This window comes from Esox lucius, chromosome 15 (genome assembly GCF_011004845.1).
Source record: "Esox lucius isolate fEsoLuc1 chromosome 15, fEsoLuc1.pri, whole genome shotgun sequence".
In the NCBI taxonomy this organism is placed as follows: Eukaryota; Metazoa; Chordata; class Actinopteri; order Esociformes; family Esocidae; genus Esox; species Esox lucius.
Window position 1 is genome coordinate 16,314,960 of NC_047583.1, and position 141,642 is coordinate 16,456,601.

Here is a 141,642-nt window from a genome sequence, read left to right on the forward strand (position 1 = left end):
CCTGACATTTCTGCTCTCCATTAGCAGCTGCTGTTTCCAGTACCAGTCTAGAAAAAACAGTGGACCTGATGGCGCATCAAATCCAGGTCTAGTGAAGGATCTCAGTGCTTATTCCTCAGACACATGCAGCACTTCTGCACTGCACTGAAATTGATAGGAGGAATGCTCTATGTGCCAAATACAACAGACACACTTTTTATGTGTCCTTGTTAACTATTCAGTGTGAATGCAGGTGTTCAGTTAGGATTGGAAGAGTGGGATTTAGGCACGATTAAAAGCCTTGTTCAAATTTCCGCAAAGGATTGAATTGATATTCTATTTACACCCGCTGTAGAGGTGACATTGATGGCTTAGCTTGTAAATGGCAGATAGTAATCCCTTGTGTGTCTGTTCTTTACCAAACATGTTGTCCCTAGATTAACTGTCACATTCGCTTTGGCGCCTCGTTTTTGCCTGTTCGCCAATCAGACCAAATTTTTCCTCAGCCTTTTATCCCATGCCAATATTTATTTTAAATTTGGTATAGAGCATCTATTTTTTTAATCAAAGTATTTCTCCAATATTATTGTCGTGAGGAGACAGAACACAAATTATTCATAACCAACATTTGAGTCACTAGCACTTTTTAGGGCAAATGTAAATCCTTTTGAACCCAGTAAAGAGAGTTGTTATTACATTCAATTGTATATGTATATATATGAAATGATAGTACTTAACCTTTTAGTAGGGTAACCAGCCCTACATAGTTATAACTAGTTGTAGTTCAAAGAGCCCTGAAGATCCTCAATGGCTAATTTCTTCACATTGGGTTGTTTGAGGGGTTCTAGGATCAATCTTTAAGGTTTCAATGCATTAAAGTGTACCTGGAGGCTTAGTAGGTGCAGTGTTTGAGTATATCTAGTTAGGCCATCCGCTAGAGTATGTACTTCCTGTTCTGTTATATTGTCATCACATGCCTCCCAACAAAAGCAATATGGACTGAAAACAGAGGAACATTTAAGGTGTCCAATCAGGCCCATTTAATCTATGATTAGCTAGTTTATATGCGAGAGTTAAACTTTCTGTAGATGTAATTAGGCTTACAGAAGTGAATGAATTCCTCATGAGCCAATGCAAATCCCAAAGTTAACAGTTCTGCATTCAATTAGATATGCTCATATAAATATTGTTTTATTATGTCTAATATGCATTTAAAAATAGAATATTAAAATGTGTAGTACAAATCTTAACATTAAGAACAGGAATAACATTTACTCTGAGGTGTTGCCAGGAAGAACCCTGAAAACCAAACACCTAATACGTCCTGCCTCCACTGTTCTGATAGTCTGTCACCTCTGCATTGTGTTATTAAAAAGATGCCCCCTCATATCACAAAAAAAAAACAAGTTCCTCTTAAGTTTAAAAAAATAAGATTTGCCTTGCATGTCTTGAATTTTTATGGAACCCTAAAGGTTATTCTAGGTTTAGGCTAGTGTTGGGCTAGTGTAACATATTGGAAAACAAATCAAATTTAACAGCATTATATTAAATATTAAATGCATGGCTGAAAATGCTAAATATTCACTCTAAGTTAGAATGCATTAGGAAGTCATGATATGTTGTCTCAAACGACAACCGCTGGGATGCAGACTGCCCCGGGCCAGGGTTCCTTATGCTATAGCCCAGCGTTGCCCTGCCATCTTTGCAATCAGACTCTAATGCTAGCAGCAACTGGTTCAGATTAGGCCCAGGAAATCCTCGGTGCTCTCTGTTCAAAACAATTTACCCTGACATGAGCCGAAGGGGTAGAGGTTGTGGAGGCGGAGGAGGTGTCTTCTGTTACTAGAAACGTTCGGAGTGCAAGTGAGAAAACTTTCAAAATATGACGTACATTTTCTGTCCACGCAGTATCGGTTATAAATATTACTTTTCATTCAGCTTGGCTGAAGTGGCGAAGGGCTGATTTTATAGACATAAATGCCCAATACAAATCCGCCTTACATTTACCTATTTGATCAAATCGAATACATTGCAAAAATAATTATTAATAGTATATTAATAGCCTAGTGTTATTTTGGGTATATTATCTGGATTATTATAAGACGGTTGTAGTACACGAAAATGTTAATAAAAAATTACAATAACACGCAGATTTGGCTTCCGTTGTTTTTATTGTTTTTGTGTGTTGGTGATTGTATCACTGATCATTCGATTCCCGGAATTATTATAGGGCATGTAGCTATAACAGAAGTGATCAGTGTGTTCAATATTGATTGTATCGTCATTCTAAAAAAGTAAAATACCAATGTAATTATGAAGTCTTTAAAAAATATAAATACATTTCTATGCCTATTTTTTCTTCGTAGTAGCTTAGATTTATGTTAAATCACCACGTGAGCGCCCCTTCCGCAGATGGTGTCGCTTTTCCCTGGCCCAGAACCGACAGAACAAACACTTGGAGAGAGCAAAGTAAACACGGCAACACAAATGTAATGATCCGCGGCACTCATGGAGCACCGGCTAGGACCAGACATCTTAGCCTTGGGCAAAACAATGCTTTAAATATCATAAACAAAACACAACGGTCCTTTTGTATAGAATGTGTTAGGGGCCACATTTTAGACGCGTTCACAATCCGGATATTTTTGTTTTATTTTAAATATAGGCTATTTCTTAACGAATATCTTATCTTCGTTACGTGAAAATAACAGCAACAATTTTAGCGGACTATTAAATATGTGTCTTGTCTACAAAGTTTAACAGAAGACGTCAACCGTTGTTTCTACATCCCGACAGTGACTTAGAAATCTAAGCAACAAAGCATGCTTTTGTAATATTCTACTCTCATATCTTAAACTTAAACAGATATCTTTTTGATTTTTTTACTGACATGGTCGCGTGTATAGAGAAAAAAGGAATGAAGAAAACCTGACCAATTGGTTTTGGTTTATTATAGCATCTTTCTGCATGCCCTACATACTGTCTTTAAGAGATGAATATCGGATATGCATATTATTTTATTGTGAATAATACAAATAACACACATGAAACAAATTTGACGTCTCTTATTTTATTTGAAACTAATTGTGATTCTAATGAAAACGTCGCTCCTTAGTTTCCATAGCAGGAAGTTGCTATAAATTTAATCTGAACAAAAATATCATAAATTAAGCAAAAGGGCAGTCCAGTTTAAGTGTCTCGTTGACTTAAGAGTTCGTAAAAGGGGGTTTGATTGTATTTTTACGGGCAGGAGGGTACCTCCTAAGTCAGGATAAGCGCATAAAAGAATTGCGTTATAGTTCTAACCAAATTTAACGACAGACCAAGGTCAGTCTAGTTATAAGGTACCATAGTGTAATTTCATATATGTACTCAATCTGGTAGAGTTATCAGTCTTTTCAAAGATAGTATCAATTTGCCTTTAGGAGCCTAGATCCACAAGGCTCGATGTTAGAGGTCCCAGCAACGAGTCTTGGAGTTGGTGCGGGTGTCCGTGCATTCCATGCACCGCCTGTGCGCCACCGAGGCCGGTCATAGGGTAAGAGGAAGCGCCGGGATGACTCATATTTCCCTGGAGCAAAAGCACAGAGTTCTGATCCGGGCTTTGTGGTGGAGAGAACTCATCTTCCGAGCTGGACATGAGCGACTTGCCGCCGTCAAGAGGGGACAGCTGATTCTGTTTGTTGTTGCCCGAGTTGTTGTTTTCGCTGTTCTCTCTGAAAAATATTTCAAAATTAGACAAATATCAATTTGTAGTCTATAGCATGGGCTTTGCCTATTATCATAACAATATCAGAACTGTAGCTATGCTTAACCATAACATGGAACAGGTTAACATATAGGCTACTGTTTTGTTTTTTCTCATACTTTTGGACTATTTTAATAACATTTGGTTGTGAAGTAGGCCTGTACTCAGTAGGGTGTAGCCTTTTGCATAACTTGCTAGATTGACCCAATATATTTTATTTATTAGCTAGCTTAAGTTCTCTTCATTGACGTCCAGGCTTCTTCCGTATAGACTATGAGGGTGAATATTGCTCTTCTGTAGGTAACTGTAGCGGCTAAATGCGCGTGCATGTTGCACGTGGCTAGGGAAATGCCGAACTCTTCACTGAGACAATGCTGAACTGTCATTCCATGGCCCAGGCAGTGCCACGTTCTCATTTGTGCCGAATTCAAAATGATCGAAAGTTTATCTTGCAAATTCAACAGGCTGTATTGTGAAATACGTAGGGACAACCTACAATTCATGTGCACATTCATATATTCAATGTGCACAGCACCTTAAACCAACCCTATCAATACAATCCCGTAATTGTATACAAACGTTTTCGAGTAGCCTGTGCATTAACTTTCAAAAGCAAGATTTCATTACTTAATTCGCAAATGAGATTTTAATTAGACAATGTTAAACATACAAACATCTATTATAAAATATTTGCACAATCTTTGCAAGAGGAAGGGAATCTGATTTAACTGGTCCTCAGCTGTGGCGGCTGAGTCAGTTCATAGTTAGCGGTGTATTGCCCTATCCCTGAGCAATTTCGTTCTAGAGAATACGTTGCCATAGAAATTCAACCAGGGGAGCAACATTCGTGTGCTGGTTAATCCGGAGTTTGAACTAAGAGTTAACAAAAGTTACTTAACTGCAAAACTTGATTCGTAGTAGTTTATACCTAATGTAGCCTATTTTCCACAGAACAACAAAACAAAAAACTAAAATAATATAAAAACAAACCAATACAATATTGGTTCAAAGTTGAGGAGTTTAGAAACATTAAATTCGTTTTCCTTATTTAAAAGCAGAAATTGCTAAATTAATAGTTTGCTCAAGCAATAGGCAACATTTAATTATTGCAAATTAATAATATATCGTAACATAGGCTTTCTTATTCCATATCTTGACAGCTGCAACCCGTGACCTGTAGCTCCATTTGCAGATGTCTAGATATCTAGGCTATAACTTATTCAGATGCCAGAAATATTTAGAATACAATCGAAATTGTCTAAACTCGTTCATTTGTCTACAATCGATGAAGTAACATTTGTTTCGGAGTGTCACACTTGATATTGGAAATGTTATTTACACTGGATTTTTTCTTAAATCTACAGCATTTTTATCTTTTCTAACAGATCTGTGGCAGCCTTGAATTTTGGTTGGTTTTTGGTCACAAAATCAACCCATTATTTTGTATAATTCGCCAGGACGTGCCATTACACAAAACATACCTTTCTTTAGCTTCTGCGGCTCTGTCTCTCTGGCGTCTGTTTTTGAACCAGTTGCTGACCTGCGTAGTGGTCAGTCCCGTGGCCTCGGCCAGCTCCCTTTTCTCTCGCGGGGAGGGATAGGGGTTATGCGTGTACCACTCTCTCAGGACACCCCTGGACTTCTCCTTAAAGCAATAACTGGTCTCCTCGCCGTCCCAGATCGTGCGAGGCAGTGGGAATTTCCTACGGACCCTGTATTTCCCCACCGCTCCAAGCGGTCGGCCGCGCAATTTCTCAGCCTCGACGTAGTGCGCTTTCAGCCACAGCTGCTGCAGCTTGGGATGGTTGTGCGCGGAAAACTGGTGGCTCTCCAGGATCTTATAAAGCTCTCTGAAGTTTCCTCGGTGAAAGGCAACCACCGCCTTTGCTTTTAATACACTTTCATTCTTGTGGAGGTGATCACAAGCGGGGAGAGACCACAGAAAACGACCGAGCCTCTCCAAGTTTCCTCCTTGTTGCAGGACCTCGCAAACACAGGCAACTTGCTCCTGGGTAAACCCAAACGAAGGTAGTATTGACATGATGTCGGGTCTCTCACTCCCCAGCCCAATGCCGATATCCAGAATGATGCTGAGAGTCTGTTGTTTTTCTGTCTATATATTCTTTACTGATTTGTTATTGTGTTCCAAAACCCAATGTAATCCGTCCGGGCAATATCCACTCCACCCCTGACGCGCACGGGAGATTCGGATGTTGATTGTTGGGACAATTTGTTCCTGTTGGAGATATGTCAGGCTTAAAGAGAGCGCTGCGCGATTCGTTGATTGGCTCTCCCACTGCCCTATACCCTGGCAGCCGAGCAGAACTGAGTTTGCAGCTCGGTTTCCTCCCTGGAGGGAGTACGTCAGGAGCTGAAATTGGAGCCCACCACCCCATACTCCTCAGCGTTAGCTGAGGGAGCAAAGGTACCTAAATGCTAATCAATTATTACAGACCTCTAGAATTGCAGCTTTATCATGTTCGCTCCAAAAATAAACTCATTTTATGGAGAGTTTCAGAAAAGGCTTCAAGTGAAGTTAGATATTGATGAATATCGTTAAATGATTGCATCACCAAGCATTTTATAAATGATTGCCACCGCTAACCCCTCATCTTAGTGTCGTGTTAATAGCACTCACATTTTGTATTTCCCTCCCATTTTTATAGTCTATTAATTATCAAGTAGTTTATTTTATGAGGTGATATAATTTAATAACTTCCTATGATAGTTATACGTTCCATTACTTATGTGTACCTGCCAGAAAGGTTGGGGCTTTCAGACAGGAAATACATGTAGTGTGACTACATATAACTTTGTGTAATTGTTCGTCAGGTGTTTGAAAGTTAATATTTCATGATTATCTATTGATAAATGTTATGCCTATATTGTAGAATAGTTGTAGACCTGCTATTACGTTAGGCTTAACTCAAATATAGGCCTATTTTACTGAGCTTCCAAATGAGTTGAGTAAGAAAAACATGATGGGATATAGTTCCTAACTTTATTGGAGGTCCAAAAAATATGAATAATTGTTTATTCCACTTGGCAACATAAAAAGCTAATTTGATTATAGGCTATTCAGTTCGGTTGAGGTGCTCCTGTTCACACATGCGCACCATAGGACTACCTGACTGGTCATAAAACCTGGCAATGCGTTGAACCTATGACAGCACATCAACTGATGTCCATTCATCGTTCTCCAACAGTTTTTGTCAGCTTTTCCAATTCTTTAAAATTGTCCAAATGTATCGCCTACACTATTAGATCTATATTTAAAATGGTTCTTCATCTTAGGCTATCCTTTTTATCGATTTTGTTTGGTTTTAATTAGCACTGATCTATTTTAGACTGTAACATTGTTAAATTACTGTGGTATGACATTTTTATTTTTACGAAAATATATAGCCTAAACTCAGGGCTCTCCCAAGGTTATTTTTCTCGGAGATAAATCGTCTCTCCCCTGCTGTCCTCAATGTTGTGGCGTGAAACATAAAACCTATCCATTAGTAAATGAGTTCTGTGAGTCACGGGCTCTTGGTCGTTGTTTTGAGGGATAGATCAAATGTCTTTATCTTTACCAGGATTTGCAACTTGACTCTCCCGCGACGTTGAGTAGGCTAGACGCCGGAAAGGAGCATTTCTACGGTAGACAATATTTTTTTCCGCTGTCCGTTAGGCCTACATCTTAAACCAAATGGCTTATGTGCTATTTTAATGAAATATTGTCTGATAAACTGTTAAAATATTTGGTAAGCTACTCCATACAATGTAAAGTGGGTTTAATACAGCTTTGGTTTAATTAATTGTTTTCGGCCTCTTAGACACCTGTAAAAACAAACTGTAACTACAATCTTGAATCGGTTAGTATATAGAATAGGTTATCCAGGTTCGTTTGCCTAGAAATAATTGCCTGTTACCATAACTACTCGAATATTTATTTAGGTGTAGGCTACTTTTTTGTAAATGTCATTCTAAAAACTAAGGAACAAATTAAAGTGCAGTTTAAGACCTACAGCTCACCAAAACCACCTCCTGATGAATTTTAGGCAAAAATAATATTACAACAATTCAACCGTATTGACAATAAGGAAAAATAAGGAAAACCACAGCAAATGCTCATCCCAAGTGATGTCGGCCGATAAATGTGCTCTATTGTCTCATGCAAATCAGAACACACAAGAGGTCATTAATTGCTGGTTTAAACCAGAATTTCAGCAATTACAGCTTTTTCCATTGGTCAAATTAACACACAGACTGTTGTGGTCTTGGGTACTGTATATAGGGTACTGTAAACTAATCCTACCAATGCTACTACCAGGCAACCCCCTCCCAGATACGCTTTCTCTTTTCATAATCATACGTTTATGGGTATATTGTTGTTTTGTAAATAAAGAGACTACATAAACGTTGTTTTGGCATAAATCTATCTGGGTAAGAGCGACATTTCTCAAATGTAAATGTAAAATGTGCAAGTTTGTATGAATCCCAGACGGGGTTTAACCATATAAATCAACATTCTGCAATGAATATAAGTGTTGGTCTGTCGGTCCTCGACATACGGCCTATGCCTACCTATGGGGTTCTCTCTCCCTTCTCTAAACATGCAGTGCTCTAGCAAATGAGCTGTCTGATGAGCAGCTCTCGGGTTTCTTTAATACCTCTACCACATTGCGCCGCGCCTCCTCCTTTAACCCGAGAAGCCAGGGGGATGTGCCCGATCCCAGGTTGTGATTATTTCAAGATGTGGACTCCGCTCCACTGCCCCGGGGCAACGATGACGACTGGCTACGTCTCTGCTACTGCACTCGTCGTCCGTGGACGAAAAACGAGAGGGAGAAAGAAAACGAGGCGCAAATTCATACCGAGAAAGCACTTCATAAAAACGTCACATCAAACCATCTATATGTGGCGTTTTGTAAGTTAAGATTTTTTTCTATAAAAAAGATGGCGAGAATTAGGCTATAGGCCTATATGAAAGTCCAGTAAGGCCGGGTCCACACAAGCAATAGCAGATGGTATTCGCTAAATCAAAACTGCTATTTCAGCTGTTGACTGGAACAATGCTGATTGCCTACTGTTCAAATTGTCTGAGAACTGCAATATGTTGTCTACTGACTTTCCTTTGGATATAGGCCTACTTGGATGTTTACCAATAATATGGGAGATTAATACGTTAAATAAGCGTAATTTGAATTAATGAATTTGTTGCAATATGTCTATCTTCAAACTAAGCAAAGTAGCCTGTCCATTCAATGTTTTTCATAAAACATTCATGTTATGCACTTTATTTGTTCAGATGACTTATGTTTTTACAGCTAAATATGCTTTATGTTTTATTTGTGTTAATGCTAAATTGTGCATGTTATGCCGAACTTAAGCTTATCGATATTTTTAGACAGTATCCTATGTGGTTAATTAAGTATCACTTTGTTTTATTTTTGTTCGATTGGTTTGTATTATCCTATAGGCTTATATATTGGCCTTCATATTTGTAGTAAAAGCTACAAGCCTATTCATCACTTTAAGTACCATACCCAGAATTGGTTACTGCTTTCTCAAAACACAACTGTTGACATGAGTGAGTTAAATGAAATTGGAGCCGCAATTATCAGCTTAAAAGAGTTTCCTGTCATGTTAGAAAATTAGGCCTTGTATAAGAGCACTGCGGCCACCCCCCATCAAAATCATTACGGATCACTTTCTTCACAGGCCCACCTCTTATAAGGCTGCAAAACTGTTATAGAGCAGGTCAGTAAACTGCTTTGGTCCTGGTGTTGTTAAAATGTTTCTCGATTAAAAGGCTTCACCATACGTGTTCTATATAAATATTGGCTACCACAATGTTATGAAACGTGTTGTCTTAATTTTCGAAAACACTTTACACGCTTCCAGACAACTCATAGGTTACTGGCAGAAAGGGGGCGCCAGCTTAAAAACAACGCCTCTATTAAGTTATGTAAATACAGAGATGTGATATCCACAGTGCGTAAAAGACCCCGGTGCGTTATGCAATTAATTTAAAATACCAGGAAGCACAATTAGGCATAATACAACATTGTAAACAGTAAACAAATTGGACATGTGAAACATTTTGGACCATGAAAGGAGCTGTCATGCTCTAATGGTTTTCAGACAAAGTCAAACTCCTCAATAGTCATATGGGAGTCTTATCTTCGTCGCTCCTGTTACCAAGAGATGTGTTGCTCTGGGAAATACCATTTGACCATTGTGATGGGGAGATGATGCGGTCTTCCAGCTGTTACCTATCTCAATATATCCCATTTCAGTGGATAACATACGTGTGTGTGTGAGAGAGAGATATATAGATGGATAGATAGATGTCTTATCAGGAGACGTTATAAGTACACGTTTGGACCATTTTACGCATATGTTATAGGTTGTCCTTATAGTGCAGAACCGACCATTAAATTGCCCAGGTCACACCCATTTTTGCTTTCAATGTGAAGATTGACTTAACATGTGCAGATATTTTCTCACGCCTGATAACAGCTCAATTATCTGCACACCAGGGTTGAGAAGTAACTTATTAGCTGAAATGTGGTTGGGCGAGGCCACGCCTCCTTGGAGGTCTGGAAACTATTGTGTTTCAGAAAAGGTTTGAATTAAGAGGGCTCCTATCCATTCTATTGAATGTTACATTTCAAGAAACAGACAGACACACCGTGAAGGCGTGCTTCGTATGGCTCAGCGCCGTTTTCCTTTCCAATATAAAATATGTATTCCAGAGTGTTGTTAGTTGCAATTGCTAATGCTAGTTTGCAAGATTGCAATAAATAGAAGAGAACATGGAGGAACATTGAAGAGTTATGTTGCTTTGGGATATGTGTGCTGTATGTACACAATTGAGTCAATTAAGTCATTTAAACTCCCCTGCTTAAACACCGTACAGTAGAAATTTGACTGAAAGTACTACTAGCATACTAGCGCTCTATAAAAAAAAACGACCCAAAAAGCATATTACCATCTCCCCACTGATAACCTGGCTAACTCGGTAGCTATATAACACCAGCTACACTATGGTAAACGTTTAAAATGTATCTAATTGGCACTTTATGATCCAGATGTTGACCAAGTTATATATCGCTCACGCTTTGAAATAAACGCAACTTCCTTTGATAGACGTTAATTAAATCCCGAAAAATGTTGGCCACGTTAGCAACCGCGATCAACGTGAAAGTGCAGAGAAACACGATTGGCAGTAGGTGGGAAGCAACACGTCGGTAAGCACTACGACCGAATAGATTACTCATTCGTATCCCCATGTCGTTATCCCAGGCAATTAACGTTAGCTAGTGGGCATGTTACTGCCATAGAAAAGTTATGTTCATTTCTGTGGGTGAGGGACAAATAACTTAGAAATAGTGGTAACCATTAAATGAGCTCCTAGCTGATATTGTCAGCTACAGAAGTTATGTACTTAATCTAGCTATCATGTGGAAACTAGAAAGTCCGAATCCAGAGCAACGGCATAACTTATGTTTCGGCCCAACCAAGGCATTTGTTTAACCCTTGTGCATTTTTCTCAATTTATTTTTTGATTTGGGGATCATTTTGTCTGTGTTGCAGCTAGGGGCATGATTTTTTTTGCAGAACTCTTATTTTTTGTTAAATTTTTGAAATCTAATGTCTTTAACTCTTTCATGTCTTTCATACTCTGTTTATGAATTTTGCACCCTCTTGACACCTTCGTTGACAAAAATGTCCCATTGAATTCCATTAAAAACATTTTTTTAAATCTCACTGCCATTAGAGTATAACACCATGCATTCTGTAATCTAAACATTTCATTTTGAAGAAAAGTAGTGATATTTGAAATGTTTACTGTATTCCACCACACAGACACAGACACACACACACACACACACACACACACACACACACAAGCGCGCACACACCCATACACTCACACACACATACAGACGTGCGCGCGCGCGCGCGCACACACACACACACACACACACACACACACAAGTGGGCACACCAAAACTCTTGGGGCACCTTGGTAGTCACATGGCTCAAAAAAATTTAAATAAAAATACAAGAATTTCATCCATTGGCCTACAATGGGAAAATGGTTAAATCTGGTTGAATCTGGTAGAAGAGTTTTTGTATGCACGTGTGTGTGCACGTGTGTGTGCGCGCGTGTGTGTGTGGTGGAATACAGTAAAAATTTCTAATATCACTACTTTTCTTCAAAATGAAATGCTTACATTACAGAATGCATGGTTTTATACTCTAATGGCAGTGAGATAAAAAAAAATTTTTTATGGAAGACAATGGGACATTTTTGTCAATGAAGGTGTCCAGAGGGAGTATCAGGCACTACATAAAATATACTAATGCAATCAAATAAATTTTGTCGCTATCCAAGACTCTAATCACCATCAAAGCCCCATGTCCCTACTATTTATTATACGGTAAATAATATTTTGTTAATGATTTTCTTGTAATAAATAATGAGGCAATTCAAACTGGCATATAAAGGGTTAAAATCCTGAAAATTATTTAATGTTTGGTTGTTTTGAGCAGGTTTCAAGTTGTTTAAGAGATTTATGGAAAAAAATGCTGAAAAAAATCTTAATGTTAAACACGAAGGTGTCCAAAGGGTAGTCAATTTCAGGGGCGCACAAGGGTTAAACTGGGTTCCACCTTTTTTTTTTTTACTTGTTGTCCCAAACCCTAGCTTAGCGCAGTAAATAAAAAATGTATCGGTGATATAATACGTTACTGTACCAGCAAAAGTCAATCGTGTATTCAGGTTACTGTACAGGCTAGGCTGCTTCAAAAAGACACATAGGCCTACATGTTTTCTTCAGTGGACAAAGGTTCAGTGGACAAAGGTAGTTCAGTTTTTGATGGTGAAAACGAATATAGCTAAGATAACTATAAGCCAGTGATTGCCAATGGAATTTACGCATAGGCTATATATACGTCATATCTCAAAAACCCATGTCCCCCCAAAAATAAAACGTTTCATTGTTAACAGATTTACTCTGATTTATTTACCTCTCAATTGGAATCCCAGAAACGCTTGTGGACCTAGGTAAACTTGCCTATTGGTGGTGGGTCTGCTGGAGCTACGTACCACGCAGCGACCCCTGGCCTCTCATTAGTGGGACGTGGAGCAGCGGAGAACTGCTCTCTCCAGTTCGTGTTACATATGACTTGCAGTCTGCTGTGCCGCATTAAATGTCAGCTTTGAAACCCTCCAAAAGATCAGAGGTCACCTTTTTTAATAAGGCCTCAGATCTGGGGAGGTTCAGTTCTTTTATAGCTCGTCCACGCATGTTTTACAGTGCACTATTTAAATTGTGGAAAATGTGACACATCTTGTTTGTTACACTATTCGTAACATTAAAATATGGTTGAATTGGAGTGTACAGTATTTATATTGGTTATTTTTCGAAGACAATATATGCAATACATGAATTGCTTTGTAAGGTACTGTACTTAAAATAAAAATATTAAACAGATTTATACATTTCCTTTAAAGGGACTGATTGTGCTGTTCATTTTCTTCTAATCTACGGGCACAATTAACAGGTGGAGTTTGGATATTTCCTGGGCCCCCACCCCGTGAGACCAATAGAATTTGGGCCCCTATTGCCAATGGGACATTGTTCAGGGCTTCTACAAAGCCGTTTTCAACCTCTTCAATATTATAGGAGGAGTTACCTGATACCCAACAATCAGCTAATCCAATGCCCATGGCGACGAGGTCACCTGTGCACAGGTAACCATACACCAGTTACCTGCCTTTCCCTCTCCTTTTCATCCCCTCCCTCTCTGGACTTCCTCACCATTGAGTGAGCGGGGACAAACACCTTCTGTTTATTTGGGTCAGCCATAAAAAGCATCCATGTAAAGGATAAAACCTGAAGACCTGTCTCGAAACCACTATAATTTAACAATCCATCCATGCATCCATTCCCCCGCCCTTTCTACCCGCTTTATCTTACTTAGCCTTATATAGCCAGCGGAGTGAATCAGAATTGGGCGGAAGATTGTGGAAAATCCCCCAAAGCCATGTGAGCAGATCAGGATATCTCTGAACAGACACAGTGCCTGTGAGTGACAGCACTTCAGCTTCATTTGTCCACATGTTGGTCTGCTGAGTGAGACAGGGAGGGCTTGCTGCAGGTTATCCCAGGGAAAGGGCCCTTGGACAGGACTGTAGGGAGCTGTGGACCCCCCACTCCTAGGAGCAGTACCTCTGGAAATCTCATTGCTGTTTATTTGAATTACAGGGGCTGAGATGAGAAAAGGAGGGCTAATGAAGTCCAGGTTGCCAGGCATGTGTAAACGATCACTGCAGGTTTGCAGAGTGCAGTTGTAGGCTTGTTGGATTAGGACACGCCTGTTATACCCTCATCCTCACAGAGTTTGGCTCTTTAAGCTTTTTAAATATATAGAAGACGTATGCTTCCTGTCTCAAGAATTTATTTCCACTGTAGACATAACATTAAACACAAACCCAACTTGAATGTTTAATTAAGAAATAATCTAGAAATAACGTAGTCATGGTAAAGGGCCAAAGAAAAACTCCATAACAATAGGTTTACTAGTTTTATATTTTTATAAATATAAACTTTTAATGCAGTATGGAGATTTAGAAAAATACATTCACATCATTTCAGAATACAAACATACAGTCCAAGCAAAAAATAACAACATAAGAACAAAACAAAAATCTGTTTTACCATATGTCTATGGCTCAGTTTTTTATATGACAAAGTTGTTCTGTAATGTCGTCTTCATGTCCGTTTGCATTCTGTTCATAGCTCTACTTTGAGTGGGGGTTTATGTCATGGAGTCTGACAGTTGAAAATGTACTGGCCACTCAGTGTACATGGATCAATGTCTGACTGTCTTATTGGTATGTGTAAATGACATCTGCTGCCATGCGGTTGACATGGGCTATTATGGTTTTGTATTGTGTGTGGCGTTCAAGTCTTTTTAAAAATATATATATGCCCCCCCGATTTTCTCCCCAATTCTGTGGTAGTTAATTGTAGTTACAAACTGTTCTCATCACCGCAAGTTCTAACAGCTGGGAAGAGTTGAAGATCGCGACCTGCTATTCTGCCTCTTTTTACACTGCTTGCCCAAACAGTAGCAGAATCAACACGTCTGAGATCACACTCCCTTGACTAACGACCCACTAACTTTCTTAGCTTGTGGGCACCCAACCCATCTGAGGGAGTCACCAGAACTTGGTAGCCACAGTCTTATTTAGAAAACAATAATTAAAAGTAAAAGGCACTAGTAACCAAAACATTCTAATATTATTAACTCATTTTGCCATGCAAAGGGACGCACTAGAAATCCCTCTCCATATAAAACACAATGGACTACGTGTCTCTCCTAAAAGAAAGTACGTCCCTTCCAGTTTCTCATAGAAAAACACACACAAACAGGCACACCAGGCAATAAAATACATACAGTATGTGCTTGCATCTTTGTAGAAAAATATCATTGATGTATATTTTTACAGAGACAATTTGAGAGACATTTAGAAATGAATGATGGAACATACTGTTGCCAAACCTAAGAAACAGCATATAGTGGTCTTACTATGTTCAAATAGAGACATTGTAACAACCCTTTTATAACGTCTCACTGTCTCCAATAATGGTTGAAGCTTGAAATACAGTATGTTATACACATAACAAATATCACAGTATAGATTTTCTAAGGTTTGATCATTCCGACAAGTCCAGAGGGAAAGGTAGGTTCTTTGAAGCTACAATCTTCTGTTGTAGGGTTTTAATGTTAGTGCAAATTAAGAGAGGTCAGTGCAGCCTGACATTCTACGGGGCAGAAAGGCACATTCATTTCTTCTTGAGTCCCTTGAACCACAACCATGCCATTAGTGTGATGACTCATCCTCAGCCCAAATGTACTTGGATGCTTGACTTAAACAACGGAGGATTTGATGACTAAATTACTGAATGCACATTGATGGTCCTGCTATTTGTATGTGGTTTAATGTGTTTTTCAGTGCAGCAATTGCAGTGATTTCAGGGAACATTTTCATAGGGACACTCCCTCCTCCTACTAAATGACCTTTTTGGTTTGACCCAGATGACGCATTTAGTTTGGAGGAACATTAATGTCACATGACCATGGCCATTCCAACACCTGCTTCTGCAGATCAAGTCCACTCAACAGGAAGTAGCAGGTGTTGTCTATAAAAAATGCACACTTAAAATGTGGTTCAAATGCATGCAATGAACTTCTGCCTCAGCGTATCTTAATTGGATCATACTGTCTTCGGAGGAATCTTCCTGCACAGCAGGAATTGCAAACTAGTAGTGTATACATGGTTTAAAAAGGCTTCTAAGTTTTTATATTCTTCAATGTAGAATTTAACACCAACAAAAAATATCAACCCCCAATTATTATAAGCCACGTGAAAATTGAAAAAGCCAATTGAAAATGTCCTTGTTGCTGGAGTATTTCCTGCTATGTGAAAATGGCTCAAATTAAGAAACGGTATTTGCATTTCTGACTTTCTGCAGGCATATTGATGAGACTCAGGGCTTTTCAAAGGTTTCATTAGGATGAATTCATGGTGCCAATCCAAGGTATTTGTGTCTGAATAGAGTGCATTGTAAGGTAAAATGTACATAACAGTAGTAAATAATTTAACATGATAATGCATGGTAAAAAAAAAAACACACACACAAAAAAGTAAAAAGATTCACCACATCACTGCTTACGCAGATAGGAGTGCTTATAAAAGGTTGTAGGTTACAGGTTAAAGGTCAACCATGTCCTCATCCATCTGCACTGTCTGTAATTTAGCCAGCTCCTTCTCCTCCCTCGGCTCCATCTCCCCACACATGACCCGCACCATCTCATTCACCCCACCACCACTCGGATCCACCTTGTTCTCCGAAACAGACATGTAGTTGTTGTTCATGCCTGGGCCCAACAGGTGTGAGGTGGGGATAGGGTCCTGACTGTGGCCCCTGAGGTACTCCCCGGGATGGAGGTGGCGGCCGTTATGGTCCGTTTGGGCCATCAGAGGGGTGCTGACGGTGAGGGTGGTATAGACTTCAGGCTCTGGACTAGAGGAGCTGACCGTGGTTACGTCAGAGATGGAGGTGGGGGCCTTGCTGGAGGTGACCTCGTCTGAGTTCAGTGGGGCTGAGCAGTAGCTGAGCTGCCCACTAGGGTCTAGGTGAAGGCTGTGATGGTAGGAGTATACCCCACTGTCCCCGCCTCCATCAAGGGGTTCCTTTTTGATAGAGGTCTGTCCAGCATTGCCCATGCTGTAGAGCACTGTGCTGGGGTGTGTAGGGGCCATGGCCAGCTTGTCCTGGTGCTGGTGGTGGTAGGAGTCCTCACTGGAAGAACTGACTGCTACATTGTTCATTTGGACTGTACCTGGGATATTCAGACGATAGATTATTAGCCTACGCATGTTCTACCTCCATCATGTGAAATTACTTTATACTCTCATCTCTGAACCACCATAACCTCCCTGTAAATCTCTGGCTTTAGATTTACTCTTCTTAACTTACAACAGAATTTCAATTGAAATCTCTGCTGTGTCTCTCTAACACTTCCTGGCTTTTGAAGCAGACCCCGTGGGACCCAGGAGAGTTTTATTGATGTAAAGGCCTGCTATTGGCCAACGGGAATGCTTTTTTTCCATTTCACTTTTCTGTTGCCCTGGTATTAGTTCTCTGCTTTGTGTCAAAATGTTGTAATGACTCTCCTCGTTAGTATGGTTTTCAGTCCTATGATTGTCTGAAACAGATTCTCCTCTCTCCCCCTGAGGTCAAGCGTGTGCAGTGATGATGACTGATGATGACTTCAGAACCTGTGTTCCATTGATCTCTATCATTTTCCAGGACCACCATATATCACCACACAAGATAATGGAGTGTGTGTGTGCATCAAGACCCACCTCATTGCAGCGTAATAAAGCATCTGGGCTCAGACCCAAAGTCACGAAGGCCAAATGCTAATGCAGCTGACATTGAATGGATAACAGTGCTGGTGAATACACCCAGTGCTATTTCAACCCAGGGCTCATACATTTGACTGAAGATGGCCTGGTTGCAATATTTACAATGTGGTCGTTTCCCACCATTTTCTCTGACATACTTAGTCTATCTTTCATTAGCAATGAAGATCAAATGAAATCTTAACATGCTAGAGAACAAAAATATTACTCACTAATGGTATGTGAATTTCCTCATTTCTATGACAGATCTGACAACCAGGTAGACACGTGAGGTGAAGCCAACCCACCTTGTGAGAGTGCCGAGGAGGAGGAAGAACCAGAGGGGAGCTGGAGAGAAGAAAGACCCACGCTGCTGTTGAGCAGTGAGGCCCCGTCGCCGTTGGATACACCACTGGGCACGTGGACCAGACTGTAGCCACCCAGTTGGAGCGCCCCTGAAGACGAGTTGAACGTGAGGACCGACGAGCCGCCGTTTTGTGCTGCCATGCCTGGAACCCCCTCCAGCTTCACCTCTGCCCCGTTCACACAGCTGGAGTAGGAGGCATAGTCCACACTGGAGCTCCCAAGCCCTTTGTCCTGGCCAACCTGCATCTGCACGTCCACGCCAGAGGCCCCCATCAGGACACCGCCAGAGGACCGCAAGGGGTTGAAAGCCAGGGGCTGGACGCCAAGATTGAGGCCATTGAACAGGATGTTGCCAGGGGCCTGGAGGTAAGAGGAGCCACTGTTATGGAAGACAGCGGAGGGGTTGCTGGTCACGAGGTTCCCATTGAAGAGCACTCCACTGCTGGAACCAGGGGGAATCTTAATGTCTCCGATCTGTTGGATGACCACCCCACTGTCCAAGGACCCGGAGAGGGCCCCGCGGGTCATTGTGCCGTCAGATGAGTTCGAGAGGGGACGTGGAGAGAGCTCTTCCTGCCCTTTACTAGACTCGTCCTCTGTGCTGTGGTTGCCATCAGATTCACTAAGGGGGGAAAAAGTCATAGAGAGTGGTATGTCATGAACTGTCTGAAATATGTCCTGCTCTACACTTTTTGTAGGTTTGAATCTAACGATGGGATTGTGTCAAGTGGAATTTAGGTCAGAGAAATAAGTTGTGTTACTGGTTTGACTTATGTTGCTGTCATTTGTGAGTGCAGAGGCGGAGTCTTGCTACCTGGCAGTGAGTGAGACTGACTGAAACCAAAAAGACATAGAAAGACCTGTGATAAAGTAAATGTATGTGAACCTTTCTCACTCAGACTGATTGTGTATGTGTGCTTGTGTGTGTGTGTGTGTGTGTTTGATTGCTTATGTGTGTGCATATGTCTGTTAATTTATGTTCCATAAATTAATAAAATATTGTATCACTAACTACCAAGGAATAGGCTAAACTGCCATTGCCAGTATAAACATACTGCCAAAATAAATTATTATTTGCATACTAAGAAGTGTGGTTGATTTGTCAAGGGAACTTTAACCGTACCTCAACTATAATCCTATTCAATTACAGATCTGAATAGAATGTTTGTGGTCACAACAAGAGAGGTGATCCTTCAAGATCTCACAAACATGGCTTGAAAGACGAAAGTGGTGAGTACCAAACGTTTTTACCACATGGAGAGTAAATTGGATTACAGCACGCCTTTAATTATGCCACTTAAGGACAGTAGGTTACACGACGTTACGACCTACAGTGGGCCTGCCATTTGGTACAATCAATTAAAGGGTGCCAAACGCCATCAGGATGACAACCCAAATGGTCAAATACCATATTATTATTATTTTTAATCGCTGATTGACATAAATTCGATTTTTCTCTCTGTAAAGCTTCCCTTTTGATGTTTAACAATGTCTGAAAAACACTACGAACACTATTGAACAATGGCATTTGCTAATGTTTTTTTTTATACATCGTGAATGAGTGATTGAAACAGCTGCATTTCCCTCGCCATAAAAAAGACGGGCTCTCTGAAATGAAGTGCCCCATTGATTGAAAAACATTTTGCTTCATCGTCCGGAGTCCTTTACCCCAGTTAAGAAATAAGGGGAGGCTACAGTCTATTCATTTTAACCATGAATTATCTCAATTACTCCAGCTTAAAATGTCGTTTTGTCGTTGTACAATAATTTAAGTATAGCATTAGTGTCAATACAACTATTTGCTTTCACAGACTAAACTGAAGTCGACTTCAAAAACAAAAAACGTGCTTCAAGCAAATATTCCTTTGAGCAGTTTATGACATCATCTTTCGGGAAGTGTGTGTGTGTGTGTGTGTTCGTGCGTGCGCGCGTGTGTATATGTGTGTGTTTGCGCGAGATAGACAGAAAGTAATAGGTCACCTCCACCAGGTGCGCACGAGCTTTGTTCACAGAGAAGAAAACATAAAACGAAGAGAATATTTGTATTTTCTGAGCTGGGGGAGTTTCAAATGAAATGCTGAAGGGGAGGTATTCCGATTCCCTTCGGCTTAAGAGGAAAAGTAAATAACCAAAATGATTTATGAGGTGAGGGAAAATAATTGGATTCAGTTAGTTTTGAACACACACACACACAAACACACATCCACAAACTCACACAAACTGTAAGAAGTGTATTTATTCTTAGGCTACTTAACCATATCAATTTATTAGCCAGTAATAAAGCTAAACATGCAAAATGTATATCAACATTATAACACGATTTAGACTATACAACTTCAATTTGGAAGAGTAGGATATGTTTGCTCTTAGTGCCTGAACACGCAAACGAAACACGATCTAGATGGCAACAGCCTCATATTTCAAAACATTAGCCGCGTGTACAGTATGCAACCTGGTACACTTTTTTGTTTCGGAATTAGCCTATCTAATGTTAATGATTTACGCTGTCAGCTCACACACCTACGGGCGATTATCTTGCGGATAGTTAGAGGCTACAGTCAGGTATGTGTATAGTAGTCAACAAAGCAAGCCCGCTCGACCTTGCCAGCAATAAAAATAATATTTCAAAATGCTTGTTATTCATTTAAAGTTATTCATATGAAGGTGCCATTACGCACACTAGGCCATTTTCGGAAAATCAAGCAGTCAATTACAACGTATTATTTCTCACCTTTTTGATTGTGCTTCAGACGGATTTCTGTCCCTCTGTCTCCTATTTTTGAACCAGTTGCTGACCTGTGTCAAGGAGAGTCCCGTGATTTTAGCAAGGTTTCTTTTCTCGGCTGGAGAAGGGTATCTGTTCTGCTTGTAAAGATCCTTCAGCGCATTGCGGGACCTCTCTTTGAAGCAGTATACTGTCTCTTCACCGTCCCAGATAGTCCGGGGGAGTGGGTACTTTCTCCGCAGGCGATATTTATCCACCGCGCCCAGGGGTCTCCCTCGCGCTTTCTCGGCCTCAGTGTACCGTGCCTTGTACCATAAGTCTTGCAGTGAGGAGTGGTTGGACGGACTGAAGCTGTGGTTCTCTAAAATACTGTAGAGCTCCTGGTACCGAGCCTGGTGGAAAGCGACAAGAGCTTGGGCTTTTAGGATGCTTTCGTTGCCACGTAGTAGGTCACTCTGAGGTAAGGACCATAAAAACCTGGCCAGCCGGTCCACATTGCCTCCTTGCTGCAGAGCCTCGCAGACGCACGCCACTTGCTCCGGGGAGAAAGCCAGCGAGGAAGTCGCGCTCACCAGAAGTTCACTGTGGACGGCATCAGTGTTCGAAGTTGCGCGCTCCATAGACAACTCCGCGGTATCCAGCGACAGAAGCTTGATACACTCTCGCTTGTCCGTCTTCACATTTTCCTTCTTGATGTCATTTGAAATTGTGACTTCTCCTGAAGAAGAAGACATTTTTCAAGCCTTCCTGGTAAGTCACTCCTCCCTGGTTTCGGCAAGCCTTCAGCCGATCAGGTTACCACCTCGCCATGCGAACGCGATCGAATATCTGGCAGCAGCTGTAAGTGGATAGCTCTCCTCTTTCGTTCCAACGTGACTTTTACTCTGCGGGAACTATAACAAGGGGGCATTGGGATTTGTCTGAGGGAGAGCCACCCTATTGGCTCCAAATAGCTCCGCCAGGGAGGAGCGACTGCGGTTCGGAGACGAATGTTCAGTTTGCAGCTGTCACTCAAACATGACGTAGGCATACTGTATATCAGAGGTTTACCTGCACAAGGTGAATGTCTTTGAGATTTTGGTATGGGAGCGGAAAAAACTACCCATATTGTCCGTTTTATGGCCTACGTACTTTTGATTGGATTAACTGCATGCCTACTATGCGATATCGGAAGGCCTTTTTTTCTGAAAGAAAATATTGATTAGATGAAATATCAGCCTACTGTTGCCTTTCATTCCAAATTCGATGCATATATAAAAAATCAGCTCACATATTAACACTAATGGAAAGAAAGGGTAATATAGAAAATTCATTTTCATAATGCGACTGGAATAGCCTATATATATATGATTCATAGACCTATTATACACAAAATCTATTATACACCGAATCTAACTTTGTGGAAAGGTGCTGCTGGTCGTAAACAATATAGGGACAGTATACACAAAATCAAATTGAGTCGCCCAACATTTATGTACACTATAAAATTGCCTACGCTAAATATTGCGCACAGTGGGTGGATGAGTAGGAACTTTGAGTTTTTTCTATAGACTACATTACAGTAATTTTTTATTTGTGTGAACATTAATAGAGCTATTCAATTTTAATATAATTTGCTATTAATAATACAGATTTTATACATAAAATATGAGTGTACTATAATCTTATCCATATTCTATTTTTTGTTGTAGTTGCTGATAAAAGCTAGCCGTCTGCTTAGAAGAATGAGAATATACAAACACATTAACTTTGTTAGCTTTACATAATGTTTAGGCTATTTTTAAAATACAAACACGTTGGATATGAACAACCATTTTAATATCTTACATTTGAGAATAACAAAATTTATTACATTTGTCTATTCTGTGTTGTGCGCTTTGAGGAACCATTAACTAGGAACCATTGTTCCACTAACTTTTTCATCAGGACATTGTTTATGTAACACATTTGACCCCTTTCGTTAATATCACATCTTAGTTAGCTAGTTCATTGTTAACATCTTATTTCGATTATTTATATTCTTTGTAGAGATGGATGACCAAGGGTGTCCGAGATGCAAGACAACAAAATACAGGAATCCTTCCCTGAAACTGATGGTGAATGTTTGTGGACACACGCTGTGAGTAACTGTTCTTGCTAACTGCTATCCAGCTGATCAAGTAGTAGTATGTCATATGCGAGCTAAGTTAGCCTGTCTAGCTAATATTAGTTGCGTCTTTTCAACCCGGCTTTAGATTAATAGGTATTGCCAGACAACAACATAAAGGAATATAACATGAACAGTTTTTGTAGCTAGATGAACTATGCAGCTAAACTGAAAGTGACGTGTAACTAGCTTTAAGGTGTATGTCACCATACGTTTGCATGTTTCCATGATCATTTTCTGTCTGCAACATAAACACATCCCTCGCCTCAGTGTCTTATTCACAAGCTGTATCGTAACAGCATGTCTCTTTTCTTAATCTATATCTATACCTATATGTATATATGAACAATGCTGGCTTGTTGACTTTGGATTACTAGAAAATAAGATTCTGATTCTACTTAACCTGCTCAAGTCCCTTCTCTTTGGAATTAACAGAAAAATATAAAAATAAAGCAGTCTCAATTTATTTCCTCCAGTTTTTAACCCAGTCTTCAGCCCAGTCTCCCAATGGAGAGGAGATAGGTTAATTTTATTGGTGTTGTTTTGCTGTGACAGTGAAGTATAAAGAAAATGCTGGTGTCGGCTAGAGCATATGTTTGACCCTGCATGTTTATTGACCGTACCATCACGAAGTGGCAGTGCTTCGTCATCAGGTCAGCAAACTCATAACTCACAGCTTCTGTTATGTCTAGACAAGGGGTCACTCTGGGAGAAAATTAAAATAACTTTGCAATGAAGTAATTTAGAGAAATGTCCTTCCCTAGCTTCGGTCACCTTGATGGTGCTCTTTATAGCTGTTTACCAGATTATGTTGGCACTGCTAGGAAACTGCAACAACATATTTGGCCACTGTCTTTAACTGTCCAGTCTCTTGAATTCTGTTTTTTCGACAGCTTTTGATTTCAAGATTTTGTGCTATGTACATGTGCTATGGACCACCTCAGAAGGTAGATAAACCAACGTGCATTCATTGAGAAACAAGGGTTCAAAGTAGGAACAAATGCTAATTTAATTGGAAATCCCAGTGTAAAACACTATATATATAATTTTTTTCTGTCTTCTTATATAATTGTTAATGGTTGCTTAAGGGATATGTGTTATGTTAATACCATATTAACGGACATAGAGATATTTCTTTCCAATCAATCTCAATACACTCTCCCATAATGACCAACTGAAAACATTACTAGATTATATATATATATATATATATATTTATATATATATTTTTTAAAAATATCTTATGTACATAGTATTGAGAGCCACTATTCAGTACTTTATAGATGCACCTTTGGCAGAGATCCCAGCTTCAAGTGTTCTTGGGTATGCCTCTACTAGCGTTGGATGCATCGATATGGTCAGTTTCACGCATTCTTCCTTATAGATCCTCTCAATCCGATTGGATGGTGAGCATCGGTGAACTGCAGTCTTCAGTTCTCCCCACAGGTGTTCAATGGTGTTCATGTCGTGGCTTTGGCTGGGCCACAGATGGACATTCACAGTCTACTGTTGAAGCCACTCTTTGTCTGGGCTGTGTGCTTTGGGTTGTTATTGTGGTACTGTAAAAGATGAATCTTCACCACAGTCTTAGGTCCTCTGTGTTCTGAATCGGGTTTTCTTCAAGTACCTCGCTGTTTAGGACTCCCTTCAATCTTCCCTTAATCCTGACCAATCTCCCAGTCCCTGATGCTGAGAAGCATCCCCATAGCATAGTGCTCTCCCCACCATGCTTCACAGTTGGAATGGTATTAGCCAGCTAATTAGTGTAACTGTGTTTTCAGCAGAGTTAGCCCTTGGCATTCAGGCCTAATCGTTAGATTTTTGTCTCATGAGTGTCTTTTTCCTCATGCTGTCAGAGGCCTAATTGATGGAGTGTGGCAGAGATTGTTGTCATTCTGGTAGATTCTTCCATATCTGCAGTGAAACTCTTAAGCTCTGTTAGAGTGGCCATTGGGTTCTTTGTCACATCTCTGACCTAGGCCCTTTGAGCCTGATTACTTAGTTTTGCCAGACTGCTGGCTCTAGGAGGAGTCTTGGTGGTCAACATTTCTTCCATTCCACAATAATGGAGCCCACTGTGCTCATAGGAACGTTCCATCCTTAGGCTATTTTTATATATATTTTTCCCCATATCTATGCATCAATACAGTTTAATTTACTTTGAACTTAATGGCTTGGTTTTTGTTCTTACCTACATTGTGAAGTGTAGGATCTTATAATAAGTTTACACCTATAATAGGTGTACGCCTTAAAGAATCTTGTCCGATTAGATTCGATTCAACTTCATTTTTATTGAGTACAGTACAAAGAAATGCAGTTAGAATCTAACCAGAAGTGCAAATAGAAGATTCCAGAACATTTTTTTTAATCAAGTTCTAGAGAGTTCAAGTTTAAGGTGTCAAGGATGACCAATGGACACCGGATGCATCTGTGCTCAATTTGGAGTGTCATAACAAAGGTTCACCTTATTGGCAAATGGTAAACTGAAATCTCAAGGCGTGATTCTCAGAATAGGACATTGCTGTAATTTTTTAAACTTTTGTTTTAGCAATGTAGTTTATAACTGCTAGGCATATAAATAAATAGTATTTTATAACAAATTTAAAACAAGGTCTAGTTGCAACAGCAACCTGATTAGATTGTGAAGTTTTTTGCTTCACAGTTGCAGTGCTGATGAGCTCATCATTTGCAAACTGGAGAGCACAATTACAAATTGTTCATGAACTTCACAGTACTAATTTGAAGGCCACTGACAGGTTTCCCTAACCTTCTGATCCATCACATCCCTTTTAGAAATGTTTCTGTGTCCATTCATCATGGATGATAGGCAGGGGAATGAGGCAACTTCATCAACAGCCACATTCTGTATATTTTCTGCTATGAAACAAATAAACAAGAGTCTCTGATTTGTAAATGGAATCTCAGCCTTGGCGATATTGCAGGTTGTGTTTAATTTTGCTACAAGCTTGGCTTCCTTGTTTGCTTAAACTGCTCTTTCCTGCCTATTCTTCTTCTTAATATTGAAAATACTTGTTGCACAGGGAAATAGCTATCTAGGACCTATTTTGCATTATCTGAATTGTAACTGTGAATCCACCTTGGAGTTATAAAGTACGCATTCTGGTTAAATGGATAGCCTGTATCGAATCATTTGGGGAGTTGTTTCGCAATATGAACCTTTCTGTTGGAGAATTAGATGGCTTTCCTCCGAATTTCCCAGCTTCATATAGGCAGCTCTCCTTCAGGCTGGCTGTGAGTGGTGTTGGCACACCAGCTGTTTACAACACCCAAGTGTGAACTTGCAGATGTAGATGAAAAAGATGGGCCGATAGCCTAGAAAAGAACAATTTCAAAGCGTCATATTGGCTTTCCAATACATCCATAATTCTCAAACTTTTTGGTCTCATTGCGTCGAAACGATTCCCTCAGACGACCTACAAGCCTGCAAACCTAGCTGACTTTGTCAGGTGAATGAGTGTGCTTCCACACATGTTGTATCTCCTGGTTGCAAGAGCTGTAGGGAAAACTGCAGATACCTGCCTAGTAGGACTAGGAAGGTTTGCAATGAGACAAGCCCATAGATACAGTTGGATAGGACAACATTGGGGTAGAATAACAAGAAAAGGAACCAGGCAAGCCTTGTTCGGCCAGCCCACGATTAAAAAGAATGAATTGATTTGGCCCTCCCTGGATTCGAACCGGGGTCTTCCATTTCACAGAATGTCTTTAACCACTACGCCACTTAGATATACATGTGCAGAGGTGTGGTGTCGGTATAATTCTGCATTGTTAAACCAATTAGTCAAAACTCCGTAGACCTCAAAACTAGTTCCCTACATTAGCTAATATCCCGACCAACAACAGGTATAACAGGGTCGCTACACTACATTCAATGCGTTAAATTAGAAATAGTTTCTCTAGATGGCTAGCTAATAGCTATGACTCCAGTCACTCCATGGCTCCATGGTACAGATCAATTGCCAACCACTATGCTATGTGAACTACAAGGAAATCGAAATAATTTGCTGAATCTCAAATTGCTACTACGTAATACAAGTACGTACTTCGCGGATGATTGTGAAGGATGTACTGTTTTGTAAATAGTACGCTAGTATGCCAGTTTTTGGACCAATTGGGACATACACTCACCTAAAGGATTATTAGGAACACCTGTTCAATTTCTCATCAATGTAATTATCTAATCAACCAATCACATGGCAGTTGCTTAAATGCATTTAGGGGTGTGGTCCTGGTCAAGACAATCTCCTGAACTCCAAACTGAATGTCAGAATGGGAAAAGCAATTTTGAGCGTGGCATGGTTGTTGGTGCCAGACGGGCCGGTCTGAGTATTGCACAATCTGCTCAGTTACTGGGATTTTCACGCACAACCATTTCTAGGGTTTACAAACAATGGTGTGAAAAGGGAAAAACATCCAGTATGCGGCTGTCCTGTGGGCGAAAATGCCTTCTTGATGCTAGAGGTCAGAGGAGAATGGGCCAACTGATTCAAGCTGATAGAAGAGCAACTTTGACTGAAATAACCACTCGTTACAACCGAGGTATGCAGCAAAGCATTTGTGAAGCCACAACACGCACAACCTTGAGGCGGATGGGCTACAACAGCAGAAGACCCCACCGGGTACCACTCATCTCCACTACAAATTGGAAAAAGAGGCTACAATTTGCACAAGCTCACCAAAATTGGACAGTTGAAGACTGGAAGAATGTTGCCTGGTCTGATGAGTCATTCAGATGGTAGAGTCAGAATTTGGCGTAAACAGAATGAGAACATGGATCCATCATGCCTTGTTACCACTGTGCAGGCTGGTGGTGTAATGGTGTGGGGGATGTTTTCTTGGCACACTTTAGGACCCTTAGTGCCAATTGGGCATCGTTTAAATGCCACGGCCTACCTGAGCATTGTTTCTGACCATGTCCATCCCTTTATGACCACAATGTACCCATCCTCTGATGGCTACTTCCAGCAGGATAATGCACCATGTCACAAAGCTCGAATAATTTCAAATTGGTTTCTTGAACATGACAATGAGTTCACTGTACTGAAATGGCCCCCACAGTCACCAGATCTCAACCCAATAGAGCATCTTTGGGATGTGGTGGAACGGGAGCTTCGTGCCCTGGATGTGCATCCCACAAATCTCCATCAACTGCAAGATGCTATCCTATCAATATGGGCCAACATTTCTAAAGAATTCTTTCAGCACCTTGTTGAATGAATGCCACATAGAATTTAGGCAGTTCTGAAGGCGAAAGGGGGTCAAACACTGTATTAGTATGGTGTTCCTAATAATCCTTTAGGTGAGTGTACTACCGTGTTCAGAAAATTGGGTCTCGACATTTGATCATTTTGTCACGTATTAACATCACGCCAAATTTGAATATTTAGCTAGACACCATTAATCATTGTGTTAAACTGACTAACATTTCATATTAAGTTTACCTCCACCACAAATAGCGACTATGAACTGACCGTTTTGCCACTGGACGTTTTAACAGCTTATTAGCCAGTAATGGGCTTACTAGTATCTACTTACTACTTGGAATAGTCATAAGAATTGAGCAATTGCTTGCGAGACTGAAGATAAACTTTACACTTCCAAAGATATTTAATTTCATGGCACAACAACATAGATTTTTATTTCATTCGTGAATGACATTGATGCAATAACTATCAATATAGGTAATGATAACTTACTTTTTCGTCAATTTAAATGACAAGGGAATCGTGGAAACCCTTCCTCTTTTACTGCATAAAGGGCTGTGATCTAAATTACCACAGAAAGCATGCACGGATGCGTACTTCAAGAATTTATTTTAGGCTTACTATAACGTAGCTACTGAAGCTTGTAGCCAGCAACGTTTTTGTCTAACCTGAACTAATCCTAATGCATACTTTGTTCTGTCCGTGGCGAGGATCAAACACTAGTCGCCCACAAGGCAGTCTGCGTATCTAACCAATTCATAAATAACCATTCATTTTCACAGAAAAATCCAAAATAAGATTTGCAACTTCAAGACCAAAAATAGGTATAATACTTTCTCTAAAATTATGATCTATTGATATAAGTAGAGGTACAACATCACAGTTAATCTCTGGCTTCAAGTCTTTTTGTTCAAAAAGGTGGATTTTCTACTGGTGTTGGCATTTAATTGATTGAAACAAATCACTCTTACCAAATTTGTAAAGTCATTGCAAAAGAATGACTGCAGTTGAGCCACACTGGGAAATCAGAGTTGTCACAAGCCACAGCAGCAGTAGAACACCATATACCACATTAGAGTTAAGCATAATTCCATTCAGTAGATTAGATTTCAAGCTGTAAAATAGAGCACACTTGAGTAGAGCCCGGTATAATTACAATACTATGCCACTAATGAACTGTTACTACTAACGAATGTACTGTTCAGTTTACTATTCCTTTGAATCTTAATTCACAGTGGTTAGTCTGTGGGTACAATGGATGTCACATTGATGAAGTGAGGAAGAGTTCACTGAGTGACAGGATTTATAGTGACCGTATATTTAAACTGAGTGACAGTATTTTTAGTCCAAATGACTGAACTGTTTGAACTTATTTGACAGAAAATTTCTTTGCCCCTTATTGAAATGTTTGCACTCGATCCATGTAAGCGCCTAAATTTACACCTCATTCTTTGGTGACGTTATTGACACCAATATTTGAATGGAATTCAAGAAACAAAATATCCTGTGTCCACCTAATTACCTGACCTGTCTACCTTACTGTCCGTTTGTCTTTGTCGTTCAAGCCGCTGCAAGGTCTTCTCACTGGGGAGAGAGTCAAGCTGACAGCTGAGAGTTCTGTGAAGCCATTCCATTCTAGGACGTCGCATGCATGATATGGAACTGCTTCACCTCCACCCTGTGGCTAAATTTAAACCCCACAGCGGCACATTTAGTGTCTACGTTGCCAGTGGCCTTCTGTTATTTATTAGCTACGCATGGTGACGCCGGGCTTGTGTCCTTTGGCATTTGATGGCGGGCACAGGGCACTGCACTGATGACAGCAGCCCAGGGATAGGTCGGGTTAGATCATGGTAGGAGGGATGAGGGGGGGGGTAGCAGGGGCTAGCTTCCCAAGTCTGTCAGTCACCTAGCCTTTAGTGGACAGAGCCATGTCCTCTAGCCAACCTTGACTCTTTCCCAGGCTCAATGATGTTCCTTGTAATTTCTGACAATCCTCTTCCCATTAGTTTAATAGCCAATCAAGTGTCCCAGCGTTTTCCTGGCTGTGACTCTGCAGGTGTTTGGTGTCACAGCAGGGTAGCAGTGTCTCATAACCAACTGCACAAAGGGATCTCCTGTTGTGGATTAGGTGTGTGAGGGAGTCCAGGGCACGGAGAGGGGCTTCACGGAGAGGGGCTTCACGGAGAGGGCTTAATGGGAGAAACAGGTGAACTAGCCCCTATTTGGCTGTGTTCGTTCCTGCGTCCTCTAGGGTGTAGGAGGGAGAGGAGGATGGGTGGAGGTAGGAGATGTCCCTGGCCCTTGGGCTTGTTGTAGAGGTGGAGTGGGTTGTGTTTGCTGTGCCAGGCCCCTGTTTACCTCCCCCCTGACCTGCTGACAGCTGCAGATGGGAGAGATAGGAGCCAGGAGCTTTGAGTAGGACAGGTGAGAGGGAGGGAGGGGGGGAGGGAGGGGTTGCAGGGCTCTCTGCTGCAGTGGGAACCGCCCTGAGAGAAAATGAAAGACAGACTGAGGGAGATACGGGGGGAAAGAGCGTATATACTAGTGAAAGAGTGCGGATGGTGCATATTACCGTATGTTCTCTCTCAAGTCCTTATGCCCAGCAGCAGGAGAAAGGCACAATCAGAGATGGACCTGTACAGATGGCTCGACTCAGAGGACCTTGCCTAAAGACGGTTCACTTTGAAAGTCTCCTCCCACCGATCTTCTCATAGCTTCACCTCTTTGCTCTAGAATTACAGGATTTCCCTTGTGGAGGGTCTGCTGTGTGGTCCGTTTATGGGGCAGGGGCCAAGCTATGCCCCACTCCCGGTCCTGCCTGATGAATGAGCTCTTTGTGGGCCTGTGGAAACAAGCAGCAACCCCCCTTTTACTTCCATATGGCCAGGCCTATACATCTCCTGTAGCCTTGGGCCACGGTGAACATCTGCCCTTCTGGGCTGCACTTGAGCAGCAGGCTCTCTTGTGGTCCTTGGGACCAACTACATAGAATCATTTTTGTTTCATTTATGTTTTTTGTGCTGAATCCAGCCGCTGCTGGGCCCTCGGCCTATTTGCTAATGCATTGGGCTCTGTTCTATGCTGAAGGGTGTGTGTTGGTGTTAGTGATCTTTTTGCTGGTTTGCTTTGTTTTACCCATGTCTGATATGTAAACAGGTAAAGCCCATAGCTCTGCAGTTTCTCCCATATGCTATTTCATTTACAATCTTGACGATGAGGTCAAAATGTTTACTGCATCTGGGCTTAAATGACTTTCTAAAGAGTGTTTTAAAGTGACTTTGGAAACATACAATGAAACATTTTTTTAGGCCATCGATGATTTCTCCCCAAGTGAAATTACATTGGGGGGAAAAAAGCAGGCTTTTAGTTAGTGTTTTGGGGTTAAAACAACTGCCGTAGCAAACCCACTGGAGGCCATTTGGTAGCCAGATGTTGGGGCTTGCTTCTGAAGGTGGGCAGTGGAAAAGAGCAGGAAGCCTACGGATGGTGGAATAAAGCTCCACAGAGACTTAATTAAAAGAGTGGACTGTGCAAACGTTTAGCCAGCCCCCCGTCCGCCCCTCTTGCCGCCTACTTAGGGAAGATTTAAGGCCTTCTCCATTGTCTTCGGGGTCCACTCCTCTCTTGAGTGTGATTGATGGGTAAACGCCTACCTGCTTAAGGTGTGATTGATGAGTAAATAGAGCTGGGAATTTCCAGAAGACTCACAATACGATATTATCATGATGTATAGTTGCAAATATTATATATATTGTGATTCAGTACTGTGCTTTTGCGTTTTTATGTTACAAACCTGTTGCTGGCCATACGTCTTCTGCAGAAAGGATATACAGAAAACATATTTGGATCGGTTTTTGAAAATAAGAGCTGGGAAAAAAACGTCCTACCTATTTTCAAAGAAGATGGAGAACAAGCCATGAAAGAAAATACTTTTGTTATTTTTTGGTACAGGCACAGCAGACTAATGCTAAAAGTATACTGCAACATTTTGTACTACTATACAATAAATTATGTTAAATACTTTTTTGTGTAGACCATTTTTGGTTGGTCGAAAGATGTGTCTGGTTGTTACCACAGCGGTGTTGTGCATTGGAAGGTTTTCCTGTTGGTGAGTATTTTTTATTGAGATGGGATTTTGTGTGTCATGCAACATTTTCCCAGATCAGCCTTAATGGCCCATGAGGAAGAGCAAACCTTCTAACCAGGAAGAGTTTAACAAGATAAATGCATGAACACTGAAACATGATGGGATGTATAATGTAGTGATGTGGTCTGCCTTTCTTAACCGATGCGGTTTATGATAATGAAATATTAATTTAATTTCCAGACTGTCATAACACAAGCGATAGTCATTTAATACCAAATAAAAAAACAGGACCAAACAACCATGATTAAGGTTATTTTCATGAAATGTAATCCATGGAATAATCCTTTGAAATTATTTTATATTTTGTGTTTGTGTCTAAAAGCATAGTTGAGAAATTGGCAAATTGGCATTGTTTTTGACTTTCCCAGGCCTCCTTTAAGACAGGTGATACCAAAGTCAGCGTGGAGAAAACAACACATACAGACCAAAGAATAAGTAAAGCCTTTATTAATAATACAAGTTTCTTTTAAAACATGTACCTGAAAGTAGATTTGAGTATGTCTTATTGTGTCTACTATTAAGAGATAATAGATAATAGGCTTAGACATGGGCTCAATACTGTTTTGGGCAAGAATATTTGACAGCCTTATCTTCACAGCAGAGAGAAATGTTAATGCATTAAAGGACATTTCCATAAATTGCACACATTTCGCCATAAAGTTGAGAGAGGAATGTTCATAAAGCTCATGTCCTGCAATTCCCTTGAGGAGCATTTTTTTAGACCTTGGACCTTTCGTTGGATCTTTGAACTTTCTATTTAAAGCCATCTTTCCTCAAGGTTTTACACAATCTATAATTTATTTTACTCTCTCGTATAACTGTGTTCTAGTTAAGTTTGTCTTGGAAAATATATGCTGAAAGGAATTTGTCATTCATCAGAGTAATATTTTTAGAAAGAAAGCAGAAGGTTGTTTATCAACAATCGCAGCCCTTAGTTTTTTTGTGTTTTTTTGTATATTTTTTATTTCTCCAAATAAAAGCACATTTGCATGTTTGGTTACAACATTTAATAACATATATTTTGGGTTTTAGACTTTGTATATTGGTTAAGGTTGTCATTTACAGTAGGCTCGAAATACAGTGATAGTTGTGAACTCACAGAAATTGATTCAGCTTTGAACTAATTTTATTAAATGAGAACCAATCAGCAGAGCCTGTTCTCTACAAAGCAGAGTACGCAAAGTAGAGAAACTGATTATCTGTGTTAGAGTCCCTTTTAGATTCCCTTTTTTTAATGGCATCCATGTTTTAACCGAATACATAGAGTATAATCTCAGGCTTGGGCTAATATGCAAAGCTTCCCCTAAAAGCTTTTCCGTTCCATGTAGCATCTATAAAGCTTTTAGCATTATTTATCCAACATACCAATACAGTTGGCAAGGCTTACTACAACAAAAGCTTCTGTGAGATAAATCTTTTTTTGTTTTTAGGTGAAAATATCTCCTCCATAACGCTCGAATCACCCCGATGTTACAAAGCCAAACATTTTCATACAAAACCTAACCAACATTGCCATGTAATATGAGAAGTATTTTAATTAAAACATATATATTCTTTAGATTAATAATTAATAAAATATTATATATTTTTTCTAAATACCATAATTAATTCGATAATATTAATATTATATTGGCATTTCAAAGTTCCAGAGTGGTTTGTTTGCAGATTTTCAAGTATTGCACAATTTAAAACAGACATTTGCCTTGTAGGACACCTATCACAGCCCTACTTCTCATTGCACAACTGCATAATGCAACCATTTTCATTTTTCACAATCACCTTGTTTGTAATATTTACAAACTGAGTCACAAATAAAAGTAGTAGTCTGGAACTTTGATATATATGTAAAGAATGTTCATTAGCATATACAAAATGTGCCAAATGAAAGATGGGCAACAATCCTTCCTCCAATGAACTTTTCTATTGATTCCCTTTTCGTGAAGATTCTCCAAATCATAGTTTCAAATAAATAACAGTTCTTAATGTCTTTGGACTTATTAACATTCGGTCAATTGTTAGGGCACACTGAAAGTCATAACAAATTATTTTGATCCTGACCATGTTGAAAGAACCCAGAGCCTTTCAGGGAACTTCAGGATCAGTGGAATTTGAAATAGTTTAGTGATGAGAGAAGCTGTGGTTGAATTGCTGAACCGGATTTTGTGTTTTATGCTACGTGGCTTGCTGACTGAGTTCCTTTCTCCAGTGCAGACAAACACTGCGACATGGGTTACATTTTCTGTCTTTATGTGTGGTTGTGTGTGTCTTAATCAAGATTCCGTTCATGCTTCATACTGTCTGAACTAAACCATTAACTTAATACTGCCGTTATCACCAGCTGCACGTCTGATGGCACAATAGCCTATATGAAGTGGAATGGAATTTCATGTAATACTATCCAAAACCTAAAGGGAACCTAAATGAACTTATAACGCACCATTTTGAAACGTCCATTTATTTGGTTTTGAATGCCCGGCAACACTCAAACCTTTTGTGTGAGTATGAATTGCCCTGTAAATTCTATAACAGGTGTTGGGTCAATTAGGCACAATGACTGCAACAAAAGGCTATAGGTGTTTATCAGTCTTTCACTGTGGAGGAATTGCCTGCCAATCTTTTGTTTACAACTGCTTGTTTCAGGTCCCGCCACAATATCTCAATTGGATTTATGCTGTGACTTGGACCAGGCTATTCCGAAGCTTTGAATGTGTTACTTTTTGTCCGTTCTGTAGACTTGCATGTGTGTTTGGGATCAGTGTGTGTTTCGGCTTCATTACCCAGGTGTGCTTCAACGTAATCTCACGGACAGATCACCTAACATTCTTTTTTAGAATTCTCTGAAACAGAGCAGAAATTGTGGTTTCTTCAATGATGGCAAATCATCAAGGCCCCGAGGCAGAAACGCATCCCCAAACCTAGACACTTGCACTGCAATACTTGACAGTTGGAATGAGGTTCTTACAGTGGAATGCAGTGGTTGTTTTTTGCCAGACATAAAGGACCGAAGTGTGCCAAAAAGTACCTGGAAGGGCCTGAATGATTGTCAAGACTGTTGACAAATTAATCAAAATTAATTAAATATCCCATGTATTAAAATAGATGCAAAAAAAAAACCAAAGAAGCAGATCAGAAAGTGGTCAAACCGCTTTTCACTAGTCTATAGGCTCTAACACCAGGCAGTTGTAGAGGAAGAGTGTATTAAACATGAAAAGGTTTCCTTTATGTAGCTGTGAGTTTCACCACATCCGTGTGTGTCCTCCTTAGATGTGAGAGCTGTGTGGACATGCTGTTTGTGCGCGGCTCTGGGAACTGTGTACAGTGTGACACACCCTTGAGGAAGAGCAACTTCCGTGTGCAGCTCTTCGAAGACCCCACAGTCGACAAGGAGGTGGAAATTCGCAAGAAGGTGCTCAAGATGTGAGTGCCTCGGGTTAAGGGTGTGTGTGTGGGTGTGGAGTGTGTGGAGTGTGTTTTCAGCCCAGTCCTCCCTCCTTAAGCTGCCTTTGTCTTTATCATTATGCTGTTTGTTTTGTAGACAATGGCCCCCCAGGGGTTGCTCAGATAGGAAGGCTCTTTCCCTGCCGTACTTCTGCCAAGCAGCCCCTCCTATTCATCCCTCATCTGTCTTTCTTTAGCTCTCCTCTTTCACTGTGTGCAAACATCCATTAGGCCTAATATTTATTTATATCAATTCTTGTTTTGTCCCTCCCTCACAGTTACAACAAGAGAGACTTTGACTTCTCCAGCCTGAGAGAATACAATGACTATCTGGAACAAGTGGAGGAGATTGGTGAGGAAGAAGAAAGGGAAGATGCAGCCTGCTCTTAGTGCATTGACCTGTCTCTGGCCGTGGATGTTTTACAGGCGTCAGCGCCAGCTAGGGTCAGAGCCCTACCAGTCCCTGTGCCAACTGTCCCAGATTCCTGTCAGAGGGCTGTTGCACAGCGACTTTGGGTTAGAACACTCCTGTGGCCCGTTTAGCCAGCACCATCAGATATATGGTTTACTACTGTAATAAAATGGCCACTGGCAAAACCCTTGAACTGAAACCTTCCTAATGGACGAACAAGTATAGAATGAAAACATTAGGAGTCAGATGCTTTGTAGCGTTTTACTTTAGCTTGTACAAAAATCCCGTTTCTGTTATCGCTACTAGATGTTGTGTTGTGAAACCAATGCTAGTATGTTGATGCAAGGCTGTCCTGCTCTCTCCTCTCCCAGTCTACAACCTGACCAACAACATAGAAGTGGAGAGGACCAAACAGATCATGGAGGCATACCAGAGAGAGAACCGGGATGTCATCCAGAAGAACAAGGCCAAGCTGGTGGGTACCTACAGCCCCCCCCGCCTCACACACACACACTCACCGACTGCTTGATGGTACTCACGGCTCCTGCATTATTCTGGTGTACAATGTGGGCCACCTCCCTCTCTCAGCCTTTATCTCCCCTGGATACTCTGTCTACTGTGCTATCGATTATTCCGTCTCTTTCCTGACCCTGGTCTTGCCCCTTCGTCAGACGCGGGAACAGGAGGAGCTGGAGGAGCTTCTGCTGCTGGAGCAGCAGGACAACGAGCAGCGCAGGCTGGAGACTCTGCAGGAGGAACAGAGGCAGCTACAGGCCAAGAGGAAGAACAAGCAGGCTCTACTGGATGAACTGGTGAGACCTATGGCTAGGGGGGGGGGGGTTGGGGGGGGGTTGGGGGGGGGGGGTGGTCCCAGTCTGGCAGGTCACTTTTGGGAACAAAAAATAATAATTCTTGAAAATGTTGAACCTTTTAAATGATGATGACCCCACCTGAACCCTGACCGATGGGATGGGGGAGCTGATGATAAGGAGGTGGAGCCAGCGTTGGCTGTACACTGGTGGTTCTGGTTAGTCGCTGTGTTTGCTATAAATATACAGTTGTGCCTTGCCTCTATGATCTTAACGGGAGAATGCGATTCACACAGTCACTCTAATGTACACACATTGCCACATAGTACCTCAGCAAACAACCAGTCAGAATAATCAGGCAGACACAAATATACACGCTTTCACAATCCAATGGGAAGAACCAGGATACATGTTTAAGATGAGCCAATGTAACACACATACACACACACACACACACGCAGTTTGTTTTACTATCCGTGTTGGGACATTTTCCATTCCGTTCCTATTTCCCCAAATCTTTATTGGAAAAACGACAAACTCTTCACCATTAACCCTTGCCTTGTTTCTAACTGTAACCCAATTTTAACCTTTGCCCTAAACCTAACCCCTACGCTGAATATAGATGCTTTCCTCACGAGGACTGCCAAATATACATTTGAGGACAAATGTTCCTTTTTTTTGGTCCTTGCAGGAATTTCTGGTTTCTAGTCTGGACATTTGATTATATCTCTACACATAATCCTCTCAAACACACTCACACGCACCCCTAGGGTCCATATAACTGGGCTCATTAAGAGCTTATTATTACAAGTCCTTCAGCAGTGGTGCTGTTGAAGCTTTACTGTCCCTTCAGCATTGTTTGCGTTCTGTGGCTCCTGGCAAGTCTAGTGGCTCCATAGTGTTTAGCTCCAGGCTTTGGAAATGATTGTCCCCCTAGAGCAGCCTGGTAAAGAGTTATCCCAGATAACAGGTTGAGCTGTGTGTTTGTTTTTTTAAACACTGGCCCTCTGTTGTCTGTTGGGAGATGAGCGATCAGCCCCCGGGTGGAACGCTCACGTGCCTTGGCATTTACAGTAGGAATCTCTGAGGCCTGTGGGGGCCTTAGTTGTGTACTTTTGTTAAACCCATTGGTTTAATTAATTGGTCTGAAATAGCTAGCAGCTAGCTTTTCTAATAGGCCAACCGGGCAAAATTAGCAACAATGCTAAGGGATTTCTCCTGAGAATGTTATTGCATTCCGTAACAAACTCAGCCATTTAAGAGTCCATGTAGTTGGATATGATCTAACTCTTTTCCTAAAACACAGTGAACACAATTCCTCTACCTTTTTTTGCAAACACTCTGCAGGGCCTATTTTAATCCCTTTAAACTTCGCCTTAATTTGTGTAATTTGTTCTGCAAAGCTAAGCTCATTTAGAATTTGTATTTATTGTTTAAGGACATAGGTTTATGAAAATAAATGAAACAGTCCATTATGAAAGCACACCTCCAAAATAATGGCACCCTTGATAAACAAATAAAGCTGTAAAAATAACTCCACATATTTAGTCATTTTGGTTCATTGCTTTGAGTCATTGCTGGATGTCTTTAACATGTTGGACAAGTTTAATATATTGCTCATTATATGTGGTGTTTATTTTTTTCTGTGGTCTGTTTCAAGTGTGCCCATCATTATGAAGCTGGAGCTACGGAGCGTTTAATAACATTTTAAGAAAACTCCGGAAAGAATACAGAGGCTTGTGTGCATCATATATCAAAAACATTATGATCATCACACTACTGAGTTGACCTGATGTATCTGTTAGTTCTGTAGCGCCAAACTTGTGGTACCCGCATTCATTTTGGTGGCAAGATACCTTTAGAAAACAGTCACTGGCGATTCTAAAATGATTCCCTTCAGCGAAAAATAGAATTTTTACTCATGGGGCATGGGCATGAATCGTAAAACAAGCCCACAAACAGATTTATCAGTGATAAAATAGACTGATACAGTGTTTCCAATCGATCCAGATAAGGAGCCGTCAGTAGGACACTGCAGCTGTTTGTCATTTTGTTTCCGCATCGTTCCATCCTGCGTGGTGACGAAGACACTCCCAGCGCTTTCCCACAATGCCTGTCCACCGCGGCGTTACTGTCCTGCTCCCTGTGCAGATGGCGTGCCGCGGCTTGTGTTTTCAGACGTCTCGCGGCTTGGCACAATCCACGGGAGAAATGGGAATGTTTGACCTTCGCTTAATGGGGCTGAAGACGACGCAGTGTACTTAATGAATTCTCATCATATCTGCACGGTTTTTAACATGGCCTGCGTCAATAGTCTGAAGACTCGCCTTGAAACACGTTGGTGTGTTGCTTGTGCATTTATAGGGTGTGTGTGTGAGATTTGATATTCTACGGTATACGTTCACCAGTGCCTAAAGCACCTCCTGTCTTTTACCGGATTCTATATCTATTTTAGCTTGATAGTGACATGCACAGTTGCATGGTGTTAACATACACAATACTAACTATGAGCTATGTACCCCGCCCCCCCCCCTCACAACAGGAGCGCTCTCATGTCCCCGCGACCATCCTGCTGGCACAACACAAGGACCGGGCTACCCAGCTGGAGAATCAGATTGAAAAGCAGAAACAGGTTGTCAAAACCACCATCTTCTCCACTGGCATCCCTATGGTGAGTATCACACACAAACATGCTGACTGCCCTGACTGTCCAGGCCGGCTTAGGCCTACTGCATAGTTAGCATACAAACAGCACACAAACAGGCACGCGGAAACGCTAGTCAATGTCCAGCATGCAGTCAGGGTCAGGCCATTTCAAGCCTGCTGAGCTCATATGATCTGTCAGCCTGCTGCATGACTTCTCAACGGTAACTCATGGTTAGCTTCCTTACACAGGGCCCGGTGTGGGGTAGCCTGGTGGCGCAAACAATATGCCATTTAGGTTGATGCTCATTCACACCGTGGCGTTCACTTTAAATTGATGCTAATGAAAGAGTTCATTCCCCTTTCTGAGCTCTCTGCCTGGTGTGGGAACAAGCCCTCATCTGCCCCGTGGTGTCATCACATTCCTACCTGCAGCCCTCAGAGACGGCATGGGGGCTCCAGCTCTGCGTTTTGTTGAGCTGTCAGCTTTGTGTTGTTCAGGGTGTCTGTTAAGGCTTTCAGTTTGGCAACGGCCCTGTTTTCCTCCACACTCGTTTATTTTCATTTCACCGTGAGGAGATAAAGCGATGTCATCACCTCCTCCTCCCTCTGCACCTCCCCCTCTCCCCCCACTTTGCCCCTCTCCACCACCCCCACCTCCCCCCTCTACACCTCCCCCTTGCACTCTACCTCTCCCTCCTGCTTCCCCTCGTCCACCTCCCTCTCCTCCAGTCCCTGTGGGAGGTGTGGCTGTCTTCCATGAGTGTAACGGCGTGTGGGAAATCTCCCCTCACTGCTCACCTAGTCTTGCCTAGTGCCAGTTGGGAAGTCTGTCCCGCTGGGTTCCTCCACACCTCTGCAATACGTTGTTGTCTGCAGTATCTAGTAACCTCCTCCTAGCTAGCTCGGGAGATTCTTTGGGCAAAGTAGTCTTAACATGAGTGTATTTGATATCCATTTACACCCAAAGACATGACCACTGCCAATTCTGCAGCCAGCATTGGAAAAAGGGCTGCTCCAGTAGGCCTGGCTTCACGTGGAGGAGGATGTGGTTCTCTAACTGACTGGATGTGCAACATCAAGTCAAACTTGCTGATGGAGCGAAGGTTGTAGGATGCTGTTGCTCTTGGCTTCCACTCTTCCTGTTTTTCCTTACTTTCCTCCATTCTGTTCCTCCTCCCTCTGGCTTGGGGTGGTGTAAGTGGTTGCCAGCGCTTCAGTTGGGCTTCACTGTGGCTTTGGTTTCCCCTCACCTCAGAGTCCAGAAGACTAACTGCTGTTTGACTTGGGGATGTTTCAAGAAGGAGCGGTTGATTCCTGTCGAACCCTGGCTTATTTTATTTATGTTTTCGTTTTTTGGTGTTCTGTTGAGGTAGAATTCAACGAGAGAAGATCCAGTAATGTCGCTGCCTTTTAAGTAAGTGAAAGGGGAAAAAAAAGTCTCCACAGAAGACAGAAAAATGATCTTGCCTTTATTCATTAATAAGCACCTCATGGTTTTATGAAGCCTTATTTGTGTCTCTCTCATGTTAATCATCATATTCTGTAAATGGACATAGACAGAAAGAGAAGGAGGAGGTGAAAGGTGAAATTAGATGCAGAGAAACCACATCCATGTTCTAATAACTTATCTCTCCCGAGTCTTTGGTATCAAGGGATTTGGCCCCACAGAAGAAGGCCTTCCCAGTTGGGCCGGCTAAGGCACGCTGTCACAGGGGAATGACGTCTGTCTGTTTTGGCCTGTGTCCCCAATTTCCTGGAGCTTGAGGAGGTTGCGTGAGGAGGCCACATCCACGTTGTGTTTTAGAATTTCTCGATCACCCTGCCCTCCTGGGGTTCAATCGTACAGACGGACCTGAAACCTGGATGTCTGGGTCATCCTGGGGGAGGACGGTGTGTGTGTGAAATGCGATTGATTCACTAAAGATTCAGTACGATGCTTCTGAAAGCGTAAGTGAAACCGGTCCAATGATTGGATGATTACATCCCCCCAGGTCTAGGTGAGACTGGGCTTCTGCTGTCAGGCGTGGGGGGATGGGTCTAGTCTTGTCCTAGGAATGGTCCAGAATCAGTCTGGGTAATCTCTCACTTTGTAGCACTCCAGTGAACAAAGTAACTCTTCCTGCCTTGATACCTCTCAAACACACACATCCATGTACAAATACACACATGTGCGTTGCTCAGCCTTGGCAAACATCCTTTGAAGACCAAAGTGAAGCGTGTTCTGTTTTTAAAGTTGATCAAATCAAAAGAAATGGGATGAGCGGGAGGTAACCCTTCTTTGCTGAAACTAGTTATTGGTGAAATCTGTCTCCCTTTGTGTTGTAGTCTATCTAGTGTTTACGAATCTGCTATTGGTGATGTCTCCCTTTGTGTTGTAGTCTATCTGGTGTTTATGAATCTGCTATTGGTGATGTCACCCTTTGTGTTGTAGTCTGTCTGGATATATTCTGAAACTACACATCATATCCACATGTTTTTGCAAAACAGTATGCATTGCTTAGATTTCTATTATTCACTGGTTCACTGAAGTGGCCTTGGTGTTAATGCGTGTATGTCTGTCTTTGAGAAGCAGGGCTCTCCACAGCTGCTGAGTCTGCTGTGGCTGCTTATGGTTGGGCAGTAGATCTTCTCTCCACCGTTGTCCAGCCCCACAGAAACACCCCTCGCAGCCCGTTGAGCTGACCTGCTGCACCTGCCAAGGCTGATGTGTGATTCTCATGATAGACAAGGGGAGGACGGGGGGGGAGGAGGGAGAGAGGGAGAGGGAGGGAGGGAGGGAGGGAGAGAGGGAGGGGGAGGGAAACACCATAAAAAAAATACAAATTCGCACTCACTATCAGGCCGCCTGCAGGTGCAAAGTTTATACCTAAACACAGATGTGTACTTCGCTAAAATACGGTATCCAGGGACCTTTTTAGCTTGACTTGGATCTGAAACTATACTAAGGGCCGGAGAGTGTTGATCTGTGCGTTTTCTTCGCCAGTGCGCCGTCCTCTACTATGACCTCTGTGTGGTAGTCGTGCTTCTCATGACAGGCTCAGTATGGCAGACTGGCTCGACCTGTTCTGCTGTGTTAGTCACTAGGCCACAACACACACATACCTCCCCTCTCTGTTGTTTCTCTGTCTTGCACACGATTGCTCAAGCTCTTCTTCCATTAATGTGTCATATTATTCTTCCTCTTGCTACTCTGTTTGGTAGAGGCTCAGATTCCCTTTTTTACATTTTCCTTTGCTTCTATACGCTCGCCCACGTGTCTGCTGGTTGGGCGCCGGCGGGACCTCTGAACGTATGGTTATACGTCTGTCTGTTGGCATGAGTAACGCCTGTATGTTCCCATTTACACCCCACCAGCATGGTGGACAGTCATTTTGGCTGGTGCGTCTTCTGCAACACAAAGGCCGTTTTATGTGGGAGGGCTTGATCCTTCGTCTTTGCCCTTTTCCCTTTACACTCCAGAGTTGGCACACAAACTGGGCCAATGGCTGGGGGGGCTGGTGGTTGGGGGAGACTCCGGGAGGTGGAAAAGATCCCCCCCCCCGCCCCCGCCCCCCCCCACCCCTGATTGGCATCAGCACCTGTGGACGTTGATTTACCCGTGCGCCTGAACCCCTGGCCCGGCCTTGTTGTGGTTGGCCCCGGTGCCCCGCGGGCAGGTCAGCCCTGCTCATCGCAGAAGGGAGTTGTCAGCTTTAAAGGCTTTGCGCGCGGGCAGCTGCTGCCTGGAGCCGGGTTATATTTACCCTGCCAGGGACAGGAGGCGCTTGCAGGGCATTGGCGTTTACACCGGCTACTTGTGCTCAATGAGCTCTTCATCCACACAGAAGCCTCATCCGTTCCCGGGTGTAGGGTGGCTAGGGGGGTGGGGTCACCCGCGGAAGGATTTGATCCTCTCGCTAGCTGGTGCAGGTGGTGTCTGGTCAGTTATCCTCAGTCCAGTTCCACACAGTTGGCTGGATGACTCTGGTGTGATGGCAGCAATTACCAATGGAGCCACCTGTCTCTCTGCCTGTGTGTGTGTGTCTCTGCCTGTGTGTGTGTGTCTCTCTGCCTGTGTTTGTGTGTCTCTCTGCCTGTGTTTGTGTGTCTCTCTGCCTGTGTTTGTGTGTCTCTCTGCCTGTGTTTGTGTGTCTCTCTGCCTGTGTTTGTGTGTCTCTCTGCCTGTGTTTGTGTGTCTCTCTGCCTGTGTTTGTGTGTCTCTCTGCCTGTGTTTGTGTGTCTCTCTGCCTGTGTGTGTGTGTCTCTCTGCCTGTGTGTGTGTCTCTCTGCCTGTGTGTGTGTCTCTCTGCCTGCCTGTGTGAGTGTCTCTCTGCCTGCCTGTGTGTGTGTCTCTCTGCCTGCCTGTGTGTGTGTGTCTCTCTGCCTGCCTGTGTGTGTGTGTCTCTCTGCCTGCCTGTGTGTGTGTGTCTCTCTGCCTGCCTGTGTGTGTGTGTCTCTCTGCCTGCCTGTGTGTGTGTGTGTGTGTGTGTCTCTCTGCCTGCCTGTGTGTGTGTGTCTCTCTGCCTACCTGTGTGTGTGTGTCTCTCTGCCTACCTGTGTGTGTGTGTGTCTCTGCCTACCTGTGTGTGTGTGTCTCTCTGCCTGCCTGCCTGTGTGTGTGTGTCTCTCTGCCTGCCTGTGTGTGTGTGTCTCTCTGCCTGTGTGTGTGTGTGTGTGTCTCTCTGCCTGTGTGTGTGTGTGTGTCTCTCTGCCTGTGTGTGTGTGTGTGTGTCTCTCTGCCTGTGTGTGTGTGTGTCTCTCTGCCTGTGTGTGTGTGTGTCTCTCTGCCTGTGTGTTTGTGTCTCTCTGCCTGTGTGTGTGTGTCTCTCTGCCTGTGTGTTTGTGTCTCTCTGCCTGTGTGTTTGTGTGTCTCTCTGCCTGTGTGTTTGTGTGTCTCTCTGCCTGTGTTTGTGTGTCTCTCTGCCTGTGTAGGTGTGTCTCTCTGCCTGTGTATGTGTGTCTCTCTCTCTCTGCCTGTGTGTGTGTGTCTCTCTCTCTCTTTGCCTGTGTGTGTGTCTGTCTCTCTCTCTTTGCCTGTGTGTGTGTCTCTCTCTCTCTCTCTCTCTGCCTGTGTGTGTGTGTGTCTCTCTCTCTCTCTCTCTCTGCCTGTGTGTGTGTGTGTGTCTCTCTCTCTCTCTCTCTCTCTGCCTGTGTGTGTGTGTGTGTCTCTCTCTCTCTCTCTCTCTCTGCCTGTGTGTGTGTGTGTCTCTCTCTCTCTCTCTCTGCCTGTGTGTGTGTCTCTCTCTCTGCCTGTGTGTGTGTGTGTGTGTCTCTCTCTCTGCCTGTGTGTGTGTGTGTGTCTCTCTCTCTGCCTGTGTGTGTGTGTGTGTCTCTCTCTGCCTGTGTGTGTGTGTGTGTGTCTCTCTCTGCCTGTGTGTGTGTGTGTGTCTCTCTCTGCCTGTGTGTGTGTGTGTCTCTCTCTCTGCCTGTGTGTGTGTGTGTGTGTGTGTGTGTGTGTGTGTGTGTGTCTCTCTCTGCCTGTGTGTGTGTGTGTGTGTGTGTGTGTGTCTCTCTCTGCCTGTGTGTCTCTGCCTACATGGAGCCTAAGGGGTCGTGTATGTGTTGGAGGGTGTTTGAACAGAGGTGCTCAGGGACGGGAGGGGTTTGTCTCCAGCGACCTTGAAATGTCCTGCAGAGTCAGGAAGAGAGAGAGAGGGAGAGGACCAACCGCGTGCGTGTGTCTGTGTGTGCGTGCGTGTGTGTGCGCGTCTGCGCGCACCTGTACGTGCTTTGGCTTCATGGGGATAGTTGTGATCAGATCAACACTGACTAAGCAGCTCCCATGTTGGAGTGTGCTATGGTCAACCATATGCTGGCTACAGTTGCTAATTATTTCTGTGTCTTGAGAGTTGAATGCTGATTGCTCTTAGACCTGATGTGGGCCTTGGACTGTGTTGGAGTAGGCAGAACTGAAAGACTGGGTGATGTTCTGCAGTTTTATTACAATTTTATTAAGATGGATTCTCCCAATAGTTTTATTTTAGTGTCACAAGGGAGTGTTTGCACACGGATCCATGGACTCACACACACACATTTTCTCCTCGGGTTCTGAGATGGGCCTCTTTAATGTTGAAAGCAGATGTTTGGTTTGGCCCTGGGATGGTGGTGCCGGGTAGATCCATGGTCTCTCTTTGCTCCACTGGACTCGCTCCCTCAATTGGTCTCTCTTGCTGGGCTCTCTGCACATTTCAGGGATAATAAGGTTTAAGGGCCTTGCTCAAGGTCACTGCATTGTTCCGGGGGAGGGACCACATCTAACGTCTCTCATTCTCGTTATGTCCCTGTCCTCCTGTCTGGGACAGTGACGTGGTTCACGGGAGTCTTGTTCTGGGTCGTTCCGCTGTGCCGACAGGGTAATCGCCCGAGCATTCGGAAAACAACTAGGTCTACTGATCCACACAGCTTTTAATAGAACTGGATGACTTCATGATTGAAAGTTGTTTTGCTGGAGAGACACGAGCATTGAGACTTAACTGCTCATATTTGTTTACTCATTTTAGTATCATAAATTCTGAGTATATATACATGATTCTATCTGGGGCCTCATCTGGAGTCTAATATATCACGTCATTTTCCAGGTTGTGTACATAGGAAACACATTGGGCAAGTGACACGACTAAATTCTTTGTTGCATGTTCTTGATCAACATAGTAGACAATGGTCTTGTTCAGCTCTGTTCGTTGTTAAGTATTGTTTGTCTTTCCCATTGTCTGCCGTTAGTGAATCAACTGGCTGCTAACACTACTGACACACTACTGCTACACACACACTTCCCCCGACACACACACTGCCCCGACACGCACACACTGGTCTGACACACATACTGCTCCGGGCTAAATTGGGTCTGGCAGGGCCTAGGTTCTGAAGGTTGACTTTCAGCTGGATCTACATCTGTCTGGCCCTGGTTCTTCTGTTTGGGGATCAGTGTCTTGATCTTGACAACTAAGTATCACATGATCATTGTTGGTGATGAAGGGAGCTCTGCGTGTGTGTGTGTGTGTGTGTGTTTGAGTGTTTAGTGTGCATGCCAGTGTGTGTCCCTGCCAGTTGTCACAGTGCTCTGGGGCAGGTATGCAACAGAAACCTCTCTACTGGAGGGCTGTCACTAGGTCTGTCTCTCTGCCTGGCTCTCTGTCTGCCTGTCTGTCTAAAATGATATTTGCTGCCCTTTCATCTGTAACTTCCTCTCTCATTGTCTCTCTCCCATCAGTGTCGGTCAGGGTAATTGGCACAGTCGGGAGGAATACAGTGCTGATAGAAACTCTAAGAGAAGATGAGTGGAGAGAATGAGAGAGAGGGAAGAAGAGGGAGAGTGGAGAGCTGCTCTGGGTTTGATTAGGTTGTGGCGGGTTTGCAGTGTTGTAGAGATGAATGGGAGGGAAGAGGCTGACCAGGTCACTGGCACCACAGGGTTAAAGGTTGTGTGGCAACAGTAGAAGTGTGTGTGTGTGTGTAAAAGAGCGAGAGAAGCTTTCTGTTTTTAAGGATGTTGGTGAGAATTTGTCTTTCTATTTCCAATAAAAACTGCAAAATGTTTTTATATAATATTGTGGTATGTTAGATAGCCCCACACTATTGAGTCATTGTTTTCTCTATAACCATGTTTGGTTATTGTGAGGACAGCTGTATTGAATTGGCTTCAACTTGGCTTTTCATACAAAGCCTTCCAGTTGATTACAATGGGAATCTTGTGTTTTCTTTCCTTTTTCCCCCCAAAAAAAAGGAATAGAATAACCCCACATCTCAAATGAAGGTGAGAGTCAGGTCTATGAGGACAAAAACATACTGTATGTTAACTTTCATTTGAATTGTTACAGTACCATAGGAATAGGAACGATTTATCGCTGTAGCAACGTAAACATACTTCATTAAAAAGCTTCTTGAAGTGACAGTTCAGAGTTTGGAACCTGCAATAAATGGCCCAAGACACGAACCACTGGGCTGTCTGGCTTCTGTTAAGGATCCCTCTATTACTTTATATAGGTGTATGTTGTCCTGTGTACGCCAACATGTACGCCTTCACTGTACATGTATAGTGTGATAATATAAGAAGTACTTATGGGGGTCCTTGATAGGGTGTTCATGACACTAATAAATGGTTGGTCAACCGAGAGTTTACAGTTCTTTCAAACAATTGATTGGTTGGCAGATTTAAAAGGTGTATTTTTTCCATGTAACACCCTAGGCATACCCTATGTTTTAAGAAAATTGCTATATGCACTGAGCTTGTATGACGCTTTAAAATGCATTACAAATGCTCAAGCTATATTATTGATATAATAATATTTGGAGCTATAGCTCTAGATAACGAGATATTCTGCAGTTATGCTAATTAGGTTTCTGTTCATGTCACATGTTAACACACACAATTGCTGTAATTAGCTTGCCGTAAATGACAGTTATGTATTAGAAAAGCATTATTTGCCAAAAATCTATCATGTTAGGCAGCTATTTCTGTATAAGGAGATGATGTCACCTCTGTAGTACAGAACCAGCAGATTTGGACACACCTGTATGCTAGGGTTTTAGGATTGTCTTGAAACGTTCACATTCCTGTTCTCTGCCCTGCAGGCTGTCACTGTGGGGAGCAGTGCTTAGAATATTAGCTGTATCCTAGGGTGACCTGATCTAATCTTTTAAATGATCTCTAGTCCAACATTGGAGTTTTCATATTGAATATTAAACTGATAACATTTAAATAGGAACCAATACTATATTACTATTTTATATATTATAGTATATTATTATATTATGTTATTGTTTCTTGAAAAATGCCCACTTTGAATTTGGTGCAAGCAAAACGTAAAAAAAAAAAAACTGGGACGGGGCAACAAAAGACTGGAAAAGTTGTGTAATGCAAAATAAATCTTGTGGAACATCTCCCAGATAATTAGGTTCATTGACATCAGGTCAGTAACATGATTGACTATAAAAAGAGCATCGCAGAGAGGAAGTGAGGATGGGGAGGGGTTCACCACTCTGTTAAAGACTACGCAGGCAAATGCTGCAACAGTTTAAGAATAATGTTTCTCAAAGTCAAATTGCAAAGAGTTTGGGGATTACATCTACAGTACATAATATCATTAAAAGATTCAGATAATTCAGAGAAATCTGTCTGCAAGGGACAAGGCTGAAAGTCAAATTGTTTGACTAGGGGACTGTTGATTGTCATAGTAGTATGCCTAAAACAAAGATTAATATTAGGTTGACCTAAACATCTGCCTGCATGTTTATAGACAACAAGCTGCAGGATGTGTATGTCATTATGCTCTTACTTCTAAAACTTCAGGCAGACTTTAGTCATTCAAAGACTGTGTGTGAGTCAATAAAGCATTGCAAATGAGCTAGTTAGTAGCTATAGGTAACAAATGATCTGTACAAGACATGCCAGTGGATGAATTACAACCTTACCCTATCCAACAGTAGCTGTAGGATCAAGTTACAACCTGCCCATTTCTTGCTAAACTAGCCAACTGAGTTGCTTAGAAATGTACCTTGGAAGCTGAGTTGTTAGCTAGAGATGTCCTGACAGAAAGATAAAGTATTTCTAGATCGCAGAAATTGAACACTTGTTTTTTTTAAGCAAATGTGCACAACAGTTGTTACATTCCCATTGGAACAGATTTTCTGATACAGTGTATTCTCAATCTGAGAATCAATGACTGCTTCTTTGGTGATATTGTTGATCATAAGGCAAATATAATTCCCAAATGATTTTGATCTGAAGCAACATAGACTTGAAATATTAAATAATGAGCTAAAAAAATCCTTTATTATTAATAGGTACATCCCATGTTGATATACTGAGTTTGTCAAGAGATTAATAAAAAAAGATCCAGACCATTATGTTGTGTAGTTAGGTTGGTAAGTCAAATTTTAACAGGAATGCATAATTGGCTGTCTCTGGGAAGATATCTGGGAATGTTGCCTGACAACATTGGCCACCATGACCCCCAAAAAACTGTCTTCCCAAAATAATAACACCTCCGTTTAGTTTACTTTGTTTTTAGCAGTACAACTTTATCTTAATGTCTGTGTTTTACCTATAAATTATTGTCACCACTCCCTAACATATGTGTTTTTACAAATTTGGCACTTAAATAAACATATTTTGTTATTTATATATATTTTATTGCTTAACGCCATTTGTAAAAGAAAATGTTTGTTTAAAGACAGTTTTCTTTAAACATATATATTTATGGTTAAAAATAGTGTGATATTGCAGGACAAATAGCCTTAAACCATTTTGTTGTCTTTCCAAAAAGTGTAGAATTGCAGAAAATGTGCTTTAAAAGAGCAATATGTTGTACCTCTCTTTAAACAGCTCTTCTAAAACAGTCCTCTAATGGTCGTTTTTTATTTAGACATGAGCTCTGTTCCTTTTAATTCTCTGTTTGTTTCATTGTCATCCGGACTCAGTCATTACCTTACTTCCAGTTTAACTGCTTTAAAGCCAGACAGGGACTCCGTCAGGAACACTGCCGCCTGGCCAGGCAGTGTGGAAAGTCCCTCTATGGCAGCTAATGGCACCGGACCAGATCGAACAATGCTGCAACGTCCTGAAGCAGTATCACATTTCTCGCTCAATGGCCACGGTCAAGGGCGTGAGAAACTGAAGTCGGTCTTTCTACTGTGAGGCGAAAGAACTTGAAACCCCTTTCAACCTTTATGGATTGGAAGAGAATATGCAGATATTAGATATGTTTAGCCATCTGCACAGATTGAAGCTTTCCACTTGATTGGAAGAGAAGTTGCAGGTGATGCTAAGCAGCTTGCACAGCATATTTCCTGATTGGAGGAGACGCTACAGATTAATGCGAGTTGTTGGGCATGCCTGAGAGTTCACCAAATGGCAGTGATGTCATTCAGGTAATTTGGTTGACCACCCACTGTGCAACGCTAGTGTTTCTGGATGAATCCACTTTAAGCTCCCGGTAATTAGTAACTGATTGGAGAAGAACACAATGTGCTTTAGCAGTATGCGCGCACACTCCACTCTCCTCCATGGCTTCGTCTCCCTCCAGTAAAGTTAATCTATGTCGTGAATCACTGGGGCCTTCTTGGCTGTGTTTTGCATTTGTGCATCATTACTTACCTTGTCGTCCACAGGATTTACACTGGGTATTTATAGTATTTACTTTAGTTCATTACTGTTTTTGAGTAGCTCTCTTGCTTTGCAATTACATTTTTAGCTCTTGTAAAAATGCAGGGTTTCCCCAGTCATAATCCCGACCAGAGGGTATAGCTAAGGGCATGCAACTTAAGCAAGCATGCAGAAAACGACTAGCAACTTAGAAGAGCATTTGGAAATACTCAGTTCTGATGGTGATGTTATTTTTTTTATTGGTGGGGGGGTTTAGAGGAAACGGGATACTTTCCTGGTGTTGTAGCTGTCACGCTGATATTGGCTACAGTAGCGTTATATTTGATATCCACTGTAAACAGGTCAAACACCTTGAGAGGAGGAGTTTGCAAGCTTTGTCAGCTAGCTCATCACTTGCATAAAAGAACATGTTCAGAGATCAAAGGCTCGCATGTTGATATATTTTGACACGGCCGTGTGACTTTTCATAGATGTTTTCTTTGCTATGATGCAACCATATACTGATTTAAGGTCAACTATTTTTTTTGGGCAATTATTTAACATTGCATACTTTAGGTACATATTACATTTCCATAGTGGGATCTCTGCAACCTTATTTGCTAGCAACAAAGTGAATGTGAAAATGGTCACATTCTGCTAGTAATATTTCCAGTAAATGGAAGGCTGTGAAACAGTAGGTTACATTGCTTGCTTTACCAATGTCTGTTTAGGACATGGGCCATTACTTTAAATCATGCTGGGAACCTATTCATGCAACTTTGAGATATATATATATATATATATATATATATATATATATACCTGTTGAGTATATTATGATTAACAGTATATTAAATCAAAGATGGTATACAAAAAGTGTATTTTTTTCACAGATTTATTTTGCAATATTCATAAATGTAAGTTAAAACCTGCAATCAATATATTACTGAAAACATCATGATAGTACCATTCTATGGATTACCTTTTGTTGAAATCCTCCAAAATCATGGAATGGTTTTGCCCTGGACCACTCATGTGTCTTCTGAAATCAATAGCTCTAAATTAAACAGAAACAACTAAATTGACAACCGTCAGTGACCACATAGTGTTATCATGAAATTTAGATGCTTAGTTCTACATGTTTTAAATTGCAAAATGTGTTGCTGATTGGTGATGTCCAAACCTGCAAAAATGTTTGACTGTAAAGACTGTGTGTTCTGTTACAGGGTCAGACTGTGTTGTTGCAGCCTGTTGCCCGTATAGCGGAGGTTCTGTACAGCTACAAACCCATTGAAATCAACACCTACGGACCCCCCGTGCCTGAACTGGAGCAGCTGGGACGGCTCGGGTAAGGACCAATCTTTTTTATTTTACCACTATTAATACTGATACAGACAGAAATGGCTTCTGTTATCAGTGGGTTCCCTCAATCCCACCTGCCTTCAGTTGCTTCCATCTGGCATTTCTTTCGGTTTCTCTCATATCGATACGCTAATATGCAAACAGTCTTAAATTCTGCCGTTTACTGCAATACCATAAGCTGTGAACACAAGCAGGAAGATGAGTGAGGCACGCCCAGCTCCCGGCATGGGTTGGAAGGGTGTGTAATGGTACACGGAAACATAATACAGTATAGACCATGGCTGCAGGAAGATCATCCGATCAGGGGGTCCTGGGAATAAACGGATGAGGTGCCCATTGATCGCAACTGACAGAACGTGGGTGCTAATTGGTTGTATCAACTCGTGTCTCCTTGGCGGATGGACTATTTTCCTCGGTTATGATACAGACCTCTGCTCTTCACAGCGGGTTCAGTTGCCCCATAAGCCCTGAGCCACCCGCACAGGGAAAAGCGTTCCTGACCCAAATTGCACAGAAGCAATCACTCCCACATACTAGCATACATGTTGAACGCAGCATCTGGGACAGTAGTTGACCAAGCTACGTTCTGCACTGTACCAATGTTCTCATGGTTCCCCAGATGCTGTAGACCGGTGTGGAGGGCAGAGGCTGCTGCTGTTCATAGTAACCTAGTCCCAGTCCCCTAACCAAGTGTCTAAAGCACAGAGGCTTGGCCATACAACAACAATGTGGATAAAATGGCAAAAATGAGCTTTGTGTTTCTAGGTTGATAGGCACAAAACAGATTACAGACTATTAAACATCTACCTCATTTTGTACTCATTCCAATTCATTCCATCGTGGGCCTTGTTTCTTCTGTTTGTTAGTTTTTTTGTATTTTCCTATAATTGCTGTCCAGTTAAGATCTAGACAACCAAGTGAGGGAAGATCCTTACTAATTTGTGAAGTTGATCAAGTGCATAGTAGGCGTGACGACATGCAGACACTTGGCCATCTATGGAATTAATTTGATGTTTGGATTCATTGGTGTTTCGCTCCCATCATGAAATTGTTTCTTTTCCAGTTGCTCCCTCCCTCAATTTATTGTCTAATGTACATTCAAAATCACACTTTGAAATCGATTCCATTTGTGAATGGGTGTGATTTAAGCCAAACTCTGATATTACCCACTGGCTAAGGGTTTATGGGGCAGAGTGTACCCACTGTAAAGGCCAGAGGTTTTTACTATGCAATGTGCCAGTAAGTATGTGTTGGGAAAGAAATCTTTATCAGCAGTTCTGAAGTTTGAAGAGTCTACAATATGGCCAGATCTGATGGGGGACAGGGATGTACTATATCTGAAGGCACAGAGGTGGTAGAAGATGGGGATTGAAGGGGTAGTAGAGGCTGCTCTGGAGGTCTGGGTTTTTTCTCTGGAGGTGCCCCTGATTACCTGTGAGAGGACTGGTGGGTGGAGTGTGGGGACGGCAGGGTCTATGAGGAAAACAACCAACCAGTTTCTTGCACCAGCCTGCTTAGCCCCCAGCTCCAGCAACTCTCCGCCTCCTCTAGACCTCATTGTCCGTCAGCACCAGCAGGAAGTGCTTTCCCCAACACTGGGCCCCCTGGGCCAATCACTCCTCATCGCCATTGGCCCACTCCTCAACAAACACAGCCCATCCATCAGACAGCGCCCAGCCCAGCTGTCTGCACTGTGACAGGCTGGCACTAAAGCTCTCCCACCAGTCAAGAGCTCTGATCTGCAATTGAACATGCAGATGAATAAGGGCACTCAGTGGTGGAAAGAGGTGACTGTCATTGTGATATCTACCTCTACTCTATCGTAGCAACCATCATTCAGCAGAGATTACATTTCATGTGGCATCCAGATGATTATCTTGCAAAGGCTTTTAGACTCTTCTGAGAGAGGATGATTTGGTATGCGTTTCAATTGAGTTATAATTTTTTTTCTAGGATTAAGATTCTTATCAATTTCTTTTCCCTTTCCAACTCAAACACATTTCCCTCATGAACTCCTGGGCCACCTAATTGAAGTCAAGCCTTCTTAAAGGATTGCAGGATTTAAGTAAAGTAACTTGGATGTATCTACATTATGTATACAGTGTAATGCTGAGGTTTTGGTTCTTTTGCCTGGCTAATCAATATGCAGATGAACACATCTCAAAATGTTTTGCCGCATGCTGGAGCTGACCGATGAGAAGGGACGAAGGGGGGAGGAGGAGGAGGGACACAGGAGAGACTGGTGTCAGCAGTTCAAGGTTCCTGCAGGACCAGGGCTGGAGGGGAAGGGCTCTGACACTGAGATAAATGAGGCTCCTCTCAATGAGGAACACAAGACCCTTTGGCACAGCCAGCGAATCAGACTACTGTAAAGCAGTTTAACAGAAAAACCACAACTCCCACGATGCAGTTCACTCTGTTTGCAAGAACTGGAATAGTGCTGACACTTATGCATTGTTCGCAGTTTTGTGAATCAGCTAAGTTTGAAGTTAAACAGAATGAGATTCACCTTTTATTTGTATGAGGTGAGAGGCATCTAAAGATAAACCAGTACAGGACCAAACAGGAAGGAAATAGCGCAGATCACTTTGCCAAGCTTAACCTCAGAACACCACCAAGGGACATCAATAGACCACTAACTAACTACCTTGTGACAAGGCTGATTGCAGATCACAGAGATATCTCCTACCGCAGGAGCCTAAGGAAATGCACATACAGAACGTTTAATGGCATCAGAACAGGGCTATGTGTTTGTCCTTGCTTCTTTATCTTAGAGTTGTCTTCAACACCATTTCTATGTATCTCAGTTGGTAGAACATGTTGCTATATGGATGATCTGCTGTCAAACAACATTTTTATGACCCATTATTGTTTTCACTAGGCAAATTTTGGTGATTCAGAAACACAATCCAAATTTTCACTGCTATGCAAACAACAAACACCTGTACATTTTGATGGATTTGCATACCCTTCAAGCCAGTGTTCCAGACATAAGGAAGTGGATGGCCTAAATAATTAGAATTTTAAACTCTAACAAAACACAGACACTAGTTCTAGGTCCCAAGAAAGATCTGACAAGCTTAACGGTTGTGCAGTAAACTTAAACAGAACCTTTTCAGTCCATGAAAATAACATCAAATTGATCAGTAATACAGTGTAGACATTGTTAATGTTGTAAATTATTATATTGTAGCTGGAAACGGCAGATATTTAATGGAGTATCAACATAGGCATACAGATGCCCGTCATCAGCAACCATCAGTCCTGTGTTGCAATGGCACGTTGTTTGATAATCCAAGTTTATCATTTTAAAAAGGCTAATTCATCATTAGAAAACCCTTTTGCAATTATGCTAACACAGCTCATAACTGTTATGCTGATTTACAAAGCAATAAAACTGTCCTTCTCTAGATTGATTGATTATCCGGAGCACCAGCAATTTTGGTTTCAATTACAGGCCCGAAATGACCAGAAACAAAGAAATTTCTTCTGAATGTGGTCAGTCTATATTTGTTCTGAGAAATGAAGGCTATTCCATGTGAGAAATTGCCAAGAAGCTGAAGATCTTCTACAATGCTGTCTAGAACTCTCTTCACAGAACAGTGCATACTGGCTCTAACCAGAATAGAAAGAGGAGTGGGAGGCCTCGGTTCACAACTGAGCAAGAGCATAAAAACATTACCGTCTAGTTTGATAAACAGGTCCTCAAATGGCAGCTTCATTATATAGTGTCTGCAAAACACCAGTCTCAACATCAACAGTGAAGAAGACCCCGGGATGTTGGCGTTCCAGGCAGAGTTGCAAAGAAAAAGCCATATCTCAGAATGGCCAATAAAAAATAAAGATTAATATAGGCAAAATAACACAGTCACTGGACAGAGGAAGATTGGAAAAATTTGTTATGGACAGATGAAGGTTTGAGGGTTTCGGATCATAAAGAACAACCTTTGTGAGATGCAGACCAAATTATGCTGGACAGGGAGTGCTTGATGCCATCTGTCAAGCATGGTGGAGGCAATGTGATGGTGTGGGTATGCTTTGGTTGTGGTAAAGTGGGAGATTTATACAGGATAAAAGAGATCTTGAAAAATGGCTTTCACTCCATTTTGCAACAATATGGCATATCCTGTGGGCTGCAATTTCCTCCTACAACAGGAAAATGACCCAAAGCACAGCGCCAAGCTTTGCAAGAACTTTTTAAGGAAGATCCATTCAGCTGGTATTCTGTCTATAATGGAGTGGACAGCATAGTCAGCGGATCTCTACACTATTGAGCTGTTGTGGGAGCAGCTTGACTGTATGGTACATAAGAAGTGCCCATGAAGCCAATCCAATTTATGGGTGGAGCTTCAGGAAGCATGGGGTAAAATCTTTTCAGATTACCTCAACATATTTTTTGATGAAAGCAAAGATTCATGTTTTATTTCAGTAAAAAAAAATCTTACTTGTCAATTACTATATTTCCTATTCGGACTCATTTCATGTATGTTTTCATGGAAAACAAGGACATTTCTAAGTGACCCCACACGTTTGAACCATAGTGTGTCTTCAGAAAGGGGATGAGTTGCTGGGAAACAGCTTTTTCTAAAACATTGAGAGCATTGGGAGATTATATATTGCCAGAAATGGATAATAAATTATGAAAATCCTGACAGTTGTATATTGGCAATTGTACATATCAACAGGATAACTAAGGTTTGGGAAATTGTGCCTATCTAATAGGAGTGTGTAATTAGTTTTCTAGTGATCATGGTGTTTTTGTCAAAGACGTTCATGAGTTCATCATTGCTGAAGTGATTGTAGACTTTAATTGAGGGATTCCTGCTTTTTATATAGATTCGTAGCTGTATAATTTTTTTTCTTTTTTCTTATTTTTCTTTTTCTTATTCAGGTTGGAAAATGAGGCTCATCAAGCAGCAATGAATGCTTTTGATTTTGCACTACTGTCTTTCCAGGCTTGTCAAAACACATCCAAGATTAAGTAGGCTGCATTGATTTAATGATCGGAACCTCAAAACAGAAACAGACATTTTAGGCTTTTTTGTAAATGACAGAAATGTGGGATGTCGTTATTCAAATAACTTTGGCAAGGCAATGAAAAAAAATTAAATATTGTTCATGTCACTCTACGGTACAGTGTGCTTATTGAAGCTAAAAACAACAGACTACACTTTGAACACCTATAACCGGACTTGTAAAGAAATAAAGAATTACTCACACACACACACACACACACATTGAGTCCCAGATTAAGTTCCATACAACCAGCAAAAACTGCAGTGTCACACACGTATGTGCTCACATCCCACTGCATTCTTGGCCACAACAGAAGTGCTGTGATGTGGTGATAGTTGAAAGGCGTGTGGAGAATAGAGGGAGGTTATGGAGCGGGTGGAGGGGTTGGAATGGAGTTCTCCAGTGCAGGGTTGGGCCACAGCCTCAGTCCTCTGACCTATGAAGGGAAATGGGTGGGGATGTGTGTAAAGGGGTTATGGATAGGGGATGGTGTGGGGGGGGGGGGTCTAGGGTCTTATTTTAAATAGGGCTGTTTGTCTTGGTCAGGGCCCATAGTGACAGCAGCACCACTGGTGATTTGTCTTGGACAGGAGATTATGGGGGGGATGGGAGAGTTGAACCCACAGCCATACACCCCCTGTGGCCGTTGGCCTCTGGGGCACGGCTCTGCACAGGATGTCCAGCTCTCACCGGAGCCCTGAGCCGAGCCTCGCTTTTTATTCTGGGGCCTCCCTCTCCCTACTCACGATGTGTCTCCCTCGCTTTCTCTTTCGCCTTGTCCCTTTGCCCCCCAAAAAACCGCAGGAGCGCTGCGCCGGCTGCCAGGAAAAAGAAGGGCCACGCCTCTCTCTTCTGTCTCTGTGTGTGTGTCCCTTCTGTCTCTCTCTGCTGTACCTGAATAAATATGAGCTGAGCTGACGGAGGTCTTATTAAAGACAGCTGCTTCAATACTGGTGGAGAGAGAAAAGGCTGCATGTTCAGGCAGCAGATTCCACACCCCCACACACGTATAATCTCAGGAAGACAGTTCTCCTGATGTGTGCATGTGCACGTTTTGTGTGCGTGCACGTTTGTGTGAGAAACCGCTGAACAGAGGAGGCCCCCTGTAGTGTGAATGTAGTTCATGAAAAATGTCACTCCCTCTCTCACTGATTAAAAAGTACGCCTCCGTGTACACTGAAAATGTATCTTGCTGTGCCTTTTTTTTTGACAGAATGGGAGCTTTCGTAGGTCACAGAATGAAGCCGTTTCCTCCACGGTCCTCTTAGTCAATGAAGGTATATTTTGACAAGGTGATTTGTGAGCAGGTTTTCTCAAATGTTCTTTTGGGTCAGGACCTTGCCAGGTGGACCCTTCTTCTGTGGTTTCTTTCATTTTTGTGATATCTTAATACAATTATTTATTTATTTCTCAATGCAACAGTGTCATGAATTTGGCCTTTAGGTCAACCCTATATCCTAATAATTACATTTCTATATAACAGATCTGTAAAACGCAATTACATTAATATCAACATGTCAGAAGTTATATTAATTTGCCCGTTAACATTTCGGTATCATGTTGGTCCTTAATATATTGCTGGTACAGGTAAATTGCAACTACTGAAAACGTCTCACTACAAATTAAATTTTACGGTTAGGTTGAAGTTTAGGTTAAGGTTAGGCATCACAGTACTGAGGTCAAGCTTACAAAAACATCTTGTATCTAGATGAAGTTTAACAACAAATCAGTTAAGGTTTGTTGGGTTTCCACAATCTAAATTATGAGTGAGTTCGCTGTAGTCCCTTTTCAACATGTCCTACATGACTTTTTTACATCTTAGAGGGAAGTCGAAGATAACTACATGTTCTTTAGAGTCATACCTTTAAGATAAGTGGTCATTAAAGTTACCAGCCTGTTATTTAGGAGTAAAATAGAAAGAGCTTTGTTAATGCTAACCGCTAAATATCGCAAATCCTCGCATAACCAGGGATCTATTAAGTGACATTGGCGTCACAAGGACTTTTGGCAGCCAGTCTGTAGATATGGGTTTGAAAAAGGCTCTAGTAGAATACTGACTGGGAACTGTCCATGGGTTTTCAGTACCAGTGCGATAGGGTTGGTTCTGTCACCTCCTGGCCCGCCTTTGGTTGTCAGCGCAGCCCTGATTCACTCCCAGGGACATGGCCTGGACTTGGTCTCTACTCAGCTGACACACACAACACACTGAAGGAGGGAGCCATTTTAGTGTCTGAGCTTCTGCTGCGTATGTATGAAGCTGAATGAAGGTAACATGTGTTACTGTTCTTCATGTCATGCACATTTGTATTTCTGTTAGGGGAGTTGTTTTGGTTTCGACTCTCTGGATCTGAGACATGGAAAGAGGGAGGAGCATGTTTGTGCTTCCTCTTTGATGTTCTACCTTTTTAGTGTGTTTGTGTGCACGTGTGTTGCACTAAGCTCTGACTGTGTAAGCACTGAAAGACCTAGGTACTCTACCTCTCCAGAAAGAAGGGGGGAGGAGACTTTGGACAAGACCTAATCATTTGGGGGGGGGGGGGGGAGAGGGAGAAGGAGAAATTGGCAGCGCAGCACAGAAAATGTTGACTAAAACCTCAAGTGCTGACAATGAATGCTAGAGGAGCAGTTGTTTGTGTTGGCACAAGTTGGCCTGAAATTAGTCCATCTCTGTGACAGGGGTTGCTCAACATGCTATGCTAAATGCCAATGTAGATAATATTTAGATGTTTAAAGCCTCTCCCAGCTTGCCTTGATTTTTGGAAAAAGTTAGATTTCTGTCAGAGCACGGATGGTTATTGGTTGTCAGGCGGCCGTCCCCCGTGGCCTTGGGGGGATGGGGGTTGGGGGGCTGAAGGGCAGCAGCTGAGCAAGGGGGCAGGGGGGTGCGTGCTGGTGGGCTGTTTAGTCTGGAGCTCCTCTCCAGGGGCCTCTGAGCTGCAGACCAGAAAGGAGTGCTCCTCAGCAATGGAGCCTCATCAGACTCACTGGAGTCTGGCTGAAAGGTTCAAGCTCCCTCTGAGGGATGGATGGAGGGGATTGATCCGGACATACTGGGAGAAAGGAGCTTTGTTGCCAAGCTTCAATAATGGCCTCTGTAGTCCGTTCTTCAGTGGTCATAAAGACCTGGTTTCTTCCTTAATGTAGTACACTCACACCCACCCGAGGTGTTAAACGTGTAGTGGGTTGAGGCTCCCTGGTCTGGCTCATTGGTCTTTGAGTGATGCAACCCTGCTGGTTTTCCACCTTGCTGTCTAGCTTTGACCCAAGTGTGTTCATGTGCAGATGGATGGATGTGTGTATGTGTTTTTACGTGTGAGTGCAGTTGTGTATAAGTGTGTGTGTGTATAAGTATGTGTGTGTGAGATGAGGCAGTGTTCGCTGAGGGGCTGTGAACAGCCGTCCCTCCTGGCTCTCAGTGCCATGCTGGCCTGTCTCCAGGTCTGTCTGTCTCCCGGAGCTGGGCCTGTGGGGCTCCTCGCCCTGATCACTTCCACTGGCCCCTACTCGGCAGGATGTAGGCCGTCCAGGGTCAACCAAACCTGGCTCAATACTTCTGACCCCTGAACTCCAGCTTCCCAACCGCTCCCTTACATTTACCAATCTTATCCAAGTCATTCGGTAATTGACCTCCTGTGTCCATATTTGTTCTTTAGTTTTCTCTATCCCTGTCCCCATCCCTCTGTAGAAGACAGTGTATCTCAGACAGCGTGTCTCCTGAGTGTGTGTCTGAGTGTGTGTAGAGCAGCAGGCGTGTGCTGGGCTAAGGACCACTCCAAAGGGACGGTTAGTTCTTTCTATACAAAACCCCCCGAAATGGCTTTTCCATGTGGCCTCGGTTCTCTGATCTCAGCCAGGAGCAAATCCATTTGATTAGCCTGGGGTCTGGGAGGGTAGGGGTTGAGGTCTTCACAGGGCCCCGGAGGGTTGTCCTAGGACAGACGAGAGTGACGGACATGAGCAGAGTGATGGCACTTCACATACCCCCCCCCCCACACACACACACACACACACACACACATATGCACTTTGATGGTTGAGTTATGGGGCTGGGTGAAGGCGAAAAAGACTCAGTCTGGTGTGACCTCAGATGAACTCAAGGTCTTTGATCTGGTTTTTCTACAATGACAAGATCTGTTGTAACTTTTTCCTGCTTCTTTTAAGGGTGATTTGAAAAGTTCAACGCAGCAAAAACAATTCCTACATATGCATGTTATAGGATTTATATTTCTAACAAATGTGGTCCACTCTGTTTCTCAGAAGCTGTAACTGCCAGCCTCAGACTTGAGCACTACCACAGTTTGAACTATTGGTCAAGTGGGCGACTAGATCGTGGGCGTGTCTGTGTGATGAGTGGGCGTGTTGATGTGATGAGTGGGCGTGTCGTGGTGGGTATGGAACATACGCTAATTTGCTAGATTTGCTGCTTGCCACTCTAAATGTGGCTAATAGTCTGTTTGACTAGTCAATAAGCTGCTGCTATGACACGGCAACCGATGAGAAGCAGTTGTGGGAGGTCTCTGGCTTCCTGTCGACTGAGGTGCTTCCACTTCCCACCTGGTGGCAGGACAGCTGTGCTTGGCAAGCCAGAGTGGAGGAGACAGTGTCCCATGTTTTTGCTGTTCTGGCTCTTCCTATTGTGTAGACTGTGAACTGTATGTATGTACTGCGTAACAGTGAAATATGACACAAAGTCACCCTCTGGCTTCAAAACAGAAGTCCAAGCTCTGCTTATATCTTGCGGGGAGCCACATATGTGCTGTGAGTGTTTGTTACCAGGACCATGGCTACAAATAGTCCAAAATGTCTCTGTGCTACAGTAGTTACAGAGTGAGAAACAGAAGAAAAACCTTGACATTTTCATTAGTTAGCGTCATTTACAGGAGCAGATTTTGCAACCTTTCAGTTATTGGTCAGATACTATAACCTCTAAGCTCTCTGCCACCCCTATTTAGCATAGCACTTTCAACACACCTTCTTATTGCCACACACCCACTTGCCATTTTGACACACCCACTTGCCATTTTGACACACCCACTCGGATTGGTTTCCATATTAGTCTACAGTTCCCAACTTAGTGCTAACAGCTAGCTGGATATAAAATACCACTGCAAGCTGTACTTATTCTTATTCACTCAATACACTGTTCACCCCCTCAGAGCAGTGAAAATGAATTAAACTTCACATTTGCATAGCCCCAAATAAACTGAAAGGAGTCTATGAGAGTGTGTGAGATATATCTTTAAAGCATAGCTATTTGAATTGCAAAACCACAGCATGAGCTGTGTTTCCTGTCAGCTAACAGACCGTTTTCATCTCTGATATTCTAGTGTAGCTACTCTGGCGTGGCCAGACGCTCCACTCTCATGGGGGAAGCATCGAAATAGGGGCTAATGTTCTTCTCTTCATTACCGGGATAGCTGTGCTCATACCAGGCTGTTGTGTGAATGCTCCGCAATCCTGACCTGTATTTATAGAGAATATTCTCGGGCCTAGGGAGGAAATTAGACCAAAACAGGCACTGTTCTGTATGAACCGGATCTATTGTTATGTATAAATGCGATCTGTGCAAATATTGATTGATCCTATGGTGAGTGAGTCATTAGGCTGGTGGAAAGGAGGTGGAGGCTTCTCTGACTGACACTGGAAAGCTCTTAAGCTTTATGGGTTTAGTCTGAACATAAAAACAGCAGAGAGAGTCCTCCACTGGGTTTTCCTGGGATCTGTCTGTGGGTTCTGAAGGAACGAGGGCTGTTTTTGTTTTTCATATGAGGGCCTCTTGCCAGCCCCTTCCCCAGGCAGGCGGGCGGTGTTCCCACACACACCAGCACACGCCAGCCCAGGTCCAGTGAACAGCGTCAGGCGAGCCATAGCCAGGGCTGGGAAGTTGTCTCTCTGTCTTTTGAGTGTCTCTGTGTGTTTGTCTGTGGGTTACCTGCCTGCCGGCTGCCCCCTCTGTTCATTTATACGGCTGGCTGGAGGTTCCTAGTTCAACAAGGGGGAGACCAATACATTTACCCTCCACTGTATATTCAGAAGTGTATATGGCAGGACGTGATTGTCAGTCTGAGGTGTGGGCTTTGATGTCAGCCCAATTGGGCCCTTCTCTCCCTAGCCTCACACACACACACACACACACACACACACACACACACACATACTGGCACAGATAAGTTGTGTGTGTGTGTGTGTGTCTCCTGTCCTCCAGGGCCCAGTGTTGTACAGGGGGATTAGCTGGCTCATTTTCCCTCTTAAGAGCTGGGGAAGGAAAACAAACTCCTGTCATCTGGGGCTGCACTGTAGAGACTTGCCTCACACAGCTAATTGTAGTAGGTACCTCTCCAGTATGATGTATGAATCTACCTTCTCCTCCAACCCTTCTCTCTTTGTGTTTTTCTTTCCCCCCCCCCCCCCTCAGTTTTTCTCTCTCTGTTTCTCTCTAATTGAAATGCTTTTACCTGTCCCTATAGCTCAGAGCCCTGTGGAAACTGATACCAGTGTTCCAGAAACCTCCTGGGAAAAGGCCTTTCTTCCACGCTGAAGGAGTGTTCTGTTCCCAATATGCTACATGTGACAGTCAATCCTCCCGTGTGGTGTGTTTGTGGGTGTGCCCGACGCTAATAGCCGCTCGCTGAAGAACATATGCCCCTTCATTGTTTTACTGCCCCATGTGGTCAACGATCCCAATGATGTCATATAATTACCCCCCGCCTCCAGCCCACAGCCGCCAGCCCACAGCGTTCTGCCTGCTCCCCAGGGTCCGGACAGACAGATACTCACTACCTGACCAGGCTTCTCACTGCATTGAAACATAGGTTCCCGTATCATGTGGCCGGTGTGCGGCAGGCTTCATGCCACGGTTGTAGTGGAGTGATTCAGCCCAGTCCTGCGGGCCTGTCAGGCAGCCTTTACCGCCCCCGTCAGGCCAGAGAGAGGAAGTGGCTCTCCGGGACACAGACAGCCCTGGATGAGCAGTGACAGGTGACGGTTTGTGAAGGAAGTAAACTAGCTACGTAATCCTCTGTTCTTTGTAGTGCCTTAATGTCGCAGACACAAAACCGCCAGGGTCATGCCTGTTCTTCTGCTGTGATTAATGGTAACTAGCATTACAAGTTCTGCTTGCCAGTTGTCAATCATGGCAAAATGAGTATAGATTTCTATAGGAGTTAATGTCAAGTGTCATACAATGCCTGTGTTAACACCCTAAAAGTGGTCCCCCTCTAACTAAGTGTTACTGATACCCCCTTATGGGTCTCTCTGTATTGACCTGCTATCAATGATAAGATACATGATAATGGATAAGGAATAGATGTGTGTGTGTGTGTGTGTGTGCGTATATGTGTGACATCACAAAGTGTTCTGTGTACAACATCGTTGTGTAGGACATAATCTCACACTCCCATGTCCTCGAGGAAACTCCATCCCAGAGAAAGGAGTCTGGCCTCTGGCCCCAGATGATGAAAGGCTGCTGTTGACAGATATAGTATACCTGTGAGAGTGCTCTCTGTTTGGCTTCACTGCGGTTCGGTTCCTGGCCCGGCTGGAGGTTCTGTTCCTGGCCCGGCTGGAGGTTCTGTTCCTGGCCCTGCTGGCTGGGTTCCAGTGTTTTAGCTCGCATATCTTTTTGTAAATCCTGTTCTCTTGGTTTTTCAGAGGGTAAACATATCATTATTACGGTTTGGGGAAAGATATGCAGGTCACTGTGCCCCGTAACACACACACAGACACACACACACACACAGTCTCTGGCTGGGTTGTTGCACAGTGGGGCTCTTGCTCTTAGGGCAGTGGGGGGGGGTAGCAGAGCTGTGAGTGTGAAACTGGAGCTGGCTAAGGAATGCAGGGGGTGTTTTTGGAGGAGCGAGGGTGAGGTGAGGTGGGGAGGGCCGAGGGGGCGGGGAGGGTGATTAGGGGGTGACAGCTGAGTGCTGACCCCTCTATAATGACAAATCATCCGGCAGGTGTGTGGCTCTTCACCCCCACCACTCTCATTCCCCGGCCAGGATTCCCAACCTCTGCTGGATCGGAGCGCTAAAGGAAGACTTCCTGCCACGAAGCCTGCTGTCCAAGAAGCTCATGACTGGCCTTTCAGAAGTATGAGACAGGCCTCTGTGGAGAGATTCACCCCTTAACTCTCACCACACACTTCAGCCCTGATACCTTCCAGTACGTCCACCACTGTCAACCAGGAGCCCATCCAGTCTGGGTGAAAGTTGATTTATTGCTTCATTTGACCATGGCTAAATATACCTTTTTGGCCAACGTGCCCTGAGTGGAGTTCTCCCATAGTGTCATAGGATGGGGATGGTCCGTCTCTCCCATGAGTCATGGGAAGTGAGACGTCCCTTTGATCCTTTGTGCTGCAGAAACAACTGCAGTGTCAGGATCAGAGAGTGGGGTCTGGGAGCAGACAGGTGCTGAGCATCAGCCTGGTCTGGGGTCGGTGGGCAGACCTCTGAGGAGCAGGAGCAGAGGGAGATACCGTACAAGCAGCTGGCTACCGCCTAAAGATGCCGTGCTTAACTGAACCGTGTTGTTTTTTCCCTCATTGAATGTACTGTCCCTAATGTACACAGCGACCCCGATTCACTCATAGGATATTATAGTACCAAGCAACCTTCATTTTAGCAATGTCTGTCTGCGCTGTTTAACGGTGCATTCTCAGAGGTCTTCAGCCACCAGATTTGTGTAAGTTAGGAATTCTAACACATTGTTTTTGCAGTTTGTAATGTTTCCTACAAAATAGGTGATGTTGTACACTAGAACCGTAGACCCATTTTGTCTCATGAGCACCACTTTTACATCAGAGTTTCAGAGTATCATTTCAGCCAGCAGGAAGGAGTGCACCTTGAAGACTGGGTCAACCTCATTAATACACTGTCTGGGCTGTGTCTGTATGTGGTTTGTGGGTGGCACTACTACTGCACGTATTGGCCATCTACAGTCAGGCGTGGTGGCATTATATTTGGGCCCTTTTCCATTATAGCTGGGTTCCTCATAGCAAACACATGAAGTCTAGACAGGGGCCTTGATCCGCCCAACAGTCCCCCTCATAGCGTACCCAGGCTGTTTTCACTCTTCCTCAGTAGTGCCGCTATTTTACTGAAGAGTTCCAACACCCTCCTCGCCTTCCATACACACACTCCCGCAACACAAAGAGAAGCCACACATTCTCAGCTGGAAACCACGCGGAACCTTCCGGAACATTTCGGCACTTATCTTTTCACTTTGAATTAGAGATGGGCCTCCGTGTAGTTTTCCAGGCAACGGGAGCAGGGAATACTTTTGGGGTCCCGGCGGGAAATCCAAGACGGTTATTAGCGTTAGCAGGAGACATTGCCCAGGTACTCACCGTTCCAAACCAGAAAGGAAAAACACTGTTGGGTCCAACCGTTTGGAGGCTTTTGGCTCTCAGAAAGGGCTGTATGGTAGAAAGGGCTGGATGTAGAATAATATTGTGATTACTCCATCAACAGTGAGAGTACTGTTCATTGTGGTAATACCCTGGTCCAAGATGCCCATGTTTTTACATTTAACAGTAGGATCATTACAGATTGCTGTTTCCATGGCTCATCTGATTTGATTGTTTATTCGGTGGTGTAGGAGATCTGGGTACTGTAGTATACGTTGGGCATAGGCTTTAACATGGGTTTTTGTGTTGACATCAGAACCAACTAAAATCAGCCATGCTGCAAAATGTCATTCAGTCATCTCTGTCGCCTACATTAGTCAATACCCGCCCCCCTAAGCGACATAATGGACCAGTCCAAAGTGACCCATATTTACCCAATAACAGGAGGCTTTGAAAAGTCCCAGATCGAGTTGCAGCTAATGCTTCAGTGGGGCCCGGAGAGTGAAAGATGTTACCGGCCGAAACGGCTTGGGTTTCAGGGGCCTGTGAACAAAAGGCAGCCAGTCCTCAGAGAGAAACAGACTGGGGGCTGGTGGGGGTAGAGGGAAGTCTCGCATTGTCTCAGAAGGCACAGTACCTACAGTTTAATGAAACCGAATCAGCAGAGCTGGTTCAGTACAGTGTCTACATTCATACAGTTTTGGTCGATGTGTACAAAATGTCTTTGTCGGGGTTGCAAATGTTTGACAAAGTGTCTGTTAGTCAATTCATTGTGTGTCTGTAATGTTCCCCTGTCTGTCCGCCGGCTTGTCTGTGTACTCAGTGTCAAGTACAGTCAGCGTTGTTTCCTCTAAAGACAAAGGTTATGTGATGGATTGCTGAAGTGTGTGTGTGTGTGTGTGTATAGTAAAACTTTGGGAGGAGATGCACTTACAGGAGCAGAGTTAATGGAGCAGAACTGAACTAACGTGTGGCGTTAGGGGAGAGCAGAGGGCAGACTGGGTTAGCTTAACGGCTCTAGACTTGGCTGAGGACGGTCTGGTGATGATACCCAAAGGTGATTTCACTTTACATCCTCCCAGTCTCTCGCTCATACTCCACCCTCTATTCTTCCTCTCCCCTCTCTCGCTCCTTAGGGGCAGGCTGGTATAAAGTTACACAGAGCTCTCAGCTTTCTTGGAAGGAATGACCACACGAGTAGCTTGGGGATTAGATTAGCAGGAAGAGCAGACTTAGCTGGGCTGTAAATAGACCACTTTTTCACCGTTAAAAAGGCCCAGTACAATACAATCAATAGACAGCACTCATCTGCTGTGGGGAGAGGAGCAGGAAGCCATCGGAGAAGGCCTCCCTCAAGTGCTCCGTGAAGGACAAGCTACGGGAGCTCAGGCTTAATGAAGTTATTATTAATCACTGGGACGCCTGTTTTGGACTTGTGTGTTGTTTCTCTAGTGGCTGATGAGTGGTCTTTATGTCCAAACCCCCATCTCTCTAGTTAGCTGCCCTTCTCGTCTTACGTCTGAAACTTAACCACTAATGGCTAAAATTCATTTTGTGTTCATGTAAATGCATATCACATTAGTAAATGCCACATTAATGTCCATGCATACATTATGCTCAGCAGTTGTTTTTAAATTGTATTTCCATATACTGTATATTTTCACATTTCTGCATCACATCTCCAGATCCTAGGAGAACATTACAATGTAATGCAAAATAAACTGCCAAAAAAAAAAACCTCAAAAAACCCATAATCCAACACACACACACCTTCTCCTACCTCTCACCCACAGTCTCTCTCTGAGCCTCTCCACAGGTGTTGGGTTACTCTGTAAAGCAGACAGAACCGGGGCACAAATCACAGAGGGCTGTCTGTGTGCTCGCTTCCTATTTCACTTTGAAGTTACCCTGGCTCTCAGGGACAGGGGGCACAAAGCCTGACTCGTGTGGGGGCTTTAGCCCTCTGCTGGGGCTGTGTGCGTGGGAGAGAAGAGGGGTGTGCGCTGCTGTCTCGGTTGCTTTGGATCTCGGTCGTTTGAGGTCTATGTGAGCTTAGTAGTCAGACTGTATGACTTAGTGAGGGAGGCCCGTGTGTGTGTGCGTGCACGTTCGCGCGCCCACTGGGCTGACTGACAGCCCAGGACTGAGTGTGTGATGAGGAAGAATTAGAGAGGGTGGGACCACAGGTCAGCTCCACCCCCCCACCCCTCCGCAGAGCACCAGTCACCACGGAGACCGGGGTCTAAGATGCAGTCGGCAGCACGGCTGTTTTTCCATCTACAGTTCAGAGTGAAAATAAACAGTGACTTGCCATCTTCTGAAAGTCTGAAAGGCCTTGGTGGGCTGGGGCTACATCTGCAAGCACTTAAAAATAAAAGACACATATAATACTATAATGGCGCTGGCCAGAGGGCTTCTAGTCGTGAGGTGTTTGTATGAGTCGGGGAGTGTGTGCTCTGTGTGGGGTAGCCCAAAATGTCTTCTCTAGCCCAACTCTTGGTTTCTGGGAGGGAACATGCAGAATCCACGGATTACTGGGATCAGATTGATCTGATTCGTTTTTGGGACCAGGGAGTTTGTCTTGGAGTTAATGGCCGTGGACTTGGCAAACAGTTTGGATACTAGTACAGTACTGTCATATGGGACTATGGCAGGGGTAGGCAACTAGATTCAGTTGATGATCGAGTTATGTCTGATTTTTTTGGGTCAGCTGACCAGAACAATATTATCTCTATTTTTAATTAAACATCCTACCTTGATTACCTCTAAAGACCCTTGATCATTACATTACCTATACATGTACTAGTTAATAGCAGTTCTGCTGATATAAACACAGCTGTCATTTTGAGGTGAGGATAGTGGGGTCTCAACATCAATATTACAGACAGGTCGACTCGACCCCCCCCCCTCCCCCACCAGAAAAGAGTGAAAATCCTGGGGAGCCCTTGACCTTGACCCCAGTAAGACGCAGCAGAAACCTAGACCCTTGATATAAGGATGTAAATGGAGAGGGGCATGTACTAAACTAAAACAGGATAATGGAGCTGTTGAAGTGACAGTTGAAGTGATGTACCGGTTGTGTCTTTGTGTTGCCAGGTATTTGAACCACGTGCGTGCTGCCCAGCCACAGGACATGGCTGGAGGATACACCTCAGGACTGGCGTGTCATCGAGCCATACAGGATGCCTTCAGTGGGCTTTTCCCTCCACTGGGTTGACACCCCGCCCTCCCCCCCGCCCCCCGAGTCTGTGAGAGGAACTCGGGAATACAAGGCTGTAAATATGACTCTTGTCTCTGGATCCACCCTGCGTGACACTGGGGAGTGAGACATGGACTGCTATGAATGCTGGACAGCGGACTGATAAGGCAGATCAGGATGCCTATGTTGCTATTTTTGTACAATTTTCATTTGTATTAAAACATTTTTTTTTAAATAATTATGAAGCCAGTTCTTTGGTCTGATAATGCCCTTTTAGATAAGAAAACCTCTGAAACAATCTCTAATAATAGAACCTGACACTTTAATATAAAATGAAAATTCAGAGATTGACAGAATTCAGAGATTAGAAATAAAATGTACAGTTCAATGTCTTAGAATGACATTGTTGGTCAAGTATATAATCAATCTGTTTTCTCCTCACACTTCTGTCTTTTTAGGGCTGGTTCTTCTATATTTTCTGTGGAGAGGACAAATAGTATTAGTAATTCTATACTCTTTCAGAGTGAATGAATGATGGAAGCATGCATGTGTCCAGTGCTGTGTTAATGAAAGCTCACCTGTCTGTTTGCTCTCACTGTTGAAGAGGACCTCTTTGGGGATGGTGAAGCTCACACACATCATCTCTTTGTTGGGGGAAACGTTCCTTACAAGATGAACAGAACACTGCCCCTCTAGGGAGAACCCAAGGCTGGCAGAGGCCCTTTCCACCACATCTCTCTGGGGGTCATCCTTATTAGAAAACCCATAACAGTGCACCAGCGGCAGGTTCTCGTCACAGGAAAGTTCCTGGTCCAGAAGGCCTCTAAAGGCATCCAGGAACTCCAGGGCCAAGGCAGGCAGGTTCATGACCACATGCACACTAGCTGTCCCCTTCAGCAAGGCAGGCAGTTCCTGCTTCACTGCACTGCGGATGAAGGCCCGGCCATCCAAGTTAAAGGTTGTGACCTTGCGTTCAACCTTGTTCAGCTTGCAGTTATGGTTAAGCCAGCGGTAGGACTCTGGGTTAAGGTCGTTGGCCAACACAGTGCTGCCACGGCGGGCAGCAGGAATGGCAAACGGACCCACGCCAGCAAACACGTCCAGCACAGTGTCACCACGTTTCAGAAGGGCCACCACACGCTCGTGTTCTGTGCTAAGACGAGGGTTCCAATAGACACGGGAGAAATCAAACTCGTATGTCACAGCGTTCTCACGCACCTGCAACAGAGACAGAAGATGTTAGACATGAATGAATGCTATGCCTGCCAGGGAAATGTCACTGATGCTCTGTTAACATATTCATGTGCAATAATATGGTGTTCAAAAATGTGCCATCAAAATATTGAATTACCTCACACAGTGCAAATATTAGCAATTCTGCATTTCACTAATAGAAACTGGCCATCTACATTTCTTGGTGGTACGCAAACTCATTGGAAGCAGTCATGGTTTCGCAAACTCAGACTAGCTAGCCTTTTGAAAAGCCCACGTTTGACAGTGGGAACACAACTTGACAAGGGAGTAGGACTCCCATTAGGATGTATACTTAAAAATGAGAGATTTTGTCAACCTGGCCATACTGCAATGTTGTGACCGATAGGACTCCAATGGCTCTATTGAACAAGGATAACCATACCCATCTGCCACTAGTGTGTTAGAGCGATCAGTAAAACACAAAGGCCTCAATAATTGCAAATAATTTGGAATCCATTTGTTTTGAGGGCAGAAAGCAATATTAGGAGCAACATCTCAAAGATACTGTTGTGGTGCATTGTCTGGAACACCTCCAAACAGTCATAATTATCCAAGGAGACTGAAGAAACAGCCTAAGTAGTGTCTAGTAGTGGATTTTCCCTTTAATAACAAAATACATTGAATCAAAAGCACAACTTAGTAGCACTTACTTTGGCCACCATATTTTCCTCACCAGCCATCACCTCCATCTTAAAGTTGCGGTAGGTGGAGTCGATGGTGTTGGTTTTATTGACCACACAGGTCACCCCAGGGTTTTTATCCATTATGACTTGCCCTGGAATTGGATTCAAAACAGCCAGACGGTACCACATCAGGGAAACAGAGAATCAGCACTATCATCCTCCCACACACAGAGAATTTCATCTGGACCTAACTGACCGCTCAGGAAATACAATCTTAGGAGTGTGGTCAGGAATTGAAGAGAGCTCACTTATAAGACATACTGTATAATGACTGTCATCTGATTATCATGCCTGTCAGATTGTATAACATAGTGAGGCAGATCACTACATTATACGTGTAGCACCTCACCTATGAGCTGTTTGTAGGGCAGTTGGTGTTCCCGCAGGTTCATATGTGCAATGTGACCCACTCGACTGAAACCAGATGTGACGTCCTGTCCCTCTGGCAGCACAGCACGCAGAACCTCTTCACTCTTCAGGTTATCATAGGTCAGCTGCAGCTCGTACTGCTGGAGCTCCAGAGGAACTCCAAAAGACTGCAGTGCCTCTGACTCTGCATCACTGAATGAGCTGGTTGAGGAGATACTAACAGGGTCCAGCAGCAACAGCTTGTCATCACAGCCTTCAACCTCCAAAACTCTTCGCATTCCCGGGCGCTGAAGGGTTACCTTTTTCAGGCTCTTCACCAATTTATTCAAGACTTCTTTCGGCACACGCAGCGCAGGGACAACAACTGTCTGTGTAAAGGCTTCTCTATCCAAAATGGTCATACCACTGACCTCTGGAGGAGGCGTGTAGAGATTCGTCTCAATCCCGCTGTGTTGTTGTGGATCAGGCATTTTCTTCAAAACACTCACAGGAAAAGTTGATGCTCGGTCCGGCTGAAGGGCCGTAATATACAGCCTCCGGTATTGATATAGGGATTTCACGGAGTTTTTGTTTAGTTGTAGTGAGAAGATTCTAGGAAGAATCCTGCAATGACAAATCGAAAGTCGGTCGTATTAAAACATGACTATTTTAAACGAATAGATACTTCTAACACGAATCTATGGAAGAAACATTTGAATATGTATTTTTTGTTATTAGTGGATGGAAAGATGGTCACATTCCCAAGACAAACATAAACAAAGAGACAAAATACTCACCTCCACATCGCTTCAGCTGGGCAACGCATGTGCCTACGTCATCAATAGTGGACTTGTTTGCCGCAATCGGATTCGTCATCCAAACTTCAGTGTTGTAATTGGATATAAATGTGGTGTTACGAAAAATACGCGACAAAATGTCATATGACCACTTCAAATCAGCTGTGAGAAGTTGCAAACTTCATTAGTTTCTCTTAGGAGTTTGTTTTGTTTGTTAGAGGATGCCTTTGCCCTCACCGGCATCACAAACTGTACAGATGAGGTAGTTAAAGGTAATGTACTTTTTAAAGTAATTTCCTTAACCCATGCTCGAGATCAATTCAACCAGTGACATGAGTATCAATGCCGGAGAAGTCACCGCCGTTTACACTGACCATGGGGCGGCTGAGGAGGACATGGGCAGCGAGACTACTCTTCTCCTGGGAAATGTAAGTGAGCAATCCGCCTCTAGCCAGGAATTAAGAGGAATCAGTTTAAGAATTTAGCTTACTCATTTGCATCCAGAGATTCTTTCTTTTTCTCACCCGTTTAGGTGCCCTGCTATGTTTTTCCACTACCACATCTAGGCAACTAAAATGTTATTGTATATAATATTTTATTATAGATGTATTTCCATCTAGTTAATATGAAAGTGAGAAAGTAAAATAGGAAGGGACCAGCTATTAAAAACAAGTCACATGCATAGTCTGTGAAATTCATGTAACATCTTTAGTTTCACTGTTGTGTCTTTTTGCCCTTTGAATACATGTGCATTCTCGTTTTAGGCTGTTTGGCATTACAAAGTCCAGATGTCACATGTTTTGACCATACTACAGTACAGGAGGGCAGTATGCAGCCATTTAAAATGTTTTTATTTTTCAAGCAGCAGATAGTGAGGACTGTATTTTCTTTTGAACTTTTGCGTTAAAGGATATTTTTTTCCCAGACCCACTATAAAGTGACTCCAAAGTCAATTTCAGAAGACTAATAATGGCCCCTAATAGGAGGTTAAGCGTACTTATAGATTATTGATGGCAGCTAAACAACAGACGTGTGGAGCACCACAGATGCCTTAGTACAGGAAAAATATGAAATACATCTATTAACTATGTACATTTAAATGTACTCTTTTACTTGGGTTATTGGTGCTGCTAGTAATAAACAAAATATAGGATCAGAATACACACAAAGTATACAATGGATTGTGAGCATATAAAATAATGGAAGGGATCTTAAAGCAGTGTGAGTAGACTTGCTGGTCTGTGTGGGACAGAAGGCCAGTTGTGTGGGCCACAGCATGGGGATGAAGGCTGTGTTCTGGGGGGGGGGTCATGATTAACAAGAGAGGTTTTCTGTGTCTGCTCATTTCCACATTTTTAGTTTTAGTTAATGATAACAACTCTGGTCAAGAATTGTTTCAAAATTCAAATGTCTGTTACAAACCATGACATACAACACTGAGTGTGCTTTGATATCTGCACACTTCATCTTCATGTTAGTCACTCCGATATTTAGCCGCCATTATATAATAATAGCACACTTCCTATCCACCACAATACAAATGGAACTTGGGCTTTACCAGATCAAATAACTTGTAGGTTAATACAGACTATCCTGCTGCTGTGAGTGGGACATTGACACCAGGGTTGTGGCTGGATCTCTCCAGGGTGCCCTCTGTTAGAGAGTTAATACCAAGCCAGGCCTCTTCCTCCATATACCCAGCTCTGGCAGCTGTCCTGGGGACTAAGGCCTTAACCCATTCCCCTACTCTCCCATTCCCTCACCACGTTCCATAGCAGTGTTCCCCATTGCAGTAGCACAGTGGGCCAATCATTGTTTAATTCACTTCCTTGATTAACTTTGAAATGTGCTGTAATTAATAGTGCTCCATTTCATAGGTCACTGTGTTATATAATTTCTTTGTTGATTGACCGAGCTCTCCTTATGCCATCTTTTTTCCCCTTCATTTTGTCTGATATTTCTCCAGAGGGCAGTGGAGCAGAGGGCTAAAGGGGCCTCGTTCACCTCCTCTGTCTTCAACCTGATGAACGCCATCATGGGCAGTGGCATCCTGGGCTTGGCCTATGCCATGGCCCACACAGGCGTCGTGGGTTTCTGGTGAGAACAACACACTGTACATAGAAACGCAGAGCTGCCATCTGGCTCCTCTATTAGGTCCTGCTTAGCTTTTTCCCTAGACGCTCCATGTCTCTCCCGCAATTTTATCAATTTACTCAACTGATCATTGTCTTTTGTTGTGTTTGAAGTCATGTGAGTTGTATTTATAGTGTACCATGTTGCTGTAACCCATGTCCTGCTTCTTATCGCTCCGTCTGCAGTATCCTTTTGCTGCTAGTGTCCTCTCTAGCTGCTTACTCTATAAATCTCCTGCTGAAGCTGTGTGATGAAACGGGTGAGCTGACCTTCAGATCTTAAACATCAGCATGATTTGATTAAACATCCACTGTGTAATGTGTATGAAGCTTGTTATAACAGATCTCTTAGTCAACATGGAATGAAATCACATTGTTAATCAGGTGAAGGTACACAGCATATCCTGAGTAGATTACTACCTGTATTGTCTAAAGAGTTGATTTTAGATAAGATATTAGTGGTGAGATGTATGGATCTAAGCCAATACCCTGGTATTTTTGCTCAATGTAATCCACAGAAGGATCCTTAGGAGGAAGTAATTAGCCTTTGTAATTTAGCCTTTGTGTCACATTTTGGTCTAATAAAATGGCCTACTTTCACCTGTTACTTCAGTACGCTAAATTGTTTTTGCTGGACCACGTAAGCAGAGCCGGCCAAGAAAAGCAAATGTCTCTTACTGAGTGACTGACTGACCCTTGTTAAATAGTGTAGTGGTTAGCGCCCCGGACTGCCAAACAACAGGTCCCGCGTTCTAACAGCAATCTTCAGCAGCTAGGCTATGTTATAGTAAGCCTAAACTAAAATAGTTTATGGTTATATTGCAACTATTTCTGGTGGGTACGCATTCGTGCATGCTTTTTGGGGTAATATAGGCTACATCACAAAAGAGTAGGGGTTTCCATGGTTCTCTCCTTTTACTTGACAGGTTTTTCATTTATTGTCACCTATATTGATAGTTATTGTATCAATGTCATTCATGAATGAAAGAGAAATGAACATTGTGCCATGAAATAAAATAGCTTTGGCAATGTAAAGTTCATCTTCAGTCTCGCTAGAAATTCCTCAGTTCTTATGACTATTCCAAGTACTAAGTTAGTAGATACTAGTAAGCCTATTATTACCTAATAAGCTGTTAAAACAGCCAGTGGCAAAAGCCACACAGTTCATAGACGCTATTTATGGTGGAGGTAAGCTTAATAAGAAACGTTAGTCAGTTTAACACAATGATTAATGGTGTCTAGCAAAATATTCAAACAATATGATCTAATTTTGAGACGCTATACCGACACTTCACTAATGTGTAGCTCTGTGGCGTAGTGGTAAAAGACACAGCCTCTCATCCAGGTTTGAATCCAGTGAGGGCAACAATATTCATCACTTCTAATTGCGGGCCCGCTGTGCTAGGCTTGCCTTGTTCATTTTATGGTTCTGTTGCCTGGTGGTGATTTCAGAGATGCTCAACTTCCTGTAGCTGAAATATTGAGCAGATATCTTACACTAGTCTGTCTTTAGGGGAAAACATGTCAGAACCCGCTGGTGGGACCGCTAGGGGGTGCAGATTCTCGTTATTTTTGTGTCTGAAAAGACACATTGGTGCAAGATAAATGCATATTTCTTTTGTCGGGCTAGTCATTGCCAAGAATCACCTGCTTGTGGTATAAACATATAACACTTTTTACATTTTTTATTTTATTTATTAATGTTAAAGGCTGGTTTTATTTTGAATCTCTTTATTGGAAATATGTTACATCTCTTTATAGTTCCTGCCATCTACCTGCTGATGATGATTGGTTGATGTTTCCATCTGTCTCCTGTAGGTATTAACACATATGAAGGGCTAGGGGGCAGAGCCTTGCAGAAGCCAGGCAAAGTGAGTCTGCATAACAAATCATATCAAGTCATGAATTAATCAAATTGTCGGGTTTTTATTAATGAGTCAGGAAGACATGAAGGCTGTCTTATCTGTTTTCAATTACTTTTTAGGTTCTTGTTGGAGTCACAATTCTCATCCAAAACATTGGAGGTAAGACCAGATTTACTTAGCTGCACATTATGTTTTCCTGAACGGAACATTTTAGCTCAAGTCGCTCTGGGTTAGAGCATCTGCTAAATAACTGAAATGTAAATGTTCTTCAACGCTGCATTCAACTGCTGCGTCCTTTACTGTATTTCCACTATCACATTTGGAACAGGTAACATGTTTACAGTCTGACCAGTGTGTCTCCGGGCAGGAGGGGGGCGGGGGTGACTTCTCATTTGACTAGTGTTTACTGCAGTCATACTGGGCCTCCTGCTGGAATCCAAAGTGCTGCTGCACTCCCTCTTCCCTGTGGCCATTTGAGTCCCTGATAACCTTTCACCCCCAGGCCCCTTCCATATGGGTCTGGAATACTAATTGATCTCTGATGGTGCCCCTCCTGTTCCCACCCCTCACTTTGAGGAGATACCTAATGGGAGCCCATTTCCCACTCCCCTCAGCCCTGCTTCTCACGCGGGTGGGGGCCGTGGTGATCCCCCTTGCCCGTTCATTAGCAGAGGAGCTGAGTGGATTATTATTGCTGTTCCCTGCAGTATGTTTGTGGCTGTCCCAGCGTGGGGGCGGTTTTTGACTGAGGGCCTACGTAGTGCCATGCCCCCCCACTGCATCCATCCACACCCCTGGCCCCCTTTTTATAAGGGTTGCAATTAGCCGCACTCTGGGTAAACACTCATCTACTCTGCCAAAAGCTGATGGGCCAATTGACCTTAATTACTTCATGGCCTAGGGCTTTCACAGACCCCCCTCTCCTAATGAGATGAAAGTGCCTTGCTGTTGTTAAGTACACCCTGTGTCCATATGGTACTTACATTCACACCCACAAAATTGAATTCTTCTTTGATTTGAACAATAATCTATTTAGGCTCACTGGCCTAATGTTTCAGAGTTGGAAGTATTTTCTCCTCTACCATGTACTGTATCTGCATCATACGCCTCTTAGGCTGCATTTACAACCATCATTCTTTCTTGTTTTGCCACTAATTGGTAATTTTGGCTAATCAGATGGGTCATCAGGTGTCATGACGTGTGTCAGAGTCCATATGGGTAATCCATTTCGTTCATGGTCTTAAGGCACAGATCTCTGCTCCAAACGTGTTAACTGTACTGTCAGGTTCTGAGAGAAGTGTGTTGCAATGTATTCACACTAGCCTGGCTGCTTGGATTGTTCACAAATCCATTCTGTGTTATTGAAAAGTTAAGAATTCCGTGTCAAAGTATAATCTAAAAAAAAAAAAAGAAAAGTGAGAATAATTTTTCATATGTTATTGTTTTTATATAAATAAATGACCCAAATCTGATTTGGACAAAATATTATAACATTGATTAAGAAGTGATGGATCGAAATAATGATCCTTTTTGAAGAATTTTCCATTGAAGTGGAATCTTTTTCCCACCAAAAATGACTGAAAATAGCAGGTTTTGCCCAGTAGATGCCACTGTTCCTGTTACTACTACACCTCTTTTCACATTTTGTTGTTTTATCAACATTTTTCAACTTTGGGTAAAGAAACAATAGTTTTTGCTTTTGTTGACAATAAATTGTAACCATTACAAATCAAGCCAGTCTTACATGAAGGCAGTTGAGTTTGATTTCAGAAAAGTGTTTCAAATGTTGACTCGCAACACCTAACATGACGCTAATGCAGCTAAGTTGAACCTAAAGCAAGTCGTCAATATATTCATGATAGAAAGGTGATGTCTGGTGCACCTTGTAACTATTCCTGACGTGTTAAGTTACTGCTAATTTGACTTGCAGTACTTCGCGTATTTACTTCCTAGCTGTAATGCCCTGTCCACGCGTCAAGGCTGCACTCAGCCAACAGCAACAACTGGCATGACCTCCCCTCACCTGGATGCAGCCTTTATCGCCACAGGAGTTTTAATCCAACCAATATCAAATCCAGTTTCACCCCAGTGCGTTCCGTTGTCCATCCATACACCTTTGGGAGCACTGAGCCAAATTGTGCCACCAAATGATGCTTGCCCCCTGGGCGCTGTTGGTATGTTGCAAAGCCGATTGGAACACGTGGCCACAATGCTGTACTGAGAGGAAGTGGCTTTAGACCAGTGGCCACTCGAGTCCTAGTCAGGCAAAAGCAAAACAAACTGTAGGAAATGATCACTGAGATGATTTATGACGTGCATCATGTGCACTCAAATATCTGTGAGTCATTCAAAGCCATCACCATATGGCCAAACGGATCACAGCTACCTGTTCCTCCTCTGTGCCGGCACCCAACCACTTGGGAGACACATACACTAAGATCAGTTAGACAGTGTGACAAGACTGGAACTCCCAGACTACCACCAACATGGGACATGCATCAGCAGACAAATGCTTTTTTAGGAGATTGGTGTTATAATCCCAATTGAAGACCTTGGATGAACCAGATCCTGCACATAAGAATTCAGTGTTGTTATTAGGAGGCATCGTAATTGTGGATTTATTTGAGTTACTCTTTAAACTGTTGGGGTTTCAGGAGTTTTCAGGACTTAACACATTCTATGTTTGCCCAATTCCAATACCCAAAGCAAATGCTTAATTGCAGTGCTCGAATGTTAATAATTTTAGTAGCTGTGTATATGATCAATTGAAAAGTGAAATGCTTGACATTTGTTAGACAGTTATCAATGCCCTTTCTAAGCAACACTAACTACAATATGGTAATAAACGAGTTCCAACAATTCTGCAATCAGTGCAAGGACTGAAAGTGTTCACAAAACTGAATTTGTGAAAAGGATTTAGGGAAGGTGAACTAGCACCAGAATCAAGGAACCTGACAACAAGATGTCAGTTGTCAGACAGAAGATGCTACAGATTCAAGAAATGTCGTTTTGGATTAAGTGCAACTGAGGCCTACCTGAAAGACATGTTAATGCTTTGCAAAATACAAGGTTTAGTTTGTTACTGGGACAATGTTTTTCTTTTGGTGAATTTGAATGTAAATAATATTTTAATCCTGAATATCAATCCTCAGAGGACTCCCATTAACCATGGAATAGGGCTTATTTGGACTAAAGCAGATTGAAATCCTTTAACATATAGTCAGGGCTTCAAATCAGACCCACAGAAAGTGAAGTGAACAAGCCAATTGCTGATGCATGCCATTCCCTAACTTCTAAGAAGTGAAGATGTTCTAAGAGAGGGCAAGAAGCTATTGGATGCACATACGCAGTAAAACTGATAAGTTAAACAGTATGAGAAAGTGCTTTCAGTTTGCATAAAATATGTACTTCCCAGAAAGAAGGTCAAAACTGCCTGCTGAGGATTTACAACAATACAACAGACACTTACTGAAGCTATTGACTCATGATGGACATGCAAGACCAGCCACTGGTGCTATTGACTCATGATGGACCTGCAAGACCAGCCACTGGTGCTATTGACTCATGATGGACATGCAAGACCAGCCACTGGTGCTATTGACTCATGATGGACCTGCAAGACCAGCCACTGGTGCTATTGACTCATGATGGACATGCAAGACCAGCCACTGGTGCTATTGACTCATGATGGACCTGCAAGACCAGCCACTGCAACAAAACCCAGAAGTAAACTTCTAATTGACTTAGTGAGACCATTAAATAATGGATTCATAGTCACTGAACATTATATTTCTTAGCCAAAAGCAGTTATTGTATCTGAAATTCTTGGGACCAGGATTCCTCTGACATTTGTCTGAAGAACACCTTAAGAACACCCAAGGAAGAGGTAGTGCTGGAAAGAGAATCTCCCAAAGATTTGAATGCATTGCTGAACAGCTGTTCATGCCTAAGGGGAGCAAACAGCCTTTCTTTTGTTTTGAAGAGACATTTGTAAAAGTTGCCAAAAACTGAAAAGTCATTCCAGAACTGCTGATTAACACCCTGTTAACCTTGGATCTTCAGAAGACATCTGGGTAAAACCAAGCTGAGGACATATCTTGTGGAACTATGGACAGTCTCAAATTACCGGAGTTTACCAAAAATGGTAGAGTTGGCAGATGGCCAATGTTTAATAAGGACCTGTGAAAAGGTCTGAAATAAAAAACGGATACAAGATTTGTATCAGTAGTTAGATATTTTCAATTTGTCTGATATTATGGTAGTAAAGAAAATTGCTTAGAAAACTGATAATCTTATGCTTTCAGTTTCAGTAAAATATTTAATTAGCAAATTGCTGTTACAGATGTTAGAAACTGGGATATAATTGTATTGTTAACGTTACAGACAATTCTGACAGGGGAAGGGATATAGCTGATTAGACATGGGCTAGACACGATTACGAATAACCTGCCATTGATAAGGAGGCTGTGACTGAAATGAGGGAACTTTAATGGTTCTGAACTAGGAAACATACATGCTAGTTGTCATTAAAACTAGTTTAAAAAGAGAACCAGAGAGTCTGAAAATACACTTTTTAAGGCAGCATCCTACTTCTGTGGGTGTCTGGGCGTCTGGCTGTGTGGCCAGGGTGTTATTGAAAGTCCTTTCTAATGGAAACAATTAGTGGATCAGTAGGAATTAGGGTCCAGGTTAGTTTAAAGGAGACCAGCCCCAGGGCAAGCTGTTTTTGGTCCCAGACACTGGCTCCATTTGCCCTTCTCACTGCTGCTCTCTCATATTAGGGATAGGCAGATTGACCCACAGGAAGTGACCTAAATCCCAGCCTCTGATTGGCTGTCAAAAGAGTTTGGGTGAGAGTGAGGGGCGGGAGGGGGAGAAATACCTGGATTAGCGTCAGGGATCATTATATTTAGCATTCCTTCCCTCTCCATTGTGGCCGCCCTGACAAGGCTACTGCTATGGGAACATCTGCATAGCGTCTGAAGCTCAGCGCAGCCGTTTCAGCCCGGGTGATCCCCAGAGTCTGCCCCACCTCTGTCCACCCCGGAGGTATGGGGTCTGTTATTCTAAACCTGTGTCTGATGCTGTGTCTGGTCTGTCCGTGTTTGTGGTTGGTTCAGCGTATTTGACTGGGTTTGGTCTTGTGTTTACGGGTGTGTTAATGTGTTTACGTTCCATTAATTACTTCTCCTGAAGGTCCGCCTCTGTTGATATTCCTCCCCAGCCATGTCGTCATACATGTTCATATCTGTTGAAATTCCTCCCCAGCCATGTCGTCATACATGTTCATATCTGTTGATATTCCTCCCCAGCCATGTCGTCATACATGTTCATATCTGTTGAAATTCCTCCCCAGCCATGTCGTCATACATGTTCATATCTGTTGATATTCCTCCCCAGCCATGTCGTCATACATGTTCATCTTGAAAACCGAGCTTCCGGCAGCCATAAGCAGTTTCCTGAGCCCAGAGACATCGGGGTATGCATACACTTCCTGCATTATCAATTAAAATGAGTAGAACTTCATTGAAACATATAACTGCCTACTTACATAAAGCCATTCCCGCTGTGGTACGTGCCTGATCTATAGCAGTTATTTCCGTCCATATGGGACATTAACAATGACGTGACTGACACTGGTAAAACAGATTGGATCAGATAACAAACATGAAACATAACCTGCACCTGGCCAGGCATCAGAAATTCACCAAACCAGTGTTCACTAATGCCGTGTCTAGCAGGACTTGGAGGGAAGGCTCAGTGTGGTGTTGTTTAACGTGGAGCCACAGTGGAGGAAATGTAGCTCGGACTAAGAGAAAAGTATTCATCAAACCCCGTCAGCACCCGGTGTCCTGTCCTTCATTTGGGTCTGGCTGCCTGTGCAAATGTACCCCTTCCTCCCCTGGACTCTTTGAGAACAGCCCACGGAGAAGCCCAAGGCCAAGAATGTAACTTCTATCGCTTTATTATCAGCCACACTGAACTAGGCGAGAGCTGTGGCTGGTCCTGGCCCAATCTGTCAACATCTGACTCTTCCACTCACAGCTGCTTTGTATTACAGGCTCTCCTTCAGCCCAAATCTTTCACACATGTTCCCCGGAATCAGAGCGATACAACGGGATATCAGTTTTGCCATTCTAATTACGGCCTACGCTGAGGGAAACAAAACAGTGCTGTTAATGAGCGGCTTTGGGATGTTAACACACATACTGAAGCCCATTAAACACTAAATAAGCCAGTTGATTTCAATTAAAATGCATTTCCTCTTTGCGGTCTCATTTATCTTGGTATCCAAAAGTGAAACACAGTCAGTCGAGGTCTTTTCGGGAGCCTCCGGGTTGTGTCCGTAGGCATTTCCGACCTGTCTGATGTAACTGAATGGGCCCTTGTTGTAGGCTGCTGCCAGATCAAGGTGGGGTCATGGACAGCTGGGATTGGTTTGCGCTGCTCTGACCAGATTCATGCTCATCCGTGACACTTGGATGATCATGAATCATTGGAGTTGATTGGAGATGGACTCCTTGACACAATTAGTCAAAACACAGTGTCCCATTCTGTGGCTTGTCATACCATGAAACGTGACAGTGTCCTCTCTTCACCCTCTTCATTGAGTGTCCCAACCCGAGTGGACCCCCCCCCCCCGGTAACCAGTGGCGATATTTGGACAGTTGACAGACGTAGTTAAGGTGAAACCAGATGAAAAGGTTAAGCCCTGAACTGAACCGCGTTTTGCCCGATTCTCCGAGGTCAGTGAGGGGTTAGATTGGAGCGGGACAGGCGTTGGAGTTTGTGTCAAAGGGGTTGTCTACATGGCTTCCAGTTAAGGACCGTCCATTCAGGGGGATGGTACTATAGTAACCCAGGAGCTGTGAAGCTGTCAAACACGGGTCACTTGGTGTTGATGTTGTCAGAGCAGGTGCTGCCGATACTGGAGCCCCATAAACAGTCCTGGAGCCAGTCTGCCCTGATCCCACACTGCGTTCCACCCTCCCTCCCCCGCCACAGATCCCCACCCCAGTCAGCCTGCATGCCTTCCACATGTGTCACCCCTTCGTCCACCCCCCCCCCCCCCCCCCCCCCCGAATGAACCGCCAAGGCTATCCCCCAGCAAAGGAAAATATTATTCGCCCTCAGAAAAAAGCCTGTGAGTGAAATCTGGTCCCATCTGACAGAGCGACAGAACGTTTGCATGTGAATTACATAATTGTTATGGTTTGCGAGAGCTAAAGCCCTTAAGTTATACCACATGATGAGACCGTCTCGCTGCGTTTGAGCAAGAAATGGAGACAAATTTCCAAGGCTAGTCCGTTCCAGGAGCGAGGGATCCAGCGGGAGAGAGATTCATCATCATAAGATCCATGTGGATCTGTCTATAAAAATAGTAACCCAAATCTGTTTCCCTCTGTCATCATCCTCTGTGTCTTTGTAGGGGGGCTTGGTATGCAGATGGCAGGACGTTGCTGATTCTGGTGACGGTGTGTGTGGTTCTGCCTCTGGCTCTGCTGCCCAGGATCGGTGAGTGACCCGGTCTGGTCTTGTCTTCTCACCTTCTATGCCCTGGGTTTTAAGGCCGTGTATGTCACTCCTTCCCCCTCTAGGTTTCCTGGGTTACAGCAGCAGCCTGGCATTCCTCTTCATGCTTTTCTTCACAGTGGTGGTGAGTGTAGTAGCAGTCTAATACCTCTATAGGTTGACCTGAGAAGAAGGAATTATCAGACCTGTTAATTTTCTTCTGTAACTGATATGTAACCGATATGTCCTGGTGCTTGTCTTGCAGGTTGTGGTCAATAAATGGGCCATTCCCTGCCCTCTTCCAAGCAATGTGACCCACAACCAGGTAACAACCACGTTATGAACTGCCCTTATCCCACAGTCACTTAATCACATGCTCTCAAACACACACTTGCTCATTTTGACTACACAACAAATTGAAATGAACATATTCTACCTTATTGTAATTTGTAACATATATATTTTACAAAAATCCATGACGAAGATTCAAAAGGTAATGCATTTCATAAGAAACATGACATAGGGACAAATATGCGTTAAATATTATACGTCTACCCCTTAGGCCTGGTTGTAGGATTGGGCTTGAATCCCGGTTGTAGGATTGGGCTTGAATCCCGGTTGTAGGATTGGGCTTGAATCCCGGTTGTAGGATTGGGCTTGAATCCCGGTTGTAGGATTGGGCTTGAATCCCGGTTGTAGGATTGGGCTTGAATCCCGGTTGTAGGATTGGGCTTGAATCCCGGTTGTAGGATTGGGCGTGAATCCCGGTTGTAGGATTGGGCGTGAATCCCGGTTGTAGGATTGGGCGTGAATCCCGGTTGTAGGATTGGGCGTGAATCCCGGTTGTAGGATTGGGCGTGAATCCCGGATTACATTTCAGTGGGAGGCTTTGGTGGCTGACTGACTCAGTCATTTATGATGATGACCAGAGAACGTTGCACAGTGATTGGTGCCAGTCCTGGAGTGGAAGTACCGTAGAATGCATATAACTTGTACCTGTGACCTTGCCAGTACCCGGAAGACTTTCACAATTTATATAAGGAAGCACTACTCCTTCATTGTACCCAGTTACGGCTTTGGGTCCATTTCACATTAATGTGGTTTGGTATACTCTCTACCATAGGCTGTGGAATTCAATCCACCCCAAAGACACTTGTATTTTTAGCCAACATTAAGAACTTCTCTCGTAAATAAACATTGAAAGGGCTTTAACATTCCTGCATTTTCTATGTTAATTTGAACAGATATCAAATACCACGGAATCCGATTGTACACCCAAACTCTTCGTCATTTCCAGTAAGGTATGTATGCGTGGTCTTAACTTGTCTCCATCAGCCCTCCATCAACCCTACGTATTTAACAGTCAGCTCTTTTGGAGCTTTAGTAAATGGCACCGTCTGTCTGTAGTCGTTACTTTGTCGCTGTCAGCGGTGACATTATTCAATCATTAAGAGTGCAGGACTGTGCAATGTATGGAATACCATATTCACCAGCACTAAGTCCCACCAGCAGCTGCCACTCCATGTGTGAATAAGCCTAAACTATTAATCATGTATGTGTTTGTGGGAGGGGGGAATAGTGTGCAGGATTGCATGGCGCACCAGGTTCAGACACCATAATATATTACTGCCAATAGTACGATGTATTTATATGTTCTACATCTGTCTAAAACCCTCTGATCTGAAAACTTCTCAGATCGAGTAATGACTATTATTATTACTATGACACACACACACACACACACACACACTGCCCCTCTCCTCCTTGGGTAACGGTATATGTTGCTAAGGTGTTAATGATGACAGTGTGCTAAATGACTGATGTGTGTTTCAGAGTGCCTACACCATCCCTACCATGTCCTTCTCATTCCTCTGCCACACTGCTGTGCTGCCCATCTACAGTGAGCTGGACCGGTCAGTACCCTGCCTGCCTTTCTGCCTGCCAGTCTGTACCTGCCTGTCTGTCTGCCACGGCCCATCTACATCATCCTACTGTACTCAGCATACTGTACTGCATCATTACTACATCATTACTCCCTCTGCCTGAGCAAGAATTCCCCATGTTCACTCTGTGTAGTTGTTAACCAGGCAACGGACATCCAGTAACACACAATTCTGATCCTCCCTGACTAGATCTCTCTGCACACTGGCCGTGCGGGCCAACTGCTAGGGCAGCTAGCATGTCTCCTCCTTTTATCGTGTAGTATCGTGTTCTCTGCAAATCATGTCCAAATGTATTTTGAATTGATGAATCCCTCTCCTGATGTGTGGCTAGGCCTACCAGGAAGAGGATGCAGAATGTGACCAACGTGAGCATCTCGCTGAGCTCGCTGCTCTACCTGATCTCTGCTCTGTTCGGCTACCTCACCTTCTACGGTAAGACAGAGCCCGGCAGCTGCCTGACCGGACAAGCTCTAGTCAAATTTACTGGTTTGTTTTGTTTGACCAGTCGCACACTGCTTCCTCCGTCCGACAGGTCACGTGGACACGGAGCTGTTGCTAGGCTATAATGCGTACCTGCCGCGTGATGTGTTGGTGATGACTGTGCGTTTGGCCGTCCTCCTGGCTGTGGTGCTCACGGTGCCCCTCATTCACTTCCCTGTTAGTACTACTACAGATCTCACTGTCCGCTGATCTCATACCACCAGATTAGTCAGGACTTTCATTCTGCTAAAATTAATAAGAAAGAATGAGACACAACCCTGTTTAAAAAAAACAAAAAACAAACTTGGAATGCTGCATAAAATGTAAATAAAAAAACCGAATGGAATGATGTGCGAATCATTTAAACCCTATATTCAATAGAAAATAGCACAAAGACAACATATCAAATGTTGAAACTGAGACATTTGGTTTCTTGAAAAATATATGCCCAGTTTGAGTTTGATGCCAACAACAGAAAAGTTGGGACAGAGGCAACAAAAGACTGGAGAAGTTGTGTAATCCTAAACCAGAAAAGAATCCAGGCAAGCCTAGTTCAGCTGGCCCACAACTAAAAGTGGTAAACATTGTTGCCCTCACTGGATTTGAACCCTGGTCTCCTATATGAGAGGCTGCATCTTTAACCACTCCGCCACAATGCTGTACATAGGATCAGTCGCTAGACACATTTAAGCATTGTGTTAAACTGACTAACATTTCTTATTAAGATTACCTCCACCATATATAGCATCTATGAACAGTGTGGGTTTTGCCACTGGCCATTTTAACAGCTTATTAGCCAGTAATAGGCTTGCTAGTATCTGCTAACTTACCAATTAAAAATAGTTGTAAGAATTGAGCAATTGCTAGCAAGACTAAAGCTATTTCATTCCATGTCAATTGAAAAGACGAGAGATTCGTGGAAACCCCTACTCTTTCACTGCCCATTGGGTTTTGATAAAGCCTATAATGCCCAAAAAGCATGCACAGATGATTACTTCAAAAACGCACCAGAAATAGTCAGACTAACTGTGAACATTTTTATTTTAGACTTACTATAAGGCAGCTACTGAAGGTTGTAGCCAGCAAAGTTTTCGTCTGTCAGGAACAAATCGTGAAGCATAATTTGTATCGAACGCGGGACTTACTGGTTGCAGGTCGGCTTCTCTAATCACAACGCTGTTTAACCGGGGCGGTGGGTTGGCAAAAACTAAACCTGGTGGAATATCGCACTGCTAATTAGGTCAATTGGCAACCGGTCAGTAACATGATTAGGTAATTAAAGATCATTCCAGACAGGATGGGTCTGTCAGAAGTGAGGATGGGGAGAGTTTGGGGATCTCCACTATGGTACGTGATATCATTAAAAGATTCAGAGAATCCGGGAAACCAGTATTGGATGTCCGTGGTCTTTTGACCCTAGGACCGCACCACATTAATACAGACAGGATTCTGTAGTGGACATCACTGTATGGAACACTTCCAAAAACCATTGTCTGTGAACACTAGTCGCTGCGTCCACAAATGCAAGTGGAAACTCTACCATATATAAACAAGATCCAGAACCGCCTTCTCTGGGTCCAAGGTCATTTTCAGATGGAGTGAAGCGAAGTAGAAAACTGCCCTGTGGGTGTGACAAATCAACATTTTAAATTGGACATTAGTGCACATGACATGGGTGACTTGCACATATGTGAAGGCACCGTTAATACTGAACCATATATACAGGTTTTGGAGCAACATACGCTGCCATTTTTTAAAATGTGTTGCTGTCTGTGCGTGCGTGCGTGTGTGTGACTTATCACAGTACCATCTTTCATCAAGTACAGTTGTGTTTTTGCTCTGAACCAGTCCTGTCTGTCCTTCAGGCCCGTAAGGCGATTATAATGCTGTTCTGTGGTGATGGTGCCTTCTCCTGGGTCCATCACATCTTCTCCACTCTACTGATCCTGGCTGTGGTGATGGTGCTGGCCATCTTTGTCCCTGACATCAGGAATGTGTTTGGGGTTGTGGGTATGTCCTGTCGTTGCATTAATAGTGGGGGCAGGGATATTCGGGGGGGACATCTGTATATTAGGACTGTGTCAGCTTAATGGATTTTAAATAGTTGGTTAATGGTGACAGAGTAATTTATATGTTGCTTTGGCAGGTTGAGGATAACATACTATACTGTTTGGTTTCAACCCTGAATGTTAAATGGCTTTAACCAGTGGTATACATGACCAAATACCGCAGGTATGATAAAAACCAAGTTATTTCTTACTGCATCGGTAGCCAGTTTAGAATTGTAATAAAGTACCTCAGGGTTTGTGGTATTTGGTCAATAAACCATGGCTAAAATATAGTGGCCATATACCAAACCGCTGGCCAAAGTATTTAGGTTTGTCCAGAGCTGGTGATGTTTACTTCCTGTGTATCTTCCAGGATCCACCACATCTACCTGCCTGCTGTTTGTGTTCCCTGGGATGTTCTACCTCCGGCTCAGCAACCAGCCACTCAGGTCTCTGGAGTCTATCGGGGTGAGAGCATACTTCCCGAAATGTGAAAGGCTGAATGTTTTCTCTCTAACATTTTCAGATCGCTGCAGAAAAAAGAATTACAAAAACATTACATCCAATTTTTTTAGTTTTTTTAACACTACATTCACTGTGTGTAGCACATGATCAGTAACACGGTCTCCTCCCTGTGCCTGGCAGGCGGTGAGCCTGATGGTCTTCGGGCTTTTTGTGGGTCTGCTCAGTCTGAGTGTCATCGTGGTCACCTGGGTACAGAACCCCTGAGTGGGACCACCGGACCAGAACAGCCACACAGCTGCTTCATGGTGCCTCACGGTAGAATGATGCCAAACTCAACAGAATTGTGTAATAATGATGTAGTAATAAGTGATAACGATAATGGACGCACAACAGAGTGGTAAGACCTGGTTTGGACGTCTTACTGGCTCTTTTCTGTGGAGTTCCGTAACATGCATCGACAAGGCTACACAACAGGACCACCTTGACCATAAAACTGGACCATATAACCACCAAACAGGGCTATATGACCATAATCATGGCTCTGCATTCCTGAGACTGTGTAATACCCTCATACCTTCCCCGTGTATACATGTACCTTTCAGCTGGATACTGGGTTTAGAGGGACTTTTATTTTACCTTTGGAGAGTGAATGTGGTAATGTTGGTATGGGACTGTGCTTTTTATGCTTTCATTTTAAAATGGCTTTTAAACGCCCTAATTATAATTGGTTTTACCTTCTTTTTACTTAGGGACATGCAAATAGGCATCCCCAAAACCACGTTTTACCTAGGTTAAACCTGGCTAGTTATAATGAGCCTGGCCTCTCTGGGATTGACAGTGTTTGATAGTTCATGTTTATTTATTTTAAAGGTCTGTGTTGGAAATTGATAGCGTTTCAGCAATGGTTATTAGTTTATTACTGCTTTAATCATATTCTGTGTATATCTTTGTATAGCTTAGATGCTTGGAATGTTCAACATTTGACCTATTGGTTGCATTTCAGAATGATGTGCATGTATTGCTTACAAAAACAAACCCTGAAGCATTTGTTCATGAAGTTAACTTTCAGATGCTATATAATATAACATACTTGAAAGTACAATCTGCAGATATTGTGAAAAATATATTGTGCCATTTACATTACAATATACTGTTGATCATTTAATTCCATGTAATGCGGCAGCTATGTTTTTGGATTGTAGTATTAGTGATAAAGGCACCAAATTAAGCACACATCTAAAACAGTCCTACATTTTTTGCTGTTCTGGCTAAAGCTTCCAGTGTCATGGACCAATCTGAACATTTTGATGGTTTTTGAGATCTATGCATTATCATGGAAGTCTAAGGTCTAAGATGCATTCACTTACTTGAATGTTGTACTGAACTAAATAATTCCCCAAAACAGTCTTACATTTTCTAGAAAATAGCTTTGAGTTATATTTGCTCCCATTGGATGAGGGTGGCTTGAAGCAATGAGTTAATGGCAATATCCACGTTGACCATGTTCCCATAATCCAACTTCCATCTTTTCTTTTCAAATGTTCATTCAGTTTAGCATGGTTTTATTTCAATTAATTGTACAGAACTTAAAAAAGACCTGAATGCTGATTCAGACTAACAGAGGAAGAACTCTCTAGGAGTAGCATAGTGTTTGGCTGAAACCAGGAGTTTGTGTCGCTAGTCTGACATTTATTTTTATTTTTTATAATTGTCCTGTAAATGCTCTACACAAACACTCCTTATTATTGGTAAAACAACAACAACATGACACCTCTCTGCCTGGACACTTGAAATCAGTAGAGATGTCTGAATGAATCCTAGGTGGGACAAAAACCAGAGGCCTCAAATTGTCTGAAGCAAAGTATACGTTTCAATAACTAATGTTGTATGTCTCTTTTGGTCTCCTGCTGACATCCATTTGTCTTATTCCCTGAAGTGTTTAAGTGGATTTTCTATGGGCAGTGATTGGATAAAATACAGAAAACTCTGTTGAATTTTTACTACTACTCAAATCAAATCACAGAAATCTCCCTGTCCAGATAATATTTTTAATGGTTTTTTAAAATTTTTATTATGCAGGCATTTAATTCCCTAATTTTAGATTTCGGTAATGATTAATACATTGTTCAAAAAGCGATAGTGAGCTGAGCTTTCCCACTGATGCTGCACTTTCTGATGACCAATTATCAGACCTCAAAAAGGCCATTTAAATTTTACATATCTATATATCTCTCTATCACACACACACTAGAACCAATGTTTCCCATCTGTAATCAGTGTACTCCGTAAAGATACACTTTTTTTGTCGTGGTCCCAGACCAGCACACCTGATTCATGTGGCCAATTATTCATCAAGCCCTCAATGAGTTGAATCAGGTGACTTTAAGGCCACAAGAAAGATGTGCTTGTTGGACTAGAGAACTACGGCTGGGAAGCTATTCTTTAGACCATCTCAGATGGTTTGATGAAGTGACCTGGTAATATAACATTAAAATGCCTATCAATGTAAATGTGCAATATGCAATTGTATTATACTGTATGATCAATTTGGTGTACTGTAAAATATGAAATTGCCAAAGTTTAATGTTAAATAAAAGGGAAGTTGTGATCTGTTTAATTTACTTTGGTCTTTTAATTGAGGACTTGTGTGTTCTCTTAGTGTGGAATGATAATCAGTCTGGCGTGTTGTATGTGCATGTGTGTGATTGACAGCCCCAGTGTTGACATTGGGCGAACTATACAGTGTAGTGTTGGGGGTCTCTGTCTAATGAAAGCCAAATGTCCAGTCACTTTCCAATCATGATGCTGTTTAAATTGTCTCTCTGGACCCTCTGACCACTCCACTGCTGCTTCTAATCTGAGGAATTAGGCACACTGGTTCCCCTCCCCAGGCAGAGCAGGAGGCCGCCCACGCCTCACACCCCCAACCAGGGCCCTAATCCAGGAAATCCCCACCGCCCCCCCAGTACCCCGCAGGATGTGCATGGCACAGGGAGACGGCCTACTGATGCAGAAAAATAACATGGGGGATCTTTTGTCAGGGAGGACGTGGTGTGAGTCATTGCAGAACTATTCTGGTAGGTCTTTGCGCATTGAGCTCATGTGGTTTAATTCTTGTCCACCCCAGCAGTGAGGAGTCCATCGCTCTCTGACAGGCTTCACACCAAAAAGGATGTCCTATTTGGTCTTTAGAGAACATACACACTCCACATCCTCCCATTGCCCCCCGTCACAAATGTATGACTTACAGAGTTTGGCTGATAAAATGGTAAAGTAATCATTTGTGTCATTTCCCTGCAGTGGTTGCATAGAGAGGCTCTAAGGTAAATCACTGCAGTAGAAACAGATTTTTTAAACCGTAACAGATATAAGTAGTACAGATCATTGTTATCTGTCAGCACTGTCGGACCGGACACAGGTTTCCACAGAAATGGTGATGATGTTTAGAAGTGGACCAGTAATCCTGAAACTGAAATAATTCCTTAAACTCTGCGCAAGAGCACCATCTAGTGTTTGCCCAGGTTCGCAGCCACCTCAGCTCCACACACTCAACAACCACTTGTTGACATGGCGTGCCTCATTTACGTAAACTTTGGTGGAGAGACGTAACCAAACGCAGGAGTTGAAACTGTATGTTAATGCAGACCAGAGTTGTTTTAATGGAGGGTTGGGGCATTTGTCCTCAGTGGAGTGTTTCTGTTTAGCTAAGTTGTCTCCCACCCTGGGCCTGTGTCCAGCAGAATGACAACACCTCTCCCAAGGAGGAGAGGCCGAGTGGGGAGGAGTGGACGCTCCCAGGGAGGAGAGACGGAGCGGGGAGGAGTGGACTCTGGGTTTAAATTAAACCCCGTCGGTAGCCTCAGCTAACATATTATTCTTAGAGGTGTCAGTTGTGTTCTTTTAAAATTGTGTCGTGTTGTCATAGTTTAGTTATTATTCAGTGTCCCCACTTTGACCCTTCTGTGTGTGGGTGCAAGAGCACAAATTGAATATATTCATGATTATTATGTGTGATTATATAAAGACAATATGTTCTCCCATTTCAAAACGCAACAGTACTGAATGGTGTAATCCAATTCAGAGTAGGCCTACATTGGGGACATCGTAACATCCATCCTCTCAGAAAGAACAGACAAATTCTGACCAGACAGATTAAGGTCAGAGAGTCCAAATGGCTGCCAATAAACTCGTCTCCAGGCCGTTGTGCACAGTAAAGTGTATGGGATGGGTTGAGATTAGGCTGGCAGTAGCCAGGATGGTCAGTGTTTGACTGAGAGGCCTTGAGAACGCCTCACATCTTGGTCCAGTCTTAGTGCTACAGACTAGGAGCCATTTCTGTGTGGGAAATCTGTAATAGACAGATCTATAAGTCCTGTAAGAGAGAGATCTATAAGGCCTGTAAAACATCTGCTTAATGTTTACCTTTTGAACGTGCATGTCTTGTAATACAGTCTTGATATTTTAATCTTAGTGGCAGTGTGAAATGGTTCTTTGATTCAAACATTATGAAAATAGCTGGAATACACTTCCAATTATTGTAATTGGTCAGTATATAATGTTATGTGAGAGTTTCCCAACAGAAGCCATGTTTATTCCTGGTTCCCACTTAAGTCCTTTTTCCTGATCTGGTTTAGATCCTGACTATGCCCATATTTTTCTAGAGTTGTAGATACATTTACAGATGTATTGTGAGCAGTTTGTGATTAGCTCTTACGCATGTGAACAGACAAGACCGCCAAGATCAGGGACATATGTCAGAGACAGGTATAAACAGGGTTGGATATGCTGTTCTTTTCTCAGTCACTGCAACCTTCCCACGGACCACTCCTTCAACTCAGTCAATTGACATGGTGTATCACTGACCATACTTTTCACGTCAGACTAAGAACATTCCTCATGCAGAGGACTCTTTTAAAACCACAGATGTACCCTCATTCACACCACTTCACACACACACACTGTCTTTTCGGGGAGTGGGTTTAAAGCTCTCATTTAACTGTGCATGTGTGGCTGGCAACAGGCTCCCACTCTGTACTTTATGGAATATTCCGGGCCATAGAGCTTTTCCAAACAACCTCTTTATCAAGCGAAATACGCCAGTCACAAAAGCTCATGCGGAATAGTCTAACATTATTTTTTTCACACTTCAACAGAGAGTGTCTCATCCAAAGAGCGTGTGATAATCACGTATCTGTTTTTGCTGTGGTTGAAGGGCTTGTGTAGACCATGAGATAAAGACTAGAATGTAGCAGGGCCTTTTCTAAACTCAATGTCAGCACTCTGCTCCACAAAAGGCCTTCCAGTTCCACTTTCCCTATTTGTCCTCTCAAGTGCTTTATCAATCCCTGCTACAGATACACAGCAGATGCTGAGATCTCCGCTTGAAGCCAAGCAAACGTCAACAGAACGTCTTTGTAAAGTCTTAGCAGTAGTATTAGGTTCTCTTTCTCACCACAGTTGTAATTGACACAGCAGCATACTGATGAATAGACTTACGCAAGGCAATGCCGTCTCCATAGTGATAAGGACACAATCATCTCCAGCTGGGGAATAGGAAACAGAAGAAATAGAGGTCAAGATCGTTCCACAATGAGGTGTTTACTAAATTCTAAGTGGAGTGTTGTACCCTTAGCTGATTGAGACAGGGAGGGATGAGGACTCAGACGGCGTGGGATGAAGACTCAGACAGGGAGGGATGAGGACTCAGACAGAGAGGGATGAGGAGTCAGACAAGGAGGGATGAGGACTCAGACAGGGAGGGATGAGGAGGTGGGGGAGACCGGCTGGGGAGGAGGGTACAGTGGTCACTAGCGCAGTACGGTGCTTTGAGCCGCCCCCCTTCCCCCCTTCGCTGAGCCCTTAATGCGGCCCTGACGCCTCGCTGGCGCAGAGGCCACGCTGCCCCACATCTGGAGCCAATTACCCAGGAGGGGCTGTGATAGGCCCCCTCTCCCCCTGCCCGCTCTGCTGTCCCACACAGGATGGCCAGTCTCTCACTTTCCCTCACATTCCTCTGCTTTTCACAGCCTCGCTCTCTATCTCACTTTGGTTTTCTCCTTCCTTCTCTTCCTCTCCAGAATATAATTCCACGTCCAGCCTTCTCTCACCCCAGCATATCGACTACAGACCAACTCAAACACATTCTGCTTGTCTCTCCATATTAGACTTGACTTAGGAAACACAGAAAACAGATCAACAGTGGAAATAGCGGTAAAGTGGGCTAGTCAGGGCTCATGCACCCTAGTCTTGCGTAACCAAACCATCATGTTGTTTGTGTCTCTTTTTGACAAGGCCACATGCGCCCTGACTGGCAGAAACGTTCCCATTGTCTCTCCATCCCTCTATCTCTCCATTTCTCCATCTCTCCATCCCTCCCTCCCTTTCTCCCTGGCCCTTAACCTGCACCAATCAAGGTGTCACATTTCCCTGAGGCAGAGGGCTGGTATGAAATATGGACACTTAGCACCAAATCAGCTTTTACGACTGTGATTTATGGTGCTTCCCTCATTTCATTTAAAGCGCTGCTTGTTTTATTTCGCAGGGAGAGAGGCAAACTAAGGGGCGCAGAATCTAGGGGAAGGCAAACACACATTGACTTAGTTCGGAAAATGATGAAGACTACATTCTTCTGACAATTACAACAACCCCCTCTCAAAATGACATTGTTGAGCACTGACCTGACATTGCAGTCAGCTTGGCTTGTCATTTTGCAGCTGTGTGGCGCTGTATCAACATCCACTGGTAATGATGAGCTACACTCTGCAGACTTCATCCTGAAGGATATACTCCGGTTCATCACATACCTTGGGTATCCCTGTCCAGTGAGGAGGAAATAAAACTGCCGGATTCAGACGGATTGTGCATTTAGTGTACAAGACCTCAAGGATCTCTAGTCTTCCCCAACCTGAGTAGGGATCAGAGATCCAATGTGGTATGAGTGTACTGATGGGGTAATACCCCTGTGAGTGATGAAGGTAATTGGGTTTGGGCTGAGGGGGTTGGGGGGGTAGTGAGGGGTTAAAAGTGGGAGGTATGGGGTTTGGATATTAGCCCCATGGTCCTCCGCCTACCAGGGTCAACACTCACACACTAGAAGGTGAGTTTGTGGCCTCAGTTGGTCAAGTGGTCTAAGCAACACATACACCAACCCATGGCTCTTTCAGCAAGAAATATCCTCTCTCTTTCCATACTTCCCTGTCAAATAAAGTATAAGAATGCCTGAAAAATATATTTAAAAAACATTAATAAAATGGAGTTTACCATACCTGACCCATATTCCCCGTTGTCCCGTTCGGCGCCAATGCTATGGTTCGTCAGCTGCAGCTATAGAGCGGACCTGGGCAGGGAGCCAGAGAACAGAGCTGTCCCGGGTTAAAGGAGCATAAATTGGACTGGGGACCGTAAAGTGAATGTGGAAACGCTACAGGTGGCTGTTTCTTCAGTCGGACCAAAGAATGCAATGGGCTGTGTTACAGGCTACTGGCAGTAGCTCATTCAGTGCTAGTGTGTGATAGGACATTAACATGTTGTTTGTGTCTGTTTCATGTGCACACACCAAAACATATTTGACGTCAGATGGGTGTTGTGTGTTTGATCATAACACTTCATTTAGGCACGGCAACAGCTGTAGGAAGGAGTGTATAATAAGGCATGAAAGCCAGAGACTCCGGATGAAGCAGGACGGACAGACAGGCCAGGATATTTGGCATAACCGATGGACCAAACAAAGTGTCCTCCGTGATTGTAGAAGTGCCTGTGGAAAGCAGAGCACTGCAGTAGAGATACCAGGTGATGGCAACCTTTTCTAGAGTTTGAAACATAGAAATGGTTTGAGTACTTAACAGGAAGAAAATGTGTTCTAGCGTGGATATTGCAATTAAAGTCAACTAGAGGGGACACCAGACTTCATTAGATGATTCACCCTGATGACATGGTTGTTCATATCATCAAAATGATCTACTTGAACGTGGAGATGGCCTTAACGGGACCAGAGATACGTAATATAATGTTGAGATGATGAACTCTATGTTGTCTTCAAACGCTGGGCAGTCCAGCTCCTCCTAATCATCTTTTTTGTTTAGTGTACACATAACCCAGAAAAACTTTTTTTTTTCTCAAAGTTGCCAGGATGTCCTACTATTATAACTCCGCTGGTAACTGCTTTATGTCTATGTTGGTAATAACCTAAGCTTCTATTTGACCAATTAAAAGTTTACGACAAAGAAGCAGCATTGACTCCTATACACTTTCATGGTCGTTAAAAAAAGGCTGGAACAGATCGATTTTCTGATCAGTCTGGAAACATTGTTATAACAGCACGGATACAAATGAGATGGATTTTTTCAATCTGTATAGTTCACTCTCAGTCTCAGCCTGCCACCTGCTGTATAGTACTGAGTAACGCAACACAAACCAAGCAAAGAAAACCAATCTATTTCTTGGATATGTTACATTGAAATACTCTTTTAACTTTTTATTCCTTGTGTGAATAGAACCCAGAAACCTAGTCTTACCTGGTGAGGTACAGCGAGGACCCCCGTAAACTGAAAGTGAGGAACATTTACAGACTGCGGACCTGTGAGTAACCATTCCTCAGAGACGTGTTTATTACTGTAATGAAAATGTTTTAGTAGATTATTTTTGTCTATGATTGAATGATATTCTGTGATGTCATATGCCTGTCAGCAATGTCTCCCTGCCAACAATGAAATCTACACATACATCTACATATATTCACGTTAGGCACACTATCCTATCTGTCACTTTTACATCATCACTCCCCTTGTTTTATAAGGGCAGGAAAACTGTTGTTTATAAGACAGGCTTTATCCCAGAGATGTGTAAGAGCTGTGTAAAAGCTTTGTCTTTTACGACCACCTCTTTTCCCTAGGATGTGGCCCCTTTATTTGAAGCAGCTGGAAGACAGAGATGTGGGGCACTGGCGTTTGTCAAAGAGGGTCGAGAGGTCACGTCTAACACTAATACCGTGCAGACTTTGATCGTGACATTTATGGACCGACTAAACTCCCAAATGCACACCTCTAAGAGAAATGGAGAGAAGCACAGGGAGGGAGAGAGAAAGTGGGGTCAAGGGAGTCTGGACATGAGGGCAGAGGGAGTGTGTGTGTGAGTGTGTGAGTGTGTGTGTGTGTGTGTGAGTGTGTCAGAGGGAGACATTCAGAGGCATAAAGTGGGAGAGTAGGGTTAAGACCATAAGGCAATGGGCACTGACCCATGCACTTCCAATGTCATCAATTGCACTTGTTGTTGACTTTTATGGGTTCCCTGAGGCTCTGTTTCAGAACCAAACTCTTGCCTTTTCAGTCTCCCATCTCGTGGACTCTTAAGATGAAGGGTCCCCTTGTTTCTGTTATGAAATCTTGTAGATCATGGTCATTAGATGGGTCATCACAGCTGTGCAAGATGAGGTTGGATTTTTTCATATGCCAGAGCTGTACAAGAGACCTCTGGAAAAGGTGAGGATGCATTGAGGCGAAATAGACAAAGGTTGTTTTAAAAGACTGAATGTAGAGCACGAGTACATCTGGTTAGCCATCACACTCTTGGTCGGCCACAACACCACAAGGGGGTGCTGTTTGTTAATTTATCTACAGAGGACAGGTGAGTCACCATATCTGCATACCTGGAGGCAACCCCAAGCCCTAGTCCCCAGTGCACCAAGGTAATATTACATATACATGCCACATGTATCTTCTAAGTACCACATTAGTCCTGACAGTAACCAAATCCTTTAACAGGAAGCATGCAGAATTCCGATTAGTCAGATTAGACAGAATGTGAACACAGAAGTGCTTGGTGAAAGACTACAGCGAAATTGTTCCGTTCTTGGTTGCTATTCCTTGGTGGGGGAGAGTGGGGTAAGTCAAGCCAGTGGTTACGTTCACCCACCCCCCCTATCTATGCTGCATTTCCACTAGTGCTTTACCCCGGTACCAGGGCTACATCGGTGAATAAGGCTAATGTTGGCTGTAGACTTTCCTGTTTCCACTATACATTTGGTACCAAGGACTTAAGGAGGGGCTCATATGGGCAGGGAAGAGTAAACAATCAACGTGCTTTGGCTCTCTGCTTACGAAAAATAACGCGAGTTTGTTCAGCTCCACACTTCTATTGAGTCAGTGGCATCGTACCACATTCAGTGATTCCAACTTTTCCGTTGTGAGTTTTGCTTCCCTTTACTAATGCTTCATTTTCTTAATTTTATTAGGGATCTGTTTGTTAGACTGAGTGAAACCCATCACAAGAAAATGATACACAGTGATATTCGAATAGCACAACATGTGGCATTTTGACAGCACGTAACGCGTCACCCCACAAACAAAGTCCTAAAGTCCGGGGCTTGGTACCAATTGAGAGCAGGACTACTCGGCCACGACCTAGTGGCCTAACATACAGTTGTGCTCATAAGTTTGCTTACCTTGGCATAAATTGTGAAATGTAGGCATTGATTTGAAAATATGACTGGTCATGCAAACATTTATTTAAGGATTGTGATCATATGAAACCATTTATTATCACCTAGTTGATTGGCTCCTATTTAAATCATAATGATAACAGAAATCACCCAAATGACCCTGATCAAAAGTTAACACACCATTGAATGTTCGGCCTTGTTACAAACACACAAGGTGAAAATGGAACGTAAAGGTGAATTTCCCACACCTGTGGCTTTTTAAATTGCAATTAGTGTCTGTGTATAAATAGTCAATGAGTTTGTGAGCTCTCATGTGGATGCACTGAGCAGGCTATATACTAAGCCATGGGAAGCATGGGAAGACCCCCGTAACATGGAACTTTATAAAGATTGAAAAGAGTATAAAAAGATATCCAAAGCCTTGCAAATGCCAGTCAGTACTGTTCAATCACTTATTAAGAAGTGGAACATTTGGGGATCTCTTGATACCAAGCCAAGGTCAAGTAGACCAAGAACAATTTCAGCCAAAACTGCTACAAGAATTGTTTGGGATATAAAGAAAAACCCACAGGTAACCACAGGGGAAATACAGGCTGCTCTGGAAAAAGACGGTGTGGTTGTTTCAAGGAGCACAATACAACGATACTTGAACAAAAATGAGCTGCATGGTTGAGTTGCCAGAAAGAAGCCTTTATTGCGCCAATGCCATAAAAGAAATCATGGTTACAATATGCCCGACAACTCCTTGACACGCCTCACAGCTTCTGGCACACTAATTAGGAGTGACGAGACCAAAATAGAGCTTTATGGTCACAACTATAAGCGCTATGTTTGGAGAGGGGTCAACAAGGCCTATAGTGAACAGTAAACCATCCCCACTGTGAAGCATTGCTGATTTTTTGTGGGTGTGTGAGCTCTAAAGGCACGGGAAATCTTGTGAAAACTGATGGCAAGATGAATGCAGCATGTTATCAGAAAATACTGGAAGACAATTTGCATTCCTCTGCAAGAAGGCTGCGCATGGGACGCTCTTGGACTTTCCAGCACGGCAATGACCCTAAGCACAAGGCCAAGTTGACCCTCCAGTGGTTACAGCAGAAAAAGGTGAAGGTTCTGGAGTGGCCATCACAGTCTCCTGACCTTAATATCATCGAGCCACTCTGGGGAGATCTCAAACGTGCCGTTCATGCGAGATGACCAAAGACTTTGCATGACTTGGGGGCATTTTGCCAAGACAAATGTTCTCCAAGGGTATGCAAACTTTTGAGGACAACTGTATAACACACACATTTACCTAGAAGATCGGTTACCCTGGATGCTTTTACAACATCTGGATCTTGGGCAAAATGGCTGATCTGATTGGTCAAAATGACTCGATCAGAATTGGTCTGCCTGTGTAAATGTATCAATAACAATTACTGCTCTTGAATACAACATACAGTGGGGAGAACTAATATTTGATACACTGCCGATTTTGCAGGTTTTCCTACTTACAAAGCATGCACTAGGTCTGTCATTTTTATCATAGGTACACTTCAACTGTGAAAGACAGAATCTAAAACAAAAATCCAGAAAATCACATTGTATGATTTTTAAATAATTAATTTGCATTTTATTGCATGACATAAGTATTTGATCACCTACCAACCAGTAAGAATTCCATCTCTCGCAGACCTGTTAGTTTTTCTTTAAGAAGCCCTCCTGTTCTCCACTCATTACCTGTATTAACTGCACCTGTTTGAACTTGTTACCTGTATAAAAGACACCTGTCCACACACTCAATCAAACAGACTCCAACCTCTCAACAACGGCCAAGACCAGAGAGCTGTGTAAGGACATCAGGGATAAAATTGTAGACCTGCACAAGGCTGGGATGGGCTACAGGACGATAGACAAGCAGCTTGGTGAGAAGGCAACAACTGTTGGTGCAATTTTTTGAAAATGGAAGAAGTTAAAGATGACGGTCAATCTCCTTCGGTCTGGGGCTCCATGCAATATCTCACCTTGTGGGGCATCAATGATCATGAGGAAGGTGAGGGATCAGCCCAGAACTACACGGCAGGACCTGGTCAATGACCTGAAGAGAGCTGGGACCACAGTCTCAAAGAAAACCATTAGTAACACACTACGCCATAATGGATTAAAATCCTGCAGCGCACGCAAGGTCCCCCTGCTCAAGCCAGCGCATGTCCAGGCCCGTCTGAAGTTTGCCAATGACCATCTGGATGATCCACAGGAGGAATGGGAGAAGGTCATGTGATCTGATGAGACAAAAAAATAGCTTTTTGGTCTGAACTCCACTCGCTGTGTTTGGAGGAAGAAGAAGGATGAGTACAACCCCAAGAACACCATCCCAACCGTGAAGCATGGAGGTGGAAGCATCATTCTTTGGGGATGCTTTTCTGTACAGGGGACAGGACGACTGCACCGTATTGAGGGGAGGATGGATGGGGCCATGTATTGCGAGATCTTGGCCAACAACCTCCTTCCCTCAGTAAGAGCATTGAAGATGGGTTGTGGCTGGGTCTTCCAGCATGACAACGATCCGAAACACACAGCCAGGGCAACTAAGGAGTGGCTCCATAAGATGCATCTCAAGGTCCTGGAGTGGCCTAGCCAGTCTCCAGACCTGAACCCAATAGAATATCTTTGGAGGGAGCTGAAAGTCCACATTGCCTAGTGACAGCCCCGAAACCTGAAGGATCTGTATGGAGGAGTGGGTCAAAATCCCTGCTGCAGTGTGTGCAAACTTGGTCAAGAACTACAGGAAACGTATGATCTCTGTAATTGCAAACAAAGGTTTCTGTACCAAGTATTAAGTTCTGCCTTTCTGATGTATCAAATACTTATGTCATGCAATAATAATACAATAATACAATGTGATTTCCTGGATTTTAGTCACTCACAGTTGAGGACTTCTACATGCTTTGTAAGTGAGAAAACCTGCAAAATCGGCAGTGTATCAAATACTTATTCTCCCCACTGTATACCTTAGTCCAAACAAGAAATAGTTCCAGTGGAATTTGTTAGACTTGTTTTTATAGTTTGTCATGCAATTGTATTTCTGTATATTGTGAAGGTCTTCCAGCTCCTGGTTCTGCAACTCAACATTAGAAATTTGTTGCATGTGCTGGCCTGTGCTCATGTATTTTTTAATCCATAGCTTTGTGCCTAAATACATAGATTAGAACATACTAAAATATTGAAGAATGCTGAATAATATCTGTTGATTTGTATTATATAGTGTTGTAGGCAGAATATTCATAACCAAAGGTGTCACAGTTCAGCCTCACCTGGCTCTTTAATCGACTGAAAGTGCCTGGGCTCAGCCCAGTTTAACCCCTGATTGTTTCTTTTGTAAAGTAATAGAACTGTTTTGTATGCAAATGTCCTAGCTGTCTTAAAGATGATGTCTTAAACTTTTAGCAATAGAAAAACAACCAGATTAAGTTTTAATACCGAGAATGTTTAAATGTTTGTAGTACGTGAAACAGTGTACAACAAATCTGAGTAATAATCCACTATAATTACTATATCCAATATATTTTATTAATACATTTTCAAGGATGAAAAATTAATTAATAAAATATGAATCTTCAACTAAATATGTTTTCTGTATAATTGAACATTTTCAGTCATACACAAAAAAGTTAACATTTATTCCCTCCTTTAGTTTATTTTGTAATTTGAAACATTGTAATGAGGACAGAAAACATGCAAGACTGTTTGAAAGGGAGAATGCATTATTAAATAGCATTTGAAAAATGGCTTTTATTTGAAAAAACATGTTGTTCAATTATCCCCGGATGGCTCAACTTACCCCTTAACTAGGATCAACTTACCCCAACCCTACGTCCCTTTTCCCCTTGTCTAGGGTACAACGTAAGTCAAAATTTACGCAACTTACCCCACTCTCCCCTACTTCCTTTTCGCGGACCTTGCTTTGTGATTCCATAAAATAGGTCATACACAAAACGTGCGCGCTTTCTGTTTGACACCATTTCAGCCATGGTGTTTTGAGAGGCAATACCATAGGTGCTGATCCAAGAAAGCGCTCGGGACGAATTGGTCAGACCACTATGAGAACGCATCACCTGCAACTTCCGTTTGTCAAGAGCAATATGCTTTCGAATCGCTTTACACATTGGACTGCAATTCATACTCAACGATACCGATTTCTTTTATTTTGAAGTTAGCTCAGTAAGTAACAATGCTTTGCATGCGCTTGCTCTAAAGCATAGTTTTAAGACATTTTAATATTATTGTTTGTGTGTATATTTAGAGTTTAGTTTGTTTTAGACGTTTTCCTTTAAGGAACAATATGAAGTTCAACGGATTTCTAAGGCTTAGAATTGGTGAGGCGCTGGATCTTAAACCAACTACATTCTCCCTTCGCCACTCTGTAATGTTCAACAAAACTGCTCCCACTTTGGACCCTTATATTTTGATAAAGGTGGACGATTACAAAATTGGACAGACGCATACAAAGCAGAAAACTAACATGCCAACTTACAACGAAGAGTTCTGCCTCAATGTCAACGACGGCAAACAAATAGAGTTGGCCGTATTTCATGATGCGCCCATAGGGTATGACGACTTTGTTGCCAACTGTATAATTCAATTTGAGGACCTGATCAAATCCTCGAACACCGAAGAGACGTTTGAAGGATGGGTGAGTAGCTTTGAGCACTGGGCACTGTGATATTGAAAAGGGTAGATTGGAATGTCGCTGTCATGAGGTGAATCCAAAGACGTTGAGGATGGTGTTTTGCGAGTGCTATTTCATAATAGGCCTTCTGTTTATAGACAGTTTGCGCAGTTTTGTGAAGGGAGTAGTAAACAGCGTTGTACGAGATATTTCAATTTCTTGCATGAAATAGCATTAATTTCTCAAAACTAGAATAGATTGATGAGTTTCAGAAGAAAGTTATTTGTTTCTGGCCATTTTGAGCCTGTAATCGGACCCACCATTGCTGAAGCTCCAGATACTCAACTAGTCTAAAGAAGACCAGTTTTATTGCTTCTTTAATCACCACAACAGTTTTCAACTGTGCTAACATACTTTCAAAATAGTTTTTGAATGATCAATTAGCCTTTTAGAATGATTAACTTGGATTAGCAAACACAATGTGCCCTGATGTTTGCTGATAATGGGCCTCTGATCGCCTATGTAGATATTCCATAAAACATCTGCCTTTTCCTGCTACAATAATCATTTACAATAATAACAATGTATACACTGTATTTCTGATCAATTTGAAGTTATTTGAATAGACAAAAAAATAGATTTTCATTCAAAAACAAGGACATTTTCTATTTGACCCCAGGCGTTCGAACAGTAGCGTACCTTAGTACTCAGCCCCTTTATTTAGTAATTTGTAGAAGTGCTTTTGGCAGTGATCACATTTTTGAGTCTTCTTGGGAATGCCTTAAGCAGCTTCACACAGGGATTTGGGCAGTTTCTCCTATTCTACCTGGTAGATCCTTTCAAGCTCTATCAGACAGGATGGGGTGTTGGCAAACTGGGATCTTCAGTTCTCCCCACAGATGTTCATTGGGGTTCAAGTCGGGATTTGGCTGGGCCACCCAAGGACGTTCACATACTTGTCCTGAAGTCACTCCAGTGATGTCTTGGCTGTGCACTTTGGGTCATTAACGTGCTGAAAGATGAATCTTTGCCACAGTCTGAGGCCCTGTCCACTCTGTATCAGGTGTTCTTCAGTGACCTCTCTGTGGTTTAATAATCTTTCCAAACGTAGAGCTTGACATTAAGAACTGATAATGCAATTTTGTTCTCATTTGACCAGATATTTTTTTCCCTAATGCTCTGAGGTGCAAAACAACCAGGAGGACTTCAGGCAGGGACAGCCACGAGTCATTCGGGTCGGGCAGTCCCTGCCTGAAGTCCTCCTTGTTGTTTTGCTGGTCAGGTTGCTGCCTGATGATTCTGCTGTCACTGCCCTGACCCCACTTGATTGTCCCTGTCCTTGTCCCCCTGGTTATGCAGGTGAATTGGAATTCTGTTTGAAAACTCTGTATAGAATCCACATGCATTTATTGATCAGCAAGTCATCTCAACATGCAAAAATATTGACATGGTCCAAAAGGTTATGTACTCTAATAATCTTTACCAAGCAAAGCCAGAAGAGAACTGGCAACCCCCTCAGAGTCTGGTTATTCTCTAGGTTTCTTCCTAAGTTTCAATGTTACTAGGGAGTGTTTTTTGCAGCCACTGTGCATCAACTCTGTTGTTGCTATCTCTTTGGGGTTCCAGGCTGGTTATCTGTAAAAGAGCTTGGTGACAACTGCTGATGAAAAGATTACTTTATAAAATACAGTTGATTGATTGATGATCAAAGGACACAGGGTGTATCTGAGCTTGATTTGGGGTGTCATGGCAAAGGGTCTGGATACTTATTGACATGTTTCATTTTTATTTAATATTTTTCATTTTCAGTAAATTGGCTTAAATTGCTAATAAACATGTTTTTGCTTTGTCAATTTGGGGATATTGTTTGTAGGTTGATGGTGGAAAATATATTGTTAATAATTATATATTAAGTCTATTACATAACAAAATGTGGAAAAGGTGAATGGATCTGAATACTTTCCAAAGGCTCTGTACATTAGTCCATCATAAAATTAGGAATAAGTAAAGGATTCCATTTCTGGTCAAACAGATGGGAAAGGAGTAATAGAAGACCTATACCAGGAAATACTATATTGAAAATGTATCAAAATATTATCATGTTTACCATTAACATGTATGTCATTTTGCTGAAATGATTTGCCTTCCTTAAGCTTCATAATGCCTAGTGTCTCGTCATTATGTTATGTAAACACCAGGTTTCTCTGACTCGTGAAAAGAGACAATCAAAATCAACTAAAGTAAAGGTAGTATTACTGAATAGAGTTATGTTCATGATTTTTTTAATGTGATGTCATTCTGTTAAAAGAGAAGGACCAGAGTATCTGTATAATGACTGCAGTTTTTCAATGGGAAATTGTGACAGTCACAAACCACAGATCTCCTTCTTTCTACCCTTCCTTCCAGAGGCGTAATGTTCAGCTCATTGTGAAAATACAACTGCTCCTATTCTCTTACAATCTCTGTCTCAATCTCTGTCTCAATCTCTGTCTCAATCCCGGTCCCTGTCTGTCTCTATGTCTGTCTCTATGTCTGTCTCTATGTCTGTCTCTATGTCTGTCTCTATGTCTGTCTCTATGTCTGTCTCTATGTCTGTCTCTATGTCTGTCTGTCTCTATGTCTGTCTCAGTCTCTATTAGGGCTGTACAATATATCGTTTCAGCATGGACATTGCTATGTAAACATCCACAATAGTCACATATAATGTTGGAAAACCAACATTATATCTGTCTGATATAATGTAATTACTCTGATTTATGGGTTACTGGATACACAGTTAATTGTAATAATAATAATGATTCTTTTAGATTATTTTTTGGGCGAAACTTGGCCTAGGAGTTCATTGCTGCATGTGGTTGACATGCAGGCTCTGCTTGTGCGTGACGAAATTATGAGCGAGGAACAGACAAAAAAGGCAAAAATTGAGAATTTGGTTGCAAAAGGAAATGCATCATCAATTATATGGAAATATTTCGTCTACAGACAGGATGATGTTGACCAAAAACAGGTACTTTGTCAAGGGTGACTTGCAATTGTTGCCACAACACGAGGCACAACACAACCTATTAGTTTGATCATTTAAGGCGGCACCACAAATGTTCGTATGATGAGTGCAAAGCATCTCAATGCCGTCACAAGCAAAAACACCATACAAGGAACGTTCCAAACGGCAGAGAAAAATCACAGATTCGATAATATTTCACGTCGCCATAGACATGGTATCAATTAACATGGTTACCGAAGAGGGTTTTAAAAACATGATCCGTTTGCTTGACAAGCAGTACGTAATGCCATCATTCAACTATTCTCAAGTTGCCACCCCAGAGCTGTACGAGAAATGCAAGACACAAGCTGTTACAAATGGAATATTATAGAGCAACAACAGACTTGTGGTCCAGACGGACAACGGAGCCCTACATAAGTCTGACCGTACACTTTATTAATGAGGACTTCCACCTGAAAAGTTTCTGTTTGCAAACGGCATTTTTCCCAGAGGATCATACATGTGAGAACATCACAACAGGGATGAGAGAAGCTTTAGCTGATTGGGGCCTAGATGAGAGTTGTCTAGTCTGTATTACAACAGACAATGCCGCGAACATGGTGAAGGCTGCACCTGAACAAGTGGACCAGATTGCAGTGCTTTGGCCACAGACTGCATCTTGCAGTTAGGAGGTTATGCCCAATTGTGCATTCTATTTTACTACTGTTGCTATTGCCATACTATTACTGTTACATATTATTACCTAGCAACCTGTTCTGAAATATAACAATTTTCATAAGTTTCATAAATTGTTATTGTAGAGGATGGGGCTGGGGAAGAATGAAGGATACAGACTGTCAGGTTGATAGCCAAAGCTCTTTCTGAAGACATCCTCTGTTTTTTCATATCGCAATATATATAGCAGAAAAACAAAATATCGCACTGTCAATATCTTGCAACCCTAGTCTCTATGTCTGTCTGTCTCTGTCTGTCAGTATCTCTCTATATCTCACGTAAGTCTCTGTCTATGTCCCTGTTTGTCTCTGTCTCTGTCCCTGTCTGTCTCTGTCCCTGTCTGTCTATATCCCTGTCTCTCTGTCCCTGTCAGTCTCTGTCCCTGTCAGTCTCTGTCTATATCCCTGTCTGTCTCTGTCTCTGTCTCTGTCCCTGTCTGTCTATATCCCTGTCAGTCTCTGTCTCTGTCCCTGTCTGTCTCTGTCCCTGTCTGTCTCTGTCTCTGTCCCTCTCTGTCTCTGTCAGTCTCTGTCTATATCCCTGTCAGTCTCTGTCTATATCCCTGTCATTCTCTGTCTATATCCCTGTCTGTCTATATCCCTGTCTGTCTATATCCCTGTCTCTCTCCCTGTCTGTCTGTCTCTCTCCCTGTCTCTCTCTGTCTCTGTCCCTGTCTGTCTCTGTCTCTGTCTATATCCCACGTCAGTCCCTGTCTGTCTGTCTCTATCCCTGTTTGTCTTTCTCCATTTCTCTCAGTATCTCTCTATATTTCTGTCAGTCTCTGTCCCTGTCTGTCTGTCTATATCCCTGTCTGTCTCTGTCTCTATCCCTGTTTGTCTTTCTCTATTTCTGTCAGTATCTCTCTATATCCCATGTCAGTCTCTGTCTCTGTCTGTATCCATGTCTCTCTCTGTCATGTTTGTGTCCCAGCACTTCTCCTATACATGCCCCCTTTCTTTCTGTTTACTGTAACCAGCATCCTCATCAACTGAGCACTGACAAATAAAAACTTCCATAGATGCTGAAAAGTTGTTGAAATCTGAAAACGTGCTTCGGTTACACAAATTTGGACTGCACAGTACTGTCCAAGTAGAGTACTGATTAGTAGAGGATAATAAATCATTACGGTAATGTAAAGAGGAATACAGTATAGGCCTAATGTTATAAAAGATAATAGAATATAGGAGTATAGAATCTTGACTGTGATATTGTTCACAGTGTAAATTGTCAGCACAGTCAGGGGGTTGTCAGGTTTTGTGTCGAACAACAGCTGCCTTGCTTCATCCAGCTTTAGTGACTCTGTGGTGGGTCTGCAAGCTCAGTTGTGGCTGTTGAATGTATTCTCCTCCAAGTGCATACATGCTGGGGTGTACCTTGTTAAGCAAGCATTGTGATGAGAAGCAGTGAAACATGGCAAGATGTGCTTTGGAGGACCCATATCGCGATCTTTAACGGTCTTTAATGCTCTCCTACAATGCAGAAGCATGGGAAATATAGACCTCCAAAAGGTTTGGCGTTTATCTCGTCCGTACAAACTAAATGCTTTGTTTTTTGGAAGGGGAAGAGAGTCTCATTGGAATTAAAGCTGTTGTACAGAATAATACCTAAACATGCAAAGTTGAATATTTCATTTCAAGATACAAAAACAAATCTCATTGTCAGTAGTTTCCATGGAAAGCCCATAGCTTACACTCATTCTGTCCATTCCACATCTGGACAAGACAGGTGATATCCAATGCATGCACACCCCGCAGTCTTCCTTCCCCACATGAAGTGTTAGCGTCTTAAGCAGCCCATTAGGTGACATGTAAGTGGATGTCTGCCTCAGTGTGTTCAGCTTGAACTTGTCACAAATGCAAAAGCCACATCAGAATGAGGTCATAAACCACAGACACTGTCGTGCTAATACTGCTACGCACTAGCAGTATATGTGATAAAAGCGTCGCATTTTAGTGTGCTGGAAACCACCCCCTAAGACTTTGGGCGAAACTTGGCCTAGACACAGTCAAAGCTGACTGTTATACCCTATCTGATGACACGTGTAGACAGCCTAGTTCTGAAATCAAGAGAATGACAGAATGTTACATTCTACATGTTGGGCTGTCCACATTTCCTCCGTCTCCATGTGTTGTAGCAAGCCGCTACTGTTGTGGAGTATGTTTGTCCCTGGGACTGACCACTGTAGTCTATAGCAGAGTGTCACTGGTCTGGTTTACTTTCGGTCGTCGAGGAGTGTTGTGTAACCCGAACTTGTGCAGACTGCAGGAATCTCTAGTATCAGCTGGGTACTTTAAGGTTCCACGGACTGTGCGGACTTCCTATTTGCCCTTGTGGTTATATAGTATAATGTTCTGAGCTACTCGATCTCTTGTTGCCAGGAAGCTATGAAAAGACAACTCTCTCCTCTTGAGAAGTAGAATTAGTCAATTATTTTGTTGTTGTGACAAAGCTTCCTTCATTCCCTGCACCTCAACTTACTAAGGTTAGAATGGAGGTGCAGTGAGGTTTCACTGGGCATAGTCGCTGTTCATACTTATAGGATTAATTAGTGCTAAGTTATGTGTCTGTATAGTCAGTGATCAACACAAATCAGTACATAATGTCCCAATGAAGCACAAAATCAACAAATTGTTAAAAATGACCAAACAGAAGATGATTGGCTGCATATGTATTCACCCTCTGTTGTCAGGATTTGTATTTTAATTTATAACAATTTGCACATTTTCCCTTTGACATTGTGGACATTTCTTGTTTTGATCAGTGGCAAGAAATCCAGATGAAATGCATTTTGCTTTGATTTTGTAACCCAGCAGAACACTCCAAAGGAGGGGTGAATTCTCCTGTACGCCCATGAGACTCTGGATGGTTGGACAAGCTTATCTGGAAAGCACTTCTTTGAGAGATCCTAACTGTAAAACTCTTTGTTAGCTCTGCTTGCCGCCCTGCATGTGTAACATATAGTGTGGAGTTGAGAGTAGGGTACAGGCCTCTACACGCCCACACCACTGGTGTTGCTACTTCACCACAGCCTACTTTACGCTCAGGGGCTACAAGTCTCCTCATCTCGTTTATAGTCTTTCTTGTTTCAGAGCCAAGAACAGCACTTTGTCATCTGTTTTCTTCTCTAACCAAATACGACGTTACATAATGTATCAGAAGCATCTTGGCTGTTGACTGCCCATTTCTTAAGCTACCCAAAATACCTTTCTGCATAATTAGGGGACACATTTTTCAACTGTTCATAAATGAGTCATTATGTTCTGCCACACCAAAGAAGATCCTAGGGTATGCATGCGCAGCAAATTATTAGGATTTCTCAAAAAGTTGAAAAGGAATGTCAAAAAGGAAGGTTTTGAGTGAGGAACAGAAGGGTTAAAATTAAGAGACCACTGCTAATTGAATGCTTCTGTTCCTCACTCAAAAAAGTTTAAAAGGAAAGATTAAGGTGCAATGGTCTCTTCATTTTAACCCTTCTGTTCCTCACTCAAAACTTTCCTTTTCGACTTTGTTGGAGAGGAAAGATAATGGTGCAGTGGTCTCTTAATTCTTTCCGGAGCTGTATATGCATGATTTAATTGATAAATCACTTTTCGGCATGTGATCAACCCTGCCTGAAAAACAACCTCCATTCATGTTAATTAGACAAAAACGCCCTAAATTGCTGAATGATTTGGTGCTGTAGGAACCCATATGCTTATTAAAAAGAAGAACAATAACATAATGCATGCATGCATAAACATGCCTTAAGACTGCCCAACATTGGATTCTTAATCTGAAAGACTGACTGTCAATCCAATATCTATTTTATCAATAGATTAGCACGTTTCCTTTCTTGGAATAGTAAGTGTGACATTAAACAGGAATTTGTCTTGTGGTCCTACCACAGATGCAGCAATAGATTATCTTACCATTTGTAGGATAACGATATTACCAACATATTTATTCAATAGATTTTAGATTTAGATTTTGGCTGATGTGGATTGTGATGGATTAATACAGTACCGATATTTCTTTTAGGCCCATTTATCGGGAATTAACCAAAAAGAGAAATTTGTTCTGAACTATGGGGACCTTTTTTAAAGCTTCTTTTTTGAAAACTAAAAACAACAATGATTTTCTGCTATTTCACCAACCGAAAATGCTTCAATGCTTTCAAAATGTTTGCTCAGTTTCCAAAAAGTAAAGATTGCTTGCGCTATAGCTCTTCAGCCACTAAAATGTGTGCACCATAGTCTTAGGTTCATGCGTAGGTATGCACACATTTGCATCAAGTTCATCATTGCTTTATTCCAACCTTTGGTTAAAAGGTAAAGAACGAAATGTCTAGAGTATAGTTTCTACGCACGTTATCATTTGTTAATCCACTATTTTCTGTTGTTCAATAACCATAGCTCACACTCCATTCTCTCTTTCAATGCAATTCTCTTACCATAGAATTGCCACACACACACACTCTCTCACACACACACACACTCTCAGACACACACACACACACATGTCAGTTTCTGATAATTTCACTTCTTATGCTACTGCATCTGTTATGGTACAAACCCGATTCCAAATAAGTTGGGACACTGTACAATTGTGAATAAAAACAGAATGCAATGATGTAGAAGTTTCAAATTTCAATCTTTTATTCAGAATACAACATAGATGACATATCAAATGTTTAAACTGAGAAAATGTAACACTTTAAGGGAACAATAAGTTGATTTTAAATTTCATGGCATCAACACATCTCAGAATAGTTGGGACAAGGCCATGTTTACCACTGTGTGGCATCCCCTCTTCTTTTTATAACAGAATGCAAATGTCTGGGGACTGAGGAGACAAGTTGCTCATGTTTATGAATAGGAATGTTGTCCCATTCTTGTCTAATACAGGCTTCTAGTTGCTCAACTGTCTTAGGTCTTCTTTGTCGCACCTTCCTCTTTATGATGTGCCAAATGTTTTCTATGGGTGAAAGATCTGGACTGCAGGCTGGCCATTTCAGTACCCTGATCCTTCTTCTATGCAGCCATGACATTGTAATTGATGCAGTATGTGGTCTGACATTGTCATGTTGGAAAATGCAAGGTCTTCCCTGAAAGAGACGACGTCTGGATGGGAGCATATGTTGTTTTAGAACTTGGATATAACTGTCAGCATTAATGGTGCCTTTCCAGATGTGTACGCTGCCCATGCAACACGTACTCATGCAACCCCATACCATCAGAGATGCAGGCTTCTGAACTGAGCGCTGATAACAACTTGGGTTGTCCTTGTCCTCTTTAGTCCGGATGACATGGCGTCCCAGTTTTTGATTTGTCTGACCAAAGAACACTTTTCCACTTTGCCACAGTCCATTTTAAATTATCCTTGGCCCTGAGAAAACGCCTGCGCTTCTGGATCCTGTTTAGATAAGGCTTCTTTTTTTTACCTATAGAGTTTTAGCCAGCAATGGCGAATGGCACGGTGGATTGTGTTCATCAACAATGTTTTCTGAAAGTATTCCTGAGCCCATGTTGTGATTTCCATTACAGTATCATTCCTGTATGTGATGCAGTGCTGTCTGAGGGCCCGAAGATCACAGGCATCCAGTATGGTTTTCTGGCCTTGACCCTTACACACAGATATTGTTCCAGATTCTCTGAATCTTTGGATGATATTGTGCACTGTAGATGATAACTTCAAACTCTTTTCAATTTTCTCTGAGAAACTCCTTTCTGATATTGCTCCACTATTTTTCGCCGCAGCAATGGGGGAATTGGTGATCCTCTGCCCATCTTGCCTTCTGAGAGACACTGCCACTCTGAGAGGCTCTTTTTATACCCAATCATGTTGCCAATTGACATGATAAGTTGCAGATTGGTCCTCCAGCTGTTCCTTATCTGTATATTTAACTTTTCCAGCCTCTTATTGCTACCTGTCCCAACTTTTTTGGAATGTGTAGCTCTCATGAAATCCAAAATGAGCCAATATTTGGCATGACATTACAAAATGTCTCACTTTCAACATTCGATATGTTATCTATATTCTATTGTGAATTAAATATAAGTTTGAGATTTGTAAATTATTCCATTCCTTTTTTACTCACAATTTGTACAGTGTCCCAACTTTTTTGGCATCGGGTTTGTACATTGTTACAATATAAACCTTGGTGTTCATAAAACAGTGCATCTTCCCCATTTGAAAGTACATCAGAGCAGAGGCAGGCTGTGTCAGTGTCTTCATGCAGTTTTTTTTGGCATTAACCTCCAGAGAGCAGCCCAAAATATCAGTTGTGTGTCATGGTATTGTGGCTCAGCCTCATATGCCAGCCACCCACCCATCCCACAGCCCACTCACATCCTCTACGCCCAGGGGACAGTTTCCACTCAGACCCTCAGTTTCTACCAAAACCCAGAACTTGGAGGTCATGGCTTGGACCATCTAAGGTTCATGAAATCCTGCCTGTTCCATAAAGGGTTAATGTACTCTGTGTAACTGTAAAATGATATGCCCCTTCCTCTCCAGAAAGAAATCACTTCCTCTTATACTGTCCTTGGAGCTCAGTTAGGCAAAGTTCCTGCTTTTTAAATTTAGTGTAGTCATGTCTGAAATTAGATCCTGCTTTGGTCAGAAGTCCTCTGTCATTATCTGACACTCATCAGAGTCTTCTAAGGAGATGACAAGAGATTGCAAAATGATGATCTTCTACTGGTGATGGTGAGATTAGGCTGGGGGTTTTCATTTCCATCGCATGAGTATCAGCAGTAGAAAATTTGGGAGTGATGCACCCCTCACAGCCATGTGGCTATATAACTGACCTAGAAGATTTGTAGAGATGACTCTGGTAGAGATGACTGAATTAGAATAGAAATGATGTTGCAATATCAGTCCCATCATGATTTCACTTGAGGTTTGTCAAGATTTTCCACTGGGGTGTCTATCTAAACTTAAACCTTTTGTAGGTGGTGCTGTAACATCAGTTTCCATTTAGTGGTTAGTTTCTGGCCTCTAAAGCACAGTGGAATTATTTCAGGTTTCTCATAGTGAAAATACATGCCCCTTTTGAATTTGATGCGAGCAACACGTTTCCAAAAATTTGGGACAGGGGTGTGTTTCCCACTGTTGCATCCCCTCTTCTTTTAACCACAGTCAGTAAGTGGGAAGTGGAGGAGACCAACTGAAATGTATTCCCATTCTTGCTGGGTATAAGATTGCAGCTGCTCAACATTTTGGGGTGTGCTTTGTGCCAAAAATTTTTCAGTTTGGGACAAGTCCGGACTCCTTTACTACAGAGCCATGCTGTTGTAATACATGCAGAATGTGGTTTGGCATTATTATGCTGAAATAAGCAAGATGTAATCTGGGTGGCAGCATAAGTTGCTCCAAAGCCTGTACATATTGTTCAGCATTAATGGTGCCTTCACAGCTGTGCAAGTCACCCCTGCCATGTGCACCAATGCGCCCACATACCGTCACGGATGCTGGCTTTGGTACTGTGCACTGATAAGCCGGATGGTCCCTGTCCTGTTTAGTCCGGAGGACACGGTGTCCATGATACACAAAAATAACTGCACATTTTGATTACAAATACAGAAGTTTAGTGTCTGTCTGAGAGAGAGAGACTGTATCAGAACATTGTGGTGTCTATTGTCTAACCACTATTATTTCAATCAACTTGACAATAGCAATACTTAGCTCTTATCAGTACCTTTCAAATGAACCAGTCCACAGCAGTTTATTACAACAAAACTAAACTGTGTAGTATAATGTTGCCAACTGCTCCAATAGTTCAAACTATCATCTTTTCACCAGTGTCACTGTCAGCATCATGTTGTCATATACATCATTGACTGCACAAGTGTGTGCATGTTAAAGTGTGCATAGAGGATTATTGGCTAAAATCCTGCAGTCTAGCAATATTTTTTTACTTTCTGAGACATCACTGATAATATCTTTGGTTGAGTTTTCTGTTTGTAATGAAGCACCGTTACGATGTCACAACTCCAGAAAGCTGGGCTTGTTCAGTAATTTCTTCTTTTTTTTGGCGATGTCCAGCAAGTAGTTGTCAAAATCCATTGATGTGAGTTTAGTACTCAGCCACATTATCTGAGGATGCCTTCAGAGAAGCCGGTCAAATTTTAAGTTTGAATCTTTTACACTGTAAAAAGTTTCAACACACTTTAATATTCCCATGTGTTTTTGCACATCTTTCCTGGTAATCTTTGATGTGGTGGCATTGTCTGTCAGAACTGCGAAAGGATCCACAGGAAGTAGTGATTAGTCACCCTACTTGGCCACAGCATTTTCTGAAAAAAGGCTCCCCCAATTCCACTGTAAATACAGAAAAGGTAAATTTACATACATTACATTCGAATGTGCCTTAAGTTATTGCATGTTCCATGCTTCACTCATACAGTGCCTCCCATTCGTCCAATCACCGATAACTGGGGATAGTTAAGAGTCATAGCTATAGCTTTGATTCCATGTTTGTTCTTGTTTCAAGCGCTGTATGTTTCACCGTCAACAGCAAGGGAGCTGTGTAACACGCTTTCTCAGACACCCGGAACTTCCTGTCGCTCTTTGTGCCACAGGGGTTGTAAATATATACAAATATTAAAAAAAGATTATCAGTCAGGCGTTCATTACAAATGCCACATACTGGTTATCACTGTGCCAGCCGGTGATGGGTGTCATTTTGAGTGTAGTGGTGTGTAATTTACTGGAGCTAGACAAACAGGCTTGACCTGCTCTCTAGTCACTCCTCCACATCGCACACATTCTCCCCACGTAGACACTCAGACATTCACCACACGCGCGGACACCCACCCTTACAAGCTACATACCGGTGTGGTTAACTCAGCTTTAACAATGTGTAGGTTGACACATTAACATACTTATCACGCCTGCGAATACAATACATTGTATTTCATTTAAATGTTCTGGTTTGGTGTCAGCCACATGGTTGTCCATGGCTCAGTGAATGCCCCGCCTAATGTCTAGCGTCTTGTGTGTTTGTGTACACAGGTGGACCTGGAACCAGAGGGAAAGGTCTACATCCTCATAACACTCAATGGTTCCTTCACAGATGGTAAGGACGTTTCACTGTATCTCACACACTCCCACCTATCTAGCACATCCACTGATGGCAGCGCCATTTCTAACGGTCTCGCTGTTCAGTAGCGCTTAACATTTCTCTACAAAAAAATTGTGGAAGCTTTGATAAAGATGAGAAGAAATATGCTCATTTTAGATGTTTTATTCTGTGCTAGTACACCTGCTCTGCAAAGTAATGCCCGAAATAAATAAAACTTAAGTACCAGTCATCATGGGAGCCAGGGTTCAAGCAGGCACGTGCACAGGCTCAACGTGTGCAGGGCACAGGCCCCTTTGCTACCTAGTGCCCTTTCCAGTTGACATGCGGCTGTCCGACTTGGTGACGTGCGTCTCGCACACCGACGGGCATGCAGCGTCACTCACTCCAACACATCGTCCGTCCGTGTGAGCCGACAAATCCACCCACCTTTTCAGATTCAGCCCATGCCCCCCGGAAGGTCTGTGCACGGTGCCGGATTCAAGTCTGACCCGTTGCTCTTTCAGCAAAAACTCTATTCTCTTTCCTCACTGTTTTTTCGAATAAAGCATACAAAAGAAAATATACACTCACCTAAAGGATTATTAGGAACACCATACTAATACTGTGTTTGACCCCCTTTCGCCTTCAGAACTGCCTTAATTGTACGTGGCATTGATTCAACAAGGTGCTGAAAGCATTCTTTAGAAATGTTGGCCCATATTGATAGGATAGCATCTTGCAGTTGATGGAGATTTGTGGGATGCACATCCAGGGCACGAAGCTCCCGTTCCACCACATCCCAAAGATGCTCTATTGGGTTGAGATCTGGTGACTCTGGGGGCCATTTCAGTACAGTGAACTCATTGGCCCTCATTTATCAAAAGTGCATACACCAAATTTCCAACGTACACCTGGCGTACACCCAAAACCACGGTGACTTTGATTTATCAATATGGACATTGGCGTACGGCACTCTCAAATCCTACGCCAGCTCAGGAGGTGGTGTACGCACGTTTTGAGTTAGTGCGGAAATGCGCAGGAAACAAAATCCTAACGCACTGACAAACTAAAAGATATGATATATTATGACCCACTGTAAAAAAAAAAACAACAACATAATTACAAACTTCAGTGTTTATTTTTGTGCAACATGGACTTCAAGGTTTAATTTGTGTGATTTTACCAAAGCATTTGATTTATATGTATTCCTTCAGATGCGAGCCTGTGCGCTTTACATGACGTTTCAGGGTTAGGCCCGGTAGTTGCGCACGGACTGGGTTCAGTAATAATAGGCTTTTAATGACCAAAATATAATTCAAACTGACAAAATAATAAAAATGACGTTCTTCTTCTTTTAAATAATAATAAAATAATAATAATAATGACATTATTCTTCTAAATAACGTTGAACGTCATTAATAATAAATATCATGAAATAATAAGACGAATATTACAAATTGTCATGCAATTATTAATGTGAATGAATGGTACTCCACATCACATCATCTTTTATTCCGCTTTTTAAACTGCCAAATGAAACAATTTTATTTCTTTCTACCTCCCTGGTGATCGTCTCACTCTCCACGTCAGAGAAATTTCTCTTTTTTGCCGTCTTCCGTGTGTCCATGGCGTAAAATGAGGGCGTGAGGGAAGCAGAGACTTGAATATATAGGGGCGTGTTATTCTAATGACGATCGTTTTCAGCCGCGGCATTTATCAAGGGCAGGTATTGCGTACACCTGGATTTTAAAGGTACGCACAGCTTCATAAATCAGGCGGTGAGAGGAGTGTAAGCAAAATCTTACGCCAACATATACGCCCGTTTCTACGCAATAATGATAAATGAGGGCCAATGTCATGTTCAAGAAACCAATTTGAAATAATTCGAGCTTTGTGACATGGTGAATTATCCTGCTGGAAACATGGTGGTCATAAAGGGATGGACATGGTCAGAAACAATGCTCAGGTAGGCCGTGGAATTTAAACAATGCCCAATTGGCACTAAGGTGCCTAAAGTGTGCCAAGAAAACATCCCCCACACCATTACACCACCACCACCACCAGCCTGCACAGTGGTAACAAGGCATGATGGATCCATGTTCTCATTCTGTTTACGCCAAATTCTGACTCTACCATCTGAATTTCTCAACAGAAATCAAGAATCATCAGACCAGGCAACATTCTTCCAGTCTTCAACTGTCTTGTTTTCCTATTTGTAGTGGAGATGAGTGGTACCCGGTGGGGTCTTCTGCTGTTGTAGCCCATCCGCCTCAAGGTTGTGCATGTTGTGGCTTCACAAATGCTTTGCTGCATACCTCGGTTGTAACGAGTGGTTATTTCAGTCAAAGTTGCTCTTCTATCAGCTTGAATCAGTCGGCCCATTCCCCTCTGACCTCTAGCATCAACAAGGCATTTTCGCCCACAGGACTGCCACATACTGGATGTTTTTCCTTTTTCACACCATTCTTTGTAAACCTTAGAAATGGTTGTGCGTGAAAATCCCAGTAACTGAGCAGATTGTGAAATACTCAGACCGGCCCGTCTGGCACCAACAACCATGCCACGCTCAAAATTGCTTAAATCTCTTTTGTTTCCCATTCTGACATTCAGTTTGGAGTTCAGGAGATTGTCTTGACCAGGACCACACCCCTAAATGCATTGAAGCAACTGCCATGTGATTGGTTGATTAGATAATTGCATTAATGAGAAATTTAACAGGTGTTCCTAATAATCCTTCAGTTGAGTGTATATTAAAAATAATGTAGGGGTCCAAATTATTTGTAATCCTCCCATAAAATCCTCTTTGAAGCATCACTGCACTGAGTATTTAAGATATTTTGAATTAGAATAGGACTTTTGATAAGAGGTTGCGAGGCATATGTGTATCTCTTTGTTGATACCAAATCACCACTGCTATGCGTGGCCTACGTTTTTATGTCAATTGACTATAATACCAATTCTAGTCCACTTGCCCAAATGGCTTTTGGCAAACTCCACGTGTTTACATTTTTGTTTGACATAAATGAAGCCTTTTTGTCTTGCGACCCTCCCAAAGAACATATTGGCATACTATATTTGTAGACTTGAAGATGTGACCAAGTTCGGTAATTCTCCAACTGTGGCCCTTGGACTTGCCTGAACCATCTTCCTCACTTTGTGTGCAGATAAGAATCTGTAGACAAAAGACATACACATGCTTTTAATACCAGGCATGTTTTTATGGTTTCACTGGTTTTAAACATCTTGATAGAAGTTTACCTCCTTATAGTGTTTAGTGGTATATTTGTTTTGTAGGCAAAATGAAATGCCTGATTTAGGATGGTCAGTTAGTGATTATTTTTGTTTGTGAGTTCTTTGTATTTTTCCATGGTGATGGTTGACAAACAGAATGGACATGCAAGTTACCTAATCTACTGTAATTCCACGTTTATAACCTGCACCGTGTTTAAACCGCGCTATTCATTTTATAGCCGAGTATTAACTGCACCCAAATATTAACCGCCTGGAGAACTTTTACATACAATGTACATGAATATAAACAGCTGACCTAGGGCGCTAACAAAAATAATTTGTTGAAGAATAAAATATGTTTTTGAAAACCCTGTAATGCCACATGGGTTTCTGACACCTCTACATTGTCAAGTGATCATCTGTGAATAAATGCACTGGTGGAAACTCATTTAAAAATGTAAACCAATGTGTTAACAGCTGTGGTTTAAAAATCCCTGTATAAGCCACAGTTTATAAACAGGAAATTATGGTAAATAAATACTCCAGTGAGACAGGACCAGTTCAGTCACTAATTTCATTTAAAATATTTCATTCACAATAATGATGTCAGTCCTTTTGTCCCTTATCTTTTTAGAGACATTCCTTTCAATGTATCTCTTTCAATGTATCTCTTTCTCAGAGCAATTATATACATTGAAATACATATCTAAGTGTAATATAACTTCCGCAAAATATGTTTGTGCACACAATATGGCCCATTAAAACTGTTATTTGTCTAAACAATACAATCTATCCTCAACAACCATATCACAATAAATAACTATCCATTTATTTCTCCATTGCTACTCATCTTTATGAACTGGGCCAATTATTTTGGAACTGACTGTTTATGCAGTAAGTTCCTCCTTTGGGTAATGGTCTGCCTGTCTTTCTGTATGCCTCAACACACCTGAAGCAGCTGCTAACTGTCAGCAATATACTGTCAAAAACACACATTCATCAACACAGAAGTGGGTGTGGGTGGGTGGGTGGGCGGGGGGGCGGCGGGGGTGGGTGGGTGGGTGGGTGGGTGGGTGTGCGTGCGCGCGTTCTTGTGTGACTGCCTGCCTGTAAGACACACAGTCTGTGTTCACCAACATGTGAACCTTTCACTGTGATTCCTTTTACAGTAATCATTAATGCTGTCTGATAACATACTGCTCTAACAGTGTACGGTTATCAAAGGAAAGCATCAGGAGAAACCACTACATCTGACCTGTGGCCGTTAATAATCACAACTGCCCTGAGCTTTTGGCATTTCTCTCACTTTATTATAAGAATAATTTATTAACCTCTAAATTGTAAAGGTCATGTCAATTTACAGTTGGGATAATAAGTCCAACGTCTTCTGGTGGCATTTCAATACATAATACTTTATACTAACCCATAAAGCAGTGGTTCTCAAGATAATAAGGCAAAATAAAGATTTGGAATGGACGGAAACCTTACCTTTTATTTTGTAATGAAAACATTTGAACTAATACCAGGTAGAAAGTGAGTAGAAATCTGAATGAACCGAAACCTAATTGTGTTCGCTGAAGAAAACTGCTCAGGGTTTAAGGTATGAATGTTTAGGGGCATCTGTTTTGGTTTTAAACAAGCTCAAGCTGTCAAGTATAACTGACTGTAAAGTAGCTGAGGAGTCCAAAGAGGTTTCACTACACACCCCACCCCCTTAACACTTGCCCTCAAGTTCCCCTTTTTGATCTGCTGTCAATGGTGACTGCTTTTCAAACTTCTCAAAAAAAATAATCTGCCGAACATGTACTAGCACACATGTTCTCCCTGTGGACAACCAGAGTTTAGTTCGTCCATGCCTTTATCTACAGTTCCAGTCAAACGTTTGGACACAATTACCCATTCACTTGAATAGATAAGTGTCCAATATTTTGACTGGTACTGGATGTATACATCTATGCATTTATATATTGTTTCTGACTGGGAGGTATTGCAGTGTGTTCCATTTGTCACTTTACCTCTGTGGGGCTTGGCTTCTCAACTGCACTTTTCTGACGTTGTAGTGATGTAGAAGGAACAACATTTCTGATGTTATTGGGATGTCAAGTTAAATAATGTCAACCAGCACGTATTAAACTCCTGTTTTCGCTGTGGTGAGCAAATCATACAGTACCTCTCTAAGCTGGCCCTTAAATGCCATACACTGTGTAATAAAGCCTCATCTTTCTTAGAGGGATTTCAACTCTACAACAAGTACATTTCCTTCAGATATGTGTGGCTTTAGCACCTCATTAATGTAACAGCACTGCAAAGAGGCCTGTGGACCAACTGTTCTCAAGTGGTAGTTAACTGCATTCATCTGAAAAAGAGCTGTACTTCAGCCCCCAAGTTGTGGAGCTGAGAAGCGCTGCTATATATGGACACAACAAACCCATGCCCGAACGTGATTGGTTAGTTCCCCCTGTTCCATTGTGTTCCGCTGTTAACAGACGACGCCACAGGGAAGGCCAAGGTGTTCAAGCAGTTCAACAGGAAGAGGCAGGGAGCTGTGAGACGCAGGATACACCAGGTCAATGGGCACAAGTTCATGTCCACCTTCCTTCGGCAGCCCACCTTCTGCTTCCACTGCAAAGAGTTCATCTGGTGAGGTCCTGAAACACATACCGCCCTCACCTTAATCTAACATTGGTACACATAGCTACTGAGATTGTGGATACCCTATAATAGAATAAGCGCATTGGAACATACTGTGTGTGTGTTGTGTAAACATTTAGCCTTGCATGACTTTTGAATGTCAGGTCTTCTGTTACAGGGGAGTATTTGGGAAGCAGGGCTACCAATGCCAAGGTGAGGCACCTTTCTTCTCTTTTCTGTTGTTTTCTTAAATTTTTCTTAAACGCGGTCTGTCTTTTACTCCTTCACACTCTTTTTGGCGACCACCCACCCACCCCCTCAAACAGGATGTCAGTGATACGCCACAAACGTGAAACTCTCACACGTCCTGTTTTATTATTGAGCCACAGAGCCTAAACCCCATCACATCTTATAATGCCTTGCCTCTCAGAGCATCTCTCGGTCTTTGGTCGACTTTATGAAAATACATATGAGAATAGGTCAGCCACATGCTCTTTCTCTGAAAATATTTTTAATATCCTCAGTGTTTCAGCAGGAAGATGTTTTTGGGCTTGTTTAAATTATGAGAGATTAACACTACATGCAGTTTCCTTAGTGTTTTAATTTACACCCGCATATTTCAGTCGTAGGATTGTGTCTTTCGATCGTAGGATAATGGTGATAGTCGTGCGCATTGCGCAGAAACCTGAAACAGTTGTCTTCACACTTGCAAAACTCCGGGACGCTCTATCGAAAATGAGGCGCCTGCTACCTCAGAATGTGGTGCCTCGAGTTATCGATGTCTGCAAGTTTACATCTTGCGTCCCTTCATCGATACGCCTTGGAGTATGTAACTTAATGTAAACATGCACTTTTTTTGTTGTTTTTACAGTTAACGACTGTCTTAAGGATCATAAAAAAAAAAACATGGTTTGATTGTTTGTTCTTTGGTTTCCTTGTTTTTATCCTGTTATTTGTTTTTTAGTATGCACCTGTGTGGTTCACAAGCGATGTCATCAGTTGGTTGTCACAGTTTGTCCACGCATGAAGAAGCCTGCCATAGAGCCGGTGAGACTAGCTTTTTCACTTTTAATATTTTTACAACTCTGACACCCACACTTGCATCAATAGAATGTGTTCTGATAATGCAAAGACAAATGAAATGTTTTTGTACATGAAAAACGGTGTAACAAATGTTTGGGGAATTCCAGAGCCACCACAGGTATTGCGTTACAGCTGATTGATGTTAGATAAATGGATAATGCAATTTGTGTTGGGTAATTCAGTGAGTTGTGGCCCATCAATATCATGCTACTTAATAACATTCTTCCAGTACATTTAATACATTTTATTAAACTCAAACTGAGATTCAGTTTCATGTTAAACATTCAGGTGTTCATGTCCCAGTCTCTTGTACCTATGGACAAACAAGACCAGTAAAGAAAAACCAGAGTACTACAAGTAGTTTTTCTGTTACATGACACACCCAGTCAACAGACATGATGCCACATCTTAGTTTCAGCCCACAGTGCCATCTGCTGGCAATGTGGTTTATAACATGCAATGTCTAGATGTACTGTGGATATAAAGTCTACAAACCCCTGTTAAAATGCCAGGTTCTTGTGATGTAAAAGAATGAGACAAGGATAAATCATGTCAGAACTTTTTCCACCGTTAATGTGACCTATACCGTGAACAATTCAATTGAAAACCAAACTGAAATCTTTGAGGGGGGAAAAATAAAACACTTGCAATAACCTGGTTGCATACGTGTGCACAACCTTAAACTAATACTTTGTTGAAGCACCTTTTGATTTTATTACAGCACAGTCTTTAGCGTGGCACATCTTGATGTGGCAATATTTTCCCACTCTTCTTTGCAAAAGCGCTCCAAATCTGTCAGATTGCGAGGACATCTCCTGTGCACAGCCCTCTTCAGATCACACCACAGATGTTCAATTGGATTCAGGTCTGGGCTCTGGCTGGGCCGTTCCAAAACATTAATCTTCTGGTGAATCCATGCTTTTGTGGATTTGGATGTGTTGTTGGGTCGTTGTTGTGCTGAAAGGCCACCCTACCCCATAGCCCATTCATATGAAGAATACGGGAGATTGTTGTCACATGTAGCACACAGCCAGTACTTGCCAGAAATTCCTGAAGTTCCTTTAATGTTGCTGTAGGCCTCTTGGAAGCCTCCCTGACCAGTTTTCTTCTCGTCTTTTCATCAGTTTTGGAGGGATGTCCAGTTCTTGGTAATGTCTCTGTTGTGCCATATTTTCTCCACTTGATGATAACTTTCTTCACTGTGTTCCATGGTATATCTAATGCTTTGGAAATTACTTTGTACCCTTCTCCCTACTGATACCTTTCAACAATGAGATCCCTCTGATGCTTTGGATGTTCTCTGCAGACCATGGTTTTTGCTCTGAGATGCAACTTAAAAAATGTCAGGAAAATCCTTCTAAAACAGCTGAACTTTATTTGTGATTAATCAGAGTCACTTTGAATGATGGCAGGTGTGTGATGACTTCTATTCAACATGAGTTTGAATGTGATTGGTTAATTCTGAACACAGCCCCCAGTTATAAGAGGGTGTGCACACCTATGCAACCAGGTTATTGTAAGGTTTTCCTTTTTCCCCCTCAAAGATTTTAGTTTGTTTTTCAATTGAATTGTTCACATTATGGGTCACATTAAAGCGGACAAGGTTCTGACATGATTTATCTTTGTCTCATTCTTTTACATCACAAAAACTTGGCATTTTGACAGGGGTATGTAGACTTTTTATATCCACTCTATGTCCCTATTCAAACTTAGGTCAGTGGGATGACATACTGATTCATTCTTATTCACAGACCACAAACCAAGGCTTCAGCATCAACGTCCCCCATAAGTTCAACATCCACAACTTTAAGTCTCCAACGTTCTGTGACCACTGTGGTTCTCTACTGTGGGGCCTTGTCAGGCAGGGTCTACACTGCAAAAGTAAGAGCATTTCTCAGACAACCCCCCCACACAAACACACTCTCTCTCACACACTCACTCACTAGCTCTCACGCACTCGCTCACACACTCGCTCTCATGCACTGTCTCACACACACTCTCTCTCTGTCATGCACTCTCTCTCATGCACTGTCTCTCAGGTGGTGGTTGATCCTGTGTTGAACTCTGTTGACCTCTGCATCCTGTGTGCTGTGTGTCTGTCCCCTGCAGTCTGTAAGATGAATGTGCACATCCGCTGTAAGGGCAACGTGGCGCCCAGCTGTGGGGTGAACAGTGTGGAGTTGGCCAACAAGTTGGCGGAGATGGGTCTGCAGGCCGAGGGGCTCTCTAAACGCAACTCGCTGGTGAGAGAGAGAGAGGCCTTTGGCAGAGGGCTATAAATTCCCTTTGGGGCCTCCTGTGTGTGTGAAATACAGTAGCAGTATCAACATTGAGTCCAGACTACATTTGGCAGGCCTGCCCTGACATACAGAAGTACTGTACCTGAATATCTCTATGAAAGTACTGTGGTGATATGGTCCTCCTGTTGTCCCCCAGGGTTCTGGTGGGAAGGACCAGCAGCGAGCCCTCAGTGTGAGGAGGCCGAGTGAAGCCCCTCAACAGCCGACCAGGCGGCTGGGAATATCTGACTTCACCTTTCTACAGGTGCTGGGGAAAGGTAGCTTTGGCAAGGTGAGAGCACCACCCCCAAATAGATTGATACTTCCCAGGCCAGTGCCAGTGTCTGGAGTTGGGTAACGTGTGTGTGATTTTCTTTTCTTCAGGTGATGCTGGCCCGATTGAACAGCGGTGACCGGGTCTTTGCTGTGAAGGTGCTGAAGAAAGACATCATTCTGCAGGACGATGATGTGGACTGCACCATGACGGAGAAGAGAGTGCTGTCCCTGGCTAGCTCCCACCCGTACCTCACTCAGCTCTTTTGCTGCTTTCAGACACCGGTGACTGACCGACGCGCACACACACACACACACACACATGCACACGTCAAGCTGTAATGTAGCTGTAATGCCTAGATTGTCCATTTGAGGGCGCAATGCCCTCGTGATATCTGAGGTGTAACTGAAGCAGTGTAAAGTCCATCTAGATGCCAGAGTCATTCTCCCACCTGCGGAGAGAACGGAGCCTAATCTTCTTGAGTGTTTAAACGCTCACTAGTCGACTTCACTCAAAGGGAAGTGTTTAGTGATGGATGTCCAGCTCGTGTCTCTTCTGAATAACTATGAGTAAACCTGAAGAGACTGGCAGCATTTGGAACACCTTGAGTTTTTCTTAACAGAAATAAAGCTAGTGAGGAATGTACATGCCCTAGTTTTAGTGAGCTCTCTTTCTCTCTCTTTTTCTCTCTCTATTGACCGTTACAACCAGATATCTCACCTTTTAAGTGTTTTCATTGTACATTTTGTACTGTGCTGAAGATGTCTTTTTCTCTTATGTCTGCTGGGTTTGGGGAATGCATTGGGAGTGTTGGGGAATGCGTTAGGAATGCATTGTTAAAATATCTCTGAGCCAAGCAGCAAAACTATTTCTCCGTGATTATCATTCATTAAACAAATACTAAATAGTGAACTCTGTAGAATGCTGCCTTTCACGTTTATAAGAGAGAATTTTAAACAATGACTTGTCTCCTGTTCTCTTACCGAAAGACACCAGAATAGTATTAGCTGGTCCGGGTGGTTGAAGGTGGTGGAATTGTACTGTGAGTGTCTAAAGCGAGTATGAGGAGACAACAAGTCGATGCTAACTGATAGAAACTTTAAATGGGGAATATCTCTAAACTATTTTAGATTTTTTCTTGTGAAATTACCTGCAGATATTTTCTGATCATTTAAGCTTGTATTTATGCCAGTACAGTAAAAATGTTACGCAAGGCCCCTTTAAATATCAATGGGGTCTTGTTGTGTGCAAAATGATTTGTAAACAGTCTGGGCAAGATCAAACTATTCAAATGATTCTAGAGAAACATCTGCTTTCTGTGTCATTATTGGTAATGTACATGAAAATGCTAATCTGTCTCTGAAATTTATCTAGAAGTATACATTATTTTGAAGTTAAGTGAGTTAGTATAATTATTATTTTAATAATAATCTTTTAATAATAATATTTTCAGATTAAAAACTATAGTGGTCCAGCTGTATTTTAAATGGATACATAAATTGTATAGATTGAGGCCTATGGTTGACCTATGATTCCTATTATAAAAAAAATGACAGGCCTAGTTAATGTTCGCTGAGCAATAGAATATAAGACAGTAGTGTTCCTTGTCAATGTCTTACCTATGACGTCCGTTCAGTCTGAGGCTCAGGAGATAATTATAGCAAGTTAAATGGAAACCGGGCTATTCTTTAATACCTAGCTAGTATACTGCAGGCAGTTGAACAGAAGACCAGGTAGAACCAATCATTACAGACGTCCATGTTCTATTTTCCGTGTCAGCGGAGGAATGAAACACCACTGTGGTATGATGTGTTCCATAGGGAAGTGGCGTTTCATTCCTCCACCGACATGTCATGAGAAAATGGATGTCTGTGTAATGTTTCCACCGTGGCTTTTCTGATGAGTGTTATGGCGTCATATGGTCTGGTAAAATGTTTGATGTCACTAACTCCATGACCAGGGAACAGGGAATGTCCTGCAGAATGTAGACTTGTTTAATTGGAGCGTGTGTGTGAGAGCCTATGTTCCTGTGATGCAGGACCGCCTGTTTTTTGTGATGGAGTTTGTCAACGGGGGCGATCTCATGTTCCACATCCAGAAGTCCAGGAAGTTTGAAGAGGGTCGCGCTCGCTTCTACACCGCTGAGATCACCTGTGCCCTCATGTTCCTGCACAGCAAGGGCATCATCTACAGGTCTCTCTCTCTCACACACACACATACTTTTATTCTTAACTGCCATTTATGAACCGGGTGGTTTGAACCATGAATGCTTATTAGCTAATGGATGCGATACATGTGGATACCAGTAAGACAGATGGGGAGGGGGGCGGGGGGGTTTGTGGTGTATGACCAATACAGCATGACAAAGGGCTTTATCCAGGTACTCCTAAAACCGCTATTAGGCCTGGTAGTCTTAGCTCCTCTGCCTTATTCCTTAAATATATCACTCGTCACTTCAACCTCAAAGCTGATGTGTGTTGGTGCCAGTTGGTTGCTGTGCATCACCCAAGTGGGTGCTACACGTGGGTTGTGGCTAAGGTCAGCCGTCCAACTTACAATGTATTATTGTATAGAAGGGGACTTAGACCGCTAACCTTTTCAAATCATTAATCGGGTGCCTAGGTGGCAGGTGACTGGTTCTAATCCATCTAGATTAGGGGGTATGTGGGAGGGCTTTTAATAGTCTTTTTACAGGGTTGTTGTCCACTTATTGTGAGGGCCAACACAAGTGTCTCCCTGCCAAGCCTGATATTGATAAGGTGGCTGCATCATGTGAGCAGCTACACTAAATGTTGAGTTTATATTTAGGTACCCCTCAATGTCAGCACCTCATACACTGCATGACTGCTTGCTTGATTTGACAAGCTACAGACACGCCCTTTCCTTGAAATAGCCTGACCATAGTACTTCAGGCTCTACAATACTAAATACTGTATGCTGACTTCAACGTATGGCCCCAAATGTATAATCTATTGTGTCGTCATATTTTCTTAGTACTTGTTCACCTTGAGATAGAGGACTTATAATAAGCCTATCAGTGGCAATAAAACATTTGTGCTTTTACCTTGATTTTATAATAATATTAAAATATAGATAATGAGCTAATAGTTATGTTCACATGGTGAAGACTAAAAGGTAATGTTACATACATCATTTTGAGTCTTTCTCTTGAATTGGTAAAGGCTAGTTCTTCATCTCTTGTGGTTTGCTGACTGTGCTGTTACTTGTTGTTACTCACAACTCTCACTTTTGAAGACCAGAATCATACAAAATATAATTCAGCATTTTATCATTTCACCAACATCTGTTTGGTCTAGAACTTCCACCTCCCTGTTTTCTAGAGAATCACTTGGTTCCTTTTTTGGCTGAAGCGGTTGCCTAATAATCAGTTGTAGTTGTGATTCACAGCAGATAATCCAGTTGGCATGCAGACACCGTGACAGCACTGAGACATATGCCCTACATTTCAATAACAAAGGCCTTATTCTCTGTTGTTTATGGTAGATTCATCGCTCAGTCGTACCTCTCACAGGAAGTGATAGAAAAGAGGTCACTGAATGACGTTGAGACTGTGATAAAAAAAAAACACCCATAATCTCCAAGAGAAACTACAGTACAGCCTAGCTGGCTTTGATAAATAATCATCGTAACATTTGATGTGTCTGGTAGACTAAGAAAGCGCAAAACTTTTTTTTTTGTTATTTGAGTTAATTATACCAACACTTTTGATCTTACTAATAAATGTTAAAGGGGAATAACAATGAATATCTAAGAATATCTAAGTAATTTTTCTACATTCTCTGTATTAATGTTAATCTCTCACTCAGGGAGAGCAGGGTCTTACATTGCTTTCCCTCCAGTAATGTGTTTTGAGAGAACTTTGTGAAATAGCCATTATCTACGTGAAAAACAAATGTTCTGTCACAGCAAAAACTAGTGATGGCCAAACAAGGCTTCATAAGCACTATTTTAGCAGCAGGATATTATGCTGGCAGCACTCAGATTTAATTTTTCAAAATAAAAGCCATAATTGAAATTTACAAGGCAATATAGTTAAACTAGTCTGTAAAAAAGGACAAGAACATCTTTGGAACGGACATCAACTTAAAATGCACTGACTAGATTGTTAACTATATTGCGTTATATATTTCAATGCTGAAATATGGTGCTTGAAGAACGGTAATGAAGCCTCGAATGGCCATCACTAGTGAAAACACAAAATCGTGGAACCGCAATCCATTGTGGTACATACATATACATTTTATGTGATGAATATCAGTCATGGGTTTCAAAGTTTAAATTTTCTTACATCTCCTCTACAGACTGCACAAGACAATGAGACATCTATGAGCGAGAGATTTACGTGCATAGAGAGACAGTCCAACAGTCACTTCAAGAGATTTGTGAATTCGGACAAATCTTAGCTATTCATTGTTATTCCGATTTAAGTAATTTCAGTACATTTTAGCAACTTCGATGACTAATTCCTTGATCTTGTTTTCTCAGAATACAGGAAGCAGGCAGGGTTTGCGATTTAAGTGCATGGTAACTCTAAGAGGAGATCAGCCTGTCTTCTATAAGAACAGCTGTCAACTGTTGCTATGTAAACCTTACACTCTTGAGCTGCTTTTGTTTGCGTTTGTTTTCATGAAGCCTAAACATGTAGTAACATACACTCCTCAGATGAACACTCATGACATTAGTGTTCAGTTGCAGTGAGCGCTGCCCTCACTTGGCCTGTGTTTGTTTTATTGTGAGCCAGAGGCACGATGAGGATCTGAGTCATTATATGACTGTTATACAACAAGATTACAGTCTGTCGGGGCAGGACAAACCAGGACAAACCAGCTTGAACCAACCACAATTGTGTGTGTGTGTGTGTGTGTGTGGGGAAATGTTTGAATGAGAATGCACTCACAAACGTACGCACATCAGTAGCTGGAGATGATGACTGTGTCATCGACTGACAGATCACTACAACAGATGATTTGGTTAAAGCTGATAGGTGAATTACCTGTCCAGGCCTTTTACAATCTGCAAAGCATCAGCAACGTTTATGTAAAGCAACTCTCCCTTTTTCTCCTTTACCTGTTCACCATGCCATGCCCATCCCTTTGGAGACATTACATCACTGCTGTGTCACCTGATCTCAGATTACATTGGCTTCATTAATCTATTTCTTAGACAACCAAGACTCCAAGGGCGTGAGAGGAGAGGAGGAGATTTAAGATGGGGAAACCAAACAACTTTGTGTGTGCCGGGAATTACCAGTATATCTGCTCATTTCCTTCCTTGTTCCTCTTGGGTCATTCTTTGCATTGCACTTGGAATTATAGATAATCTTTAAGATAAGAGCCTAATGCCAATACATTTTTGTAATGTCTATATTTGAATCTTCCATTCATTTCACATTTTGACAGGTCAATATTGACACTGCACCCATTAGGCTCTGTCTTATGAATGTGACAGACTACTCTACTGCCAGTCATTGGTCAGTGTCATCCGGACCAACAGTAGCTCTCTGTTCAGGTGTCCTCTCAGTGTCTCCTGGATCTACAAGTGATCCTCTCACTGTCCTAGTGTAGCCTCCACTGACCTCCCTTTTTTGCCTCACAGGCAAATGTAATACTGTGCATTTTCCAGCCTCTGTTCTAGACTTGATTAATGTTAATAGGCTTCTGATGGCATGTCTTATATAATGCTAATCAGTGTTTAATCTGTTTGAACTCTTTCAACAGGGGGTTTATCTTAAACAAATCAACTCCTCTTACAAGGACCAGTAGTGATTCAGTCCAGGGTTCGAAATGACCTATGACTCTTGGGGGGGTCCCATAAAATATAATCATGAAATATTTTTCGATCTTATCTGTATCTTTCCACTTTTTAATGTTCTGAAATCTTATGTTTGGATTTTGAAAAAAAATTTAAGATATTCACTCCTTAAAATTATATCAAGCCCTACTGACTTACATATGAAAAATGACAATGTTGCTAGAAAGTGGCTGAAAACAAGTCAGATTGTATCTGTCCAGTATTCCTTAATCCTACAACATATGAAAAAGGAAGTCAAGCCGTTCAATTTCACTTAATGTAAACACATAATATTGGGAATTGCCACTTTGTTCATGATAATGAAATCTGGGAAAAACCTATGAATTGTCATGCTGTGTCTGTTGTTGATTATGAAGGAAATAAGAGTTTTTTCAAATACAATGTTGAAATGCGCTAAGATCTTGTAACATAACTAAAGACAGTTCAAATGACATAATAACCTACTAATAACCCAGTGTATCACATTCATCATGTAAGTTGGTCAGGCAAATATTTGTTTTCGTTTGGCTGAGCTAGTTCTCAGAAAGAAAATGAAAAACATAGTTATTAATTCTTAATTCTAGCTTGAGCTAAAATAATAGTATGTACTTGGCCTGGCTAAGTTGAGATGGGCTGTACTTTGCACGACTGTGCTATGCTGGGCAAAGCTAGCCTTTTTGACTGTACTCTGATGCAAAATATTGTTTCAATAACTAATTAATTATTTGCCATGTTAAAACATTCAGCTATATTACTCCCTGTTAACTAAGCCAAAATGTCTACAATTTCCTCATTAGCTATGTTGTCATGTCCATGAAAAAAACAAGCTCTGTCTCATGTACACACATTCATGCTCAAATTAAATTAAATAAGTCAAGTCACAAACTTGCACTACGTCCTGTTTATTAATTGCCATCACTGGCTGGGCAAGCATGTGGGTAAAGCGAGCTACGAATAACTAGTTTAGCAACATAACTTTACCTGTTAGGTCAGCTAGTAGCAGCTAATTTGCCTTCAATATCTCCCAGCTAGCTAGCAAATAACGTTGGCAAAATTACTCTTCTAAACATAAAGTGGGGTATCTAATAAATTCAACGTTCGATAGAGGATCAGCTAATATTATACTATAAACAATTATAGAGAGATCAACATCAAGCACTTCATGTATTTACATAATTTTCATTAATTTATTGTTGTAAATTTCAGTCAGAAAGCTATCAAATGAACTGTGTATGTGCAGTTTGCTGCCTTCAGCTCCGTGTGTGCGGGAGCAGCACGACAACCACATGTGATGCTGAATAAGATAATAAGGCTGGGTGATTGTACTCACTTATCAAGGCTACCCCAACCACAGCCTCTGGCCAGCGAATAAATAACTTATTGCTGCAAATTATACAGCATCCTTGAAGACCGATAATTGGATGTACTGTACTCATTTGTGGTACTTTACAATATAACAGGCCTTTAGACTAGGTTTTGATAAAACCCAAGAGATTATTTGTGGTTGATTGTGATGTCAAGAAAGCAGAGAAATGTTTTATCATGTACAGTCCTCTCTCCATGTTAGCAACCACTTAATATACAAATATATTTTAACCAAGCGAGCTTGCAACCCGGCAGTTTAGTCTCCCCAGCCTGCTTGATGTCCACATTTGTCAATTTTCTCAGGTTATATATAGCTTGTTGGTAGTTAAGCAAAATGATATTGTGTCATCAGCATACACAGACAAAAAGCCTTTATTCAAGGTTAGAGGAAGGTCATTTATAACAAAAACAAATAATAAAAGCCAATCAAGTGTGTTTGATTTAAATTGCCTTCCATTAATGAAATCCTTCTGTACCATTGAAATTGAGAGTAGCCACAGAACTGAGAGCTTAAAGCACTAGGTTAATCAATAATATCAAATGCCCCATTAAAGTCTACCAGCATAACTTCCTCAATCGTCTTATTCTCCATTTCTTTAAGCCAATCAACCATTTCTGTCAGCACTAAGTGTGTTAGGAGGCCTTTATGATAAGCATATTGATAGTCTGTTGTTTACTTTGTGAACTACTATTGTATTTGGTTGAGCACAATTCTTTCCAGTGGTTTCCTGATGACTGGCAAGCTGTTAGGTTGCTTGTTTGAACAAGGGTGCTATGTTATTTTTTGGTAGCAGAATAAATTCAGTTTCTCTCTGTGTCTTGGGACAGACACTTTTTTCTCTAGGCTCAGATTGAATATATGGTAAATGGAAGCAGGAATATAGTTTGCTGTTGGTATTCAAAATGTTCCTTTTTTTAGCCAGTTATGTGTGAATATGAATGCTCAACATTTGTTGAAGACATGCTACTGTATGCCTTACATCAATTAAGTGGTTAGCTGTATTACTGGATTCCGTAAGGAATGAGCCATCTGACACAATGACATTGAATCGTAATAACATTGAATAGTTGTCAAACCAATGTACAGATATGTGCTTATAGCATGGAGTTTTCTGTAACAAGGTCTTGATGTGTTTTTCAGGGATCTTAAGCTGGATAATGTGCTTCTTGATAAGGACGGACACTGTAAGCTGGCTGATTTCGGCATGTGCAAGGAGGGCATATTTGAAGGTGTGACCACGGCTACCTTCTGTGGCACTCCTGACTACATAGCCCCAGAGGTCAGTTTACGCCCCATTACTCCTGTGCTCTAAGATGGCTTCCTGTACCCCGATAGGAATCAAGAAGCATCAGTTTTCCGTAATTCTGTCTAAGGTCATTTGAGTTCACATTCTTCAGGAGCCAGTGCCAACCGCGGTACATCACCCCACCACTCTGAATACCAAGACTGTGACCACTGGTCCTCTAGTCCAGCCTCTCTGGTGGTTAACAGCTAGTTAACACACCTGTGTTGGCTTGGTCACCTGCCACTGTTTCATTCCTGTAAGGAGAGCCCCATATGCCAACATTCTTCAATCCCAACCACAGAATCACCAAGAGAGGGGTCCTCTGTATATGAGGACTTATTTGAATGTGTGTAATGGAGTGTGCATTGGTTTGTACTGGAGGCATTTAGTCAGACTATGACTAACAAGTCTGGATTCATGAATGGCATCATTGTCCTAACTACCGTTCTGTAATAGTCCAAAGAAGAAACCCCAGGAGATTGATGACAGTTCTGTACAAGCTCTCCGCTTCGGTGTAAAATATCATTTCATGTGTTGTGGGTTCCCAGATACTTCAGGAGTTGTTGTATGGGCCATCGGTGGACTGGTGGGCACTCGGAGTCCTGCTTTACGAGATGCTTTCTGGACACGCCCCCTTCGAGGCAGAGAACGAGGACGACCTGTTTGAGGCCATCCTAAATGAAGAGATCATCTATTCCTCCTGGCTGAGTGCCGATGCGGTCAACATCTTGAAAGCTGTAAGTCCATCTTCAATGCAGAGCTAATCATACCGGTAACAGTCAGTATTGTTCATGTTACAGGGAGCATTATTGTTTAGAAATAGTTGTTGTGAAATAGTACACTGAACCAGCAGGCAAAGAAATGAATCCCTGCTAATTTTGAGCTTTGTCAGGGGAAAGCATCAAGTACAGTTAACCTACCAGTCAGTTTTCTGTGTATTGGGAAACCAACACAGACCACCATGGAAAGAAGTAGCATCTCTACTATTCAAACAAAACCTGTAACCAAAGGGGGAACAGGTGCTACCAATGCAGAAATGACTATACAGAAGTGGAGAATGAATATAAGCCCTCAGGTTAAAAGGATGCCACAGGATTGGGCCTGTATTTTACCCCTCAGGTCGGAGCGACGCCACGGGTTTGGGATGTGTTTTACCCCTCAGGTCGGCGCAACGCCACGGGTTTGGGATGTGTTTTACCCCTCAGGTCGGAGCGACGCCACGGGTTTGGGATGTGTTTTACCCCTCAGGTCGGAGCGACGCCACGGGTTTGGGATGTGTTTTATCCCTCAGGTCGGAGCGACGCCACTGGTTTGGGATGTGTTTTACCCCTCAGGTCGGAGCGACGCCACGGGTTTGGGCTGTATTTTGGACAGTCTAGCACTCTGCAGCAGGAAGGATAATAGAGCACCTGGTTGCTACAGTAGTATATGACTGATGCCTCATAACTTCCCTCTCAGCAGGCTGTTGTGTTGAGCCTGTCCTCTTACATAACTATATTAGGGCACAGTCTACTGCCACGCCACAGTTCAGGCTATAAATAATGCCCCCACCCTCTCCTGTACCACCTTTCTCCCCCTCTTTCCTCCGTCAGCTTCCTCAGTGTTGTTATCTCAACATGCTTCAGGAAGCAGCAGTCTCAGACTCAGATTTTTCTCTTAGCAGCACCTTATGTACATGCCAGCTTGTGTTGTCGCATCCAGAGGCTCTCAGCAGTTGAGTGTATTTAACACACTGCTCTGTACCAAACGCTACTCCATACCAAATGCTGCTTATTCACCAGGCTTATACTTTTGGCTAACAATTCCCTGTATGTTCAAGACTTGGGTTGGTTGTTCAAACAGAGAACACATTGTCTGATGAGCTGAGATGCTTAGGTGAACACTTCCCTACCTCATATTTGACTGTCAAATCAGAGTGTGGTAAACATGCCGTAGCATCTTGTTGCTTGTCTATTTATCTGAAAGCAGAGTTGTTCCCTGGTGGTTTATTACAGAGTTTAGCTCTCAGGCCTGGCAGAGGTGATGACACAGTGGTGGAGCCACTGGAAAATATTATGGGCTGAAATAAGATTTGCCCAATTTCAACTTTGTGGTCAGAAGAGGAGGAGAGAATTACATGGTGCATTTGTTTCAGTCTCATCATGAACTGACTGACCTTCTTCTTCTGCTCCACTACTTTCATTTCCAGTCATCTCTTGGCCTCTGCTTGTCTCCTCCTTTCTCTACACCTATGGGGTCATTAATAAGATTGTTGCTTGGATTAGAATTCACTATAATTCTGGTTATTCTCTGTTCGTTAACTGTGTTTGGTTCTGGCGTGGCATGCCCTATTCGTCTTGGTGTAAATTGTGGGATAATCTAGTCTTATTATTCCTAGGAAAGAGAGGGCTGCTCATTAGCTTTGGATGAGTGGGAATGTCACTGCTAGCTCAAGGATGTGTTCAGACTCTTCAGTCTGAATTAGCTACTCTGGAATGGCCCCCCAGGCAGATGTTAATTGTGGTTTGTTGTGTTTGCTTCCCCTCAGCTGCTCTATCGCTCATCATCAAATGTTGCTCTGAGAAATCGAAATCTCACGTCTTAAGCCCAGGATATGACAGACTTTTTGTGTTGACTTAAAGTTCAGAATAGTAAAATGTATCGAGAAGAAATTGTTTGCGTCTCCCCAGAGTGTTACTGGATCTCTGGGTGTGTATCTGCCAGCGTCAGGGTGATGGTTGTGATGGCATTCAAAGTCCAAACAGATGCATATAAGCCACACATAAATAGTGTACTCCACTCTTTCATTAACACACATTAATATTATTTTACTTATTCCCTCATGCAGTCAAACTCCTTTTCTCTCCACAGTTCTTGACCAAGAACCCAGCTCGGCGTCTGGGCTGCGTGGCGGTGGAGGGTGGGGAGAATGCTGTGACTGGTCATGCCTTCTTTACTGGAATTGACTGGGACAAGCTGAACTCCAGGGAGCTGGAGCCGCCCTTCAAACCCCGCATTGTGAGACACATGCACACGCACACATTTGACCTTGTACCTTTTGTGAGGACTCCAAACATTATTCCCCCATTATATATTATCGTCTTTGTAAACCTTACCCAAATTATAGCATTCACTCTAAACCCAAGCCCAAAACAGCAATTTTCCTTGTTTCGCTGTCCTTGCAGGGATTTTATGATCCCCACCCGGACAATAGAACATGTACACTCAACTAATACGCCCATACACACTCACAGACACACGCAAACAATCACCTGATAGACACACACACACACTCACAGAAAAAAAAAGTATATAAATGGGGTATGACTTTTATTTTTAGAAATAAGACTATGTAAGTTGTTTTCAGAAAGGGAACTTTTCTAACCATATTGGCAGATAACTTTTGCTTGATTCAAGCATTATTTTTTTTTGTTGGCTTTAAAATTTAAATAAAAAAAGATTGTTTTACTGTTTAGTGGCAGGGTTATGAAGTACACAAAAAAGAACGCTAACTGTTGAATGGTACCAACCAGGAGTTCTGGAAAACCACAGAATGTATTGAAAGTTCTCAGAACTTTTCAAGTAATTGTACCTGCTATCCTAGTCTGTCTAAACAAGTCTTAATTTTCAGAAAACTCCGGAGGATGTGAACAACTTTGACCCAGACTTCACCCAGGAGGAGCCCACCCTCACACCCATTGAGGACCTCCTTCCTTCTGTAAACCAGGATGAGTTCAACAACTTCTCCTTCACCTCTCCTGAGCTCCTGGATGACTGAGCTCCTGGATGCCATGGCCCCTCTGACTGTTGACTTGTGATCTTCATCCCTCCATATGTCTTTGGTCTTATGGAACTCTATGGCCTGACCAATGGGCAGGCAGTTTGAGTGGGAGAGGCTGACTTAAACATGATATAAAGACACATGAAGACTCATCAGGATTTACTGTTCTACTGACGAAGAGGCAGATATCTGTTGGTTGTGGCTGTATTAAATATGAACTCATTATGTAACACTGTAAAAAAAAATCCAGCTTCTGACGTTAACAATTCAGTGGTTGAGTAATTTAGAACCATGAAACTTGTGTGAACATTATTAGTCTTATTGCCTGTAGCAATGTCTGGCTTAGGCTAGATGACAGACACAATTAACTGGTTCACACTGCCTGTATCTAGAATGTTGAAGAGCAGACTCTACCCTCGTCACTGGTATATGACTGTCTGGTCTTCTGTGGAGGCAACAGAGAGCCAAGTTACTAGATTGTGCAAGATTTAAATCAGATTAGTTTTTTTTTATTATGCTTCCTGTCAACTTAGGAACTTGGTGACACTTTGTATTAATGCTCTTTCAGACAGGGATTTACTGCAATGAAAATCAATGTTAATGGCAATTTGTCCCTTTTATATGAAAATATGAATTTGCTTACAGGTACTTCAAGATTAATACAAGCACTTTTTGATTTAATGGGAGATGTGTGTCTTTATAAACTTGACCCCTTGTGTTTTCTGCTTTGACCAGTAGATAATAACAGGGAAAAGATATTCCATAACCAGCCCTGCAAAAAAGGTTACCTAGAACCTTATATTTCACATAGAAAAGTATACTATGCAAAAAAAAAATATCCTATATGGGTTAAAATACCAGAATAACATTAATTTAGCAGATGTTCTTAATCAGAGCAACGCAAAGTAGTGAGTGCATACATTTTCATGCACTCACTGGCCCCACATGGGAATCAAACCCACCATGCTGGTCTCGCAAGCACTATGCTCTACTATGAGCTACATGGTACCTGAATTTCTGGAGAAGGGGCCATGAGAAATAGTTTCTCAGGGATTCGTCCTTTACGGACAGCCCAAATCTTAAAACAGACACACTTCACAGAGGTTGTGTCAAATGTTAGGTATGTTCCCAATAGGTTTAGGAAAACAAAAGTTCCTAAAGAAAATGTGTTGATACTACACATTATTTCCTTAAGAAACTACAGTTTTGTCCTGAGTTAACGTTTTGAGATGATGCAATAACTGAATTGGCGGAAGTGGTGATTCAGAGTTGTTGTGAAATTCAGAAAGTATTTTTCTTGCATCAACAGGTCACAACCAGGAGAGATTTTTACTAATTGACAATCTGTAGTAGATGCCAGACAAAAAAATGTCAACATGTGCTTTAATAACTGCCTATACCTAAGATCTCACATTTTATCAAGTAATATGTAGACCCTGTACTTCAACAGTTAATACCATCTGTTAATTCCCTCAGACAAACACTCAAGGAGTCAGACTGCAAAGATATAGTCTTTAAAGCCATGTAGGTGATGGAAAAATATCTCCAATGTCCATAGACTGGTGTATATGATTGAATCAGATTATACTTTCTATTTTGCATTATGAACCTGCTAATAAGTCATTTTTTATTGAAGTTATTTTACTCATTTATCCAGAGGAAAATGTAATACCTTACCAAAACAGGGAACCATCATATGCTTCAGCCGTCATGTATATCTTACATTGTAATTGTCGTCACAGACGAGAAATAGAGGAACAGGAAACCGCTAAGCGTTACATCTGTTGCCTCTGCTAGCAACAGGAAGGTGAGGTTACTGTTAGTTGAAAAGAGACTCGGATGTTGGCCAAGCATTGTGATAATAAGTGGCTGGACAAGGAGATGGAAGGTTTTGAAAACAACAAAAATCCTTCTGGCTTCAAGGAAATCCCAGCAGTCAGTAGAAACAATGAGATGCTCTGTGTAAATCCTGCTTAGAACAGAATGCTCTTGAATATGGTGCACACTTGTAACTTCAGAGAGGATGGGAACTTCCTGCCTTTCAGCATTAAGAAGTCTTTAGACTACTTAAAAGAATCAACAATCTATGCTGAGTGTATTTTTCTGAGGGGGGGGGGAATCATTTATCTATAAATTACTTTTGTCCAAAAACAATGCTATAACGGCAAAATACTAAAAACAATTGACAAAATATCCACTGTACCATATTGACCCACTAAACAAATCAGCAGTAATGTAAAGGTTATACTTAGTGGGCCAGAAAGGTACACTGGGCATTTTGTACAGTGATTTCTCACTAGCCTGTGCTATATTACCTATTTTCAGTTGACACAGAATTACTTCCAAACTGTCTCTAAATGTAAAGGCACTGAAAGAGTTGAATGAATTAAACTTCTAAATATCAAAGTAATATCAAAGTAAAACTTGCCATCACTAAGCTCACATAATTCCATGAATCCCCTTTCTTCCATGACTTAGTGGAGCATCAGTTTAGCTGAAGAATTAGTTTCAAGTGCATTGATCTTGAGGCAACAGCAGAGCCTACTAGTCTAATCAGACATTGACAGTGATTGAAACCGCTGGGGTGTATTTATTCCGCCAAATATTTTTGTTTTGAAACATGTAGTCAAAAAGTTTATATTAGACATCCAGGTCTCTTCATTTTTTGGTCAAATCGAATACAAGGGAGAAGGACCTACCAACATTTGTCTAAAACCAACTCTGAAGGTTTTCCAACTAACTTTAGGTCCAGTTTCTCAAACACAGCCTAGTCTGCCACTAGAGATCCAGTCCATTGGCCTTGTTTTTTATAGTCCTACACTTGGCATAATGTGTGTCCAGGAAATCTGCCCTTACACCTCTGATGTTGACATGGAATTACATTTGGTCTTTGCCTGCAGGTATTTTTGTATTTCTTTACCTTCTTACACCCATCAGTTTG

At 42.4% G+C, this 141,642-nt stretch overlaps 6 protein-coding genes across 6 annotated transcripts; 3 read left to right on the forward strand and 3 right to left on the reverse strand.

Moving 5' to 3' along the window:
* Positions 1-3,033: 3,033 nt before the first annotated feature.
* On the reverse strand, positions 3,034-6,041 carry LOC105015564 (homeobox protein six1b). Its single transcript, XM_010878826.3, has 2 exons — positions 5,209-6,041; positions 3,034-3,695 (listed from the first exon to the last, which is right to left on the reverse strand). The coding sequence occupies exons 1-2, from the start codon at positions 5,766-5,768 to the stop codon at positions 3,401-3,403; spliced, it is 855 nt and encodes a 284-aa protein (XP_010877128.1). The 5' UTR covers positions 5,769-6,041; the 3' UTR covers positions 3,034-3,400.
* Positions 6,042-14,326: 8,285 nt separating this feature from the next.
* Positions 14,327-21,545, reverse strand: six4a (SIX homeobox 4a). The gene is made up of 3 exons (XM_010878825.4): positions 20,803-21,545; positions 18,014-18,693; positions 14,327-17,140 (listed from the first exon to the last, which is right to left on the reverse strand). The coding sequence occupies exons 1-3, from the start codon at positions 21,528-21,530 to the stop codon at positions 16,509-16,511; spliced, it is 2,040 nt and encodes a 679-aa protein (XP_010877127.1). The 5' UTR covers positions 21,531-21,545; the 3' UTR covers positions 14,327-16,508.
* On the forward strand, positions 21,531-69,848 carry mnat1 (MNAT1 component of CDK activating kinase). Its single transcript, XM_010878824.4, has 9 exons — positions 21,531-21,546; positions 22,825-22,915; positions 35,582-35,734; positions 36,034-36,107; positions 36,539-36,642; positions 36,839-36,979; positions 39,519-39,647; positions 51,911-52,032; positions 69,508-69,848. Exons 2-9 carry the CDS (start codon positions 22,827-22,829, stop codon positions 69,626-69,628), a joined length of 933 nt encoding a protein of 310 aa, XP_010877126.1. The 5' UTR covers positions 21,531-21,546; positions 22,825-22,826; the 3' UTR covers positions 69,629-69,848.
* A 62-nt stretch (positions 69,849-69,910) lies between these two features.
* On the reverse strand, positions 69,911-72,784 carry trmt5 (tRNA methyltransferase 5). The gene is made up of 5 exons (XM_010878823.4): positions 72,693-72,784; positions 71,897-72,519; positions 71,515-71,639; positions 70,189-70,828; positions 69,911-70,088 (listed from the first exon to the last, which is right to left on the reverse strand). Exons 1-5 carry the CDS (start codon positions 72,719-72,721, stop codon positions 70,033-70,035), a joined length of 1,473 nt encoding a protein of 490 aa, XP_010877125.2. The 5' UTR covers positions 72,722-72,784; the 3' UTR covers positions 69,911-70,032.
* A 45-nt stretch (positions 72,785-72,829) lies between these two features.
* Positions 72,830-91,751, forward strand: slc38a6 (solute carrier family 38 member 6). Its single transcript, XM_010878822.4, has 16 exons — positions 72,830-73,120; positions 74,659-74,789; positions 75,011-75,084; positions 76,643-76,695; positions 76,809-76,848; positions 82,090-82,168; positions 84,119-84,204; positions 84,288-84,346; positions 84,467-84,526; positions 85,446-85,502; positions 86,035-86,114; positions 86,476-86,576; positions 86,677-86,801; positions 88,490-88,634; positions 89,046-89,140; positions 89,318-91,751. Exons 1-16 carry the CDS (start codon positions 72,998-73,000, stop codon positions 89,399-89,401), a joined length of 1,392 nt encoding a protein of 463 aa, XP_010877124.2. The 5' UTR covers positions 72,830-72,997; the 3' UTR covers positions 89,402-91,751.
* An 11,785-nt stretch (positions 91,752-103,536) lies between these two features.
* On the forward strand, positions 103,537-139,382 carry prkcha (protein kinase C, eta, a). The gene is made up of 14 exons (XM_010878821.5): positions 103,537-104,244; positions 116,933-116,996; positions 122,699-122,852; positions 123,022-123,056; positions 123,808-123,890; positions 125,678-125,807; positions 126,036-126,169; positions 126,363-126,497; positions 126,590-126,763; positions 128,518-128,672; positions 134,797-134,935; positions 135,490-135,678; positions 137,792-137,938; positions 138,552-139,382. Exons 1-14 carry the CDS (start codon positions 103,894-103,896, stop codon positions 138,696-138,698), a joined length of 2,037 nt encoding a protein of 678 aa, XP_010877123.1. The 5' UTR covers positions 103,537-103,893; the 3' UTR covers positions 138,699-139,382.
* The last annotated feature ends 2,260 nt before the right edge of the window (positions 139,383-141,642 follow it).

Coding starts and splice junctions, on each gene's coding strand:
- six4a (XM_010878825.4), bottom strand. CDS start 21,530: ATGTCTTCTTCTTCAGGAGAAGTCACAATTTCAAATGACATCAAGAAG. Junction 18,694..20,802: donor TCTGAAGCACAATCAAAAAG/GTGAGAAATAAT, acceptor TTCCCCCCTTAG/TGAATCTGATGGCAACCACA. Junction 17,141..18,013: donor CTCCTCGGCACTCTCACAAG/GTGGGTTGGCTT, acceptor TGAATATCCCAG/GTACAGTCCAAATGAACAAT.
- prkcha (XM_010878821.5), top strand. CDS start 103,894: ATGAAGTTCAACGGATTTCTAAGGCTTAGAATTGGTGAGGCGCTGGAT. Junction 128,673..134,796: donor AGCAAGGGCATCATCTACAG/GTCTCTCTCTCT, acceptor TGTGTTTTTCAG/GGATCTTAAGCTGGATAATG. Junction 135,679..137,791: donor CGGTCAACATCTTGAAAGCT/GTAAGTCCATCT, acceptor TTCTCTCCACAG/TTCTTGACCAAGAACCCAGC.
- trmt5 (XM_010878823.4), bottom strand. CDS start 72,721: ATGCGTTGCCCAGCTGAAGCGATGTGGAG. Junction 72,520..72,692: donor CCAGCTGAAGCGATGTGGAG/GTGAGTATTTTG, acceptor TTGTCATTGCAG/GATTCTTCCTAGAATCTTCT. Junction 71,640..71,896: donor GCCCTACAAACAGCTCATAG/GTGAGGTGCTAC, acceptor ATCCAATTCCAG/GGCAAGTCATAATGGATAAA.
- slc38a6 (XM_010878822.4), top strand. CDS start 72,998: ATGCTCGAGATCAATTCAACCAGTGACATGAGTATCAATGCCGGAGAA. Junction 75,085..76,642: donor GAAGCTGTGTGATGAAACGG/GTGAGCTGACCT, acceptor TGTCTCCTGTAG/GTATTAACACATATGAAGGG. Junction 82,169..84,118: donor CTGAGCCCAGAGACATCGGG/GTATGCATACAC, acceptor GTGTCTTTGTAG/GGGGGCTTGGTATGCAGATG.
- LOC105015564 (XM_010878826.3), bottom strand. CDS start 5,768: ATGTCAATACTACCTTCGTTTGGGTTTACCCAGGAGCAAGTTGCCTGT. Junction 3,696..5,208: donor GCCGCAGAAGCTAAAGAAAG/GTATGTTTTGTG, acceptor AATATTTTTCAG/AGAGAACAGCGAAAACAACA.
- mnat1 (XM_010878824.4), top strand. CDS start 22,827: ATGGATGACCAAGGGTGTCCGAGATGCAAGACAACAAAATACAGGAAT. Junction 36,108..36,538: donor GGAACAAGTGGAGGAGATTG/GTGAGGAAGAAG, acceptor CTCCTCTCCCAG/TCTACAACCTGACCAACAAC. Junction 52,033..69,507: donor GAGCAGCTGGGACGGCTCGG/GTAAGGACCAAT, acceptor TTGTGTTGCCAG/GTATTTGAACCACGTGCGTG.